Here is a 144,179-nt window from a genome sequence, read left to right on the forward strand (position 1 = left end):
TGTTTACAGTGAATAAAGCGCGCACGTCGATCGCGGTATGAATATTCATCGGGGGGTTTCTCCAGGGGTGGGTCGGGCCACCTTAAGGCGGTATCACTTAAGACAGCTCATCTAAATTGAGTAATATTTAGTGAAAGACTATGAATGGTGAATGATAATAGACAAGCTATAGATAGTTTAATTAATGAGTTTACTGGAAGAACCAAGAATTATTCATGTCAGAATATTTTTTTGCGTGTAGCAACAATGTATTTTTGATTCAAGAACTAACTTTTAACGCCCCCTCTTTAATGATTTGATCACATCTGCGTTTTCATTGCGATCTTTCAAATGCTTTGTCTAAAATTTAATTAGAAAAGTACTCTTATCGTTTGATATGTTAAAAGTTCGTCTCGTCATTTAAACACCATCCGATATTAACCGTTGAAAGTTAATCGGATATCGATTTTTTGGAACTAGAAAATTCTTTTATGCGTCTGTGGCATAATAGGTAAAATGTTTGGTATACCGACTTGTTCCTCTGGAGTGATTCGACTATATTGGGGTTCAAATTATTCTGGCATGTTACCGATTTTTCCACGTACATACATTTTTTTTCCTACCTAGGCTGATAGCCTTGAGAGGCTGTTTCAGCGGAACCTTAACTAGTAGGTGAGCTCACGGGGCTCAAACCTGACGAAGTTGCTAACACGAACCCTAGCAAGAGCCGTGCTTCGCAGAATCTACCACCGGATCGGAAACGCGACCCACTGAGAAGATCCGGCGAGAAACTCAGTGGGCTGTGTCTGAGGGTTAATTTACTCGTGAGCCCTTCATCGCAAGCGAAGGGGTTCGACGAGAACGGTGACCGGTGATGGAACACCAATAATCTACCTGACCAAATTAAAAAAAAATCGTAAACCTAATAAACTTTTGTAAATAATAAACGAGGCGTAGTTTGAACCTAAGTGAAAAGAAGACAAGAGTTAGTTAGTAATCGACGACATCAATAGGAAATTGGTTGTGGTTGGTTTGTGTTAACTATAAGTATTGTCAATAGTGTGTCTATTGTAAAATATAATTTTCTCAAAAAATATTTGTTTGTTATTATCTCATATACAATTACGACACAATATGTAAAATCTTAATTAAAATAAACAAAGCTATGGACGAATACGATTTTTTTTTCCATTCACATGCGAGTAGATACTGTGGATAAAGTTTATGTACGGAATAGGTTCAATCGTTCGACTCATCGAGTTGGAAGTTTGAAAATAAAAGTGAAATGGAGCGGAAGGAGTTGTTCATTCAGATTGGTGATTTGGCATTTTATTACCTTTAGTTATACATTGTATGTACGCGTATTCGACAAATAAAACAAGTTTTCTTAAATTCATCGTTTTCTAAATGTGGTAATGAAACGTTTTATAGTTTGACCATAATCAGCAACGGCTGATAAAAAATATATTTTAAGCAAAAGGAAAAAAATAATTGTTATTAATCTAAGAATGTTTATCGTTCACTGCAGTAGGCATAAGCAGGATGCTGATATCAGTCAATGCTAGCTTAAAACATTGTATATATATATTGTATATATAAAATATTGTATATATAAACCTACCACTGAATACCACACAGACACAGACTTCGATTTTATTACACAATGTTTCCGACTTTGTTGGCTGTAGAAGCGGCTTGTAAATACACAATTTAAAACTACGCGTTTAATTTAAAAAAAAAAACCTTTGAATTCATATTAAGGCATACAGCAACGTTCAATATATTTTTTAATTATTTATAGCTTAGATGTGTGGACGAGCTCACAGCCCACCTGGTGTTAAGTGGTTACTGGAGCCCATACACATCTACAACGTAAATGCGCCACCCACCTTGAGATATAAGTTCTAAGATCTCAGTATAGTTACAACGGTTGCCCCACCATTCAAGCCGAAACGCATCACTGCTTCACGGCAGAAATAGGCGGGGTGGTGGTACCTACCCGTGCGGGCTCACAAGAGGTCCTACAACCAGTATGAATATTGGGATAGAGGTATTGCTAACAATTGCTACTGTCCGAGCGTCTCCGAGGGAGGCCTAGCGAGATCCGAGTCAGGTTTGTACTCAATTGCGGCTACAATAAGGGGTCTGTCGTGTTGCATTGCTGAAGAGGCATTCCGACGTTGTTTTCATGTACTTGCGGATGGGTTCGAAATTCTGATCGTTGTGAAGATCTGCATTCCGCACGTACTCCAGGGTAACGATGGCGATCCTGCGAATAAAGTTTGTAGGGAGTCTTATGTTAGTGCGAGCTGCGCGTGTGATAAAACACTTAAGCGAATACTACACATACCTAAGTGATAAACATGACGGACGTACCTAAGCATGTTTTTAAGTCTCATTTTATTAAGAAGATACAGCTTAGTCCACTCGCGGATCATAACATAAATTCATTCATTCGTATCTTGCGATGCGTCGGTGTTCGAATCCCGCAGGCGGATAACTACCAATTTTTGTAATGAAATACGTACGTGAAGGAATAACATCGTGTAATAAAAATCGAACACGCAAAATTATAATTTGTGAGTCCACACGGGTAGGTACCAACACCCTGCCTATTTCTGCCGTGAAGCAGTAATGCGTTTCGGTTTGAACGGTGGGGCAGCCGTTGTAAGTATACTGAGACTTTACAATTTATATCTCAAGGTAGGTGGCGGCATTTACATTATAGATGTCTATGTGCTCCGGTGACCACTTAACACCAGCTGGCTGTCCAATCATCCATGCAATAAAAATTATATATCTATACTCAGTTGAACAACAAGCAATTATAAAATGGCGCAAACCCGTGATGCAGTTGGTCGGTGCGAATAACTTTAATAATACTGACGTTACATAGGTTTCGCTGGCACGTGCTAGTTAAATTGATCTAAATAAACGACGTTTAGAAACTATTAGTAATTGAAACCGCTCGTTGAGACAACTAACGGTTGTTAAACTTCATTTGCAGGTTATTAGCACCGAAATACTACTTAGTCTGGCCATAAATACTGTTACAAAGGAAAAAATAAAATTTCTATTGTAAATAACATTTATTACTTTTAAAGTGTGTTAGTTTAATACATAAATATAAAACAATTTAAAGTATAAAAAGCTTATTCGAAGTGGTCTCCATTGGCTGCAATACAGTCCTTTAAACGTTGAGGCCAGTTAACAATAGAAGCACGCACTCTTTCCATGGGAAAAATTTTCACTGTCAATCGTACGGATTGTTTTAGGGACTCCAAATTATCATGGCGTTTAGAGCAAGCCGTACTCTTTAAAACTGACCATAAATAATAATCCAGCGGATTAAGATCGGGACTAGACAACGGCCAGTCAGCTCTGATGAAGTCCGAAACGTTCGTTTCCAACCAAGACTGCGTAGACCGAGCTTTATGACCTGGCGCCGAGTCTTGCTGGAAGGACCATTCTTGATTAATGAACATGGTGTTGTTAAGGGGCTTCACTACCTTCACAAGAATGGTATCTTGATACACTTGTGCCGATGTTTTGATACCTTTTTCACAAAAGTATGGCTCAGTCACTCCTTCATAGCTAATACCCACGTTTTATTCTGTCACTGAAGTCGAATAGTGCCCACGTTGCACTCTGTCGACTAATTTGGAAGTTTACTTAGAGCTTTGAGCATAAATACGGTCATTTTGTTTGTTAAAATGTTGCTCAATTGTAAAAATTTTCTCATCCGTAAACAAAATTTTTCTATGACCTCCCTTTGCGCACCGCTTCAGTAGTTGCTTCGATTGTACCACCCTATTCTTTTTTAAATTATCAGTTAAGAAATGACCAGTACGTCTCTTATATGCTGCAAGTCCTAAGTCATCTTTAAAAATACGCGACATGGTTCTAGGTGCTATCTTCATCTCCCGAGATAAAATCTTTTGCTTTCGGACTGGATTTCTTCGAATTCTTTCCCTTACTGCTTTGACCACCTTTTTCGTACGAAAACTACGTGGACGGCCAGATCTTTTTCTGTCACAAACAGAGGAGGTCTTATTGCACCTATTAATAGCCCGGTACACAAACATTTTACTAATACCAAGCGTATGGAGAGTTTTAAAAATTGCATTTGGCTCCATACCTACTTTGTGTAATGCAATAACAGCGATTCGGTTCTCTTTATCACCCCACTCCATTTTAATATCGCAAAATATTGTACAATGTATTGGCGCCAAAACGAGAAAACTCAATGAGCAATCATATAAAAATGACAGATTCCAAATTCAAATGTAATATTTTGTTTATTTTTCATTGAATCAGTGTTTATGGCCAGACTAAGTATACATAATGTAGAGACAATTTTTATATTGACCAGAATTCTAGTTTCTGTCCTTTCACTCTTGTGATGATTTATATTTTCTGTTAAGCTAGCCTAAACGAGTTCACGGAAAAACAATTTAAAATAACGTTTTTAATAAATAAAAATATTTTTTTAATCACTACAATATTGCTCTACACTGCCACTGTCTGCAGGCGAACATATGGCCCATTTAATGGGTTACCGTTTCTGAGACGTTAGCAATGCTAAGAGCACAGTCAAGCCGATGCCTACCGTAATTATATGTATATATACCGTGAATAAATCTTGCCGTCATCTTGCTTAGTAACAGAAAAAATATTGCTTATTTACAGAAGTAAAATTATCATAATTATTTAAAAAAAATCTTATCATATTCTGTTATTTTAACTCATTTTGTTATGCGTGGAACATCTCTAAATGCTTGCTACCTTTCATGCTTAACGAGTGCCTAATATTAATTAGTCCTTCACATGAACCGCTCTAGTTTATATCTTTTGGGAACCAGTGAATCACTGAGTAGATGAGATCTTAAGTTCAGTGGCAGGTACTCTATAAACAAGTCCAGCGTTATCCCCATAGCGCGCCAAGCTCATTTGATCACATGGCAGAGCGCACACGATCAAAGTTGTGCGTCGCAGCTTCATAAGCGCGATCGTCTGTGATGACGAATTCAATGAATTAATACACCTGACACACTTCTCCCAATATACATGTTTATTCGGAACAGGATGAAAACAATTTTAGGGAACATAAGGGTACATTTAGGGTACTTGATATAACATATTGATCGAATATAGAAAAGACGACAATCTTTCGATAACCTATTTTACCCATTTCCGTATCGAGCTTACCTTGTTAAACAAATTAAACAAGTATTTTACTTGGGTATATACATAGGTCTCCACAAAGTGGAGATGGTCAGGTCATATAGTTAGAGGTAAAGATAAATAGTCAAAATCAATAATGAATTGGTTCACAAGTCATATGAAGAGGAAAAGAGGTAGACCTTCCAGCAGATGGGTGGATGATATTAAAGCCGTAGCAGGAGGTTTATGGACAAGAACTGCCAAAGACAGAGAGGAATGGAAAAGGTTGGAGGAGGCCTTTGTCAATAAATGACATACAGACGGGGTTATCGATGTTAAATACACTCGCGAGCAAAAGTTTGGAATCACTTACTTGAAATTGATTCCGCGCGATCTTGTGTACTAAATATTTTTTTGATAATCATAAAAATGAGATCATTTTAAAGGTTGAACTCTTAACTTTAAACTGATACCAAATTCATTCAAATCGAGCCAGTAGTTAAGGAGCTATTCCCGATTAAGTGAAGGAGGTAGGAAACAAAGGAAATATGGAAAAATAATGAATGCATAAAACAACAAAAATTAATAAATAAAAAATTTATTTAGCCTTAAAATTAAATGTCAGTAGTTTGTGTTCCCTTCCCTTGCCCTAATAACTCCTCGAAGACGATTCTTCATAGACCTGATCAGCTTTTGAATTGATTCTTGTGGGATACCTTCCCACTTCTCAATCAACGCCGATTTCAGCTCATTCAGGCATGAAGGAGCAGAAGTTCTGGAACGAACCCTATTCTTCAGTTCATCCCACACGTGCTGAATAGGATTCAAGTCAGGGCTGAGCGCAGGCCAGTCCAATGTGGCGATATAGACTTCTTCGAAGTATTCAGTTGTTCCACGGGCAGTGTGACAACGAGCGTTATCGTGCTTAAGGAGGAAGCTATCACCGGCATATCCCGCATAGGGAACGACATGTTCCAGCAGAATATTGGAAATGTACCCGTCCGAAGTTGACCGCCTCCTCGTCAGGCGCAGGTCGCAGCTTCATAAGCGCGATCGTCTGTGATGACGAATTCAATGAATTAATACACCTGACACACTTCTCCCAATATACATGTTTATTCGGAACAGGATGAAAACAATTTTAGGGAACATAAGGGTACATTTAGGGTACTTGATATAACATATTGATCGAATATAGAAAAGACGACAATCTTTCGATAACCTATTTTACCCATTTCCGTATCGAGCTTACCTTGTTAAACAAATTAAACAAGTATTTTACTTGGGTATATACATAGGTCTCCACAAAGTGGAGATGGTCAGGTCATATAGTTAGAGGTAAAGATAAATAGTCAAAATCAATAATGAATTGGTTCACAAGTCATATGAAGAGGAAAAGAGGTAGACCTTCCAGCAGATGGGTGGATGATATTAAAGCCGTAGCAGGAGGTTTATGGACAAGAACTGCCAAAGACAGAGAGGAATGGAAAAGGTTGGAGGAGGCCTTTGTCAATAAATGACATACAGACGGGGTTATCGATGTTAAATACACTCGCGAGCAAAAGTTTGGAATCACTTACTTGAAATTGATTCCGCGCGATCTTGTGTACTAAATATTTTTTTGATAATCATAAAAATGAGATCATTTTAAAGGTTGAACTCTTAACTTTAAACTGATACCAAATTCATTCAAATCGAGCCAGTAGTTAAGGAGCTATTCCCGATTAAGTGAAGGAGGTAGGAAACAAAGGAAATATGGAAAAATAATGAATGCATAAAACAACAAAAATTAATAAATAAAAAATTTATTTAGCCTTAAAATTAAATGTCAGTAGTTTGTGTTCCCTTCCCTTGCCCTAATAACTCCTCGAAGACGATTCTTCATAGACCTGATCAGCTTTTGAATTGATTCTTGTGGGATACCTTCCCACTTCTCAATCAACGCCGATTTCAGCTCATTCAGGCATGAAGGAGCAGAAGTTCTGGAACGAACCCTATTCTTCAGTTCATCCCACACGTGCTGAATAGGATTCAAGTCAGGGCTGAGCGCAGGCCAGTCCAATGTGGCGATATAGACTTCTTCGAAGTATTCAGTTGTTCCACGGGCAGTGTGACAACGAGCGTTATCGTGCTTAAGGAGGAAGCTATCACCGGCATATCCCGCATAGGGAACGACATGTTCCAGCAGAATATTGGAAATGTACCCGTCCGAAGTTGACCGCCTCCTCGTCCCCCACCAGGCACGAAAACAAGCTCGGTTTTACCGTCGAAGGAAATGCCGGCCCACATCATACAAGAGCCGACCCCATAAGCCACTGTTTCAGCGAAACAGCACTGCGCAAATCGCTCCCCAGGCCGCCTGTAGACCCAACCTCTTCGGTCGCTACCATGCAAACACATCCTGCTCTCGTCGGAGAACAGGATTTGCCTCCATTGCTCAACCTCTCAATTAAGATTGGTACGAGCAAATTGAAGGCGTGCTTGTCGATGAGCTACCGTGAGTTTCGGGCCTGTGACAGGCCTTTTTGGAGTCAGATTCGCTTGCTTGAGTCGTCGACGAACTGTCTACTTGCTAGCTGCTACCCTACGAACATCTTGGAGCTCCTGTTGGACGTCGACACCAGGTTAATGCCGATTTCGGAGAGAGGTTAACACGATAAAACGGTCATTCCTCTCCGATGTGCCCCGGCGCCGTCCAGATCTTGGTCTCGGGATAAAGCTACCAGTCTCTTGAAAGCGCTTGCAAACTTTTGAAACACAGGAATGGCTTATTTGGAGCCGACGAGCGACAATCCGCTGGCTGAGCTCTTCTTGCAATAGGGCTACGATTTGTGCTACTTCTGTAGGTGTTGTCCCAATTGTCGTACAAGGTAAAGGGTCAAAAGTAGCCGAGATATGTACCAGTCAACGTGTGAAAGTCGACTGATAAAGAAAATCCGATAACAGGTGCTTTTATAGGGGTCAGTAGGCCGCAACTCGCGACGTATCAAGCAATTGAAACACGTCTTTTTCGTTATTCCTTCACTTAATCCAAGATAACTTCTTAAATACTGGCTTGATTTTAATGAATTTGGTATCAGTTTAAAGTTAGGAATTCAACCTTTAAAATGATCTCGTTTTTATGATTATCAAAAAAATATTTAGTACACAAGATCGCGCGGAATCAATTTCAAGTAAGTGATTCCAAACTTTTGCTCGCGAGTGTAGTTAAGGATAGAGTTAAGACTTTAATATATAAAGTATATAAAAATAAAAGTGTTAACAAAAAGAAAATTAAGATATGTAAATGAAATACTGTCTGAATAAAGGCTATAATAATAATAAAATATACATAGGTATACGTGAATGAAACGTGGAAATTATTAGATCTTGGTGCACCTATACCTATATAAAGATAACTGCAGTTCCAAGCTCGGTGCACTAGCAACATTAACATAACTTTGTATTCAGTGGCGGCGAGAGAAAACTCACTGGTGACGTCGTAAATTTCGACAAACTTACAAACATGTTCGATGGAAATTTCAATTTGCAAGTTATAGCTGTCCGTGACTTATAATCATGAATGAAACTTAAATTATTTATAGCAGAATTATACGGCAAGTAATGGAACTGCACTAGAATTTTATGATGGCACCTAGTTAGTTGTGTAGTATATTTTATTCTTTATATAGTACGCGTATATTATTCAACACAATGATTATGTTTCGTACTCGAGAACAGAGGATAGGCAGTCAATTTATTTTGGGCGTTTCCGAATCTAAAGAGTAGGGAGTACTTAAAAGACTTTCATATTTCATAACTCTTTATTAAAACCTCATTTAAAAAAAAACTATGTTAGTCATATTAACATTTTTTGACAGATAAAATCAGAAAGGTCGTCAACTTCCATTGAACTACTTAATTATAATATTAACAAAGCAAAATTGAATCAAATAACAACCTTTTTGATCATAAAATTAAAGTCTTTGAAGTTGTTGATTTGTCAAAGATTTATGTAAAAATGATATTCTGTTAGTTACCATCATTGTAGGGAGTGTTAAATATATTTTTTTGAAGTACTGCGATGGCTGATGATGAAGAGGGTGTTTTTGGAGGTTTGTATGAAGACGGCCATTGGGAATGGAATGAAAATACAAATACCTTACATTTTATAAGGTACTAAAAAAATTCTTAAAATATTTAATGGGATAATAATGGGGGGGATAACAAAAAATTAATAGGGGGGATATTCTAAATCTCGGGTGTTCGAATCGTCTTCAATACTTGATTGTTACTAAGTACCTACTAAGAAAACTTTCGATACTTACTCTTAATATAAATTAATTATTGTTGTAAACGTTTCAGCAAAGCTATTATTAGATTATTTTGGATTTCAGCGATTTACCTCCACAACCAGTGGAAACTATTCAGATATCAACAAAAGCGCCCACTGGAGCCATAGAGTTTCGAGACGATGTAGATTTAATTGAACAGGTGCTGATTTTCTAAAATATAATGTTAAAAATAATTTGGAAATTATAGTTAGTCCGTGCGTTCGTGTTTTATGTGACCGGGCTGTGTTTATCCAATTTATATGAAACTGTGTACTTAGTTGATTTTTCCATTTAGGAAAATAATTCTGACCGAGTATCGTCGATCCGCAGTGGATGGTGCGCGAGTATTTTCAACGAATAGTTACAATAAGCCGTTGGATTTATAAACTTAGTGGCAAAAACACTGTTTATGTTGAAACAAACAGATGATGTAAACATTTTTTTTTCGCTACCTGATCCTTGGTAACTTAAGAGGCTATTTGAAATCGGAATCGCGATCCACTGAGAATCCTTTGAGAAACTGGTTGGGTTGTGTTTATGGGCTAGGTCGTACGTTGATTGAAGGGGGATCGGTACTTGGGGAGCATAAAAGTACTGAGAGTGGATCAGGGGATTCAGATAGGATATGTAAGCTTTATAAATTTGCAATTAAATAAATAAAAACGTTTATTTACTAGATACGGTTTCGCAGGCGTTACCAAAGGAAGTTGCAACCCGGTCAGGCAGACGTTATAACTCTTCAGGTGACACTTTCATCACTAACTGTAATCACTAATTATTAACAAATTATGTAATTATAAAGTTGATGTTATAGGATGTAAAGGATATTGCAATATTTACTGCACCTGTCGGTATATTAAGTCCAGTATTGATTAATATGCTTCATCTTCCCACGACAGAAAGGTTTTTGAGAGCACTGATTCTATGTTGCCAGTACTATTTACAGGTAATTATTTATTTTCACATAAAAATAAAATGTTTATCACGCTTTTGTTGTCAATATATATATACACATGTATATCTCTAGTATGTCCTACCTGATAGGAAAGGTTTACTTTCGCTCATGAAAATACCGCTATTCATAGTTTTTATATCATTCGGCGTATTCTTTTATATAGTTTTATAAATTAATACCTTGTATAAAAGTACAATATTTTAGTTTTATGTGTTTGTATTGGTTATAATTAAGATTGCAGATGAAATGGCAAATCGTATAATAGAATTGGAAGCAAAAGTTCGAACGCCGGATTGTGAGATAATCGAAAACGAATACCGCGATAACTTAGCCGATCTGCGATTGTTAGTCGCCAAAGAATATTGCACAATATTAATAGGTAATTAGTACTACATTAGAACCTAAATGAGCATGTAATCAAACTACACGATGACGTATGTTAGTACTATAAAGCAATTTTATCGCTTCACTGGTTGCTTATTTATACCTAATATTAGAACAGATGATTAAGGAATTATGAACACATAATGCACGTAGTTGTATTTTTATATCCACATATAACCAATCGTTATTTTTATGAAATAAATAAAATGAAAATTATCTTTAGGCGGAGGTGAGACTAGAAAGTTCCATCACATGGGCCCACAGAAAAAACGTCGATCACTATCAGATAAAGACGCTCGTTTATTCGAAACACTGTTGCGAATGTGCGTCCAAGTTGTTTGGCTGGCTTTGGGAAGGAAATCCTTTAATCAGATTGGTATTTTGATATTTGAATTTTACAATATATACATACTTGTATTTTGTACGGTTACGTGAACTATGTCCCGGCCTAATTCTTGTTAAGTGATTACCAGTGTGCTTAGTGCGAGTTCTCGATAGCGTAAAAGTTAGCTCATGTTTGTATGGAATGGGATCGTTTGCGTACGTTTGCCGGTAACTTTTACGTTATCGAGAACGTTAAGAAACTCGCACTGAGCACACAGAGCTCATAAGAGTGAATATCGCCAATTTTTACTGGTGGTGAGACGCATGGCAAGCTTGTACGGGTAGGTACCGCCGAACCGCCCCCCTAGGTCTTCTGCGAAGAATCACGCGTTCCAATTTGAAGGATGTAGCAGCCGTTATACAATAGAAATGAGACTTCAATCTCGAGTTTCAAGATCGAATTTCGGACGGGCTCACGATGGGCGTATACGTATAGTCTTTAAAGTAATTACGTAAGTTTAGAAATGTTGATTTCTATTACTTTTTGGTTATTATTAGTTAAACGTGGATTTTATTTATGATCACGTTAAGTTCGTATTTCCTAATAAAAGTTTATATCTATCTGCTGGATTTAATACCAGTATAGTCTCGGTATATATCGCTCGGTACCAGCAAACCGAGAGCGTCTTTTTTAGACCATGATGACTACTATACCGGGGTTGAAATTCTGTAATCAGGTACTGACTTTTCTGCACAAAAAGATTCATGAACACGTGTTAGGTTTATGAATCAACACCACGAAGAAGGGAATGAGTAATAATTAAAAATTTATCAATTAATTTAAAATTATCAAATAAGAAAAAAATAAGCTGACTCGCTGTGTATTTTGGTATTTTGTTTATAGAATTGGAAGTGAATCGAGTCTTCAAATCTGATATATTCAATACAGTTGAGCACACTCTGAAAACCGGCTATGTCGGTAAAATGACAAAGGAAGAGCGTTCAGTTTTATTTGGAAACTGCATTCGTTACGATAAAAAGTTGAACACAAAATCGCCATTGACCAACGAAGTGTTTTGTTCTAGAGATGTCGATTATCGTGTTATGGGTCTTGGAGTCATTAAATGCCCTCAGTTAGTAATCATCTGATTGGCCAATTTTATAAGTTACTAGCTGACCCGGCAGACTTCGTAGTGCCTCAATCGATAAATAAAAGAACTAGACTTTTGTATAAAATAAACTTTTTAACACTACAAGTCCGACTGGCGGGACTTTTGTGAGTTTTCGTGAGTTCGTTGTTCCGGGCTGTTGGCGAAGATGATACAGAAATAATGTTTACACTGATTTGGTATGAGGTTTAATATAAAAACGACACAATAACTAAAATAAAATACAAAATGAGTTGAGAATCGTACAATTAAACTAAGACTCGCAATATTTTACTGGTCGTCGTCGCGCGCGCTGAGGGCGTGTGTTTTCGCGCTCAGAGAGCTCTGTCTCAGCGGGCGGTAAGGCGGGGGCGGTATCGCACGTTCGGAAATTAAGTTCCGTTATATCCTCCCCCTCCGAGTCACTAGAACGCCTCGTTAGTGGCTCGGCAGAAACAACAAGACGGGGCCGTCCACGCAGGCGTCGAGGCTGTACTGGAGCTGAGACCTGACCGGTTTGATTATGATACGGCTTCAAATGAGAAGCATGAAATTTCCCTAAAACCTGCGAATTCAAATCAGTAACCTCATAGGTAGTAGGACTAACGATATTACTAATCTGATAGGGTCCGTCACGCTTAGGCATGAACTTCTTCGTTCTACCTTTGGCGGCATCACTTAACAAGTGCGTAGAGAGAAGGACTAGATCACCTACTTGGTAACTGGGACCAGATAACTGAATTTTGTCGGTTTGCTACTTCCTAACATCCTGATGATGTTCAGCGTAAGGCATTGGGGCTCTCCCTGGTCTGAAGACATCCTCGTTGCACTGCAGAAGAGAAGCTAGGCGGTTAACGCTCTGGAGGACACAGCATAGTTCCCTCGTCTTCTCTTAAGAAATCAGCAGCAGAACAAGGCGTGAGGTCACTGGGGTACTCGAACTCCAATGGAAAAACTCGTTCAGAACCATGGTAGCGCCATGTCGAAGTATGGAAGTCGATGGCTAAACCAGCTGCTACTAAAAAGTCTACACCCAATAATGTGTCATTATCCTGGGCGTCCGGAAATACGACAAATTCCATGGAAATAACTTTACCCGGTAATAATTTTACATCAAGTGTCGTTGACAACATTTGTCGCGTTTGAATTGAACCATCGGCAAGCTTAACACGTATAGAACTAGACACAAAAGACTGATTATGCTGTTGCAGTAAGGCGTAGAGTGAAGAACCGGCAACAGTTCGCTTGGCTGCGGTGTCGATTAAACCCCTACCTCGGATTCCTAAAATCTCTATACCTAAAATAGGTCGTCGCGCGTTGCCATTTTGCGAAGAAGTTACAGACGAAAGGGTGACAAAACTATCACAATTAAAATTTGTGGTCCCCTTAACCGGTGCATAAATTTCCAGTTTTTGTCCTGAAAAATTTTTGGTCACCCTACTTTTATTATCGAATTCCTGGTTTTGTCCTGAAAAAATCATGGTCGCCCTACTCGGTGACGGACCACGTGACAGGCACTGACGAGAACGTTTCGTTTTCCATTTATGTCTATTATTTACGACGCACTGATTAACACAAAATTCCCTAGGAGATACTGATTTCAATTCGCTAGGTACATGAGTGCGGTTAAAACACTCCCCCTGCTTAACAGGACGGGATAAGTATGTAAACAAAGGCGTATCATCGAAACGCGGCAAATTTGAAACAATTTGTTTATCAACACGTTTATGGGACGAGTTTACATTACATTTACGGGCAAAATTATTATTTACGGGGGGTGTACTTACATTATTACATGATACCAAACTTAGCTGAGCAGTGTGTAGCGATGAATTAACATAATTTGGGCGCTCGGTATGAACACTACTGGATAAAAACAAGTCAGGTACAGCCCCAGTAAAAACCATAGGTAAACTTGCCAAATTACTCACCTGGGCGGACGGCTTACCAACAGCTGATGTCTCAGCGGTCGTTGTACTTCGCGATCGCGTTCGCGGTATTTGAATAAAATCGACCGCGTTAAAATTTAAACTACATTTGGAACAATTAGAACGTATGACTCCGCTCGCGCCGCAACCGTAACATTTAATATTATTTACTTTACTAACTACGTTGTCGTTACTGTCATTCGCGGTTTGTTTTAATAACAATTTACGACACTGATCACGCGTATGACCGTAACTTTTACAATAAACACAGTATCGACGTTTCTCGGGTTTTTCGGCGGTCGGCGTGGCGTCGGCGTTATCGCCTGACGAACGTTGGCGCGGGGAAACTTCTACAGCGGCCGTAGGTACACGCTGCGTTGCAGGCCGCGGCGGCTCGAGTCGAGCGCGGGCGGCGGCGGCGGCACCCTTTGATGTCTCGGCGACGGCGTTTGAAGTATGCGCTTCTTTCGTAGAATCCTCAATACTTCGTGCTTTTTGCAGGAGAACATTGACACTGGTGATTTCCTCTCTACGAAGGCGTTTACGAATTTTATGATGCAGTAATCCGTATATCATATCGAGCTCCACTTTTTCACATAGGTCGCCTCGAGGTAGCTTCGCGAGGAGTGCTCGAGCCCTGGCGACAAACAGGTCGGTTTTCTCCATAGGCTGCTGGCCGTCTGCGAATAGGTCGACATAAATTCTGTGGGGTGGGCGGCGATCACCAAAAGCACTTCGTAGATTTGAGATGACGTCTTCCCATGTAGAAACTTGATGCTTGATACCCTGCCACCAGGTAGCGGCGGTGTGCGTCAGCAACATGGAAATACCTTTTACGGCTACGTCATCGGGAACATTGGCGGCGTCTCTGTACGATTCTATTGCGTCGATAAAACCTTCTACTGACTCGTCTGCGCGTCCGCTGAATACATATTTGCAGCGGCTGAAGTTGTTGGCGGGCCGATGGTCGAATGTAGGAGTCGCCGACTGCCTGACGCTATCTAACAGCTCCCGGAACGCGTCTAGCTGCGTTCGTTGAAGGGTGTCGATCAGCATGGTGATGTCTTCCGGGCGGAAGCAAACACTGGCGGGCGGCGCGTCACTCGACGGCGCGTGGGGCGGCGACGCGGCTCTCGCGTCGCGCTCCTCGGAATTGGGCATCTTCTTCGGCGGCATTATTTGACGACGGTTTAGTCGGTAAAGTCAGGAAAACACAAATCGTTCATGTAGGCACAATACTTTCATATATCACTTCACAGCTAAACGTTCGGGCGCCATTTTTAACACTACAAGTCCGACTGGCGGGACTTTTGTGAGTTTTCGTGAGTTCGTTGTTCCGGGCTGTTGGCGAAGATGATACAGAAATAATGTTTACACTGATTTGGTATGAGGTTTAATATAAAAACGACACAATAACTAAAATAAAATACAAAATGAGTTGAGAATCGTACAATTAAACTAAGACTCGCAATATTTTACTGGTCGTCGTCGCGCGCGCTGAGGGCGTGTGTTTTCGCGCTCAGAGAGCTCTGTCTCAGCGGGCGGTAAGGCGGGGGCGGTATCGCACGTTCGGAAATTAAGTTCCGTTATAACTTAAAACAAACAAAAGGTATCCGTCCGTCGGGGGACACATCAAAGAAAAAACAAAATTGTTATTATTATTTATATCCAAGCATTTTCATATTTATTTACCTTTTAAACCTTCTCTGGACTCCCATAAATAATTCAAGACCAAAATTTGCCAAATCGATCCAGCCGTTCTCGAGTTTTAGCGAGACTAACGAACAGCAATTCATTTTTATATATATAGATTTTTGCGAAGAAGCCTGTGACCACCGATCAATTTTGTTGTTCTAAACTGTTGTTCCATAAAGTGGGATTGGCACGAGGTATGACTCGTATCGTTTGATAAAGCTTATAGTTTAACGCTAATTGCTCTTGGAAATGTGACAGTGTTTAAGTTGTACCTAAGTGTCCATAAGATGGTAGTGTCTATGACGTATGATGTCTAAGATCCGATATCGGCAAAACACCAGACGACCTGTAAATTTGTCTGCACATATGATTTATAGCATTAAAAAATAAAAAAAAATATTACATTTGTTTTTCAGCCTAACTTCTCGTTTGCAATATTTACTTTTGACAATAGCCGGTCCTGAGGAGAATTTTACTGAATCCGGTATAGTTCTCGGTATTATTGGTTTGCCACGTTCTGCTTTCGACACGATGCTTAGACCCCTACCGACTGCTACGGAAGGAAAATCTAAAGCTTCAATGTTCGTAAAAAGAATATTAAACGAATATTAATATCGTTGATGTAGTGGTTAGTGACTATGACTACTGACTGTTCCGCCCTGATTCCATTTCCGATTGGAATCAATATCTGTGTTTAAGATGTTGCTATTCATGATCTCAGTGTGATGTTGGTATTCATGTTATTATCTCGTATGCGTTTTCTATAAATATATTTATTTTCTCAATTGTTTAATGGAGTAACGAAGACATTCAAATGTATTTGTAACAACCAAGAATTATGATTCGGAGGATTTTTAGTAGCACCGTTAAATCTTGATCGGAAAATTTCTGGTCCAAAACAATTTGATTTTGAGTTGCTTGTCATCAAATCTAGGTCTTCGACAAGCAACCGGAGCTCTAAAAGTGCAGCGTCTATGAGGAAAAGCTCTCATGTCGTCCAAAAATTATATCCTGACATAACACTACCACGAAAGGAATCCAAGGAGTAAGTTTTCTTTTGTATGTCGTCTCCTAATTAGTACACATACAAACGTCTCTCGTATACACATGAAGTATCTTGATATTAGAGACACGCATGGTACGCTGGTCCTTATTGTCACCTACTAGAGTAGCTTTTTGTAGCCGAAAGTACATATAGTTAATACTTACTAGTGTTCGGCCAACGATCGGAATTCGACCATAATCTGAACTGAAATAACACTAAATTCTACAATAGTTACAGATAAAAAAGATATTTGTTGACACTCTGGTGACTGAATACTTCACTGTTTTGCCTTTGCCTGGTTAATTATAGATGTGTGTAAAACTTTCAGTGTACGCTTTCCGCCGTCGTTTCCCGATGAGCCAGAGAAAATCCGTCAATGTAACGAAATGCAGCGACGGCGGTGGCTAAATAGGCTTAGTAAACTGATGAATCTGCGCTAGATAGAAGTTTGTTAAAATCTACCTTAAATATCTGAAGCGTTCTCCGTCTGTACATATCGGATCGAACACAGATAGATTGTAATTAAATAATGAACACGTAATACTTTAAAATGTGTATTTTTATATGTAGGTATTTTTTTGGACCATTACCGTATCGTTATGGTCCTAAAGGTTTTGTTGGTTACAATTAACTTTACATTTTTTGTTACTATTTTTATTTTGTATTTAATATGTATTTGAATAAATATTACTTTAATACGTTTTCTTACTATATTCAATAATAGTATAATAAGTGCTTGACAGTTTTCTGACATGTAAGAGGTCTGTTTTAATTGAACGAGTTAACCTTTAAGAAAATAATACTATTGAAGAAAATGATGGCATATTGCTGGAGCTAGTCAACTATAAATAATTTCGAAACCTTTGACACGATAATTGTGACACGAAAAGCGGTCCTGTTGTAGTTCCAAGTCAAAGGACGATGAAATATAAGTACGACTTAAAATAATGGTACCTAATTATAAAATTATGTGAAGTAGACGACACTTATGTCGGTTATGTTTTGTTATCATTACCATCGATTGTAGATCATTACAATATTGTTATTTTGGCGCGATTTCCAACAATATAATTTAGACTTTGTTTTAGGACTATCCAATGTTCCTGAGATTCACCGTCCTTGGAAAAGGTAGATTAAGTATTGGTAAATCAAAACAGGAATTAGTAGGAAGGTTAGAGTTAGATTCTAAGGTGCGTTGCTGGTCATTTGGACTGCGTTTGTCGAAAGACTGCATGGTGGTAGGGCGTATTGGAAGCCCACACTGTCAGATGTTACCATCCTGCTAATTTCTTCCACGAAGCAGTAAGACATTACGGTTTGAAGGGTATTTTAGTGTTGTATATCGAGATTTCGACCTGGGTCAGGGTACCGATATTTTTATCGTGCTGTCTATGAGATTATTATTGAGTAAACTTACAGAAAAAGCCGGTACCATTTTTAATGGATATGGATTGCTAAGATTAACTTAGTTTGAAGATCGATTAATACATTGAATTTCGTAAATAAAATATCATCAAAGCGATTGAGATTCAGATTATATTTGAGCTAAAAAAAACTCAGTGCTTTTTATGTTTATTTTTCCGATTCGTGTGTAACTTTATCCATCGCAACCATTTGTTTTGTTGATCTTGATCACAGGGGGCCGTTGGTAAAGTTTCGCAAGAAAATTCCGCGGAACTGTCTCTAAAAATGTATTAAAACAATAAAACTTGGTATGTTAAGATAGTCTTACATTATAAATGATCTGTCATGATACGGGTGCATGATACGGGTACCCGAGCTACTATGATCGCATTGTCATCATCTCTCTCTAAAAGTAGGATCTTAATGTTAGATAATAAATTTTCCCATTAATTCATATCGTGATTTTAAAGAGTGCTCTACGTAAGGTCGTCGAACTTTAATCCAAATCTAATTACTACAGGATGTGTTTTTTTTTTTAGCAAGAGCAACACGTTACTGATTGGATGCCAACGTAAGGAGTGATATTGCGATCTGAAGGACTGCAAAAGTAGAACTGCGTGGAGGAACGCCTAAACGGGACATACAACACAATCGAGACTTCGGTCAAGTTGCGTTGTCTATGGTTTTTTCTGTATTCTGAGTCTATGGGTTTCCGTTACGACTAGTGACGGGTGGGCTTACCTGACTCGGTAGCATTAAAAAAAAACATTCGTCGCAAAATATTTTAGTTACGATCTGAAAACATTTGATGTGGTGAAGATAGCTACGTCGACTTTTATCATTGTTTTGTTCGTTTAAAATGACAAAAAAACAAAATGTTACTTTCATTATTAGTTGATGTATTTACGATGAAGTAAATGACATCTGAAAGTAGGTCCCTGAGTTTGAAACACTCGAACGATGCATTAAGGGTACGACTGCAGCTCAATTGGTTAAATTGTTTATTATTGTGAATCGTGCTTTGATTTAAGCTTTGAGTAATGAGGCATGACTCACATTGTAATGAAAACGGACAGTAGATTTCACTTACGTATTACTTGGTTCGGGAATCACAATGTCTTTATACAACGGCTGCATAGTTGCGCTCGTAGTACTCTTCTGTTTTCCTCCCGCACTCGATCTGGACATTCTTGATGATGTCAACCTAATAATAATGTTATACCGGTAAGAGTAACGCCATCTATCGCAAAATATCGAAGGATCGCAAAATATCGCAAGTAGCATCTAGAACGCTCGAGAAGTACAACGCCATCTATTCTTAGATAGCGGAAACACAATACTCGACTTATGTGGAATATTCTCGATAATGCTAGGGATGTCGTATCGACAACAAAAGCGTTGCAGAGATGGTACGCAGTCGGTTAGTAATCCGAACTACTCGAAGCGAAACAGCGAACGGATCACCTGAAGCGAAGCGGAAGAAGCGAATTGAGAATTTTACTACTAATACACACTTTACAAGACTTTTATTACTAATACAGTGTTAATTTGTACTTTGGTGGAACTTTTTATTTATCCCGAACCCCACCGCGTAACAACAAATTTACAAAGAACAAGGTAAATTTAAAAAACGTCGTTTGTTGGTTTGTTTTTTCTACATTAATTTAAATTAGAGATTGCAGACTTTATAAATACAATAAATATGGTAAATAATTTCATCAAATAAAATTAATCCAAATGTGTTATGCTGTGGTCTTAAGCACATAATTCATACTAAATCGACCGACACTTTTATTTATAATGTTCTTAACTTTCATTGATCGATTTGTGGAATTGTATGTTGAACGAAAATACCTCCCCACAGATTGTCGAACTCTACTCGATGAAGTGCTCGCTCCGGATAGCGGGACTTTGATTTCCCGGAGCATTGTGTCAAAGTTTGATCGCGGCAGACCAACGATACCGAGGCTTATTTCGAACTTGCTCAAAAGTATTTCAGGTGCTATTAACATTTGTTCGAAATAACGTAGGCGACTTGGCAAACTGAAACATTATAATAAATAGAATTTCGTAGTTGGATCATTTATTGGGTTATCTTAGAAAAAGATGTGTGGTGTCGTGGGACACCGGATAGGAACGAAGTTCCATTATAAATATATTAATTTTAAGTTCTATTCGAGGTGTAAAGAAAATAATTATTCGAGTATACATTTTTTATTATGATTTTTTAACATGATTTTTTTATTGATAAAAATAAAAATAATCGCAAGGGTCAAGCACTCCGCAGGGCAATGGAGCAGCCTCGCCCTGGGAGAACCGCCTGCATGATCACGGTATCCCCTACGCCAGGTAAATATGTTTTAGCAAGAGAAATACGAGAACGTCTATCAACTGTGTAACATCTGGTCACCGCGATTCAGGAATTGTTGAATTTACGTGCGGCGACTGTTGATAACAAACTAAATAGAAAAAATCTTACCTTACGGACGTTTTTTCCCGATTAGGGTACTCCTCCGCATCGTCCCATAAGGAACTTCGTTCCAAAAAATATTGATGTCTACTATTATTAATCGTTTGAGTATATTTTTCGTATCATAAGATATTATAGCTTGTGTAAATTATTACAATAAAAATAATAATAGAATAATCTTTACCCATTATATTTGATAATACCGAGACCGAACATTCTGAAGTCGATGTGTCTACTACAAAAGGCTTCGTTCGCTAAAGGCGATTGAGTTTTAATTTTCTTGCCATAATGCACGCAATGTCCTAGTAATATCTTTTGTTCTTCATTACTCAGTTTTTCAGTATTCATTGAATTTAATCTATGGTCAGCGAAGTTAAAAATCGGGGTCTTGAAAATTCTGTGCACTTCCTTCTCTAAATTCAAACAGCCAGTTACATTATATTTTGTGCTAACAATTTAAAGAATAACATGAAGCGATTTTTACCTATTTGGTTAAACGCTTTGCGTCCGAGGGCTATCCACGTTATTTGTATGGCTATACGTAGAACGTTTTCGAACAGGTGTGCTTCTTTTTTGGTTAGTGAGCGCGTTTTCTTTGACAAACCCATGTGATGATACTTTTTAAACTCACCATCTCCTGCGATTATTAATTCAATGCATAATATTAATTCATTTTTAAGTAAACTATTGTAATCGTGCATTAAAAAGGCGATTGTACCCATAATTAGATTACAGTATTCTTTAGCAACAAGTAAACGTAGGTCTTCTAAATTAATTTGAAAAATTCTCTCAATTTCATCGCTTCTATGTGTACGAATTTTCGCTTCCAATTCTAACGAACGTTTGCTCATTTCGTCAGAAGTCTAGAAAATATTTAAAACACCATAAAATAATAATATTATAGTAAATTTAATAATACCACGTTACGATAACACTTAATACACTAATTAGTTTATAAAACCAAAATACTTTTATCTATAGTGTTTTAAGATATAAACTAATAAAATAATCTGTGGAAATTGAGAGGAAATGCTTAGTTACTTTCTTGTGACATTTTTTTTTTAATTTTTATTTTTATTGCACTTGTAGGCAGACGAGCATACGGCTCACCTGATGGTAAGTGGTTACCGTCGCCCATGGACTTCAGTAATGCTAGGGGCAGAGCCGAGCCGCTGCCTACCGCTAAAATACTGCTAGAGTTCGTATAGCGTTTTTAAACGTAGACGTCATTGTACAAAATATTGCGTTTCTATGTCTATTATGAAACGCTAGTGCTCTGACGATTTATACAAGATGATTCCTCTATATTTTTTCTTTTACCGGAGCAGAATTCATCTTGGCCACCTGGATCGCTTCGTTCATAAGCAGCGAAGAGTTCCAGATATCATTTTTGTAACGAACCATCCGGTTTTGTAATAGATTGAACTTCCCTCGACTACTAATGCGATTACACTTATGGGCTCAAATATTACGGTAGCTATATTTTTTTAAAGTAGTTATGTATTGACCACGTGTCCACACGAATATCCGAAATATATAGCATGGTTATATATCTCGCCTTATATACCTCCTTATGTTAAGTTACGACTTACGTTATATACCTCTACCGATTCAAAGTGCGGATTGTGATGTATACATTTGTTTAGATTTGAGTTACCTGTAGATAATATTGACAATAGAATATTAAAGCACGTAGGAATCGGTGTGTTGCTCGTAGATGAAGAACGTTGACTGTTGCTGGAGCTGATATTAGCATCTTTAAAGGTGCTGTGTAAAGCACTAAATCTTTAATATCCTGCATAAAAAAATATTCAAATTGACTTTTGAGTTTTATTAATATATCTTATGTATTAAACATATTTAAACTATTACCTGCACAGTGACCACGTCTGTCTCAACGGTTTTCCTTTGAAATAATTTACGAAATCTTAGCTAAAATTTTCAAATATAATTTAATGATATCAATAAAAAACACAAGCGAACAAAATGAAGCTGTAGGTACCTCGTCTAGAAGATCTAAATTATCTTTAAATTCTACCGGACCAAAAGTAGTCTGCAAAGTTGATTCATAAGAGGATTCGCGCCGCGGGCGATCACTGTTGAACAGAAATTCTTTTACTTACAATACACACTGACACCGAAATAGCTGTAAAACAGTCAAGAATAATAATAATATTACGGACTCCAAATTTGTTAACTTCTGGGCTGAGTAATGTGTTTAATTTTTCAGGTATTATATCCGAAAAGTGATCGTTACCCAAACGCAGTTCGAATTACGTGATTTTTATTTCGGCGATATGTAATTCGGTCGTACATTCAAAACTTTTGTAATAAATTTAAGTTGTGGACATTCGAGGTTACGTACCAACGACACATGTACATACGCTTGTTTACCTTGTGAACACGAGCTGCATAACATTTTCATCCCATTCCCAATGCCCATCTTCGAATAAACTTTCAAAGTTCTCATCGTTGTCGTAATTTGAAGAATACGCTCCAATCATTTTGTATATAAAACGTGGTTGAAATAAGGAAATATAAATAAAAAAAACATTTAAATAAACTGTATCAAAACATTACAATTAGTTCAAAACGTCATTGTTTTCAACTGATGAATAATAAGAAAATGCAAATAAGCTATGAAAATCAAGTAGTGAAACTCTTTTTGTAATTATCTATGTTTTTATTATTCCACTATATGGATCATTGGTTTAAGCGACATTCAATTTTAAATCAAAAATACTATGAGTGATTGTGAATTTCGAATCGAAGTCTGTTATGTATGGTTAAAAATTAGAAAGGGTTGTACCTACTTGGTTGCTTGAAAATGTTCTGATATTAATAAATCACTGTATATGTCTTATCTTATGCGGAAAAGAGATAAGGAATTCTTCGGACATATTGCTCGTAAAGAGTGTCACAATTTTGAACAGCTGATGGTGACAAGTAAGGTGGAGACAAACGTCCCAGAGGACGCAGTTCCACGAGATGGTCGGACCAAATACGATCTTCTCTGAACATCAACTTCCACAATGCCTTTCGTGAAGCTAAGGATCGAAGCAGATGGAGGGAAATCGTACGGACGAAACTGATGCAGCGTGGGAGTCACGACCCTGAGTAATGACGAAATGATGACGAATGAATGAAAACGACGCGAGGAGGAGGATGTCTTATCTATGAATCACTGACTACATTCGTCATATTAATGTCAAAAGAAATCACCGAAATATTCTTCGTTTTGTCTTTGAAAAATTAGAATAGCTGATCTTCCTGACTTGATCTCAAACAATTTTTTCCAAATAAAATTTTATCGTAAGCTTTGATCACACAAAATGTTAAACAAAAAAGATTTGGTAGCGTTAACTAGACATTCGAACGGACCAACGAGAATAAATTTTTGTTATAAATACAAGATAATGTTTGAAGATATTATAAAAATGAACACTAACACTAACATTACTGGTGATAGCACCTCTTGTGAGTCCGCACGGATATTATGTACCATCACCCCGCCTATTTCTGCCGCGAAGCAGTAATGCGTTTCTGTTTGAAGGGTGGGGTAGCCGTTGTAACTATACTGAGACCTCAGAACTTTTATCTCAAGGTGGGTGGCGCATTTACGTTGTAGATGTCTATGGGCTCCAGTAACCACTTAACACCAGGTGGGCTGTGAGCTCGCCCACACACCTAAGCAATAAAAAAAAAACCTGTCCTCGTGAAACTGAAAAGGCCTCCGGACCACCAGTAATCCCTCAATCATAAAAAAAATAAACACTACTTTCATTAATACTGCTTTTACTCCTATGCATTATTATATAAACATGCCATTAACTGTATGTGAGCTCAATAAGCCTTCATAATACGTTTAATGGCGTTCAACAATGTGTTTTCTAATAGTTGCGAGGGCAAGGTAGAGAATATCAGGGCAGGAGCGGCCCTACTTTGAAAGCGTCTGTTGGACCGTGAGCGGCCCACTCACCCGACTGTGAGTTGCTCATGGGTACATAATGAGTTCATACACTGCCGATGTTCTGGAAACTGGGCTGCCTCAAAATTATGTTTCTTATAGTCCACCAATTAATCTATGTATACCTATTGCTCGGGTTATTTGAAAGGTTTACGCGGGTTGCAATACGCATTTGTCTCCGTTGGCATATTGATAATATGCTATGACTAGCTGTACCCGTTCGCTTCGCTGGGAATTTAAAATTAACATTAATATTTCTCACCCCCATAAAGATTCTCATCATTAACACCCCCGCAACTGGTTTAGGGAGTCCAATATTCATATAAATATTAGCCTATCCATTAAGTACATGTATTTTCTACATGGATACCAAGTTTCAAGTCAATCGGATGCATGGTTCAGTAGTTTTATAACATCTTTAAAAACCACTGTAGATTTATATATTAGTATAGATATTCTTTGTATATATAAGCTTTTCTTGTGTATTTCACATATTTCGTATATTTCAACAGAGTTAATTTAAATATTTAGGTATGTACGTTTGTTAGGGCGTATTCTAAATCCGAATGGCTAAGCACTACCACCTCCGGTAGGAATCGGTGGTTCTGCTGCGAAGCAGTCATGGCTTCATATAATTAAGACTTTGACTCATGTTAAGAAGGATGGTGATTGCATTCAAATTATGTATAAGGGTTTCAATAACGACTTAACACCAGGTGGGCCTTGAGCTCGTTTACTCGTCTTTGCAATAAATAAATAAAATAGAATAACATTATAGCTGTGCTAATAAGGCTGTCTTATAATCAGGTCCAGGGTTATCATTGATTGAAAGTTGAAGAAAAATTAATAAAATCTTAGATAGAAGTTCGTATTGATATTATATATCATTTAATATTGTATATTATCTTTATTGTCTTTGCAGATAGAAGCATGTGATGGACCCATCTGCTGGTGAGTGGTCGTCTTCGCTCATGATCGTAATCAATGTGGGGTGTTTAGATAAGCTGCTGCCCACCTCCAAAGACTCACCTCTAATCTCATTGGAAGAAGTACATATTACATATAAATTATTATAGTACATATATATTAATACATGATGGAAAAACTTTGTACCCCTTTTTACGAAAATGGCGCGGACGGAGGAATATGAAAACTCCCACAATTATAGAGAATATAGAGAAGGAGTGTTAGTTTTTGTTTAATTATGCATAAAATTCATTAAATCAATATGCAAAAAAACATTAAACACACTACGATGTATTTGACACAACACGCATATATACGCTTTGTTTGTGGTCAAACTTTTGTTAATGTTTAAAGTCTGTGGACAAATTGAGAATAGATTTTTATTTAAATAATATTTATTTTAATTATTTTTTATTTGTCTTTAATATTATTTGTCTATAGTGTAGTCCTGGCGAAATCTGTGATTATGGAAGAATAGTCTTTATAGAAATAGGCAGGCTGGTGGTACCTACCCGCGCGGACTCACAAGAGGTCCTACCACCAGTAAAAATGTATGTAGCCGAATGTATATGTAAACAATTGATATTTGTTCATATTGGAACAAAACTGCTATTTTAGGACGTTTACAATGAACTTATTTATGATTATTTTTTATATTCGTAAGTACTCATGTCACGACTCTCGTGATTAAAGAGAATGAAGCAAGGACCAGCGAGAGGAAACAGTTCATAAAAAAAAATACAATACTAACTGGAGCTCGAAATAAATCTCTTAAAATAGCAAGACGTATACTTATTGTATTGTATTCTGCGTCACATATGTCAATCTCGTTATACTATCAGACATGTTCCACGAGAGTCGTAACCTCCATGTAACGTTAAAATTAAGTATAATATAATTCGATTTTTTTTAATTTTATTTTGTGAAACAAACTTACGACTGTGGTCAAATTTCGATCAAGTAATTATCAATTAATGTTTGTCAAAGATAATTAATTAATCAGTTTATTTAAAAAGATTGGGAATAAAAAAGTTCACGACTCCCGTGTTATCGTTTTTTGTATGTAATTACATCGGGAATGTGCATAAAAATAATAATGACGTATTTGTTTGATAATTTTCTACACAATTTTCCCTGGACATGTAGATCTAAAATGAAATTTTTAGTAGCATGTTTGTTTAATGCAGACAGCTTTAAGCTGGCCATAAACATTTACGAGATGTCCACTATTTCTGAGCTAAGGGGAGTCCAATCAAACTTGCAAGTCCGAGGATTTAGACCAACGATATAATATACGAACCCCGGATTAGGACGTGGTTGCGTAAATATATATAAATAGAACGTGCAAGTACAGCTTGCACAACTACAAACTTTTTAGGAAATGTTCACGAGTTAACTTCGCTTGCATCATATTAATTACTAGCATGTAAGTTATAGTTTTATTCATAGCATTACTGATGTCAATGAGCGTAATGAGTGATAAGTACTTACCATCAAACGGGCCCTGATCTCGGCGGCTTTCGATGATGATAAAAATACGATTTATGAAAATGAAAAAAGCTATTCCCTTATTCCTAGAAGCTTACATCCTGAATATAGAATTTAGAAATAAAAGAATTATATAGTTTAATATCAGCGAATCTTTGTTAATTTTGATTAATTTCGGTTTGTTACGAAAATAAATTGTTAATGTACAGATCAACTATGTCGTGTAATAACTAAATATTATTGACCTTGATTCGTTTTCAATTGGAGACATAATACAGTTCAACGACTTAATATTCAATACACAGATGCGATCCCAATTCACATTCGACCATTTGCAATTGCGACCCAGACAAACAAACAACACTGCCTTGCCACGTTCGATTTTGAGCGGTGAATTACTTGAATCATATTAAATACTGTATTGTTGTAAGAAAGTGTAATATGACAATCGAAGCGATCTCAGTTCAATATGAATATAAGAAACATGTGAATATAAGACAAGAAATGGTCGAGAATTTACGTGAATGGATTCGGAAGCAGCCGCATCTTCCAGCTGAGTTTATAACTGGTAAATAAACAGATTTTATTTTGTTTTATATGAAATTTAATCTCTACGTCTCTCTTTATGAGTTTCAAAGAAGTGTTTACTTTAACTTAAGTAAAGAGTTTTAGTTTTTCAATAGCTTTCAATTTACGTGAACTATTCATTTTTGTTATTCGAATGTTTAGAGAGCAATACTTTGGTGTATTTACATCAGTGGAGTAATATTGTCTCACTTTTAGAATAACTAGATCTTGATATAAACTATAGAAGTATTACGTAAGTCATCGTGGCAACGATTTCATAAAATTAATATAACGATATCGTTTCTTTAAGATCTTGATATAATACTCGCATTTCACTGCTGCGAATATGACACTGAGCGAACAAAGCACTTGATTGACCTCAATTTTACAGTCAGAACATTGTTCTCGTTTTATCAAAACAGAGAAGTAAACGAATGTATTGAAAAAGCCTTGGACACTTGGTATGTAGTTTTAGATGTTTTAGTTTTAGAAAAGATCACATTAATGCTATTATAATCTTCTTTATAGGTTAGTGACACCACTAAGCACCCCGACTAAGAAAGGATATCGACCGATATACTGCCAGATCTTGGATTCGGACCCTAATAAATTTGTCTATCAGGATGCGGTTAGGTACGTATTTAGATTTAAAATAATTAATTCTGTGACGACATTTACTTTGTTCTTTTGATCTGCATTTCAAATTTTATCCTACTTTCAATAATACTGTGACCAATAATACAATGGTTGATGATTTAGCTCTATTGCGCATAAGACGAGCCCGGTTTTCAAATCTTCGGCGTATATTAAGAAAGGTTTATGTCTAGTAATGTAAGAGTATGGTCTGTTTACGATGATCATGATAACGCATTAGGTTTTAAAGCGGTAAATGGTCAGTAAGAGATACAGTAAATTGATCGATTTTTATTTCGTTTTTGTAGATACGCTTACGGCTTCCCTGACTTTTAGTGATCACGGAGCTTGTAGACGTTTTCAAGCGAATATCGCCACCTAGTTTGATACAGCGAATCTTGTCATATCTTGTCTGGACCTAAAGTGGTTACCACCGCCCTACCGACTACAATAATATAAATGTCGACACCTCTTAAGAGACACTAGCCTGTAGCCTCGATTTCATTGATAAATTGGGTTATGCTCTTTTTTTTGGGCAGTCAGGCGAACCTCATACGAGATGTCCTTGTCTACGGGGTGCTCAGAATATGTGGGACTTGAAGGTCTGCGGATGTTGGGAGCAGACCGTGGGCCCAAGGATATAAGAGCCATTCTATCCTTCAATCTGATAACAATGTAACTAAATGACGAGAATGAGCTTGTAGGTAGTGTAGAGACGTGTGAACTCACAACAGGCCCCCAATCACTGGTAAATAATTTTCGAAAATTTACTTATATTCAAATTATTTCAGAGCTTTCACAATGATAGTGGACTTATGGCAGTACGAAGAGGGAACTGTACCCGGAATAGTGATTATATTGAACATGAAAGACGTATCACTTGGACACATTTCTCAAATAGATTTGATTGTTGCTCAACAATTCTTTTATTATCTGCAGGTACTTATTATCTTAATTATTTACTTTCTCAAGTTGCGGTAATGGTGTATTTTGTTTGTTCCATCGCAGGTCCCTAGCTTAAAATAAACTACAAAGGGAAGATGTTTTTACCTGGTATGTGTTTTGGCATTGTAGACCGTGACGAACATTATTGTTTGGGACTTTTGTTATGAGTTTTAAGCATCCCCGAGTCGTGTATTACAAGCATTCTAAAAATAAGCGGGCCTTAATTGAGAAAGATTTCTCGTGCTGGCGGTTGATGCGTCTCTATTGAGTTAATTAAAAATAACGATAACTTTTATTTAAAACGAATAAATTCTTGCCACGTTTCGGTATCTCTCGAACGAGCATCTCTATTTTTTATTACACTAGTTGGGAAAGCTAGCTCATGGTTCACCTGGTTTTACGCGGCTACCGGAACTCACAAGCATGAATGCCACTACCCACCTCGAGAGATGAGGTCGAAGATTCAATCTTATTAATGGTTGTGCCACCCTTCAATCCACAAGGTATCAACTACTACGCGGCAAGTTGAGCTCTTGTTGGTACATACCCGTGCAGACTCACAGTACAGCCTTACTATCAGTAAATTCAAATAGTGTACCGATTTTTTTGAACGACTTGTACACTAACATCAGCAAACTGAATAAAACTTATATTCAGTTGAAGAAACAAGTGAACTATGCTGCTTTAAAAACGAGCATAATGTTCATCAATCATAACGAATGTATAATAAATATTTTACTAACCGAAATTTGAAATAAATGTTCCCTTATTATTCGCAGGAAAGTATGATAGTGAAACTAAAAGAGTTTCATTTCATTAATGCACCGAGTCATATGGATAAATTAATGATGATGATAAGACCGCTTATGAAGGATACGTTTTTAAATGTTATTAAAGTACACGAAGCGGGTTCTAAGACAATTGAAGAATACTTTTCGATTGACGCACTGCCAGAAGAAAGTACTGGGATCATATTGAAAGGTATTTTGGAATTTTAAAGAATCTTAAATGGAGAAGATCTGCCGCGGAGCTGAGCCTTGATTCGATTTCGAAATCAAATAAAATATTAAATCCCTACCTACAGATTTGATGACTGGGTTATGTAATGTATGTAATATGGGTGCAAAAGCCTACTTAAAAAAAATGTATATTTTGGCTTTCTCATAAGACTTTCTAATACTAAACTTCTTTTACCCAAGTTCCTGCAATTGTATCTGATCTTTAATTTAAACTTCATGTACTTTATTATAGTTATAGTATTGAATAAAAATATTTTAATTTACAGAAAATATATTGAAAAAATTAAAAGCTAACAGACAGTTTTTTGAAGATGAATCCAAGAAAAGAGTCAACGAAGCGAAACGTCCTGGAGGACCAAAAACAATTGCCTCGTTTTTCTCTAATGTAGAAACATCTTTCAAGAAACTTGAAATAGATTAATGGACTTTAATATTACTTAAATATATATGTACAACTCCAAGATGATGCCACCTAATAAAATTACATTTGATTAATAAATATTTAGAAATTTGTTAAAATCCATTTTTTGTTAGTACTTTAAACAAAACTCAAAATATGAATTGCCTGAAAATTATTTTTAGCTTCAGTTATGTACTTAATTAGAATTCGAGATTTCTGTGTAATGATTAATTAGATAAATTTAATAGTTCCACTAAACATATTTCATCTATTTAGGGCAAATATCTTCATCGACATCGTTGATGTGAAATATTTATTATATGAAGCTTCTTAACTAACTTCATGTTTTCATTAATTATTGATATACTGACTGATATTGACTTGAGTCTAATTTAATATAGTTGAACTTACAATGTTGTATGACGTCAGCAGTTTATTTCAATGCAATAATTCCCAGAGCGAAATTATTCTTCAAGAAATTCCTTCAATCTACTTCAAAGATTTTGGTAATAAAACTGCACAGAATACTGATTCTTTGAAATATGACAAAAATAGGGAATTCAAAGAAATTTCAATTGAAAATTTTCTATCAAGACATCTATCTAAAAATTCTATTAAAAGTTTAATCTAATATTTGCTGAGTGAATTCGTATCGATTGACTGAATATTTGAGTGTACTTCTTTAGAAGTGTTTCTATATTTAAATATTAAGTTAAATAACGACATTTTTGTGATTTCCAATATTTGAAAAAGTGAAATTATTTGAACCTTTGCGTAAATTACGTGAAAAAAAACATGTTTTACATATTTTAAAATAAGATATTGTTGAGATCGATGTTAGAATGACGATTTCACTGTTGAAATGAAAGCGTGAACAAATTGTCAAAAGTAATATAACAAAAATCATTCATTTTCGAATTCCATCCGATTGTCCGGTTCCAATCAAAGAAATGACGAAATAAATTCATGTGATGTTTTTAATGACGTCTACAATTCGCGAAAATTCCACAAACGTTTCAATAGTAAAATCGGTGAATGGAATAAAGTGCATGTGCTGCCACATACCTAGTAAATAATTCTGGAGAGCTTCGCCATCCGCACTTGCAATAAAACGAACAACGCAATTTAGCTAGTGCTGTATTCTGACGATGTACTTTTGTGTATTATAAAACGTACTCGCATCCGTTAGTGGCATTCGTAAAAAAACTACGTGCTAGAAGGAATTCTAGCTACAAGTTGTAATGTAATTCTCACTGTCTGATTTATCTCGAGATATTCGGATACACTAGTATAGTTTGATCAATCAGTTTGGATAGAATTTTGTTTTTTTTTAAGTAAGTTCGATAAATACCTTACAAAAAACGGACACCGAAATCGCACATCACTCGCCCATTTTAGCGGCGTATGTTATGTACGGTTATCCGATTTGCGGGAATGGTATATAAAAAATTAAAAGTGGTTGTATGGAGGTGCAATGTGCGACCGCGGCTGCATCACTCGCCGCTTGCATAAAACATGCAAATTGGACCACTTCACTGGTGTACCTTAGTTCACTCGCTTTTGCACTTTTATGTAAAATTGAGAGCCATTAGTCATGTAAATATTGTTAAACGTGGGCTGGAAACGTAGTCCGAAACGTTATTCTAAAAAATATTTTTTATGAATGTGCATTTAAGTCAGTCGTCACTCTCGTCGCTGTAATTTGTCAAGACTTTAATAAATCTCCCCAATCGGTATTTTGTTTGACGAAATTCTGAGGGAAATGAATTAAATTATAATTGAGAAGCCAACAATGGCAAGTTAAATGATGAAGAACCGTCTGCGTTGATTGTTTAGCGCATACGACTGAATGGAGGACGTTTGACGGAGTAATGAGCTTTTAAATTGCCCACTTAATGAGCGCGCCTACTTTTCAGTTTTTATCATTTCTGAGCAGACTCATGTTTTTCTTTTGTTTGTCTCTTTGTTTTATTATAAAGATTCTTTCCGTTTTGTAGACAAGGATTTATGATCTGCTCCTCTGTTTTTGGTATGAACTAGAGAACTAAATTTAGCTCTCGATTCCTTTTTCATATTTATAAAAAAAAAAACATCGCTTAGGAATTAGATTAGGTCAAGGTGAGACCTTTTCGTCCTGGGAGTAGATAAAGTTTGTCTTGTCAAACGTAGTCGGAGATTAACCGCCAAGAGATCTCACGTCGGCTTCATCAATTATATGTTTCCCCTCCCTTTACTTTCTTTCGACAGACCCCTGGTGGCCATACAGACTATAAGAAAACTTTCTCATATGTTTCAAGATGAAATCTCATTTTCATTTTTCAAATGATTAATCCTGGTTTTATTGAGTATCATTAAAATAAATAAGTTTCTATGTTGGTATGGGTATACGTATGAATTTAAGGCTCACCTTGTATGAAGCCCATCGGTTTAAGCTTCACATAAATTAAATCAAGGTTGCATTACCTGTATCAAAACACCAGTAACAACGCTAAAGAATGATTGTTTTTATGATAACTGATTTAATAAATTCCGAATAGAGTTGTTGATTACAAACATAAGTTATATTTCGAATAATTTTCACATAAAACATATGCTTTAGATTGAAAACGAATTGAATGTATTAAAGTTCCTGCACAAGTTTATGTCAGTTTTACACGATTGCAACAACACATTTACGACATAACGTGCGTGCTATTTTGTTTTATGTTGGAATTATTATGTTTGACTGCTAGTTGGTACCACTCCGTTCAAAATACTTCTCCTTATTATTTTTTATTGTATGAATACAAGCTAAAAGTGTCACGCTATTTTCGTAGTGAATAAACCTATGATCCTAATCTTAAATGAAAACAAACAAAATCGACAATCTGAATGTCATTTCTTTTCAACATCTACATAGTAATATAATATGTATGTACTATACCGGGAGGAACAAAATTGAGCTAAAACCGTAGGCTAAAACGAAGAAAGGCGTTGGATGCTTTTTGACAGTTACAAAAACGGACAGTCGATAAATGTTATTCTTACTTACTGCAATTAATCTATAATATCTATCTTCTATGTATATAAAAGTGAATTGCTGTTCGTTAGTCTCGCTAAAACTCGAGAACGGCTGGACCGATTTGGCTAATTTTGGTCTTGAATTATTTGTGGAAGTCCAGAGAAGGCTTAAAAAGTAGGTAAATATAAAAATGCTCGGAATTAAATAAAAATAACAATTTCGTTTTTCCTTTGATGTGTCCCCCGTCGGACGGATTTCTTTTGTTTGTTTTAAGTCGATTTTATACACTAGTTTAGGTCTTTTATTTATCGATTGAGGCACTACTGCCGGGTCAGCTAGTGTAATATAGAAATCACCATACACATGGGTGCAAGCATTCAGAGTGACGCGAAAGCGGTCCGTCAGCTGCCTTTAGACTGCAAGTTAATTAAATATTAACCAACTAAAATTGTAAACAAGGAAAGTATTAAACTTAAAGAAAATATAAGTAGACTTGTATAACTTGAAACATATGTTTTTGTATTTGTAATCTGAACTGAATAAGTTCTGAAAAGTTTGTTTAAAGAAAAACATGTCACAGCGCTCAAAAAACACAGTGGTGGGGAGTTTATTCCAAAGTCAGACAGTACATGGCAAAAAAATCTTTAGAAACGCACTCCGGATGAACACAGTAGTGGTTCTAGGTAATATGGATGAACTCTGCGCTAGTAGAGGACGAAGCGATGGTAAAAAAAATACATGTATCTAACGTTAGGGCGATCATGCAAAAATGGCACAATGGCGCATACAAAATAGTTTATAATCTGGATGAATTCACAGGACCCTTTTTATCATGATGACTGAAATGACCCGGGCAACGCTGGGTATATCTTCTATAGTAAATACAACAATGTTTTACAATGTTTCCAAAATTTGGAATATCACAAATTATTTGACGAACGTGACACTCGACATTGTAAAAAAGTATAAAGAGTAATACAATCAGCCTTTTAACTCTGAAAAGGTTATTAAAATTTAGGAGAAGATTAATTCTAAAAGAAGTATTAATATTTATGTCATCCAAAATTTAAGTCAATAGTCAATTTAAATCATAAGTCAAGTCATAAGTAATAGTCAAGTATAAGTCAATTTACCACATCAAGGTCTTGTACAAAAAACGACAAAGCAAGACAAAGCAAGCTTATCTAATACCTAGGATTCTCTTATCGTCACGACGAACCCCCAAGTAAAACCAACTGCCAGACCTCAAGACATCTTTTACAGTACTTTTACGGAAATACGTAATGAAATGATAAAAATGATAAAATACGTTGAGATGACAAAAATCACATGTTGTACTGAATATATTTACTATTTAGGTGAGAGGATCCCGCTAGACACCTGTTTCTTATCTGATCGCGACGGAGCAACGCAAGCCCGCCTTCGCCCGAAACATGTCTTGTCGGATCCACTGGATTCACTCTCGGTGCTTTTAGGCCTCTCCTCGTCGAACTTGTTGATTACGACGAAGGTTGATTACGACGAAGAGCAAACTAACCTATAGACACAGCCCGCTGAGTTTCTCGCTGGATATTCTCAGTGGGTCGCGATTCCGATCCGGCGGTAGATACTGCGAAGCACTACTCTTGCTAGGGCTAGTGTTAGGAAATTCTGATAGCGAAACCGTGAGCTCACCAACCCGTTCGGGCGTAGCTGGAATAGCATCTTAGGTTACTAACGAATAGGTAGGGAAAAAATAGAAACACCTATTCCTGCTAAGAAGCAGTATGCCGCCGGTTTGAAAGCTGGGAGATCCATTATAATTGTATGGTATACTGTACAACTATGACTTAAACATTATATTTCAAAGAAATCATGGATTTGGTTTAAAATTTGAATTGGAGTTGTTATTTGAAATACACATTTATTTTTCTCCGTTTTCTCGTTACTTTGAAAGTTTTAGTACTTTAAAAGTAATTGGATTGGTGCTTACTGTATATTGTTATAACATTATGTGCTCTGATAAAGATGAAGATGTAGACGAATAATATAAAACATGATATAAGGTTGTGCTTACTTAATTTTTGATAAATCTCATTCTCAAATATTCAATGGTCCGGTGTATTAGTATGAGGAAACCGCCAGCGGTGGTAGCGAGAGGTGAAGTGGCTAGTCCCTTCTTACCTAATGGACACCGAAAACCTTCTTCACTTTTACATGAAAAATCTTTTCAGAAAATAAATGAATCCATGCCGTATGTAAATCGGACTCCTTCGAAAGTTTTTATTGAAAAACTTGAAGTACTGACGAAAATGGGGCCGCGCCGTTTAAGATATCTTCGTTCATCTTATGAATGTGAGATACCTTCTGAATCCCAAATGTTCTTATTCATAAAGTTACTTTATTTGGCTTTTGTGTGGATTTTTGTAGTAATTTGTATTATATTCGTTGCCTTTTTTTTTAATTCAACAAATAGCTTCATGAAATTTTGTAAAATTATAATAAAACTGAAAATATTTAAATGTAATTTTATTTTGCATTTTCAATTTAGTCTTCATGGGCAATTTGCAATAGTAGTAGCTGTGATGATATCATTTAATAAATGACAGCGAACGTTTAAAAAATGCATTACGCGATCTGGTGCCACAATGGTCGAACAGTTTCAACGTCTGTGGTATGTCAGGCGTTGTTTTTCATAATCCATATAAGGGTACAATAATAATATAATTTTGAAGTGACCTGACAATTTTTCATTTGAACAAACGAGGGGCCATCAAATTGTTCTCGCTCGCGTTTCAGTCGGTATGATCCCAACCGTTATCAGAATTAGCAATGGGGCTTAAAGTGGAACGTCTAAGCTTTCACTGTGCAATTTAGCTCTAGAGAAACGAGACATATGTGCATCATATTTCCGTGGATACCACCAACGTTGGACGCACCAACCCATCTGACCACAGAAACGGCTGCTCCACCTGGCGTCCCGGTATTCTCAAGGTCACCCGGCATTGTGGTAGCTGCTTAATACCAGGAGGACCTTTAGCTCATTACCCAATCTAAACAATGAATAAACATCATTTGCCGATGTAGAGGATGATCAGGGGCACATTTGCCAGAAGAATTTGGAGAAGAATCGAGGCGAAACGAGAGAATTTGAGTTTTCATATTTTCATTAAAACATTCAGACTTTGCAAGAAAAGACATTTGTTAGGTATTCGGTGCAAACGATGCTAACATATTCCTGGAATCCAGACCACGTAAGTGACAATTGCTCTTAAAGTTAACCTCTTCCTCGTTTGAAGACATAATCTGATTAAATAATAGAACCGATTCATGTACGGCCTTAGTAGTAGTATAGTAGTTTTTTTATTTATATTTAATACTGTATGAGGTAATCAGAATGTTAGTTAACTATTTAGCAAGTTCTCGAAACTAATTAGAATGTTCCTGAAATTATAGTGAAGGGCCCGTGTCATAATTAAGTTATTTAAGATTAATTAAAAGCTGACCCATAGTTTTGCTGTTGGCTGGGCAGCTTTCCGTAGAGAGACTAAGTAATTGATTAAGCTAACCTTGCTACCCCTAACTATGGTCAGCTTAAACTTAAACTTCATAGACAGTTATTTATTGAATTATCTCAAAACTTGGTCCCTTTCACTTCAGCTCTATAATTACAATGATAATGAAATGCCACATCAATTTAAGATTTTATCTTTCAATATGGTCGAATGTTGTTTTTTTTTTTATTTTTTTATTGCTTAGATGTGTGGACGAGCTCACAGCCCACCTGGTGTTAAGTGGTTACTGGAGCCCATAGACATCTACAACCTAAATGCGCCAATCACCTTGAGATATAAGTTCTAAGATCTTAGTATAGTTACAACGGCTGCCCTACCCTTCAGACCGAAACGCATTACTGTTTCACGGCAGAAATAGACAGGGCGGTGCTACCTACCCGCCCGTCCTCACAAGAGGTTCTACCACTAGTAAATTCGAACAGTCGAAATTAGATAATGGTATTACACTTGTACTGTGGTTATTAGTTATGTGAATTAGGCGGGTTAGGCGCGCGCTTGACGGAGCGATGACTTGAGTACATTCGTATCCGTTATTTATTAACCCACAACATTCAACATCGTGACTCATACATGTTAAGCTACTTGTTAATAAGCATACAAAAAATAACGACCCATTTCCTTTCGCGTGCCAATAGACATTAAAGTTTTTCGTGCGTATCCTGACAAAACATAAATTAGGTAAAACAGTGAACATCCCCTTCGTTACAATATGTCCGTAACGAAAGCGAGGGTCAAATCTCTCCCGCACGAATTCAAGCGGCTCGGCGGATCGGCAAAATTACCAAAACTTTTTGACTTACAACTTTTCCTTAAACGAGAAGAGCAAGCGAGCTTTTTATTCAGAGCTTCTGGTGTACAAGCACCGTTCCGAGCGGATTCCGTCCTTGTCTCGCGTGAAGGCACGAGTCAGAGGCCAGAGGCGGCGAATGGCTTTAGCGAAACCGTTGTCTCGCGTGTGCCTAGTTCGAACTGGGGTCGGTTTGCCTCTTCGTTCCGCCGAACCGAACTGAGTTGAACTGACTGAGTCAGTCGGTTTCAGTTCTCGACGTTGCGATGTCGGTGGCGCACGTCACGCCCGTCGCACACTCGCCACTTTATGTTACGACGATCGCGGCGTATTTCTTTTCAAACTAATAAATCAGCGCAAGTAAGCCCCCACGAACAGATTATAACTCGATATGCGATAACAAACTCGCGGGACGACTTCCCTCATTAATCACCAAATTCCGTTCGAATCATCCGAACGGAAGCATAATCTCTTCAATTTCGGTTTGGTTTGCGTAATGTAAACAAGTTGGGCATTGTTCGAAATTATCAGAAATAGTTTGTTGGATTTGGGAGTCCATTGTATTGTGGACTTATGTTGACGACTACTTTTGATTTACGAAAGCAAACTGTAGTCTCGCCATAGATGTGCCGGTAAGGACAGTGTGCAGAATGGGTGGCGGTGGACAATGGACAACGGGGATACTGTGGATAGTGGTGGCGGCTGCGTTAGCGGATTCTTGGACAGCGTACCAGGAGCAACCGTGTTGCCGGCCGGTGTCACACCACCGCGTCCGACATCACCGAGGTGAGTCACTACAAGTTTTAGATACCTAACCGGTGTTATCTTATTTGTGAGCGAGTTCATCGACCGCAATATTATCAACTTTCAGGTATTTACAAAGACTTAGTATTGTATTTGCGTTCTTTAGAATTTATATTTAACCAAAATAGGTTTAGAAATATAAATTTTGTTTTCATAAAAAATTTAAGTTTTATTTTTAATTTTTGTTTCAAGTGTTAAATTATTATCAATGAGAATTATTAAAGATGATTCTTTTTACTGCTAAAGTCCCAAAAAAGTTAGGAACTTTTTAATCTGATTTTATCTACGCTTAGAAGTAACAGATGGTAGTTCTCGAAGTTTCTAATAAAATTAAAACTTTCTGGGCTGACCATGAAGAAACGCTTTCGTATAAACTGAATGCAAAGTAAAGCCGCTTCTAGTTTGAAGTATGTTTGTCGTGTAAACAAATAATTTGCGGTTTTCTTCTTTCGAACTTTCATAATCTACTTAGTCATTGTTCGTTTACTTTCTTCAGATTAGTATAGGTAGGTTTATGGACTTTTGGTTTGTATAAGTATAATGTATTATTTTATTCACATTAAAATAAAGCTTAGCCCAGTGTTTTACTGCACAAACTGAGTTGCTCTATAAAGAGAAACAACATTTAAAGCTATTGCTTCACCAGTTTTTATGTTTTTTTATATTTCAATATTCAAAAATGTTTTAATATTTCTAACGTTTCTTCTTCTAATCTTTCAATATTCAAAACACATTATTACAACCTCTTTTAAGATTTATGTTATAAATCATATAGAGGTTACATACATATAATTAAATTTGTACGTACACGTTGTTTTTAAGAATATTGCGATAAATGAAACAAATGTGTTCAGTTTAATTAGTTATATTGATATTTTATTAATGTTCTACCCATTCGATTCCAATTTCTATTTTCTTCACAGGAGCGATTGCAAAATAAAAGGTAGTTGCAACTCGTCTAACAAACTATGCACAGTTCATTCCTGCAGTGGATTAAAATAGTTAAGATGTGAATGTTCACATTAACATCTTCATTGTTTAGTATTAATCGTTTTCAAAATAAATAAAATGGTGTCCATGCGATAAAAATTTAAAATATTGTGATTTTTTCTAAATTTTTTGTGGTTATGTCAGATGATATCATTATATGTATATATTCTGGATTTTTTAGTAAAGGATTTAAATACAGCATTTGGACTTGTAATTTAAAACAATCATAATTGCACATTCGTTTCAATGAGAGTCACGAATTATTCGAATTCGAATTTGTTTGATAATACAATTAATTAAATGAAATCAATAATGTTATGAATGTACATATGAAGCTACTTAAAATGATAGTAATGTTACATTTTTGTTACTTAGAAGTAAATAAATATATATATTTTGTTAATATATATATATGTATTCGGCTTTAATTTTTACAGACAGTTATTACACTTAAACGATGCTTAAAAATAAAATTAGTGTTTAACTTAATCATTTCAACAGAATCTTCCCATAGATTATGTATTATTATACTTTAATAGATAGACACGTAAAGAAATACAGTATCAATAGGTGAGCAGTTACTGAAGTCTAGCTTAAAACATAACCATTACTACCGCGATACCGCGCTTATTTGATACGAAATGAAATTAGGTACAATTGTAATAACGGCTACCCTACCCTTCAAACTGATTTCTGATTAATTTGTGGCAGGAATAGGATTAGTGATACAGTATGATAAGTGGACCTACTACCCGTGCGATTTCTCAGCTCTTCCTACCACTGGGATTCAGTAAAATGAGATTAAGATGTAAAAGTAGTTTTAATTATCTCTTTGATTTGTGAAAACCGAAGGAAATAAAATGAAATAAAAGTCATCCGCCATGTACTGTAACTGCCGCATACTGTAAAGTATTTGAAAAGTCAGAAATAATATAAGCAACAATAACAATAAAAAACAAATCAATAAAAAACGCGAGATTAAACCGTAAAACTAGTTTTAAATATGCTAATAAAACGAATTTTGGAATATATCCTAAAAACATTAGGTACTACTTTGAACCCTTGAAGGGGAGTAGTGGTGAGTAGTATCTTAAAATGGGCCGGGTCTTGTAGCCGTGTTTTTTGATGAATAATCGGACAGAGTACATATCTTATATCATCGTATGAAACATCAACTCGATGTTCTGTGCGATGATTTTCGTATATATTTTTCGTATATACGAAATGTAAAGAATGTAATTAAAATAATTGAAAAACAAATTCTATAGTAAAAAACATCTACAAAATTCACAAAAAAAGTACGAATTTCGTTTATCGAATAAAGTATTTCATCCAGATGATTTAAAATAACACCACTGAATCGATTTTGATGAATGTTTATACGAAAATGTTATCGTAATGATTTTTATGAGATCGATCTGAAAGTATAATCCTATCAAATAAATTTACTTTGCAAATCAGTTTGGTCGAACGATCATTAGAAAAACAATACAAATTGACAAACTCATTTTTTTTAAGTCGTTAAAGCTGCTTTATTGACAGGTATCGGTTATGACTTAAGGTGGTAATACACAACCTAATATACACTTAATATACAACTTTAAAAATAGCTGTACCTGCCGAGTTATATCGAAACCGCACTATTACTAAATTTAAATAAGTTAATGATAAAAATTGAACGACTCACCATTATTGGTTTCACAAATATGTCGTTTTTAATTTGGGATAAATTCTCGTCGTAGTGCTGAATAAATATTTTAATTTAACAAGAATTTTCCTCTCTGAGAATTTCTTTTCGGACGTTTGAGATTGAGGTGTGCGAGCACAATTCGACGTCATTAGAAGGCATCGGACATTCCTTACTGACGCATCTACTTATTTCGAACGATATTAAAACGCTTGATGTCCGTGTTTTTTTTTGTTATTTACGTATTTTGATCGTTTGATAATAATAAGGAAATGTGACGTATTTTTTTATAAGCAGCGAATGTAACCCGTCACAAAGGCTGTCTACAAAGACCGTAGGTCATAGACACAGCCCCCTGAATTTCTCATCTAATCTTCTCAGTGGGTCGCGATTTCGATCGGTAGATTCTGCGAGGCGCTGCTCTTGCTAGGGCCAGTGCTAAGAATTTTTTTCAGGTTGAGCCCATGAGCTCACCTACCCGTCCGCGAGACGCTGAAAAGCGAATAGGTAGAAAAGTATTATGAAGTCGTCATAGCCTAAAGTACAAGACGTCTGGTGCATTCGTATGTAGCGATGCACTGGTGTTCCAATCCCGCTGGCGGGTACCAATTTTTCTACTGAAATACGTACTTAACAATTGTTCACGACCGACTTCCACGGTGGAGGAATAAAATCGTGTAATAAAAATCAAACCCGCAAAATTATAATTTGCGTAATTACTGGTGGTAGGACCTCTTCTTGTGAGTCCGCACGGGTAGGTACCACCACCCTGCCTAGAACCAGTAATGCGTTTCGGTTTGAAGGGTGGGGCAGCCGTTGTAACTATACTGAGACCTTAGAACTCATATGTCAAGGTGGGGTGGCAGCATTTACATTGTAGATGTCTATGGGTTCCAATAACCACTTAACACCAGGTAGGCTGTGAGCTCGTCCACCCAAGTAAGCAATAAAAAAAAGAGTAATAAAAATACTTTAACTATCGTGTTTGAATATTTATAAATCTAAATTTACTATCAAACTTTTTATACGTTTTCTTCCTACTTAAACCAAACGATTAATCAGATACTTGTGGTGTACATTTAAACTATGAAACAACATACACCAAAACCTTTCACCTCATAATTAATATGTAAATTTATTCACAACAAAACAAAATGAAACGTTATTTTTGAAACCAAACATCGTTTTTGTGAAAGGCTTTCAATTATTTTCGACGAGATAAAAATCTATTATACACGCGTAGATAAGTCCAATTATTACTCACTCATGCGATTAACATAAATATAGGTTAGGGATTAATTTATTACGTTTAGATAGGAGTCTAACGAATGTTTGAACCAGTGTTCTTTATAAAGTAGGTGGTAGGACCTCTTGTAAGACCGCGCGGGTGGGTACCACCACCCTACCTATTTCTGTCGTGAAGCAGTAATGCGTTTCGGTTTGAAGGGTAGGGCAGCCGTTGTAACTATACCTGAGATCTTAGAACTTATATCTCATGGTGGGTGGCGCATTAACGTCGTGGATGTCTATGGGCTCCAGTAACCATCTAAGCAATAAAAAAATAAAATAAAAAGTAGCCTTATCGTATAAAGGGAAGCCTAACTTCTACTACTGGATTGTTTCTTCTTAAATAAGCAGTGTTCATAATTCAAAATTGTAACAGCTACATGTTATTATGCGCTCATTCGTAAAAAGAAGTAACATTTTTTGTCTGGCTCATTTTTTTTTATTAAAAACTTTTTTGAACAATAAATGTTACGCATGGGTGCTCGTAATTCCCATGACCCTGGCGAGAGGATCATGCGAACCGGTTCTTGCGCTCGCGCAGGTAATTGACTTGCCGTTCATGCTAGCTAAATTAAGTTATAAACTGGCTCGTGTAATCGGTCCATAAGGTATATCAGACAGTTTTATTACAATGTTCTGGCTTCATCATCTTATAGCACGAGTCTTAATGGCCATACCGATTAAACTGCATGCTTGTCTACGGAATAGGTTTTTTATTGTTAATTTATTTATAATACTACATTCATTTATATTATGTGATAAAATGCTGCAGTTTCGTTGTTAAAACACAGTTGTTTCGATGAATTTTAATATTTTATTAATGATAAAACATTTCTCGTTGGGACGGACTTTTAAATTTCTGACAATGAGTTGACTGGTAGTAGGACCTCTTGTGAGTTCTCACGGGTAAGTACCACCACCCCGCCTATTTCTGACGTGAAGCAGCAATGCGTTTCGGTTTGAGGAGTGGGGCAACCGTTGTAACTATATTAAGACCTTAGAACTTATATCTCAAGATGGGTGGCGTATTTACGTTGTAGGTGTCTATGGGTTCCAGTAGCTACTTAACACCAGGTGAGCTCGTCCACCCATCTAAGCAATAAAAAAAGTATTTATTTTGGCTTTTATTATCTATTAGGATAGAAAACCGCTTTTACTATAAAAAATATGACATAATAGAGCTACGGTTAGCGAGCTATTGGGTCGGATTTTTATAATTTAATATTAATTTCTTTGTAACAATAGCAATTGCTTATTAAAAAATGTATTTATTTTAGATAAGTAAATACTTTAAGCGCCATAACAAAAACAGGGGTATAATATATCCACCATTGATTGGATGTGGTTTTATTAACAAATGTTTCATAGCGTGTGGTCCGCCTGACATCGCCAGAGGTCGACAATCGTTCTGACAGCGGCGGCCACCGTCGATCTTATCATTATATTTTAATGTAGGCCTATTTACTACACCTATATTCGGATTAAGAAAACGTTCGGCGTGGGATAGACACCCACGGGTTGTATATAAAAACTTCAGAATTGACTTCAACTGTATCTTGTTATTATTAAAAACCTATTACAAGAGTACATTCGGATGTATAAAGGGTCTAACTAAAACGTAATTACATCTATGATGTCCACATCGAATAGTTACTGAACATTTTTCGTTGGTTGAATTGTGATTATTAACAGATTTCACGAAATGTCAATTGGATAGGTTGTTTATAGATTTTTTTGTGAGAAAATAATATAAAAGGACAATGAAAAAAAAAAACAGGTACGGTATCCTTGTGTTAACGATTCACAGATAACGCTGTGGTATGGCATCTAAGAGGATTATTCTTTAAATCACAATGGCAGCTTTTATCTATTTATCAAATGAACGTTTTTTTCAAACTACTCACTAGTTTACAATAGACAGATTAGTTTACAATACACTAGCTACAATAGAAGAACAAATCCTAGAAAGACTAGAAAGAAACAAGGAGTCAACGTAGGTTATACGTAAATATTCAGTGGGGCTATAACAATGTACATACATCTCTTTATCTCCTTACACAGTTCTGTCGTTGTAAAGCATCGTATATCCACGTAATATCGAGTTTAGTCTCACCAATATCGCTCGGAGTCGTGTTGGGATTTCCTTGTGCAGTGTTAAACGAGCTTTATTGGGCGTGTAGCATCGCAAGCAGCCGTCGGTCGGGTCGGGCCTCTGTAAATCGAACTGACATCGTCTCAGATTGACTGACGCGGCTTTAACTACTCCATCCGAGCCAAGGTAAATCGATGCACGTACCTACGCCAGATCGTATTCAACATTCTATCTTCGTTTTTGTTTGTGAACGTTTTATTGTGTGAATGTTAGTTTTTTTTTTTTTTTTTTTTATCTAAACGTTTCTATTTATGATTTAGTTTGTCTGATTGACGAGCTGAACGAGAAAATTGAACTAGGTTCAATGACAGTTTAAATTTTTATGGTATATTTTTAGTTTTTTTTTTTGGTCTGAATTTGAAAACGGTACGCAGCGGTTTGATTATGCCCCTCAAGAGACCACCTTCCACCATGTCGGGAGTATACTAATCTATCTAGAGTTGCAATTAAAAAAGGGCCTCTAGTTGTTGGATTGTAATTTGGATTTTTTTATTTATTGCTTAGGCGGGTGTGTGGACGAGCTCACATTAAGTCACTAATAAAGGTTCAATACTTTTCAAATAATTAAAAATTGTGTTAGTATATAATTTCTTATTTCAATACAAATGAGACTTCAAAGTAAAAGGAAAGAGACCCCGCGGCCGATTACCTAGGCGTTGGTGTGATCAAGTAACCGCTCTAACTGGGTTGCCAGTCGCAACCGCCATTCGAGCAGCTGAGGACCGGACGAGATGGAAACGGCTCACGAGACAGGCAACGGTCAAGTTTCAGGGACACGATCTTCAGCAACGAAGAAAGCGACGAAGAAGAGACTTCAACCTCCCGACTCGAGGTGCTGGCGCTATAAGCTCTGACGTACCTACGTAAAAACATATGTTAAAAGAGGCTTGTGGAGAGTATTAAGCGGTAGGCAGCGGCCTGGCTCTGCCCCTGACATTGCTGAGGTCGATGGGCGACGGTAACCACTCACCATCAGGTGGGCCGTGTGCTCGTCTGCCTACAAGGGCAATAAAAAAAATTGTTTGGTTCCTTTGAATGTCAGAGGCGGCGTGAGATCAGCTGTCCACTGAAACTGAAATAAAATTATCGAATTAAGTACATAACAAATCGTAAAGCTATTATTATAATTATCATATTAATACCGTACCTCGGCTTTGTAATGACATAAACATAGCTCTGAAAAGTGGATAACAACCGCATAATAATAATAACAAAAAAAGAAATTTTAAACAAAATTTGTGAATAGTAAAAGATATTGGCAATCGATTGGCAAACGAACTACAATGTGAAAAAAATAAACAAGTTACTGTTGTTAAGTGAATTGTGTCATGTTATATATTAATGAAACATCCCGTATCTGGTAGGAAAGAGATAATGATGAGAAATAATGATGAAATTTATTCTGGAAGATATTGAAAAGTCGACTTGTTATTATGAAGTCTAAAAGAAACGAAATGTTTATGGTTTAACAAATTACCAACTATTTATATTTACATTCACATCATTAGACACTAATGGTAGCGATAGAAATAGTTGTCTGAGAACGACCCGACGCGACGGTGACTATTGACTTTGGTATTCAAATATTGGGTCCGTAGTCGTGCCGATAAGAACTGTAACATGACGCCGTGCCGGTGTAACGGCCGCGCTGAGTCGCTGAGATCTTGTGCTTAATGCAACCCACGTTGTACCGTAAGCCGAGAAATGCTTTCATTACTCAGCTATTCGAAACATAGTATCAGTTACTGTCAGTAATATTCCGAATGATTGAGCTGGGATTTATTTGAGCCAATTTACATGTATTATAGGCTCCACGATTCCTGGGAACAAAATCGATTACGTCATTCGGATATTGGTCGGTTTCCGTAACATTCGGTCCCGGACGATGGCAGGTTGTAAAAGCGGTAAAATAGGGGATTTTATGTTGTAACATAAAACAAACATTAATTTTCTAATATTCAAAATGCAAAATCGATATCCTGGTTGGAATAAACGGATCACGTGTTACGCTGCTTATGCTAATAAATTTAGATTGCCGTCTCATAATTTTAGTTATTATGTAGGATATTTAAGTTGTTTATTTAAAACTAGCGACCCGCCCTCGCTTCGCTTCGGAAACATTAATCACACATGAAACCAAAAAATAAAAATAAAAAAATAAATAAAAAAAGTAGCCTATGTTCATCAGGGACAATGTCGGCTTCTAATGGAAAAAGAATTTTTCAAATCGGTCCAGTAGTTTCGGAGCCTATTCGAAACAAACAAACAAATCTTTCCTCTTTATAATATTAGTATAGATATCGGCACTTTTTTCTTTATTTGTTGCATAGACGGCTACCGGAGCCCGTAGTAATGCTGCACACATCTTGAGACATAAGTTTTAAGCATCAGTTTTCTAGTACAACGACTGCCTCGCCCTTCAAATCGGACCGCATTACTACTTGGTGGTAAAAATAGTTTGTGATACCTACCCGGGCGTGTTCACAAGATGCCTCATCACCAACGACAGATTACGCGTAAAGAAAAATAAATAATAAATCGGCAATTATTCCCAATTTTTTGTGCAATTCATACCAGCCGGGTCGTGTTTATGGCAACGCTTAGTTGAGTGGAATGATTGTGTAAAACTGTTGGACGAGCTCCAACGGGCGAGCGGTCCGCGAGAAACAAACGCCACAAATAAAGTCAAATAAGTGAACCAAGCAGAATGGGTGCCCGATGCAGTTGTTGTTCACCGCTCTGTGCCACATTTTATTGAACACGAATATTATATTAATAAAACACCGACTACAATAGTTGCGTACTGGGAACAAAATAAAGTTCTATTAAAGTTACATGGAACGCGAAACATTGTAGTTTTCATTAAAACAATCCAGCTGGATTTCTCAATGGTACTTTAAAGGGTTCTTTTAATTTGAAATATGTAAAGAGGAAGAGACTTTGTAGTTAAGATATAATTTTGTATTTGCTCACAGATCACATATGAATCACATATTTATGAAAGCCCATGTTTTCAACGATTGACTTTTTTCCATAACGCTATACAGGGTGTGGGATGAAAGTATAGCCTTCACGATTTATGAAATGTAATGTAATATTTCAACTACCATAAATATCCAATATAACCAATAATTACAATTACTTTTTGGACATAACTATTTAAATATAGATAATTTTGCAGTCAAATTAGTTATAATAATCAAAATATGTAAATTTATAAAATGTGCGCACAGAAGATGTTGGTTTGACAACGACTATAAACTCAATAGTTAAGTCACATATTTTCATGATATTACACATGACGTATTTAAAATACATGAATGTACATCGACAAGGTCAGTAACCCATCTCTAGGGAAATTGTACAAACAGATTCCATACAGCACAGTTTGATTTTCAATAATGTATTATGTTATTCTTAATTTTGGTTAAATTTATCGCAGTTATTTATTTGAAGTGATAAAAGTAGTTTTTAAAACGAAGTTTCTTATGGGACGATGCGGAGGGGTACCCTAACCGGGAAAAAACGTCCGTAACGTAAGATTTTTTCTACTTAGTTTGTTATCAACAGATGTCACTGCACGCAAATTCAACAATTCCTGAATCGCGGTGACGAGATGTTACACAGTTGATAGACGTTCTCGTATTTCTCTTGCTAAATAATACTTGCCTGGTGTAGGGAATACCGTAAACACGCAGGCGGTTCCCCCAGAGCGAGACTATTTCGTCTACTTCATTGCACTGCGGAATGATTGACCTTGCGATTATTTTTATTTTTATCAATAAGAAAATCATAATAAACAATGTATACCCGAATAATTATTTTCTTTATACCCCGAATAGAACTTAAAATTTATATTTTTATAATAAGGAACTTCGTTCCTATCCGGTGTCCCACGACACCACACCTATTTTTGTTAAAATATATTATTTTATGTTATAAAATTGTAAAAGGCGTGTGTTAGTTTATTTTTTAAATATATGTATAGTATTACGTACATACGATGCGTACGTCTTATTCTTACTTAAGACTATCGATTTCATAGTGTAATAATTGCATCAACTTTACCAATTATTGTTTGTTCAAAATCATGCTTTACTACCAAATTGGCATTTGCATTCAATGCAGATATTTTAAACATTTTAATTTTCGTTAACTGTTGGCATAAATATAATAAGATATAAATTATCACTTATATCTTCTTCATTAGATTTTGTTTCATCAATGAATTAAGCTGAAGCAAAATTCGCTACAAAGATATTTTTAAATTTGATTTTTTATTAAAATACTGGGTATTACGTGCCATTTCGCTGGCGTATAATAAAGTTAATTTACTTTCGCATTTATACTTTTACTGTGGATTTCATTCACAGAATTCTGTCATTGTTTTATTTCTGTCGTAACAGTGTTCCTTCTTGGAATTGTTTGCACTTTGTGTGTAAGAATTATGCTATATATGTTTGGTTTTGGATTTACCGATTTACCTGCTCTATATTTAGTCGGAGTTACTTTGTTACAAAAATATTTTCTAAGTTTGAATATATAACCGTCTCGAAACCATTGAAATGTAATTGTAGAAGTATATTTATATTGTATTTATAGGCCAGTATATAATATTGTGTATTTAACAAAATTCACTTTCGCAAATGCTTCATGCTTACATAAGTGTATATTTTCATTACTAATAGCTACTTAGCAAATCCATAAGTATTTATTTGAGAGCATCACGAGATTGGAAAAAAAAACAGATCAATAGTTTTTTAATTTGCAAACAATATTCGATGACATTGGCATTTTAATACATTATTCTGGTATATTTTGTCGGCAGAAAAGCAAGAGGAGCTGTATAGGCTGGCACCGCTCCAGTCATTTCAATTTGATTCCGCGGGATGTGCTGCGTAAACATCCTTAAATGATAAACGCATAATTTAACGCCTCGACGAAAACAAAAATTGTGAACACATTTATTTGCACGGTCATAGAACCGTGATTATTTAGTCGTGAAAAATTTTTTATGAGCTCATCTAAAAGTTTAGTGGGAAAAAGGTGCTTTTAGTGAATTTCATTTTAATATCACGGAGATAAACGTATTTAATCAACTCTCACTTCATACTCAGTGGTATTGCAGTACGGAAATGGATTATTAAATTAACCACCTTTAGAAGTTGCATGCTTGACTACTGAGCCGATAAAATGAGATGACGACAATTTTATTTCTTCGGCTCCTTATTGCACTAAAGAACTTTATTAGATTCGGATTCATTAAGAGCACGTGAACGATATTAAACGATTAATACCTACAGGACTAACGGTATTTATGAGAGTCTCGTGTTTTTAATATATATATTTTAAATTTATTATTGCTTAGGTGGGTGGATGAGCTCACAGCCTACCTGGTGTTAAGCGGTTACCGGAGCCCATAGATATCTACAACGAAATGCGCCACCCACCTTGAGATATAAGTTCTAAGGTCTCAGTATAGTTACAACGGCTACCCCACCCTTTAAACTGAAACAACGCATTACCGCTTCACGGCAGAAATAGGCAGAGTGGTGGTAGCTACCCGTGCGGACTCACAAGAGGTTTTTAACATCAGTAAAAACTAAAGTTCTAAAACTTATAACAAACAGCGGTGTGTATGAATTTCATAGATGCCGTGCACTATTAAAGGCTATAAATAAAACATTTTGACAGGGCGTGCTCGGTGAATTACGTGCAAAATTCAATTCTCTCTAAACAAGGATCGAGAGGTGCGGTATGTGCGAGTATGGCGGCCGATACCATCGAGCCTTCGTCGCCCCTGTACATAAATCTAGCTTTGAAACATTTTGGTAAGAAGCCAACTTCGAAGCTAGTAGCGTCCCACTCCACAGCCCGTACATTCGAATCACTACATACCAGAACATAGATTATTGGCCGTATTATTCTTTTACCGTTTTGTTTGTAGCTCAACAATCTCATGTAACAAGTTCAAAACAAGCCGAGTCATCACACGTTGTTCATTCTACATATATTCATATTAACAAATTCGATTGTAATAAAGATTTATCTTGCGCAATAAAGCTATTGTGGTTCTGTTAGGCCGTCTGTATTCATACACAAATAAATAACGATATTGTTTTGTTTCGTATCGACTAGTAATGAAATGTAACTGTGTAACGGTTCTAATATATCTAAACATATGAGCATCCGATATGGAATATTTACGGACTTAAGGTATTAAACAATTTGTTGAACAATACGCATATGCTCAATTATTATTTGTAGGTATAATTATTCTATAATACGTTAAAAAAAAAGATATGGTGTCGTGGGACACCAGGTAGGAACGAAGTTCCTTCGGCTAATGTAGAATCGACACAATTTGCAAAAAAAAGGAGACAGAGAAATGTATTATACACTACTCGCTTGTGTATACGACTGTCGCGCCTGCGCACGTCTCATTTAACGGTTTTTCGTGGTGGTGGTACCGTCATTTACTATAGAAGAGCCCTGCATTGCGTCCCGCTCGATCCTCCCGCGCTCGCTAATATCGAAGCATCAGTGTGCCGAATCTCACTGACGGGACACGCGCCGATCGTTATCGCGTCCGTTTATCTTCCACCGGATAAGATCGTTCTAAGCAGTGATATCGAGGCGCTGCTCGGCATGGGGAGCTCTGTCATTCTGACGGGCGACCTAAATTGTAAACACATCAGGTGGAACTCACACACCACAACCCCGAATGGCAGGCGGCTTGACGCGTTAGTCGATGATCTCGCCTTCGATATCGTCGCTCCGCTAACACCGACTCACTACCCGCTAAATATCGCGCATCGCCCGGATATACTCGACATAGCGTTATTAAAAAACGTAACTCTGAGCTTACACTCGATCGAAGTAGTTTCAGAGTTAGATTCAGACCACCGTCCCGTCGTTATGAAGCTCGGTCGCGCTCCCGACTCCGTTCCCGTCACGAGGACTGTGGTGGATTGGCACACGCTGGGCATCAGCCTGGCTGAATCTGATCCACCATCGCTCCCGTTTAACCCGGACTCTACCCCGTCTCCTCAGGATACCGCTGAAGCCATAGACATCTTAACGTCACACATCACCTCGACATTAGATAGGTCATCGAAACAAGTTGTAGCGGAGGACTTCCTTTACCGCTTCGGGTTGCCCGACGATATTAGGGAGCTCCTTAGAACTAAGAACGCCTCGATACGCTCCTACGACAGGTATCCTACCGCGGAAAATCGTATTCGAATGCGTGCCTTACAACGCGACGTAAAGTCTCGCATCGCCGAAGTCCGAGATGCCAGATGGTCTGATTTCTTAGAAGGACTCGCGCCCTCCCAAAGGTCTTACTACCGCTTAGCTCGTACTCTCAAATCGGATACGGTAGTAACTATGCCCCCCTCGTAGGCCCCTCAGGCCGACTCGCGGCGTTCGATGATGACGAAAAAGCAGAGCTGCTGGCCGATACATTGCAAACCCAGTGCACGCCCAGCACTCAATCCGTGGACCCTGTTCATGTAGAATTAGTAGACAGTGAGGTAGAACGCAGAGTCTCCTTGCCACCCTCGGATGCGTTACCGCCCGTCACCCCGATGGAAGTTAAAGACTTGATCAAAGACCTACGTCCTCGCAAGGCTCCCGGTTCCGACGGTATATCCAACCGCGTTATTAAACTTCTACCCGTCCAACTCATCGTGATGTTGGCATCTATTTTCAATGCCGCTATGGCGAACTGTATCTTTCCCGCGGTGTGGAAAGAAGCGGACGTTATCGGCATACATAAACCCGGTAAACCAAAAAATCATCCGACGAGCTACCGCCCGATTAGCCTCCTCATGTCTCTAGGCAAACTGTATGAGCGTCTGCTCTACAAACGCCTCAGAGACTTCGTCTCATCCAAGGGCATTCTCATCGATGAACAATTCGGATTCCGTACAAATCACTCATGCGTTCAACAGGTGCACCGCCTCACGGAGCACATTCTTGTGGGGCTTAATCGACCAAAACCGTTATACACGGGAGCTCTCTTCTTCGACGTCGCAAAAGCGTTCGACAAAGTCTGGCACAATGGTTTGATTTTCAAACTATTCAACATGGGTGTGCCGGATAGTCTCGTGCTCATCATACGGGACTTCTTGTCGAAGCGCTCTTTTCGATATCGAGTCGAGGGAACCCGCTCCTCCCCACGACCTCTCACAGCTGGAGCCCCGCAAGGCTCTGTTCTTTCACCCCTCCTATTTAGCTTATTCGTTAACGATATTCCCCGGTCGCCGCCGACCCATTTAGCTTTATTCGCCGACGACACGACTGTTTACTATTCCAGTAGAAACAAGTCCCTAATCGCGAAGAAGCTTCAGAGCGCAGCCCTAGCCCTAGGACAGTGGTTCCGAAAATGGCGCATAGACATCAACCCAGCGAAAAGTACTGCGGTGCTATTTCAGAGGGGAAGCTCCACACGGATTTCCTCCCGTATTAGGAGGAGGAATCTCACACCCCCGATTACTCTCTTTAGTCAATCCATACCCTGGGCCAGGAAGGTCAAGTACCTGGGCGTTACCCTGGATGCATCGATGACATTCCGCCCGCATATAAAATCAGTCCGTGACCGTGCCGCGTTTATTCTCGGTAGACTCTACCCCATGATCTGTAAGCGGAGTAAAATGTCCCTTCGGAACAAGGTGACACTTTACAAAACTTGCATAAGGCCCGTCATGACTTACGCGAGTGTGGTGTTCGCTCACGCGGCCCGCACACACATAGACACCCTTCAATCTCTACAATCCCGCTTTTGCAGGTTAGCCGTCGGAGCTCCGTGGTTCGTGAGGAACGTTGACCTACACGACGACCTGGGCCTCGAATCTATACAGAAATACATGAAGTTAGCGTCGGAACGGTACTTCGATAAGGCTATGCGTCATGATAATCGCCTTATCGTAGCCGCCGCTGACTACTCCCCGAATCCTGATCATGCAGGAGCCAGTCACCGTCGACGCCCTAGACACGTCCTTACGGATCCATCAGATCCAATAACCTTTACACTAGACGCCTTCAGCTCTAGGAGCAGGCTTAGGGACCTCGGTAACCGTACTCGTCGAACTCGACAAAGAGTTCGCCGTGCAACCTAACCCATGAATCAGCTCGCTGAGTTTCTCGCCGGATCTTCTCAGCGGGTCGCGATTCCGATCCGGTAGTAGATTCATTCGCGAAGCAGCTACTCTTGAGTTGTTAGGTCTCCTTCGGAGGCGCTCGGGCAGCTGTTAGCAAATCCCACCCCTCCTGGCTGAGCCTTTGCTCGCCCACCTGTCCTGGTGAAACTGGAAAGGCCTCCGGGCCACCAGTAACCCTTCAATCATAAAAAAAAAAAAAAAATTAACGGTTTTATTCCACGGACTTTTTCTTACGGGTTTACTATCACATTTTTTTCAGTTCGGTCGCGCAGCAAAATCCCTATCTCCTCCAAGCCTGCCGTAAGGAACTTCGTTCCAATAAATAATAAATATGAAAAAAAAACTAGAACATATATCTCTCAAGTATCTCTTTATAGTTTACCTTTGTATCGATCAGAGATTTGGGTCAAACGAGAGAAAATATTTAAAGGCTCCCCAAATTTATGTCCTTGTTTTTAATTAAAATAACGAGGGCTGTTTTAATAAGTATCTACATAAAGTTTGGCGCAAAGCCTACGTTACGTAACTCATTCTACGTTCAGGCAAAATGTTTGATGTTCCAATTAGTATGTATGTGCGTATACATAACGGGTTCGTAACACTGAGTTTACACAAGTACGTTATGATACAGTCTTAAACCGTTCACTAGCAAATCGAAAGGTTGGTAATTAAGGCAATGTCTCAACAAGACGTAATTTATACTTTAGAATTCCTAGCGCGGTGAAATTGCTATGCCCAAAAAAATGTTTTAGATAGAGGAGAAAATGTTAATTTAAACAGAAAATACTATGGAAAAATACTATACTTGATTATAATTATTTCGTTGCAAAAATTAAATATTTAAAATTAGCGACCTCTAAGTACTTCGAGTTTTCAGTAAATATTTATTTTACGAATTGATAATCTAACGCTTCAAGATCTGGCTTACTATTGAAGGTCATGTTGAATTTTCCACTACAGGTCAAACTGTCACCAACCAGTGGTGGCCGAGTTCCAAACTCATTTCAAACGCAATTCAGAACTAGTAACCTTTACTACACTCCATTTTTTTGGGTCATGAATATAATTGAAAAAAAAAAATTATATTTAAAACTTCTTTTACGGTTTAATCTCGCGTTTATTTCCAACGTTTCGAATACTTTAATTTTTTTTTATAGTGTTCGGTGTCAGTTGGACGATTGTCGTACAATAATAAACGAGATTAAATCGTAGCAGTAGTTTTAATTATGTCCACAGCTCGCGAAAACCGAATAAGATACTGTACTGTTAATTAATAGTTGCTCTTTTGTTGTTATAAACTATTTGATTCCGTTTAAGAACAACAAACTTCAAAAACTTCAAACGGTAATCGAGAAAACTGAAAACTTTTAATTCGATGTAACAATAGCGGAATTTGAACATTATTGTCAGATCATTCACACCGTAGACCTTTAGTACTATGTATCGGATATTAGCCCATCGTACACGTCATCTCGGATCCTCCCGATCCACTAACGGTGCTTATAGGTACCCCAACCACCGGTCATCGTTCTCGTCGAACCTGTCGCTTGCGACGAAGGTCTCGGCGAGTAAATTAACTCACAGACACAGCCCACTGAGTTTCTCGCCGGATCTTCTCAGTGGGTCGCGCTTCCGATCCGGTGGTAGATTCTGCTAAGAACGGCTCTTGCAAGGGCTCGTGTTAGCAACATCGTCAGGTTTAAGCCCCGTGAGCTCACCTACTAATTCGGTGAATCTAGAATAACCCCTCGAGGTTACTCGAATAGGTAGGAAAAAAAGAAGATAAAACCTATCGTCTTATCTATCGATATTTAAACGGTGAATTTCATCATTATCCAGACCAGGTATTCTGCTGTCGGTCTGTGTTTCCTATAGAGAGTTTAAAAAAATTATGATACTTAACACCCCGAGAATGCGAATGAATGTTTAAAGCGAGTAAAACCTGAAGCTCCCTTGCCGTAATCTATATTATTTTCTATATATATAAAAATGAATTGCTGTTCGTTAGTCTCGCTAAAACTCGAGAACGGCTGGACCGATTTGGCTAATTTTGGTCTTGAATTGTTTGTGGAAGTCTAGAAAAAGTTTAAAAAGTAGATAAACATGAAAATGCTCGGAAATAAATAAAAATTTTGTTTTTCCTTTGATGTGTTTCCCATCGGGCGGCGTCTTTTTGTTTGTTTTAAGTTTATTTTATACAAAAGTTTAGGTCTTTTATTTATCGATTAAGGCACTACGAAGTCTGCTGGGTCAGCTAGTTTCAAATAAAAATCACCCATAATGGATCAAATTCAAATGCTCCTGCAGATTATCTAGGGAGCTACAGACAAGAGATTCCGATTAAATAAGAAAGTATTTAATTCTCAAACTTCAATAGAGGTTGAGGTATAATGTGGCATCTGAAGTAGGTACTCTAAGATGAAACCAAAACTAAAAAAAACTTTTTAAATTGGAAGATAGCGCAGTATTCAAATTTAAGTATATAAATAGCCACTTGTTGCCTGTTTGATCATAAAAACTGTAAAGTAATCAGAACATCTGAAATTGAAATGAAATAAATCAACAAAGGTGAAAACAAACTGTAATACTTGTTTTAATAATGTTTACAACACCCGAAAATCTGGAAAAATACTATTTACGTACTTGGCTTGGCCTAAAGGTCTAGGCCATAAACCAGGCCATAAACTCCAAAAAAAAAACAGTGGTAGGTAAAAACAAAAAAAAAGTAAAAATATCTTTGGGCACAGTAAAAAAATGTAGTTTAATTAGAATTTATTACCAATCGCCCAGCTCTTTAGTAAAACTTAACCTAACTCATTATTGATTTAATTGGATTTTACAGCTACGAACTAGCTTATGGTATTTTAATTGTTAATGCGTGTGAGACTTACCGTACTCAGGATATGTTGAGTAAATATGGTTCATTTTAATTTGGCAGGGTTGGCTCGTTAATCATATCGTTGGCCGCGTTTCCGTCGCGGACCAAGCTCCGGAACACGACCTTATTTTTGATTGTTTTTGATAAAGCAAACAAAGACAAATGAATAAGCTAAATCGTTAATCATAACTTAGTTTAAACTGTATTTCCTCCAGTGTGTGCTGCCAAACGATTGCGAGGAAGTTGCTCTCAGTCTGTCATCAAATTTTTTTTTGTTTCTTTTTTGTCCTGTGTCTTCTTCTATAAATAGACAGAGACAAAAAGGTTCTGTACCTTTTATCCTTAACCGTTATCCGAATTTCTTTTTTTTCTTGTTTAGTAGCTATTAACGAGTTTTAGTTGATATAAAATTTCATACATTTCTTTCTTCTGCGAGAATAACAAAGAAAAAATTGTAAATAAGAAATTAGGTATATTATTATTATTATTAATCTGTGCAATTCCAGTAAGACATAATTGTTTACTTTGTATTTATTTAATCAGTAAATTAATGACAGTAATTCTTGAATTACTTATATAGTATGTATTTTATGATAGTACAATGTATTACATATACGATATGCACGTAAGCTTATATCAACGAACCTGAATTGCGCCCTACAGCGTTGGTTACAAAATGAAAGTGTCACGAACCGTAACGTGTTTTGATATTGAAAAATGAATAAGCTTGACGTTCGATTGCAATCATTCATTTTATGTGACTATAGAACGCTAGTGTTAAAATGTTGATGAATGTTTTCATTGGTTACTTTTAAATTCGAATTCATAAAAATGGTTTTTTTTTTTGTTACGATATACAAAATTGAACATAGAAATAAACAGATACTGGCTAAATCATTTCAAATAAGCCTAATCCAGATACGATTCGTGTAACCCGTAATAACGTATCTGATGATACGATCTAATGATTAATAGTAGCATTATTCGGCAAACGGAGGCAAGACCGAGATCGGTGTGATTATCGTGAGGTTCACGCTTCGTTGATCATAGCGCAAAATTAATTTAGGTATAAGGTTAGGGGGAGTGAACGTCGATCGGGTTGTACTGTATATTTCTAGCTTACAACTGATCCGGTGACTGGTGTTCGCAGGCCGGTCTAGTGTCTGTCAGCCTGTCGAGCTCGGTTTCGTCGGAATTGATTTGTAAAATTGATTTCGATTCGACAGTGACGAACAAAGGGTCTGTCGAGTGCTCCGGGCGAGCGTTCCTCCTCTTTGACGCGTACGATTGTGCGAACAACTTGTTTTATTTATTTGTTAATCAAATTTGTCGGTCAAAACGAAGCTCGTAGGTACAGTACAGTTTACTTAGTCTTATACCTTTAAACGAGCAATTCTTGTATATTAATATATAAATAATCTGAATCTAGGAAACGGCTCCAATGATTTTCATAAAATTTAGTATACAGGGGATTTCAGGGGCGATAAATCGATCTAGCTACGATTTATTTTCAGAAAATGTTGTTTTATTCGTATTTTCAATAATCAACTCTTCGCGACATCTATGGCGAATAATAATACTATTTTTCTTAATTTAGGGCAACTAACCGCTTTAAAGACACAACAAGATGGCGTTATCAAAAAAACACCGGTCGGTCATCATCTAGTTATTATTTAAGGGTTGAATTGAATTACGGTTATTTATGATTTATATCGTTTCGTAATTTACTATTGTATGTATTTGGAATATATATGACCTTTGTTTTGCAAACGAACTTTAAAAAGTAAATAAATGACTGATCCAGTGTCGGAGTGGCAGGCGCCTGTGAGTTCGTTTCCAAAACTTTGATTTTTTTTTTTTTTTTTTTTTTTTTTTTTTATGATTGAAAGTTTACTGGTGGCCCGAAGGCCTTTCCAGTTTCACCAGGACAGGTGGGCGAGCAAAGGCTCAGCCAAGAGGGGTGGGATTTGCTAACAACTGCCCGAGCGCCTCCGAAGGAGACCTAACAACTCAAGAGCAATTGTTTCGCGAATGAATCTACTACCGGATCGGAATCGCGACCCGCTGAGAAGATCCGGTGAGAAACTCAGCGGGCTGATGCATGGGTTAGGTTGCACGTCGACCTCTTTGTCGAGTTCGACGAGTACGGTTACCGGGGTCCCTAAACCTGCCCCTAGTATTAGAGCTGAAGGCATCTAATGCAAAGGTTATTGGATCTGATGGATCCGTAAGGACGTGTCTAGGGCGTCGACGGTGACTGGCTCCTGCATGATCAGGATTCGGGGAGTAGTCAGCGGCGGCAACGATAAGGCGATTATCATGACGCATAGCCTTATCGAAGTATCGTTCCGACGCTGACTTCATGTATTTCCGAATTGATTCGAGGCCCAGGTCGTCGTGTAGGTCAACGTTCCTCACGAACCACGGAGCCCCGACAGCTAACCTGCAAAAGCGGGATTGTAGGGATTGGAGGGTGTCTATGTGTGTGCGGGCCGCGTGAGCGAACACCACACTCGCGTAAGTCATGACGGGCCTTATGCAAGTTTTGTAAAGTGTCACCTTGTTCCGAAGGGACATTTTACTCCGCTTACAGATCATGGGGTAGAGTCTACCGAGAATAAACGCGGCACGGTCACGGACTGATTTTATATGCGGGCGGAATGTCATCGATGCATCCAGGGTAACGCCCAGGTACTTGACCTTCCTGGCCCAGGGTATGGAAAACTTTGATTCAGCATTCGTCTGACGAGGAAGTTTATCTGCTCCATGTCTGAGTGCTTAATATACGTATATATTTAGACGTATAAGTATGTATCAGTAACAAATATCAGTCTTTGGTTGCCAGACTACAATAATTCCTAGTTTGGATCCAGGTGACCGTGTATGATTGTAAAAAAAAAAAAAAAAGTAAATAGTAACGTTTATTGTGTAGCCTTCTTCAAATGTTGGTATTCAATGTTTTTTAAGTTTTTTGAATCTCTAATGCGAACGTGAATTACTTTAAAGTATGGCGGTTACACTGATAAATTCTAGTTAAATAAATAAATAGATATAAGAAATAAATATTTACTAACAATCACGCCACGTTAACTGGTCCCGTGGTAAGTTCGTAAAGAACTTGTGTTACAGGTACCAGATAACGGAAATAAATGTAAGATTTTTATTATACACATACATATATTTAATATTTAATATACAACCATAGCCCTGGAAAAGACATTTATATTTATCTTACAAACAGCTTCCCTTAGCGGGATTCGAACCCGCGACCCCCTTGTGTAGTGACCATGTCACTTACCACTACACCAGACGGCCGTTAAACTTAACTTAAAGCTAACTATAAAAAGTGCCCATTTATGTCGAAGTTCCGGTATAAACTAATTTTTGTTTATAAAAGCATCCAACATGTTCCAAGTACTTAACGAGGCCTATTTAAAACCAATGTACTGAATTTCATACATTTGTTGATGATCTTTGAAGTGTGGGACTGCAGTACTACTATATATAACCTTACACAATGATAAATGTTTTAAGCATGGATGGTTTATGATACTCATTGCCCACCTCATCTAAATGAGGCTACCAAAGTCTGTAAACAACATAATAATATGAACCATCCAACGTGAGATATCGAAGTCAAAGTTTCGACATAATTTTAATAATGGGTGTATTACCCATTTTATCTTGGAGCCTATGGTTACAGATGCAGAAATCGGCATGACGGTACAATTGTTACAAGGAGATTGGGGCTGCAAACCAGACTAGTATCTTTTTATACTCTGACTGCACTAAAAAGGCTTTCAACGTTGAAGTGGATCTATTAATTGATTTACTAAAATAGCAAAGCAAAGTTCACTTAAAAACTCAAGTATTACTTACAATATGAGATAAAATAAAGCTTATTGAATTAAAAGTCAACAATTTTAATTGAAATAAAAATTAAATCATGTTATTTGTTAATAAGACTAATAGGACAATAGAAGATTCATTCTATTTTTAGATATTTTTCGATGTAGATCTGAATAAACGGAATCTAGTAGAAGTGTGACGCAATTTTAGAACAATGAGGTGGTAAATTGCTTTTCATGTAGGTACAAGCTCGTCCGCATTTAGTAAAATATACAGTGGCAAGATTACCGTTTTCCGTTTGTTTTCCATAGTTGTAATGATATTTTTTTATTTTTCAAAACGTATTATTGTTATTGTAGCAAACTGTAGTATATATCCTTTACCATTATGGTAAACTATCCAGCATTATAAAGTATTAGTTTCTGAGTGTGGGCGTGAATATTGTACGTCTCATGATAGCTTACGGCTATAATTATCTTTTCTAATTGCTGTGCTTAAAGCGGCTATTACTGATGCACTCATTATATTTCGTGATGAAATACTGTCACTGTTTTATTTCCTTTAGAATTTTCTGATTTCATTTATAATGTTTTAATTATCTATGTTTGTTATGGAACAATTTAGGTACGTGCGCAGTTTATTTTGAAAACCAATCCAATAATAAGGATAGCGCTTAACTTAAAATTTTTAAAGTTGCCAAATTAAGAAAACTAGTGGCTCCGCAGTAGTCGATGTTCGACTATAATTAATTGAAATTATAAGTTTAAACATTATTATGATTCTATTGTCAAACACTATTATAATTCGATAATATAATCACAATATTCGCCAAAACTGCACTAAAGATTAATAATATTAAAGACAAACAATATTAATCTATTTTCAATTCGACCACAGACTTTAAACAATAACAAAAGTTTCCCAATTGACAGTAAACAAAAAGTATATTTTTATGTATGTGTTGTGTCAAATACATAGTAGTGTGTGTAATGTTTTCTTTATAGATTTAAAGTATTTTTTATGCATTATTTAAAAAAAATATTAGCATTGTGCACTCCTTCTCTATATTCTCTACAAGTGTGAGAAATTTCATACTCCTCCGTCCGCGCAATTTTCGTAAAAACGGGTACAAAGTTTTTGCTTCACGTATTAATATATAGGTGAAGTTGACTTTTATTTATTACATTTGAATCTTCTTAAGTTGTACTACACGAAAGGTGAGTTGTTTATTCAATGTGACCGCGTGGACGGTCGTATTCGTGAGGAGCTGGGTATCGTAAATCTGCCTCGACCGGAATGGGTTACTGCATCGGCTCCATAAATTGGCCATCCATACTTTACGATTCCCTGTGAAAGGAACCCGGCGGGGTCGCCTTCCAGCGTGATAGAAATAGAACATTTACGACGGCGAAATATTTCCAGTTATATGTCACCGCACGGCGAGATAAAGTGCATTTGTTGGTGTTTCAGTTCTCCGTCTCTCGAGTAATATTCGTTTGATTCAGACTCTATCTATGATCGCTTGGATAGAACTCATATTTTGTACGTTCTTATTCTTGAGCGTCTACATGAAACAACCAATAAATTGTTATCCAGGTCACATCGTCGCCAGATTTAGACGAGTCACAACGTGTTGGTAACCAACCTATATTTAGTTAAATGTGATCACTGCTGTAACTCAGAGTTCGCTAAGACAGCATTTGTTTTGTATTTAAGTTGTTAATTGAAACATACCCGAGATTTGTGTTTATTTCATAGCTTTAAATGAGCCTGCGGGGCAACTATTCATTCGAAAGGCCGTCTCTTCATTAAGAATACATTATTTCATTAACGCTTTTGCTCTAAAATTCGTTAAAGATTCTCAAAGGTTTTCGATGAGTTAAAAACGTTGTTATATGCTTATGCTATGAAGATGATGTAACGCAATGCATATTTTTTCTTTGCGGTTCATATAGAAATTTCCAGTGTTTGTTTTAAATATGTTTTCTTCTTCTAAAGTAATTATATTTACAAAATTGCAAGGTAAACTTTGTTCAGCGGCATCAAAGTAACGTTTCAATATCAGTCAAACTTTCAGCTAAAATCCTCGGAATCGATTTACATAGATATTGTCCAAAATTAATTCGTTCGATAAAGGCGAACGTTCATGCGAAAACAGTAAACGGAAGGCGTGAGGTCTTTCGTGAATCTCAAACAGAGACCCCAAATTATTTTCGTGACTTGGAATCAATCAAGGTGAGGTGATTCTGAACGTTTTATTCTAATGCAAGATTTCGTTTTATTGCTTTTGACAAATACAGCCCCGCACCCTCGCTTTCGGGACGGATCCGTCTTTGAAGTACGCGTTTCTGTGAAATAAAATTTCCATTCGAGTACAACTATGAAAGAAAACTAATTTAAAATTTATAAAATGCTAACTCACTAAGTACTTACGAACGTAACGTAATAATAAAATTGTAAACGAAAATATAATTTACCACTCTGCGTCTACCGCGAGCGTATTTCATGTTTTTGCAACAGGATTCAGCGATACGGGAACGTTGGCGTTTTGCTTATTTATTTGTAAGGATTAAACATGTACCCGAACAGCGAGCGGGTGCGGTAGTGGTTCTACTTAAAGTTCGCTAAACGGCCAGCTTCACTGAAAGCCTCCTAAACTCGAGCAACATTTTGCGCTTCCCATTCTATGTTGAAATAACATTGGTGAGCTTTACGACACAACTTCTCGACAGTTTAGTTTGTTCGAAATGAGTGATTTCTTTTTTAAAAGCCTTCCCCAAAAAGACTATGTTTATCGGAATAATGATTAAATAAAAATTATTGAAAGCAAAACTTGTGGGGTGTTTTTTATATTATTGACTCATTTTTATTACCTGGCTATGCCTGAATTGCTCCGTATAGAAACAGTGTCGGAAACGAGGAAGGTGATGAGTTAATAAAAATGGTTTTTATTAATCAATGATAGGACATCAATTATTTGAAGGAATTTCAATGAGCATAGTCTATAGATGAGGTTGGAAGAATAATACAAAACGTCACAATTACAAAGATCAAAAGGCCATCAAAGGCCAGGCCAAGCCATGATAATATTGTAGACGATCTGATGGCCCGCCTGGTATTTAGTGCTTAACGGAGCCAATAAACATCACTCGACGTCGCCCAAAACATGTCATTACGGATCCTCCAGATCCATTAACGGTGCTTTTAGGTACCACAAGCACTGGTCACCGTTCTCGTCGAACCCGTTGCTTGCGACGAAGGGCTCGACGAGCGAATTAACCCATAGACACAGCCCACAGAGTTTCTCGCCAGACCTTCTCAGTGGGTCGCGTTTCCGATCCGGGGGTAGATTCTGCGAAGCACTGCTCTTGCTAGGGTCAGTGTTAGCATCACTCCGGTTTGAGCCCCGCGAGCTCACCTACTAGTTAAGGTTACACTGAAATAGCCCCTCAAGGCTATCAGCTTAGGTAGGATAAAAAAAAAAACACTGCGTGAATTCCGTCACCTACCTTGGGACGTCAGGTCGGAGACTTAATTATTCTGTTCCACCCTTCAAAGCAGAACGAATGGCTGCTTCAGGTTTGGTATGGTAGATATAGACAAAGCTATATGTGCGGGCTCACAATGTGGTAGTTTCTAGTTACGCGATTTTTTAAGTTTTCTTTATATTGTGAGTTTAATGTTTTACTTGAGCATGAATGTCGTCATCAAATCATGATATTCATGGAACTCAGTTTTTTTTAAGTACAAAAGTTGATAGTAACTAGAAGAACTCACATTGGTTATAAATTCCTTTTCTTATGTTTTTAAAATAAGCCAGTAAAAACCAGAGCGACTAAAAATGTGGTAGCCGATTCTTGAGAAACCAAGATTGTCTGTAAAGGGAAAGAATAAGACGTCCGGTGCATTCGTGTTGAGCGATACACCGGTGTTCGAATCCCAGGCGGGTACCAATTTTTCTAATGAAATACGTAATCAACAACCGTTCACGATTGACTTCCACGGTGAGGGAATAACATCGTGTAATAAAAATTAAGCTCGGATAATTATAATTTGCGTAATTACTGGTGGTAGGACCTCAGGTGAGTCCGCACGCGTAGGTACCACCACCCTGCCTATTTCTGCCGTGAAGCAGTAATGCGTTTCAGTTTGAAGGGTGGGGCAACCGTTGTAACTATACTTGAGACCTTAGAAAAAAAAAGATTCAAATCATAGTATTAGGGTATTTGAAAAAAAAATTTCTAATTTGATCAATAACATTTTAACTGAAGTAGACGCAAATAATCCAAACTTTTAAACGGAGGATATTGTTTGCGAGACTGCCAGAAGTTTGCGAGAAATGGAATAGACAAGTTTGCTGTCCAAGTGCGAGCTGGCTTAGATAGTGGCTGTGATCAGAAGAGCTCGGTTCTTTATTGACTACAAAACTTCCTGGTCACAAAAACGTTAGAAAAGCTAGTGTAAACATTGTTATAACAAAGTATATACATAGTTGGAACTATTTTTTACTACGTTAAAGATTATTTTGTGTATTCATTGAACTAAATTAGGATAAAGTAGGCGGTATGGTTTACAAAGGAATAAATTATATTATTCACGGCGACTATGAAAATTATTCATATACAAAAAAAAATTAAGTTATAAAATACAAATGAAGACGAACATTTTTCACGATTGAACCAAAGCACTCAGTAACGAAACAAAAATTACCATACAAATTGTTGTGGGTGTCTCTCTCATTCGATGCTCTATTGATTAATGATTTATTTTTATTGCACCAGATACGTCGAGGGTTCAAATAGTTAGAGAGCCAACCTCGTAAAATTAAAATTCAAAGGACGGTACTGGAATATGTATAAAATTTAATTTAAATCCCATTAAAACGTCAAATGTCGATAAACGTGATGTATACTGATGATAAAAACACTCGCAGTACAAATCTATTTTCTTTAATTAATGCAGCGTAGGAAACGTGGCGTTACCGAATGATTAAAACAATAAATCATTCAGAGGTTGCTTCGGATGCATTTTAAGAGACAAACGTTTGACAATAATACCAATACGGGTAAATGAGACAATGCCTTAGCACTCTTGCGAAGTATTGAAGTATGTTTTTGTTATGGGCTGGCGCTCAGGACAAATGAACTCTCTCACTGAAATTCTGATTAAAGCTCAATTTATTTAGTACGACTATTAAGGTAGACTTATTTATTTATTAAACTTCATGTATTCAATACATTGGTGGACTTAATGTCAAAGGTGCTGCAGAGGAAATAATGGTAGGTGCATTGAAACATAAATTAAAGGCCCAAACACATAGAAATACATAAATTTTCCAACAAAGACATTAAATACATTAAACAGATACATATACACAAAAATATGTACACACGATATATAAGTGTAAATAAATAATATGAATATCTTATAAAATATTCGAAGGATATATTTACATATACATAATAAATTCATGATGATTCCGCGAAACTCACCAACATCATTCGCCGAACCTCTAGCTTGAACATGCATCAGTTCGTAATGGTTCTGATCTCGAAAGGGCGCATTCCACAGCAAAACAGGCTGCACGACAAAATAATTAAGAACATAACTAGAACTATGTGTGAGAAAACGAATTAATAGGCTATGGAGGGTACGTAGGGCTCACTCTTGGCTGGAGTGAAGATATTGAAAATAAGGGCTAGGTAGGAAGGAGGATCGGGGGACATAAGTAAGGAATGAAGAGTCAGTGCACATAAATTACGGCGTAGGCGAATCGGTATAAGTTTTAGCTGAATACGATAGGAAGATATATGATCATACTAGCCATACTCGCCCGCTTCGCTGGGCATTTAAAATGAACATTATTATTTATTCTCATTAATATTAGGGAGTCCAACACTCATATAAATATTAGCCTATCCATTAAGTACATGTATTTTCTACATGGATACCAAGTTTCAAGTCAATCGGATGCATGGTTCAGTAGTTATAACGGAACCACTGTAGATTTATATATTAGTATAGATTTACGAAAATTAAAAATAAATCGAATGCAGTTAGTAAGGAGACTATCAAGTTTAGAAGGTTTGCATTTAGGTAAATAACATAGTACATCGCCGTAATCGATTATAGGGAAGATCCAGACTTGTACCGACATAGTACTAGTCGCTGATGATAAAAAGTTCTTGAGGCAATACAAAACATGAAGAATACCAGAGATATAGTTAGAGGAAGAGAAGATCCGTCAAGAAACTCAGTGGTTTGTGTCCGTGGGTTAGGTTACACGTCGAGTTCGACGAGAATGACGACAGGTACTTTGGAGTGCTTAAAAGCATCTAGAGTGGATCGGGAGGATCCGACATGACATGCTTTGGGCGACGGCGGCTGTGCGTTGCCTAGTCGCCTAGGTCGAAAATGTAATTCGAGGCGGTCACGGTAAGAGGGTTGTCGTGCCACTTTCTAGAATAAGTGTTCATGTCACCTATCTGTCGTGCTTTTATAGACGTTATGATTATGTCTACAAATTTTCAGAATATTTCCGATAGAACCAGAACATCCGAACACTGCGTTTTTGCTACCTGACCACAGATGGCACTTCTCGTACTAGATCACAATGTGAAAGCAAGCTGAAAAAAAATTGTTATTTTTAGTTATTGTACAATCTTGTTAATTAATAATTTCAGAGAAACAAAACAAAGTTAAATTTTTGCGCACACTATTACCTTCAAATACCAATCCACAATTTAATCCCCAACCTAGAATAATCTCGTCTTTTTATGTACGAGACGAGACCATGACGACATAAAAAGCCGTTACTCTGGGCTATGAATGAAATGTTTTTGAAATAAATGAGATACTACACGAGTATTGTCGTTAACATAATAATTAATGTCAGATGCTAACAAAGAAATCGACATTGAAAATATATTGTCGATATACAAATTCACCCAGATAAATAAATCTTTTTCATTCTTTCCGCAAGAAAAGTTTGTCATCGGGCTGTCGCGTCGTCGGCGAGATAACGTATCGGATTACAATGAATAATAAACCGATTGTTCTTGCTTGTAGTGATTCAAGGAAACGTTAATGCATACCGACATTTCTTGTTTCGTAATAAAGATATTTTTAGTCGAATTTGAATTCAAGGAAGGGGCATTTTGTACATGATCATTTACTTGCATGTTACACTATTCTTGTGTTTTGAAACATAATTTTTAAATATGATCGTCATCAGTTGCTGCTTACAGTGTTTACTAGGCGGTTTTCAAATTGCTAGACCCGTACATAAAGCGGTTGAGACATAGTAACAATTGTGACAATGATCCTAGTTATGCGCCGAGCGTCCATGCGGGTAACTGCGGCGTCGCCCCGTTTTCATTAAAGATACATTACTCCTTTTATTCTTGTTTAGATTGCAAATTCTCTCACAGTCCTTTGTCTCATTTAGCATTTATTTACGGCGTATTCAATTTAAATACCGCTCCTTTCGCGTTTTATCGTTGTAGAAATTGCCAGAGTTGGACCTCGGCTCGTTTTATTTATTTGTCAGGTTTGTTCTTGTTCTCTTGTTGGGAGCCTCTTCGGTTTTGAAAGCCTTCCTTATTATTAGTGGGTGCTTAAGACGCTGTTTGTTGTTATTTATTTACAACGAGGCCCGGAGATGTGATTACAGTTGCCTAGTCTTAGTGCTTCGCTTTCAATGAAATAATCTGTATCACGAAAACGTCTCTAATAATTTACGTCTAAAATGAGACTTTTATTTCTAATTTCATAAGGATCTTACTTAAAAAGTATCCAAACATCATAACAATATCAGGTAAAATAAAATAAAAAACCATCCTACTTTTTTTATAAGAATTTGAAAGTCTATTTCGCCGAATACAAGTAGTTACGTCTTGCAAAATATATTGTAAATAAGCGTGAGTAGCAAAAAAAAAACGCAGCGCTTTTATCTATTGTTTGTAAGGAAGTATGATTAACAAAGGAGTTTTCCAATGGTGAGTGTCGAGAAAGCGGAAAGAATCAAAACAAATTTACATGACAATTTGTGCCGGAGCCCGTTTCGTGATCTTGTGATCATTAGGGATTTACAATACCGTTACGTCAGCCATAAGTTTTCGGGGACGTAATTAAAACTTAAAACTTGTATTATGGGCAGAGCGCGACGTGAATGGTAACTGTGCCAAGTGTCGGATTTTGTACGTGCTTCGAGTTCGCAATGCACTCCTTATGCGAATCGCACTACAGTTTTGTCTCGGTTTTCCTCACTTTTTACTAATCCCAGATATATATTTTTCTGCCGACAAGGCCAGTTTTTTGCCAGTAACAGGACTGACATCATTTGGGTAGGTGAAATATTCGCAACGAAAACGCTTGGTTGCGAAGTCGTAATATTTTGTTATGTTCCTGAAGATTAAACGTGGGTAAATAAATGTATTAAAAATATTGAAAATGAAGACTATCAAACTGATGCAAGCCAAAATATATCTATCCAATTTCTAAGACGTCTTCCAAAAATTTGTTGTTACCATGCGATTTGCGATCTTCTCTTGTCGAATTGACCTAGTTATGATAAGTTGCTGTAACTAAAATAATTTCAGAAACTAGATCTGATTTTAGGTACGTTTTTTACTTATTTATTGCATATGCAATTTATTACATGATGTTAATCCTTCACCGTGGAAGTAAATCGTGAGCATTTATCGAGTATGTATTTCATTATAAAAATTGGTACCCGCCTGCGGGATTCGAACACCGTTGCATCGCTCGACACGAATGCACTGGAGCTATCCTTTAGGCCTTTTTACTTTCAAAAGTACAATTCCTTACGTAGTACCTACCTACCACGCTCTAGATTCAAACGAAATGTGACACACTTGGCGATTACTTTATTCCGAAACTGAAAACAAACATCAGTACTTAGTATCGGATCCTTAAAAGCACATCTACATGAGCGTTAAATGAGATTCAATGTCAAGAGTCTGGTGAGGGCTCATTATGTGGAAAGCAAGCCCGAGTGCAGTGCTAATTAAAACCTTGGCGCACGAGGGCGGAGGGATGCTAACGGAACTTGAATGGCTCGCATATGGTACCGCTATACGACGTGTGCATAAAGTACCACGGCGTTTGTTATTTAAAAGGTATTTCATCTGCGAGAAGCAAAGTATAAGCTTTGAATTGAGGAAATAGCATCGTGTAATGAAAATCAAACCCGCAAAATTATAATTTGTGTAATTATTGGTGGTAGGACCTCTTGTGAGTCCGCGCGGGTAGGTACCACCACCCTGCCTATTTCTGCCGTGAAGCAGTAATGCGTTTCGGTTTGAAGGGTGGGGCAGCCGTTTTAACTATACTGAGACCTTAGAAGGCAGGTGGCGGCATTTACGTTGTAGATGTCTATGGGCTCCTGTAACCACTTAACACCAGGTGGGCTGTGAGCTCGTCTACCTATCAATGCAATAAATAAAAAATAAATAAAAGAATTAAACCGTTATAGTATTAAAAAGAGCTTTAGGGAAAAAACACAAAGGTTTGGAGCACGGTATGATTTTTTTTAAAATAAATATTAAAATATTTTTCATTCAGATGCGCCATCACCGTTACCTTCAAATAGTCATAGCTTTACAACCAATACGGAATGATATATCACCACTGAGAAGAATGGACTAGAAGTTCAGGGATTCCTTTTTTCCAATATAAGTATATACAGTGTACACAAAAATTTAACAACATTTATAAAATTAAATTCGTTTAATTTCATACTCTTTGCAATTTATTGTTTAGTAAATATATTTTTATCTTAAGTTGAACATGATGATATATCTGGTTTTCTTTAGTAAATTCTTACATTGCTTTCTTAAGACAAACGACAAAAATTAAACTGTAATGTATTATCATAAATTTCGGTTCTACAAGCATCTCTCTATTTAGTGGGATGGCCTTAATAAAATTATAACAACACATTTTTAGGACACCCTTGTATAAAATCAGAATCGGTCCAGAGTAATAAAATGTTCGAGTGCCAGCGAGGTTATAGTAGATTTTTTTTAATTTTTAAATTTTGGTTCACGAAAGAGACATCACACTCTGAAACATAAACAGAAGAAAAGAGATAGAATTATATTCTTTAGCTACAAGATTTTTTTTGTTTTGAATGTACAAATTTGATATGTATGATTGATGAGTGTTAGTAACGAAAAATCGTGATTAAAACGGCCATAACTCGTAACGGAACGATGCTGCCCAATTATCACATGGATCTTCATTTTGTTTTATGAAGATAATTTTTACATAACTCAATCTAAGTTTTCTGTGTAATTTTAAGTGTAAACGGAAATTCATATTTTTTTGTTTAAGTACTGTGAACATTTTTTCGTAAAGTATATAATTTAAGTTTTGCCAACAAATATCATATAAATCTTTACAGATTTCATTTTAGATTTGATCTTTACAGATAAAATGTTTTCAGACTTACGTCTGAAAAAATTTTCTTGAAGGCAAACAAATTTCACGACAGAGATGATGAAGAAATAATATTGTGTTTTAAATTTTATAAATTGGCGTAGTTACTTGTTGTGGCTATGCGCCCACGGACGGGTAACACCTGTCTGTTCTTGTCGCAAAGCTGTGATGTGTTCCCATTTGAGGTTTGGAACAGCCATTATACTATACAATCGAGACTTCATTTTTACGTCTCTAGGCGGATGTTTATGGGCCCAGTGAGATATGCAATAAATAAATTAACGCATTTACAGTGAGATAGGATATTGCTTCGTTTGCGATGGTTAAAATAAATAATACTGTATCCGAATTTAGCTTTTGCCTAATCTTTTAATTTATATTATTATTCCATTGACAAACTACACTTAAAACGATACACTTATGTTATAGGTATTTGGGACGATACTCGCATAGCTTTCTTTATTCGTTTCCCGGTTTTTTCTTCATCATCGCTGCAAATTTGATAATATTATAATTCAACATATAGAAAAAGATTTGAAGCCGAACTTTTGTATTTATATTAGATAGTTTTATAAAACAAACAAAATAATATATTAGTCCATACTTATCACAATCGATCATTGAAAATCTCATCAACATTTAGTTTAACCATAGTCGAAATTAATAATTGCACACACAGAAAAGAGTTGTGTTTGTTTTGTATAGTTTTATAGAGAGGCCAGATATTTCGTAGTAAATGAACGTCGATTTCAAGAAAAGCAACAGTTACGTGAGATGTTCCCGCGCGATGTCCGCGCGTTGCCTCCAGAAAATGAAAGTCATGAACTCATTGCGGGAACATTTCAACTCGCAACAAAATAAATATATTTGCTGATTCGCGGCAAAATTTGCAAGTCTGCCAAGAATATTCGTACCAAATCGTTTTCCTATAATTGGAGTACATGTGAATTTGTATTCAGTGGCGCATCCACGGCGGATGGAATTTCGCCATTTCGCGAGAACCCCGTCCTCCATCATGCGTGCTTATTGACGTAATTTGTGTAGCTTTGCGAGTAGCTAGCTGACTTACTTCCTTTTTATCGCATTTTATTGATATCTTAAAAATAATTGTACAATGTTTCCTTACTACCAAATCCACAGTGAACAAACATATTTTTTTTGTACAAGTTTTTAAGCTTTATAATAAGCGTAGCTTCCCGAATAGCGTACTCATTAAATTGCTTCGTACATATAAAAGCGTGAACCAGAAGGCCTCTAGTGAATCTGTTCATTCGTACATTGGCATAAATTATTAAGGGAGCTCTCAAGAGAATTCGTCAGTTCGCCGTCTTTTAAAGACAGGCCGGCTTGTAAAATAAATTGATCCGCGGGGGCTTGTTCGTTGTTGCTTCGATAGTATTTTATAAACAACAAGAGAAAAATAGTCTAATTTTATCTCGCTTCTGACAATGTTAACGAAATGAATTTAAAAATAAAAAGACATGCATAATAAGATATTTAGAGTACCTAGTCTCTGCGTGTATGAATTAAGTAGTTGTTATTGTATAGAATTTCAGGCTCCGTAGCATGCATTGTTCGCTCAGAATTGTTTATTTGAAAAGACAAGCAAGACGGGTACCCAGTCTGAGGTTGTTGGAGGCTATCACAGTCACGCTTGGCTGCCCACGTGTGCTACTGTCATGCCGGTGTCGCGTCACATTGCCACATGAAGCTCTTGCAGGCGATTTTAATATTTTCTTTGATCTGGTTGTTATTGTAGAACTATAGGTGGAAACATAAAAGCAGGGGTTATATGCCGTAACTTAACTATGGATTTCATTGAGATGTTTATACAGGTTTATAAATATAAATAAATACAAGGATTTCTATATAAATAAATATGATAACAACCAAAATCATATGAATCAAGTCGTTAAAACACACTAACCTCACGAGTAAGTTTATGAATGCTATTACGGGGTGTTATTTCGTACAAGACTTACAACTAACTATTTTGTAGACAAAATACCGTAACTACAACGTAGCAGAATATGGGTTGACAGCATACCCGGAGCTCATTTCACGGAAGGCGCACTCATGTTTAGCATCCAAAATACAACTAAAATCTTGTCATAGCACAAGGAATTTCGTTTTACGACAGTTTGTTTTTAACGTCTTGTTTCTATTGCTTTGGACTGACAGACGAGCACATGGTTCTGATGGTGTTAAGAAATGTTACGGAAACTCATATACACCACAAAGTAAATACCGCTACTGTAATACGATCTAAACTACTAAGCTACTTACTCTGAGATGTGAGGTCGAAGTTTCCATATTATTATTATGTAGTTACTATAAGTAAGCAGTTGTTTTGGTTTCAGCAATATTAATCTACTTATTCTGTTTGTCAGTTTTGACTACTTTTGAGTGTAACGTATAGGAGGCTATCTCAGTATTATACTAGCGTACTTTTTTTAGTCCCACCGCGTGTGTCTAGTGTAGGTTTAGTTACTTATGCAGACATCACTAACATTAGCTTTGACATATCGTCTTCTCGCATTAAAACTGTATAATCTCTAAACTTACTAATTTTATAAGAGAGTGTTTTAAAGGTTTAACATGTGATATTTTTAATATTAATCATCTTTGCAACTTTTATTTTTTATTTTTTACCAGTTACATTATCTGTCTTTTAAAGTAAGATAAAATTATGTATTAATTTAGTTAATAGTAGTCAGACTATAGGGAAAAAAAAAAAAAACTAAGCTACGCTTTTTGACAGTATTTATGAGAAAAATACTGGTGATACCAAATGATTCTGCACATTAACTCAATTTCGAATATTTTTGGAAATTGTACACTTTTAATGCGAAAAGACAATATGTAGTGATTTTTTTTTGTACAGGAGAAAATCACTGGTAGTTGAACCTCACCCTACAAATAAATTTATTTATTCGTAGACCTCACCAAAAACTGCCGAGAGAAATATGTCTTCGAGTAAATTAATCTCAATCTATATATCACTATCTCTACATATTTTGATTCCTTTTTCAATATTTTATAGTCAAAAGCTGTTGAATTTTCGATTTATTTCGACAATATTCAAGATGTTCAAATGTGTGTTCGATGTAAATCTCATGTAGGATATTCTAAACCGTCTTATCTCCCCTTCTTATTTAGATAGACAGGCTTGTCTTCCTTAGTATGCAGCTTTTAGGAGCTCATAGATAAGATTTTATGTCGAATATAATGTTGTAGCGCTGAACGAAGAGGGGTTTCTATGAATGGAACTGATACTGTGACTCTGTTTGCGCGTTCTGTGGTGCAAGTATATTGCTATATAGTCATGAAATATTATGTTTTTGCATTGTAAAAGTTTTGTTAGCGTTCATTTAAACAAAATTGTACGTTGCCAAGTCGGTAACAGTAGTAGCATCGTGACACAGCGGGGATCGAATCTACCGTCACCTCAGAGGTGGCTGCGGGATCGCCCTGTTCTCACTGACCTATATCCGCTTTGGCACCGCTCACAATCGCCGCTTCAACTTAATTGTTCCGACACTTCGGGCCTTCTAACGACTGTGCTGCAATCGCTCGATTTAAAGGGTCGTTTTGAATACAACGCTTGCGACCCCTTTCAGAGTGCTTTGCGTTGATATCAATCCGACAGTGGGTCAGAGACATCAGCGGTGTCGGATACGACGTTCTATATGCAAATCAATTCTCTTTGCTTTGTTGAAATTCATCCGATTGTTCGTGTTTCGGTTTCGTTTCTTTTTGAAACGTGATAAGTGTATTGCTGCGCTAATAGCGACCGTAAATTAATGGTATTTCAGTAAAATACGACACACGCCGAATTTGTCGTGCTACGGACACGTACAATAATGAAAAGAGGGGATTACAATTTGCCTTTGTGATGGCGTCGTCGAATTACATTAATCTGGTGTAGTCGGTGTGGGAGCGACGCTGCCGCAACCAACTTGATTAAAAATTCTATTAGTTGAAAGGCACAGACATCTCCTTAATAGATAAAGTGACAAAGCCTCACTTTAGAGAAATTGCTACTTCGCATAATGTACGGCACAGAAATAATATATTCTAAGTTGTATTTTTTTTTTTCATTCGTCATGATGAGCTGACGGGATCTCGGCCAACAAATAGGTTTCGACTCTGGAACGGAAAAATGTTTCGCGGCAGAAACAAAAACATTACTTCTTAAATTGAAACTAGGGTATTAGGAACTAAGCAATTATTGTACCTACTACGAACAAATAATAGATAAGTAGTATTAAGCTGGGGTTGCAAGCCCTTATCTATTATACTATTAACCAGAAGATTATTCGTGAAGATTCTCGGAACTTTATAGTAGTAGTTAGAAATGAATTACTACTTTGTGATCAAGTAACAACTTTTCATTTATTTCCTTTTGAATTTTAATTCTGAAAAAGTATTAACTCGGCCATAATAATACTATAAATAGGTTCGCGACACCCGAGGTCGAACGACTTATGCATTTGTAAATATACATATAATATATATTTGTGTGTGTGTGTGTGTGTGTGCGTGTGTATGTATATAAAGATCAGCATATCGCCCGCGACTGCCAACCCACTGAGTTTCGTTTCCGATCCGGTGGTAGATTCTGCGAAGCACTGCTCTTTCTAGGGCTAGTGTTAGCAACGCCCCCAGGTTTGAGCCCCGAGAGCTTGCCTACTCGTTAGGTTACGCTGGCATAGCCTCACAAGGCCACCACCTTAGGTAGGGAAAAAAAAAACCGCGACTGCGAGTGGTTACCGTCACTGATTATTATCGGCACCATCATGGACACAGCCATGTCACTACCTAAAATACCTAATGTATCTATCTACACTACCTAATATCTATCACTACTACACTACCTAAAATTTAGGTATCAGTTTTTAAGCGAATTCTTATGATTCTGAAGCTTTCTTTAAAATCGGTCTTCTTAAAATATGTGTTTATAAATGTATTAACTATTAAAAGTGTTTTTGGTAAATATGTACAATGTAAATCACATTTCGGCCAGTTTCACATTTTATTATTTTCTTTATTTTTGCGAGCCGCAGCAGACGTAGTTAATTAGAAATACATACTTCTATGGCTTAGTGTTTTCTGTTAACAGGTTCTAACATTTCGAATACTACAGTTTTTGCTCATGAACGACTTTCGTCAGATAAACGAACGAATTACTCGTAAAAAAGTTTTAATGAGCTTAGAAAGATTATAAATACAAGAAGCCCAAATTATCTGCAAGGGTTTTGACAACTTATTTCTTCATACAGTAATGGATGTTTCATGATTCTCGTAAATCGATTAATTACCGAATTTTTAATGAACGTGTGTCTGTAAGATAATTTAATAGCATTTAAATTTAAAAACATAGAGTACGCATGCTATTGTATGTATTAGATACCGTCTCGGACTAGCAGTGGTAAGCGTTCGGACAGTCCGGACAGATTTACGAAGACCGGTCGCGATATCTATAATCCCGCATCTCGAAAGAGCGACGCTCTAAAAAGACGAAAAACACCCACGAACCATTGAATTCACAATCTGCAATCGAGACTGGCATCAACATTCTAAAGTCGCATTAAAATATATTGTTAACTTGGAATGAATAGACTTGTGAACACTTTCGAGTTTCAGTGATAAGGGTCGTGCGTCGAGCGGCTGGCTAGTAAAACGTTTACCACGGGATTGTTCTTTTAAGTACACATACAACTCTCTCTCACTGTAAGTCGTCGACACTCGCGACCCATGTGTGTTCTTTGTAAATAGAGTTTATTCGGTGGCTTCGAGGTATCTGTTTTACTTTCGGATGTTGCTCCATAAGCTGCTAAAGTAGTTGCTCGGTGAACCTTTTTTAATATTTACATTTAATTTAATATACAAAAGAGAACTGAAACGAGAAATGCCGTTACGAATGAATTATTATATTTATACTAGACGTAACCTAAAGTTGTCTTATAAGAAGATAAGATAAGATAAGCCTTTATTAACAATCTAATTTAAGTTACATTTTTAATACACTTATTATCTAGTTTTATTATTCGACACCGGTTTCTTGATCGTCTTGCTGTACAGCATAGGCCTCCCCAAGGGCTCTCTATAATATTATATCCTGCGTTTTTTTCATCCAAGTCGTTCCTGCCAAAGTTGTCGTAGGTGTATTTAAATTATATAACAATTAAAAGAGATTAATAGCATACGAATAAATTTTACCTTAGCTGTATTTTTATTAAATTACTAGTGGACCCGGCGAACTTTGTTTCGCCACACGGTTTGTTTCAAAAACATCAACCGGTCAACTTCCAAATTCTACAATAATTAACCATAGAAGATATTACGTTCAGCTGTCAGTTGTGTTTTGCTATTCCATATCAGTTTCGTTTTGTTATACCACGTTTTATGTCACGTCCCATGGGAACGTGATACTATCCTATGTCCTTCTCCTGAGTCTAAGCTACCTCCTCACCAATTTTCAGCCAAATCAGTTCAGCCGTTCCTGAGTTATAAATAGTGTAACTAACACGACTTTCTTTTATAATGTACTAGCTGACCCGGCAGACTTCGTAGTGCCTCAATCGATAAATAAAAGACCTAAACTTTTGTTTAAGATAAACTTAAAACAAACAAAAGGAATCCGTCCGACGGGGGACACATCAAAGGAAAAACAAAATTGTTATTTTTATTTAATTCCGAGAATTTTCATATTTTTATACCTTTTAAACCTTCTCTGGACTTCCACAAATAATTCAAGACCAAAATTAACCAAATCGGTCAAGCCGTTTTCATGTTATGTCGTGACAACGGAAAACGGGTTTCATTTTTATATATATAGATATATAGATGGCAATGACATTCAAATAGAGATTGGCGTTTCTACACGATGAAATCCTTTAGAACACCGTACTGTATACACAAATAAGACTAAGTCCGCACAATAGTTACGTCTTTTTGGAATTTCATTCCAGTTGGACTAGCAAGTTCGTTTGCTTTAGTAGTTCACGCCACATGTCCAAACGTTAAGTAGCTTTGTTCTAAGTGGTGTTTGATATGTGTTGCAACAAAGGCTATAAAAGAGTATGCTAGCTATGGTAATACACTGTGATCTATAAATAAGCCGGTCGTGTTAACGATAATGCTCGTTTTATTAGATCAGTTGGTTTTGTAACAGAATTTAAAGTTGTTGGTAATAATAATATGGGTTTTGAAATATGAAAAAAACTGTTTGATTTATTAAATTGTATACATTTCTCTCTTAGGTATTTCTGGCTTAGGTAAACATGTTAAGTTCATGTAGGGCCGGTTGTTGTGGCGTGCCTTAGGAGAGTCCTATGTGCAAGTCCATGGACTGAAAAAAATGCAGTTCAATATTTTTTTTTGATTAATTAAATCACACCCTTCACTAAAAAACGAGTAGCCTGTGCCCTTGGCATTACTGCTGTCCATGAGCGATAATAACGATTTACCATCAGGTGGGCCATATTCTTGTTTTCCTACTAATTTATAGTAACTAGACGTAGCTTCTCGAGATCCTCCAAAAAGTCCACTGAAAAACTCTCCGTAAATAACCACAATTTTACTGAGATTATTTTTCATCACATATCATCTCATCCCATCTCATCTCATTTCATATCAGGCCATGCCATGTCTCATATTAATCAACTTCATTTCATTTATTTTTTTTATTTTTTTATTGCTTAGATGAGTGGACGAGCTCACAGCCCACCTGGTGTTAAGTGGTTACTGGAGCCCATAGACATCTACAACGTAAATGCGCCACCCACCTTGAGATATAAGTTCTAAGGTCTCAATTATAATTACAACGGCTGCCCCACCCTTTAAACCGAAACGCATTACTGCTTCACGGCAGAAATAGGCAGGGTGGTGGTACCCACCCGTGCGGACTTACAAGAGGTCCTACCACCAGTAATTACGCAAATTATAATTTTGCGGGTTTCATTTTTATTACACGATGTTATTCCTTCACCGTGGAAATCAATCGTGAACATTTGTTGAGTACGTATTTCATTAGAAAAATTATGACCTCTCTTTGCGTACCGCTTCAGTAGTTGTTTCGATTTTACCACCCTATTCTCTTTTAAATGATCAGTTAAGAAATGACCAGTACGTCTCTTATAGGCTGCAAGTCCTAAGTCATCTTTTAAAATACGCGACATGGTTCTAGGTGCTATTTTTATCTCCCGAGATAAAATCTTTTGCTTTCGCACAGGACACGAAGAATCGAATTCTTTCCCTTACTGCTTTGACCACCTTTTTCGTACGAACACTACGTGGACTGCCAGATCTTTTTCTGTCACAAACAGAGGAGGTCTCATTGCACCTATTAATAGCCCGGTACACAAACATTTTACTAATATCAAGCGTATAGAGAGTTTTAGAAATTGCATTTGTCTCCATACCTACTTTGTGTAAGGCAATCACAGCGATTCGGTTCTCTTTATCACCCCACTCCATTTTAATATCGCAAAATATTGTGCAATGTATTGGCGCCAAAATGAGAAAACTCAATGAGCAATCATATAAAAATGACAGATTCCAAATTCAAATGTAATATTTTGTTTATTTTTAATAGTTTTTTTTTTAAGGGATTTTATGACCTGGTAACTGAGACCTTTAAGTTATATCTTATTTTAATCTATATTCTTAATTTTATGAAAAATGATATTATGGAGTGAAATGAAATGAAAATGATTAATTTGAGACATTAATCAACTGGGATGAAATTAAATGAGATGATATGAGATGAAATCTAATCTCAGTAAAATGTTGATCATTTACTAAGATTTTTCAGTGGACTTTTTGGAGGATCCCGAGAAGTTACGTCCAGCGGCTTTGTTTCATTTTCTCACATTTGTGCACTTTCACAGATATTAAACGGTTAATAAACCACCACTATTACACATTTAAACCCGAAGAAACACTAAATAGACAAAATAAAACAAATCACACAACTTCACCCCTCGCGTTCCCGCCAAAAAGTCCTTATTTTTAATTGTAACAGTATTTATGGCCAGACTAAGTATATTAATTTGTTTCGGAATTTTTTTTTTTTTTTTTTCTAATTGAAGTCGGTTTTTGTTAAAGCATGTCTATTTACAATTATAATAAAACAGTATAAGAATACATTCGAAATATTTATTATGTTTGATAGAATTAACAACGAACACAAAGCGACACACAAGCGACTTCGCCTTCCTGGTGTCGTACCTATATCAAAAACGTTCAGTATCTAAATATTAAATTTCATAGAGGACATGTTTAACAGAGGTCGAAAGAGGAGGTTTAAAAGTGGGTCGTGTAGCCGATTGTTTGAAGGGAATTAAGTATCGATACTTCCATTCGAACATTCGGCTGCGAGATATTCGGTAGTTTACTTGTTGCGGTATTTAACCGACCGATGTTATCTGCATAATGCGGTCGTCAGTGCCAACGCGCCGTACTTCACCTCGTTATTATGGATTTACATTTTAACCTCGCTTATCCGCATTTGTGTTTAATTAATTTACTGCAATTTTGCTTCACTAATGAACGAATTGAAGTGTAAGTTTCAACCAGTATAAAGACACTCAATTTAGAGGTTGCACTTTCAAGAAAGTTAACCTGGTTTTTTGCCGACTAAATGAAGAGATGACTCTTTTAAGATGTCACGACGATGAATTCAAACTACAGTGTAACCATTAATTTAAAAAAAATTTTAGTTTATAAATCCAACTTTTTATCAAGTTTACCTACTAAGTCAGTCGGGGGAAACATGCAAAAATTTCTTCGTAGCAAAATATGTATAATTTGGCACAACTCAGCACTAATGCTGGGAAAATAGTTTCAATTTAAGTCGTTAAATTTTAGAGATACCCCATAGTGCTTGTCTATCGTATAAAATCGCGAAACACAGTTCGTTAGATACCCAAACAATGGCTTCATTAGCGCTGTAATCGTAGTATTCTACAATTCACTTGTTTCGGACAGTTGCTATGAGTCATAAAAGCATACTCAACTGACCTAGACTGAAAATGTGATGTTATCCTCACTATATATTTATATTTCTTTACCGTAGGCAGCGGCTTGACTCTGCCCCTGGCATTGCTGAAGTCCATGGGCGACGGTAACCTTTTATTACTTTGCCTTTTTATATTTCGTTCGCTAAGATAGGCATATGAGGTTTGCTTGTCGGATACCGTGTACCCAATTACAAAATTTGCTGGAATTCATACATAAATGTATTCACATCGTAAAGAATTTTGCCAATTTGAATCCCATTTTAATTAGAATAAATCTGCGGCATTTAAATTTTAGCTTTATTAAAATTTTAATGCTATGCTCGGTATTTCTCTAAGGGACAAAATCCGGAACGAAAAAATTCGATGGAGAACCAAAGTCGACGACATAACTCTCAAAACTAGCAGGCTAAAGTGGCAATGGGCCGGTCACATCTGTCGAGCCAGCGACGCCAGGTAGAGGAGGAAAGTCCTCGAATGGAGGCCACGGATGGGTACCAGGAGCGTGGGGCGTCCTCCAACCAGGTGGACCGACGACTTAGTGCGCACGACGGGAAGTCGTTGAATGCGGGAGGCGGAGGATCGCATTCTGTCGAAGGCATTGGGGAAGGCCTTTGTCCAGCAGTGGGCAGATAAAGGCTGATGATGATGATGACGATTTAAATTTTAAATAGTTTTTTTTTTCAAGATTATAGTAAGCACATATTTAGAATTTTGGTATCATAACAGCCTCTTCGATTAAACACTCGTAAACTAATCTATGGATGAGACGCAAATATGTGTCTTATTGTGTGGTGTTTGCGTTGTGTTTTTCTTGTCTTATTTTTGATAAAATTGTGTAAGTACACTCGACCTGTGCCAAGTGGGAATTCAGTAGCGCGAAAAGTGGACCGCTCGTGAAGTGAATCGTTAACATCTGAAGGAGGTTACACCATTTGTACTGGTTTAAAAAAAAACCAAATAAGTAGTTATTTAAATCAAGGAACGGCGTAACGTAAAGCCGTTTGTGACTTTTAATAACATCCTGAATAATTTTCCGTGGAACTCAGTTTATCCTACGATGCGTGATGGTAATTGTTTTAAGATGAGTGGGGCATTATAAGTTATGGCTCCGGTAAATGCTTAATTCCAGGCCCTAGGTCCTACTGGTCTGGTGGTAGGACTTCTTGTGAGTCCGCACAGGTAGGTACCACCACCCCGCCTATTTCTGCCGCGAAGCAGTAATGCGTTTTGGTTTGAAGGGCGGGGCAGCCGTTGTAACTATGCTGAGACCTTAGAACTTATATCTCTAGGTGGTTGGGTTTACGTTGTAGATGTCTATGGGCTCCAGTAACCACTTAACATCAGGTGGGCTGTGAGCTCGTCCACACCTCTAAGCAATAAAAAAAAGATGTGTGGTGTCGTGGGACACCGGATAGGAACGAGGTTCCTTATTATATAAATATTAATTTTAAGTTCTATGTGTTATTATGATTTTTTTATTGATAAAAAAAAATACTTTACAAAGTTATCAACTTTATTTTATTTACAATGATTTATAAAAAATATATAATATTAATATACAAAGAAACAGCTATTTATATGAATAATAATAATAATCGTCATCACGTAGACTATACATTAGACACTGTAAAATCTTACGTTACGGACGTTTTCCTCGGTTAGGGTATCCCTCCGCATCGTACCATAAGGAACTTCGTTCCAAAAAAAAGGTCGATTGTCTAGCTACGCTAGTATTCTACGTGTGTGGGATAAACTTTCAGAAACATTCGTAACATGTAAGTAATCGCAATAGTAGTAAAATGTGCGGCACGAGATGTTGCGTGCACGCCGTCACCGGCCTGCCAATAATCACTGCCTATTGTAGTCGCATTTGCAATTAGGTTGCTGCCTTCTGAAATCGCAACCTATTTTTGGAGAAACATAATAACAGGCTATAGAGGTTATGGTTTATGCTTACTGAAAGCGGTCTAAGCTACGTCAGTAATGTAAATTAAAGATTTCCTTGCTGCAGTAATTCATCGTCATTTACTATACTTAATTTACCAAGCTTAATGTGTTCGTATAGATTGTAGTTAATATAATATTCAAATGTCGACTTATAACACCTTAGTTGTCTATAGCCACGAAAATTGTAAACTCTTCGTAACCTGGTAAAAAAACCGAAAGATTAAATCGTAAAAATAGTTTTAGGTAATTGTGCGCGAAAACCGAAGAAGATATAATGTATTTTTGTTGAACTATTTTTTTTAAATATATTAAGTATAGTTTTCTTTGTTACAGATCACATAAGAGAGTTTTCATGTGGTACACTCTTTTATCGTACTCTTTACATGAACGAAGAGAGAAATACGCTTTATGTTGGTGCTATGTAAGTAAAAACGAATCATTATATTTTAATTTTGTAGTATAGTTAACTTATTTTTTTTCTGTGTAATTTATGTTTTAAATGGCATTTGAATAGATTTTAGCAAATATTTTGTACTATCACAACAATGAACAAGCATTGTATATTAAAGCTCATTTTTTCTGATAATATAACACATCACCCTGGCGATGCATTTATTTATTCTGTGACTGAATTTTATCGATTAAACCGAGATTTTGTCAATGAATTAACGATCTACTTCAAAATTTACTTCTACTTGGAGACTTGAAAATTCATCAATTGCTATCGCTCTATGTTCGTTCGATAATAATTACCATAGAATTCAAATGAGAGCACTTTTAAGACCGGCTAACTACCTAAGATAACTACTAATTATGTTTTCGAAAGCTATGAGATGCCCATCCTTTTTTAAACAAATTATAATTTTGGCCGGTTAAAAAAATTGGTATGTCCTGCGGGATTTGAACACTGGCGCAGGCGTCTTATCCGCCAGGCCAAGTTAATTTATCTTCTTCTCAATCATGTCACTATTGACGGAGTGGTCGTGATTGTCATTTAGAGTCGTAGACTTGATGCGTCTAACGATGTTCCATCATCTCCCTGATTGAGGTCATCCTACAGCACTCATTTAGGGGACCTCTGTAGGACTAGTAGGACCACTGTAGTTTTAATTTAGTCGGTCCACCGCATTGGCGACCTTCCGCGCGATCTTGTTCTGTCCATCCTTTCCTGTCCTACGAGGCGTTCTATGGACCGGCCATCTCGTTGCGAAACGTGTCCGAAGAAATCCACCATCCAAAACTGTACTATAGAAAACAAACGCTGCTTGATGCAGAGTTATTGATGTACCGAGATGTTTGAACGAAGCTCGGTCCACGAAACTTCAAGCATCCTTCTCCAGTGTCACATCTTTAGAGCGTCTATTTTCTTCTTTTCCACTTCTCGAACAGTCCACGTTTCGGCAGCGTATAAAAATATAAAGAATATTAGTGTTCTAACGATCTCACGTTGATTTAGAACTTTTAATGCGATCGTTTTAAAGGAAAAATAGAGCAAAAATCTGTTTTTCAAGATTTTTAGATTATAAGTTCTTCTCCTTGCATCGTGTTCTTCAGTCCTAGGGGTCGTGACATCTACGGAGCACTTTAGTTCGGACTGTTATCAAATTCTTTCCTGTCCGCTGCGCAGTTGATAGTGATGTTGAGGCTAGAGTCCAATATCGTCTTAATTTGATCGGACCCGCGTATGGCAGCATATCCTCGTGGCCTCTCTCCTTCCACTTTGCCGATGATGAATAGTTTACCGAGACTTTTTGAGACTTTTGAGAGAGACTTTTCCTCGTAATATGACAGAAATCTTGAAAATCCTATGTAGGCTAGTGGTGGAAAGTTTGGTGGAGATACGAAAATTAAATGTAGAATTCGAGATGAATTCTCAGCATCTTCCTCCAGCACCATGTCTCAAACGGTATTATAATAGTCGACAACGATTTGATATTAAAACATATTTTTCTTAAATTTAAACAAAAAAAGAGAATTTGTGTACGTGAAGACATTTGACGAGCCTAACGAAATACAAATTCCATTACGTTACTAAATAGCGTTCAACCAAGAAATTTCGCGGAACGTTTTCTGAAACGTGTTCGGTTCCAAAGAGAGGTTTTATATTTTCGAGCTCCTAATGATAGCATTGCGGCTCAAGCTTATTAAATACATTTTCATTGCTTAAATATTTCTGTAACATTTTTTCTCCGTAATACACAATATATTCATAAAGTGTACAAACCTAACAATCGAGTGTTATTAGACGTACTGTGCCTGTACAAGTCGGCGACATAGTAATGATTTACCCGAGGGAAATGGAACCGAGACACGGAACCCAATTATCCAGCCATTTCAGTCAACTGTTATTTGTTCTTACTTATCTGTGTTGGAAACTAAGTATGGAGCGTCCCGTGCGGGTTTTGTTGTAGCGGGCTATTTTAGAACAATATTATATATCATTGCTTAATGGTAGACAGCAGTTTGGCTCTGCTCCTGGCATTGGTGAAGTCCATGGGCGACCGTAACCACTCACCATGAGGTGCGCCGTATGCTCGTCTGTCTATAAGGGCAATAAAAAATATATATGTAAATAAAAAACTTTTTTATTTTCGAGCTGTCACATACATACATTATTTCAACTTGAATAGTTAAAAATAAATTCAAATTTCAAGAAAACCCAACAACCTATTACTCGTAAAACGGCAACATTAAATGAATGTGGTAAACCTAACGTACTCATCCCTTTCATCATACATTTCATACATACATACGCATACATTTACAAAAGACAACGTGCGCAAATGTTTTTCGTGCCCACAAAACTTGGCCTCGTTTTGTACAAGCTTGCATTATTTTTTATTTAAATAGTTGTTCTTAAGCAAAACTATTACGGGACGCAGATGCTGGAAAAAAAACATTTTGAAGGATTATGTTTGTTTATTTGGAGTTTGTTTAATTTATACCAGAGCATGCATTGTGCAAAATCTTTTTAGTATGTACTAGTTTTATACAATTTAATACAATTCAAAAACAGATGTACTTTTTTTATTTATTGCTTAGATGGGTGGACGAGCTCACAGCCCACCTGGTGTCAAGTGGTTACTGGAGCCCATAGACATCCACAACGTAAATGCGCCACCCACCTTGAGATATAAGTTCTAAGGTCTCAAGTATAGTTACAACGGCTGCCCCACCCTTCAAACCGAAACACATTATTGCTTCACGGCAGAAATAGGCAGGGTGGTGGTACCCACCCGCGCGGACTCACAAGAGGTCCTACCACCAGTAATTACGCAAATTATAATTTTGCCGGTTTCATTTTTATTACACGATGTTCTAAATGTACTTACACGATGTACTTAGTCTTGCCTTGGTGGTACTAATAGTAAAATATGATATGATCGATTTTTTCCAATTACATGATACGTGTTACTACTGTAGTGTCCAGTAAGTGAAAAAATAATGTAGCATTTCATAAATATAAGCTCATTCAACGTTATTTCCATTGGGTTTAATATTATAATCCTTTAATGGATTTGGTAACTTTTTAACTGATACACACTTTTTCTCTAAGGGGTAATTAACTTCTGTCAATTACCATGGCGTTTGAAGCATATTATAAAAATACTGTAAAAGAGTTTAAGACGTAGCGTGGGTAGGCCTCCCATAAGATGGACCTACGACCTATTGAGGTTCGCGGGGATCTGCTGGATGCAGACAGCGCAGGACCGATCTTTGTAGTCATATGTGGGCTGATAGAATAGAAAAAATAGTTTAAAATTCTCTAAAATAAATTATAAAGCGTAATCAATTAAGTCATTGTCGGGTTTAGACGACGTCCAGTTCAACTGTGATGAAGTCAGAAAATTTCTTTCCGGTGCTGAGTTTTGATTAAAAGATAAAAAGTACACGCTTACCGTACATAGTTCGATTGGTTCACCAAAATATATTACTCACATTGGATAGCTAACAACACTCCGTTAAATTACTACCATACGCGGATAATACCCACGTTGTACCCTACTGATAAATTAAGAAGCTTTCATAAAGCTTTGAGCTTATACACGGTCATTTTGTTTTGTAAAATTTTGCTCAATAGTATTAAGGGCGGATTCGACCAAACTTAAATTTAAACTCGAGTAACTATACGAGGAATAACCTATTCCATGATTTTAATCTCGAGTAAATTCATAGTCGTTTTTCCACGTATACTTGCGCTAGGAATAACAATACGCGAATAGCAGAGTGAATGGTGAACAAAAATAAAATCCGGCAAATAAATGTTGTTGTTCAACGGCATAGTGTAAGAGCATACAAATCGTCAACTCGATTTTGCCGTATTTTAGTGTGAAAAAGTAGCTGTTGTGTAAGATATCCAGCTGTCAAACGTATTATTTTTATTTCTTGTTTGTTTGAGGGAATTGTCAAGTTTTGTCGTGTGGTTTTATCTTTTTTCGTTTAAACGTTGCATTCAGACTATTAATAATCATTTAGTGCATTGCGTTGACTTGAAATTAAAACAGAATAAATATTTATGAAATGACAGAAATCAGATGTTGGACTGAGAGACGCCATTACTTTATTCTAGGAATAGCTCCGTTATTCCGTGCGAAACGGCGGTATAGTAACAATTCCCGAATAGGCCCACTATTCTTAGAATTGTAGTTGGTAAAACGTAAAATTGATTTACTCTCGATTAACTGACGAGTTATTCTAAGAATAAGATTTACTCTTGTTTGGTCGAATCGACCCTAAGTAATTTACAGAAAATTCAGGAAAAAATCTGTGACCTCCTCTTGTGTACGGCATATGATTTTAAAATTCTATTAATTTTATTTATTCATGAAGTCAACTTCTAAAATACGGCTGTGGGTGCTATATCAATTTCCATAGGCTACTTTCATACGCTAACAGATTTTCTTTGGAGTTTTTACTACGAATACAATTTAGACCGCCATATCTTATTCATAAACAATTTACCTCTCAATAACCCAGTATGCTAACATTCGATTGATACATCGAATGGAGAGTTTACAAAATTGCATTTTCCTCCTGTATCTGCTTCTGTGCTTGGTGTGCTATTAACACAATTTGGTTCTGTTTATCACTCACTGTGTTTTAATATCACCTGAACACGAAGATGAGAAAACACAATAAATAATTTTGTGTGCGAATGACAGATTCCAAATTGAAACATATTAGTTACCGTAAAATGGGGCGATTAGGGATTGAAAGGCGAATCGGGAAAAAACCGGGAAAATCTTTCGACACTCAATATTAGTTTTATGTTCGTTGCAAAATCTTCCATTTTTTGTAGTTTAATAGTAGAACGTTGAAAGTTTACAAAACAACTCTGAATATGCATGATAATAGCTACTAACTTATAAAAAATCGCGTTTCAAATTAACTTTCTGTGGTGCTCATTATTTTAGTGCTAGAAACTTTGCTCTCTTTTATTTATTTGATAATAATAGAAGACGACTGTGATTTATAAACGTTATTTAGTGTTTGAACCATCATGTATATTAAAGGTAAGTCTCCGTTGTTATTGGTTTTGATGTATTTGATAAAATAAAAATACATGTAAAAATCTGTTGTTTTTGGGGATATTGGGGACGTCTTAGGTACAAATAACAACGAAAAAGGGGTCAATTGGGATGAAAATACGTGAAATGGAAACGACCTAAGTATAAATAGGTACAGGTTTCTAGGGTTGTCTATGTAGTTATAACAATATTTTTTAAATTTGTTGGTAAAAATCTGGTTTATTCATGATGTTTTTGTCTAGAACTTTTATTCAAAATTATCAATGTGTTATTTTATTGTTTGGTAAATATTTATATTATCAGTTACGTATTGTTTTCTATTTTTAGATATGCCTCGCGTGTACGTATCAAAGAGTTTGGGCAATTGCCTAATTGGGAATAAGTCTTTAGTTGAAATAGCTAAGCAATTTAATATAAGTAAGTCGATTTTGCACAGACATGTAATAAGAACAATGAAATCTCAAGGTGGACAAAAATGTCTAAGTAATACATAATAAAATATTTAATATTTGTTCAGAGTGTCAGTTTTTCAATGTCTTTTATTGATGATCACTTTGTTGGTGCAACTAAATAAATAAATAAATTAAAACCAAGTAGCAAATTTCTCAACCCTAGCAAATTTCTCATTTCGTCCCAATTAACCGCAATTTCCGGGTAAATAGGGATTACACCTATTTTTGCTTTTTTTGCTTAAACTGGAATGCTAGTTGCATAGTTTTAAATTGGAAAACAAAGATGCCCCCAAGACTCAATCATTTTGATCCTGATATAGCATTATATACATCAACAACTACCTTAAAATTGGTCATAAAGTTGGAATTTGTCCCTAATCGCCCCATTTTACCGGTACTACTTTTTTACCCGTGTACTTTTAAAATATTATAGAAAAGAAAATTGCCATGTTTTATTATTTAAAAAAGGAGGATCGACAATAGTTTTATGAAAAAAAAAAAAAACTTGAACTTGTTCTATATAAATTCTATTTCTATATTAAGCTATTAATACTCTTTACATGTTAAATGTTACAGTCAATCACAGTCGTGTTTGTACTAATAGAAAATATACCTATTTGTCAGTGTCCAAAAAAGTGCTACACAAACCAAACTTCCTTTATTTTAATATCAAGTCAATCAAAAGTAAACCTCAAACGAGGCTTGTGGAGAGTATTAAGCGGTAGGCAGCGGCTTGGCTCTGCCCCTGGCATTGCTGAAGTCCATGGGCGACGGTAACCACTCATCATCAGGTGGGCCGTATGCTCGTCTGCCTACAAGGGCAATAAAAAAAAATGCTGGAAGAAATCGCATTCACGTATTAGTCGTGCCTTTGTAAGTGCCGTTGATAAATAAATGTTTTTGTTTCAGGGATCGTGTATTCAAATTAAATATGTCTGATATTAGTCAATCACATTGTGAGGTAAGTTTATTATTAAAACAAACAACTTTTTAAGCATAACATAAAGTTTTAGTCAACATTTTCGGCTTTCAAACTAGAACCCCTTGTTCGAGCTTTAAAGTATTATCCACAAAGTAAAACGAACAACTTGCTTACGGCTGCTGAACTCCAAAAAAGCCACTTTTACGGCACTGCACTAGATTTAAATGCATTTTACTTTCACATAAGCCTTTCCACGTTTTCGTACTTAAGTGTCATGATCTTTTGAAAAAGAACTCTCATGACGAGATGTATCTCGTCATATCGCTGTAGCGTGGAAGGCTTCACCACTTCATCCTGATGTTTTCTTTTAGATTTCTCACTTGCGACTTCTTGATTTACTTTAAAAAAACTCAGAAGTATCATTTATTTTAGTTTCTGTATCCGTATTTATTTGGAAATTACCATTCTTTGTGCACACTAGTATTTTAATAGGTTCTCACCACACCTTTCATAATGCTTTGTATTATTTTACTCTTGAAAGATTGACTGCTTTCATTCAAACTGGAACGGAAGTTATCGCTCAAATCGTATCAACGATTGCTTATAAATAAATTTAAAAAGCTACTTAAGGTAGTTCGTTTAAAAAAATCCTGAGTCGGATTTTTTATTTATGTTTATTAAATCTATAATAACTTTTGTTTGTCAACAGAGAGATGCATTGTTATTAGAAGCTAGTAATGTAGCGAGATGTGTTAGTAAAGGAAAATCAGAGCCTTTTGAGTGTAGAAACCATATTCGTGTGCTGCAGCCGCTGGGCGACGGAGAGAGGCTGTACGTTTGCGGTACTAATGCACATAGCCCCAAAGATTGGGTCGTGTATGTAAGTGTTGCATTTATTAATTGTACTGTACCAATTAAAATTATTACAATTACATTTAAAAATTAAATTTATTTGATATCTGTCACAAAAGTACGCTAAAAGAACGCTATGAATATTTCCGTTTCATGAAATTTCTTTATTAGTCACAAATTTCTCATTAACCTTGTCTACTGGGCATAGGGAAGAGGATCTCAAAATTTTAATCAGCTTTTACGACTTTTGCCTAGTTCAGAGATTAACTCGCTAAAAGTGAAGCGGTGCCGGTGTCATTAAATATCCAGTTTTTTTTATCTGAATTTATGAGCTTCAATTCCAGTACAGAGCATCACCTGTTTAAAACTTTTGAAGATGGCCACTTTATATTAATGATCTTACCCCGTATTCATGACCGATCCTTTACATTCTCACACAAAGCAACCAACTTCGACATTTTATGACTGTCATTATAGCCTTTCGAGTTTATCGTCATTGAATTCACTTACGCTTATAGGTGGTCGTTCGATAACACACGTTACTTCCACTAGCCTTTATATCTTTAGTCCTCCCTCATCAATATTACCGTTAGACTCAAGTTTATTGACATTTCAAAATTGAAATTCCTTTTGCTCGACAACCTCCTCAGCTTATCGGAGAAGATTAATAGATACTAAAACTATAACATGAATCCTATTTTAGTTTAGTTAATGTGGCTTTATGCGAAACTTAAATACGGAAACGTGTTTTATGTTTTAGTTAAATTTAACGCATCTACCTCGGCACGAGTATATACCGGGCGTGGGCCTTGGTGTGGCCAAATGTCCATACGACCCTGCGGACAATAGTACTGCAGTATGGGTCACCGAGGGCAATCCTGGGGAGCTTCCAGCTTTGTACGCTGGTACCAATGCAGAGTTCACGAAGGCTGACCCAGTTATATTTCGTAATGATCTCTTTGATTTTCGGACTGGTCAGAAGAAATTTAATTTTAAGAGAACATTAAAATATGATTCCAAGTGGTTGGATAGTGAGTATTCTTTATAATTTATTGGTGTTGAAAATAAAATCATATTTGACCTGGTATTTAACGGTTAGCTGAAACGTGAGATGCTAGTTAGATTTGTATTGAAATAACAGGTATGTTCGATAAAGCGCGCCTGTCTTTTGGTAGTACTAAAGCTAAACTTTTGAAGTCGTCGCGGCCTAAAGGAGAAGACGTCCGGTGCATTCGTATGTAGCGATGCATCGGTGTTCGAATCCCGTCGGCAGGTATCAATTTATCCAATGAATTACGTCCTTTGCAAATGTTCACGATTGACTTCCACGGTGAAGGAATAACATCATGCAATAAAAACAAAACCTGCAAAATTATAATTCGCGTAATTACTGGTGGTAGAATGTCTTGTGAGTCCGCACGGGTAGGTACCATCACCCTGCCTATTTATGCTGAGAAGCAGTAATGCGTTTCGGCTTGAAGGGCGGGGCAGTCGTTGTATTGTTAAAAGTGAGACCTTTAGAACTTATGTCTCAAAGTGGGTGGCGGCATTTACGTTGTAAATATATTTCTGTTGGTTCCGGTAACCACGTTACATCAGCTGGGCCGTGAGCTTGTCCACCTATCTAAGCAATAAAAAAAGCAACATTGTTAGGCAGAACTATGGTACCAGTCATAAAATGAGGTAGCACTGTTACTACAAACTTGCAAACTTACTACATACTAGTTGGTATATAGGTATATTCAAGATATGAACTCTAACTATCTTCTAACCGCCAGCTAAATACTACTATCACGATAAATCTCCAGGTCTCAGGTCTAAAAAATCAAGACATATTTGATCATTGTAGAGATTTCATTAACCTATTTTATTGTATGCTATAGAGATCGAAACTAAATACCACTTTTAATTTAAAGTGTTTGAACCCAATGTTTGAACAGGGTCGTAAAACTATATATGTGCAATATACCTATGTGTAGTACGTTAGAAGCAAATATGTATATGTATTTACTCAAATATAGTCAGTCGTAAACATAACTTAAATAATTGCCGGAAAAGTCATATAGATTTAAGATAATTCTTTACGAGGCGATAAACATAATACTGTCTGTAGTTACCCTAAAACAGTTTCTATGCAAAACTAGAACCTTATCGGGTAAATAAATATTGAGACGTTCATTATATTAATAGAGGTATGTAGGGACGTACCGTCTTTTGTCCCTTATTCTGTAGTTTCTTTTATGAACCTACGATAAAACCTATGGATTTGCGATTACATTTTATGTTTGGGGTATAAAGCAACCCACAGCTTAACTATTGATCCAGAGCAGATTTTCTTTTATTGCTAATAGAATTTTTTACTATAATTTACTGTTTAATTATTAGTAGGGCTTTGAAGCTTTGTTTATTTTTTTCAGAAACAAATTTCGTTGGTTCATTTGATGTGGGTGAATATGTTTACTTTTTCTTCCGCGAGACAGCGGTGGAGTTTATGAACTGTGGTAAAGCAGTATATTCAAGAGTAGCCAGAGTTTGTAAACAGGATAACGGAGGGAAACATATCCTCAGTCAAAATTGGGTCACTTATCTTAAAGCAAGACTTAATTGCAGCATACCTGGAGAATTTCCTTTTTATTTTGATGAAATACGTAAGTGAAAAATTCTGATTTTTATAAGATAACGTCTAACTTTAAGCTTGGTTAAGTTATATATATTTAAAATAACAGTCTTCATTCTTTAAGTATAGTCAATCAAAATGCGGGTAAATCCCACGTTTGCATATGATATTATATTCAATGATAACTTCATTTTAAAAATAATCTACAGGCGCGGTTCGGAGCTGATAGTTAAATTTTTAGTTATATTGATTTAAACTAAAAACTTTAAATTCTTTGTCTAATTTCGAGACCGGTATGAAGCTACAAAATCTCGATATAGTCAAATAATTTAAGTCGATTATGCACAAATGAAGTTTAAAATCTATAACGAATAAACTATTTTATTTAGTTTCTTGATCTCTAAGGATTTATATATCAAGTTAAAAAGTATTTTTGATTTTTGAGTTTGTTATACATATACATTTCGTTTAATATTTACTAAGCCTCTATTTGCAAATTGAGCTAAGTACGGTTTAATACCAAACCTTCTCAAAATAAATTTCTGTTCGGATTTCACATTTTGAGTCTTTCGTAGAATAATTATAAATATTATTTAATTACTCTGTTACATAATCAATTATAAACAATATAAAACGAATTTTGGTTTATACAGTGCTTTGTATATTTCAGACATATTTAAATGTGATTTTATATTTGTTACTAGCTGACCCGGCAGACTTCGTAGTGCCTCAATCGATAAATAAAAGACCTAAGCTTTTGTATAAAATAAACTTAAAACAAACAAAAGAAATTTTGATATTTATCTACATTTTAAACCTTCTCTGTACTTCTACAAATAATTCAAGACCAAAATTAGCCAAATCGGTCCAGCCGTTCTCGAGTTTTAGCGAGACTAACGAACAGCAATTCATTTTTATATATGTAGATAACCCTAATTGTTTTCAGTTTTGTGTTAAGGCTATATTTATATTGGATTAAAGTAACGAAGTAAATTCTCTTTTAATTTTAAACAGAAAGTGTACATCAAATACCGGGGGATACGAGCCGGTTTTACGCGGCGTTCACGACGGGCGCCAGTGATGGCCTCATAGGATCCGCGATATGCACTTACACTATGGACGATATACAGGAGGCTTTCGCGGGAAGATTCAAAGAACAGGCTAGTGCATAAATTTCGAGTTTAACGTCCGGCCCGTTTCTGAAATATGTCGAGCTAGCTTTGTTCGCGCTGTTCGGAGAATCGATCGATATAAAAGTGAAGGGCACAAAGACGTATAAATCTGACATCATAATTTTCCTTATCCATTGGTTGTAATGTGTAATTTGAAACGTTTTCACTGTCACTTATAAGAAAAAGTCAAAAAGATTACATGAAAATAAATTATTGGTATTTTTTCTTTTTCGCATAGACGGGTTAAGGCGACAAGCTCACTGCCGTACTGGTGTAAAATGATTGCAGAGGTCAATAGACATCATTACATGAACGCCACCTGCCATGAGACATCAGGTCTAAATCTCAATTTTATAGTATAACAGCTGCCCAAGTCTTCAAACCGGAAAGCTTGACTACTTCGCGACATAAATAGACAATACTGTGGTACCCACCCTGCGGTCCCACAAAACCCAGTATTGCTACATAAATATCGGTCGACTACATATACATACATATTAAATAAAAAAAATGTTTTATTGCCATTGTAGGCAGACGAGCATACGGCCCACCTGATGGTAAGTGGTCACCGTCGCTCATGGACGTCAGCAATGCCATGGGCAGAGCCAAGCCGCTGCCTACCATTGAAAATTCAGATTGAGTTGTTATATCCTATGCACTACATAACTGAATCAATTGGCACAGGCTTCGTCAAGTTCAGCATGGCTTCCAGTGCTGCGAGCTCGAGTGCCAGTGCCACGTCCCGGCACTTGCGTCAATAAAACCGAAGCTTTACCAGACAATGTCCTCAACTTTATAAGGTATGAATTTTTAACTTATCTCTTAGGGTTTATTACGACTTACCAACATATTGTGGAGGTATTATTAGGAAATAGAGACGCGATTGGTAGGAGAGAGGAAAATTGAAGACTGTTAATAATAGTCCTTTAATATAAATGAAATCAACAGCATGGCCCATCGTCTCTAAAGATTATTATTGTTAAATATGCGGGTATACGCATTTTATGTAGCAATTTCAAGAATACTCAGCATTTTCAAATATCGCAGTAATTAAACCTATGTTTTTTTTCCTACCTATTCGTTGATAGTCTAAGGGGCTATTATTCTAGCTACTCGCGAACGGGCAAATCCGTGTTGTAAAACTTCGGCTAATATCTGACTTTAGTGTTCGGATATCATGTGGCATTTTAGAACAAAATTTTCATGTCGGAAGCGTTCAAACCAATAACGAATCGTGCGTTTGTTGTGTGTTCACTCCGTATATGTCATTAATGTTGTGAGCAGTTTGTGCGCCATTACTACCGCGACGGAACTCGTTTTCCATAATTACACGTATTTTTATCGTATTCATATTGATGAAAAAGATAAAAATATAGTGAAAATAAAACGATAATCCATAAACACTGGACTAAATTTGAATTTAGACATTATTGTCAGCCATATGTATATAGCCTTTCAAATGGCCAGTACTGTAAAACGGCAACTTCATAGGTAAAAATCTTATCTATACTAATACTTAGTCTGGCCATAAATACTGTTACAAAGGGAAAAAAAATTCTATGGCAAATAACATTTATTACTTTTACAGTGTGTTAGTTTAGGTCTTATTGCACCTATTAATAGCCCGGTACACACACATTTTACTAATACCAAACGTATGGAGAGTTTTAAAAATTGCATTTGGCTCCATACCTAATTTGTGTAATACAATCACAGCGATTCAGTTCTCTTTATCACCCTACTCCATTTTAATATCGCAAAATATTGTACAATGTATTGGCGCCAAAATGAGAAAACTCAATGAGCAATCATATAAAAATGACAGATTCCAAATTCAAATGTACTATTTTGTTTATTTTTAATTGTAACAGTATTTATGGCCAGACTAAGTATATAAATCTACAGTGGTTTTTACGGATGTTCCTTTATAACTACTGAACCATGCATCCGATTGACTTGAAACTTGGTATCCATGTAGAAAATACAAGTACTTAATGGATAGGTAATCTATCATCACAGCACACATCTATATGATTGTTGGACTCCCTAATAATAATTACAATAAATAATCATGTTAATTTTAAATGCCCAGCGAAGCGGGCGAGTACGGCTAGTATAATATATATCTTTTAATTTGATTTTTCCTTCGTATAATTATTAAAACTTCAAATAATACTTGAATTCGATGATAATAGCGTTCCGATTTAAAACATTTTTTCTACATATTGTTCGTGACTAATCTGCGGCCTAACGATAAAGTCGTACGGTGTTTATACATATATCAATCGACAAATCGACTAACTATGGCGGGATACTAATCTTGCAGATGAGTAACAGTTTTTCTAGTTAATCTGTACATGATACATGAAGTACTACCACGGTAAAGCTGTAAAATTTTGTAATAGAAATGAAACGATAAATTTATAAAATTTTCATACCTATTGGTACTAGGAAATTTTAGGAACCCGCATGGATATCGCATGTATATCGCAAGTCTACCTATTTACCTAGTTACCAGTTAATACTAGTTAATACTCCAGTCGTGGCTGAGCCATTACTCGCCGACCTGTCCTGGTGAAACTGTAAAGTCACCTGTAATCCTTCCTTTTAAAAAAATAAATAAACAATACTAGGTGAAATAAAAAAAAAAACATAAAATCACATATTGAGACGTTCTTATATCTTTTTTAGTTGTATAGGGAAGAAGAAAAACTACTAATACAAATTTAAATTATTTGTTACCCGTTTTCGAGTATTTAACAATGAAAATTGGATCTCCACGTACAAAACTTGAGAATGTCTTATTTATTTTTTCACTTCTAAATCCCATTTTGCACACATGGCCCCTGAATTTAATATAAAGTGTACGAACCGAAAATTAATTAAAACGTATGAATTGAAGCAATCGAAAATCTAGTTATACCTTCCCCGGGGTCTAATTTCAACAAGGCTAGAGGCTTCGCATTAGTTTCGCGACGCGCGTGTTCTCTAATTGGGTCACATGCCTTAATTGATGGTGCGGTGCGTGAACCGTACACATTGAATCTTAGCTCCACTCTATATTCCATTTCGGGAAACAACGTCTACGTGTGGAGAGCATTGAAAGTAGGAATTATAGCACATATTACTTACTATCTGTGATATAATTCCAGTTAGGTTAATGTAAGCACTTAAAACTGGCGTCGGAGTTCCCCTGTTCATAAAAGACGACACATACAAATTTTATGTTTTGTTTATTTTGTTATTCAGGTCTCACCCGTTGATGGATTCAGCTGTGCGACACGACGGTGATGCACCTGCTTTCTACAAGCGTGATCTGGTGCTCACCACTCTTGTAGTAGACAAACAGTTTGTTGACATGCTGGGAGATGACATCACGTACACAGTATTTTATGCCGGAACTAGTAAGTTTGCTTACCACTTTGATAGTTTCGATAATAACAAGTTTTAGGAACGCATGACAATTGTGGAAACTTAAGAACTAACGTCGGTTTAGTGATTAAGAGTTTAACCCGTTTACTGCTATGCAGGTCACCTGTGCCCTACGCGGCGCACTGAAGTATAATAACCGGCAAACTTCTTGAGCATTTGTTGACGTAGTGGGGGTAAGTTTGCGCATGGTACACTCACGTGCAAAAACATTACTTACTCTGCGTCATAATGCTATTAAATTATTAAAATCAACATATGTATTTATTTATATATTTATTAGAACATCTACAAAACATATAGGTTAATAATTGTAATAATTTAATCTTGGGGTAAAATAGATATTCCTTCTATTAAGTCAAAACTAGAGCTGTTGCCAGGTCTTGGTTCAGTTAAAGCGAAGCTGGTATTTGTAATTTTTTTTTCGTTATCATAATCTTGACCATCATCATCATCACTGTTTTCATCACCCGAGTCGCTATCATCGTGATGAGTCGACATAGGGCTCATCGGCGTAGTTTACAACTCGGTCGATTCGGTCTTCTTTTTTGTCTATAATTAATTATTTTTTGAAGATATTCGATTCGTAGTAATCGAATGTTACTTTTTTCATTTACCAGCTTCCGATTATTTTCTGTTCTTTTTTTCCATCTGAAGCCTAGCTCTTTCATAATTCGTCGTAAGCTTCATTCCGAGCCATTAAAATTTATATCTTCTTTAAATTCTTCGAAGCCTTTCTACGGTACGGAGTTTCGCTGCTTGTTATGTAGTTATTATGATTACATATTTTTATTACAGATTGAACGAAACTATCCATTCCGGTAACTTTCTTCTTCCCTGATCTTTTCTTACCCGGAGTCCGAAACACGGCGAGCAAGCCAGAGCCTTTAGCTTCGTTAATAATGCACCTAACAGTACTCACTGATGTTTTTGTTGCTTCCGAAGTCTGTTTTAATTTTTCCATATCATTCTTCCCCTGTTTTATAATGAAGCAATATACGTCGTACACAAATTTTCTACCCTTTCTTTTAAGTACTACACCAGTTTGTCACGGCATAGTGTATGTTTTATAAAAAATCAACAAACACTCAACAAATAGCAATGGCAACAAAGTCCACAAGCAATTATAACAAATAACTTAACGATTAATAACGATAGACTTTCCACTGTACGCAAGCGTACTTTTGGGAGCAAGCGGAATGAGGGCGCGGTGCGGGACGCAAGGTTCGACTGATCTACCAATAACGCGCTCGATACGATTTCCCCTGCCGTCGCGCCTCACCCTCACCACCAAAGTGACCTAAAATTCGGTTCTGCGCAGTCAAGGTCATTTGCTCAAGAAGTTTGCCGATTACTATACTTATGTCGATTTCTATTACTAAGGCGCCTAGATTGCCTGACTTTGCCTTCTTTTGTTTTTAATGTATGCTTTAGTCTTTTAGGTCACTTAGAAATAGATTCATTCTCAGTTTCTTCGGATTCGTCTTTCTTAGACTCTACTACGAGTACATATTCCAGCGCCAAATAGAGATCGACAGGGCGACAATCGCGTAGGGCACCGGTGACCTACACGGCAGTTAAAGGGTTAAGATAAAACATAAATACGGATATAAAAGTGTGATCCTTTTCAATGAAGATGCAGGCGAAGTATATAAGATAGTGCAGTGGGCGGGAGGGGGCGCTCGTGTGGCTGATGTATGGCTGGCCGCCGCAGCAGAGCCTATTCGCGCCCTCGCACTCGCACGCACTCAACACGCGCTGTACCTAGCCACTGATCATAGATTAAGAGAACTACCACTAAGAGCTTGTGCTCATCGGTAAGTAATCTATGTATAGAAAATCCAATGTGTATATATTCTGTGGATAAATTTCGATGAAATTTTCAGAAAACATTCAATTTATATTAGCTTAGATAGTGATGCAAGTTTGGTAGTGATTGGACCAAAGTCAAAGCAAATATGTATTGGCCAAAAAAACAATCCCGGTTTGTTTGGTAAACTGATATTTTTTTCAACTAAGTGAACAAATTCACTATGTGCCTTATATACAATTTGTTGCATACAAATACGACGGCTACAGAAAGTTTTTGTTCAAGTCTACATAGATAAAAGTATATCTGGCTTATACTTAGGTAGACGTCTACAAAACTTATCCGGTGATAAATTTGGCCTTCACTCAAGGGTATTGGCAATGCTAGAATAGTAAGCCGCTATCTACCACCAAGTAATGGCTTCAATTCTCGGTTGGAGCACGTTGAGGAATAACGCGGAGAAGAGTCGTTAAATTTCGAAGACCAGAAATCAATACAACTATATATTAAAACAGTAGAGTCCGTAGGTTTGTACAAACATGGACGAATAGCAAAAAAATATAAGTATAACTAAAGAAGAGTAATGTAAAATAAACCAGCTAATCTTTTTTTCGTCTATCTGTCTTTTCATTTGTTTATTCGGATACCGATTGGTTTTTGATGTAGTTTTCATAGGTGGACAGAGATTAATTTGGACCACAATGTAGACTCATATAATTAGTCTGCTTTTTTTCAAATGTCCAACAAAGTTTTATGCTCTTCCGCTATAGAAGGTACACGAAAAATAATATGATTCATACGAAAATAGCTCTGTTTGTTACGTTTTCACGCACAAACATATTTTGATGTAATTTTGTAGGTCAATAGTTTGAATATTAAATTTTAATACGACGTTTACTTTTGAATTGAATTACAACTATAAAACTTATAATAAAAAACGAGTAGTTTTTTTTTCAAAATCGATTTAAGTCATCTAACGAGTATACAATCGTTGTGTATTTGATTTGAATGTATTAATAACTACCTATTGATCGTTACCTTCACGCTGTGTAGAAAAGTACAAATACATTATCACTACATAGTATTTATAAAGCAAAGTCGCTTTCTCTGTCCCTATATCTGTCTGTCCCTATGTATGCTTAAATCTTTAAAACTACGCAACGGATTTTGATGCGGTTTTTTTTAATAGATAGAGTGATTGAAGAGGAAGGTTTATATGTATAACAACATCCATTGAATATTGGAGAAACCAATAATAAATTACAGTTTCCGAAGCGAAGCGAGGGCGGGTCGCTAGTTGATAAAAAAACAAACCATTACATTTATATGATTCGTGACTGTAACAATGTTTGAATGTATTCCCTTAATACGTATTTGAGATACGGTTTAAAAGAGACACGCTTCGTTTGTTTACCTGAACACAATACGTACATACGTTCACGTAAATAAAAGTTCATGACAGTTTTGTCGTAAAGAAGAAAAAAAAATACAATGTACAAAACGAGTTTTCGTAAATAAAGCAAGATTACCTATTTATCCTTGTTACTGCCATAATAAAACTTCTCGGGATGTCTTTCAAAAGGAATTACCTAAGCATAAAAGTCTTCCTACAAGTCGGAATAAATTTTTCAACAGACAAGGCGACTGCGTGCTCGCCTCTTGTACCTTTTCTTATTGCTAATACATAATACACCTAAATCATTATATCAGTTATTACTCTCTACAAAAATACTTTGAGGTCTAAGTTGATGAGTAATTTAGCAATATACTTATTAAATTAAAAATAAAAGTAGAAGATAGAAACTGGAATCATAGATAAGACAGATCGTCTATATGTTTCCAATTTAAGAAATAAAATATTTTGTTCTACGATCGCGGCCGAAAATTATGAATTAATTATTAATAGCTACAATATACAATCTGTTTTAATTAAGTAAAACTGTGTTTGATACAATATTTTGTTCTTAGTAAATACTATATTAAGGGGTGAAAGGTTATTTGGTTTAAGCGACATTTTTGCAATTTTACAGGAGATTCATGGACAGTTTGTAAAAAATATTACAATAAAAAGCTTCTTTACCTATTTGAATGAGGTAAACTTAATTGAAGTTCAATTAAACACATCGAATTGTTGATACTAATACCAAATAAAACGGACCTTTAATTATAAAGATAAATCTCACGTATTTACCAAAATTTCGCTTAAACGAAATACCCTTGACCCTTTGATATGGGTTTTATAGAAAAAAAAAAAACACTCCGTGTATATATTGTGCAATATTTTTTCTAGTTACGATAGCTGCGTGCGTTGTGTACTAGATCCGTACTGTGGTTGGGACAAAGAAGTAGGGGCGTGTCGTCCGTACACTCCCGGCCTACTTCACGACGCCACAAACTCAACTCCTTCGATATGCGAGGCTAGTGCCCCTCTGAAAACTGTGAAGGCGAGCTACGGCCAAAGCGTCCATTTAGCGGCCTTCGGGAAGACGCCGGATGCACTGAAAGACCAATACGTCGTATGGTTTCATCATTCCAGAGAGAAGGGACGGTACAAAATTAATTTCAAGTAAGTTTTCTTTTGTTTTTGTTATTGATTAGACGGGTGAATGATTTCATGGTCAATCGGGTGTTATATGGTTACCGGAGCCCATAAAAGTTGCTGTAGATGCCATTGAGTCATGAGTTCTAAGTCTCAGTACAATAGCTGCCCACATTTCAAACGTATTACTATTGGCGGTAAAAATAGACTAGGAGGTTGTACCTACCCGCACGGGCTCACAAAGCGCTCTAACTTTTTTTTTTTTTTTTTTTTTATTGCCTTTGTAGGCAGACGAGCATACGGCCACCTGATGGTGAGTGGTTACCGTCGCCCATGGACTTCAGCAATGCCAAGGGCAGAGCCAAGCCGCTGCCTACCCTAACTCAAGTGATTACGCAAATTATTCTTTTTGCGATTTCTTTTTTATTACACGGTGTTATAACTTCCTCGCTGAAGTCATAGTCATGAGTCAAGCACGTATTTCGTTAGAAAAAATCGTCACTGCTCGCGGGACTCGAACACCGGCATAGTCCCATCGCTCGATACGAATGCACCGGGCGTCTTACCGATCCTTTAAGGTGCGACGAACTCAATCTAAATTTAAAAATTGCTTTGTCTGAAAACAAATCATACATAATATTATTATGATCAAAGAAAAAACATGTTCAGAATAAAGAGTTTTGAACTATTATCCTTACTTATTTGGCGAAATATACCATATCATTATATTATTATTATATTTATTATTAATCAACATCGATATGGCATCATATGTGTGCCATACAAAAGCTTTGTATAACTGCTCAATAATTTGCGGGAAAAGGACAGAACTACGCGCCGATTCATAATATTTCTTCAATATACATGAGCATTTCTCAAAATAAATGCACCGCCAATAAAATAATGTACTAAAATAAAAATGTTAAACTAAAGCATTTTTTTTGTTTTCATTTGTAGATAGGTGTCTAAAGATTTTGAATATGATGTTTGTTCTGAGGTTTAATATGTAATAAAGTAGAGAAATGTGTAGAAATATACCAAGGGCGGAGAAATATTCTTATTTTGTTACCGTCTATCAATTACGTTAATTAAAACACCAAATCAATTTCGTCAACTTTTATGCATTTCAACAGGGTGACATAACCATCATTTTACGTGTCTATAAAAAACTGTTAACATTTACAGCAAAATGTTACTTATATAAGTTGTAATATATCCTTTACGTTACCATTTGCCCACAACTTTGTTTTAAAATTACAGTAAAGAAGTTTTGATGTTGTTTTATTTTTAAATACGTTCACAAATGAAATAACAATACACTTCTTTTACTTTTTTTAAAAAAATTGCAGGTTTTAAGATAATAAATAAAAAAATTGAAAAGAAATACGTGTCCGCTTTTATGGGACAGTAACAAAAATGGAATACTGGTAACAAACTAGGATTTTATAAGGCTAGTTTTCGAAGTAGTTCAAATTATAATAAACTTTGACCCGTGTAAACATTTTTCGTTTAAAAAATACCCTATTCAAATATTTAGGAACATTTACGAGTAGGTAACAAAAATATCGTTTCAGTTCTTTTTTAATCATAATGAAAAGGAGGCCTAACGGTTTCTAATTCAGTAAAAACCTTTAATAGCAATAATCACATTCATCGGCTGGATAGTGATCGTATAAATCATAATCACATCTTTGGCACCAGAAAAATGGACAACGTAATAATATTTTTATTTCTACAGCTTTCATACTTGAAATTTAGCCCACCACATCAGAAGGAATATCATGCAGTAGTTCTCTCTTTACTATGATCGCACTTTTAGATTAAAACAAGCAGATATTTAAAAGCCGCATTTGTTTTTAAATAAACTAATCAAACTGATAGAAAAATACTAACAAAAAACTCCCAATCTATTTCATAGTACAAATCTGTAATAGTACAACAAAAAAACAAAGAAATTGACGCCGTTGTAATTGCAATAATTATTATAAAATTTATTTAAACAGAAAGTTAAATAATAATAATAATATATTATATATACTCAGCCTAATGATTTCCTATTTTGTTACTCTCTTTTCCATTTATACGTTACCACACAAAAGTAACAAAAAAAGAAGTAACAAATCAAGAACAACATGTCATTTTATTTGTAAACACATGCAACTCACACGATTACTCTTATTTCGATTTGATTAACGAAATCAAGAATGGGAGCTTTAATAGTAGGTTAAGTGAAATAACAATAAAATCTGCACTTATCTATGTTTTATGAGTAACAAAGGTGGAATTTTTTTCTGACCGCTAGTTTCAATATTGACTTTTACCGTTCGTACCGGCACCAGAAAGAACTAGTCGAAATTAAAACAAGACGGATGCCAAGCCGGCTAATGCTACCATTATTCTAAAATATAATTGCATTAATCGATTCTCATATTTCTTCAGAATTATGGTAACAAAAACTGGAATTTCTAGGTGGAACTTTTTACGGGACAAGTTAAAATCATTAATTAGAAATTTAATTATAAAGTAATGCTAAAAAGGATGTTTTAGGATGAATTGTGACTTTTGGCTATAAATAAATAATATTTTTTATTTATACAATGCCCATGTCCATTCAACTAAAGATCGATGGTTTGGTAAGATATTGAGATTAGGACACTGCACTTTTCATACAACTGGTTGAAGCTGATTTATGATATATATTTTTAATGAAAAAATCTCATTGTATTTATATCTGTTTTTTTTCCTTTCTAATAAGTAGAGTAGTTATACTGCTTACACAATTTATAAAAAGTAGTAATGAACTAATATATTAGCCGGAACAAAATATTAAAAAAATGGGACAGAGGCTAAAGTCTATTGTGCAATAATTTTGAGAAATGCTCACATATTAATTTTAATTACAATCTTCAAGCTCGTTGGCTATTGTAAAGCATATTACTTATTATTTTTTGTTACAACGATGAATTTAATAGCTTCCGATTGTCATCAAGGGCTAACTTTGGTACGCTATTTTGAATTATTAGGTATATTTTTGTTAAAACTCATCACAGAAGTTTATTTCACAATTATTCAGCTGGGATCGAGTGCTACAAACATCGGAGCGAGGTCTCGTTCTACTCTCTGTGTCCGACTCGGACCGAGGCCGATACGAATGCTACTTTGGACCTTCTCTTGTGGCTTCATACAATCTAGATATTGATATACACAGGTTAGTAACAGTCAAGGTAGGTTTATTTTTTTATTGCTTAGATGTGTGGACGAGCTCACAGCCCACCTGGTGTTAAGTAGTTACTGGAGCCAATAGATATCTATAACGTAAATGCGCCATCCACCTTGAGATATAAGTTCTAAGGTCTCAAGTATAGCTACAACGGCTGCCCCACCCTTCAAACCAACACATTACTGCTTCACGGCAAAAATAGGCAGGGTGGTGAGGGGATAGGGATATCCGTGCGGACTCACGACAGGTCCTACCACTAGTGATTACGCATATTAAAATTTTGCGGGTTTGATTTTTATAACACGATGTTATTCCTTCACCGTGGAAGTCAATCGTGAATATTTGTTGAGTACGTATTTCATTAAAAAAATTGGTACCAGCCTGGGATTCGAACACCGGTGCATCGCTCAACACGAATGCACCGGACTTTTTATTCTTTAGGCCACGACGACTATGTTCTCTAGGTTCTAGGCTTAGAAATTTCTTGATTTTTTGGACTTGTCTGCGGACTTCTAGGTGTTTAGCTGTTAAATGAGCTCATAGATAAAGTTAAGCTATCTTATATTCATCTTAGATTAGTTTGCCACAAATCACATTGTACATGTAATGCTGATTAATGCAAAGTTTCGTGTTTTGTCTGTATTAAATGGAAGATATTTTATAGTAGTTAATGACAGTGTCATAAATAATATAGACGTTTAAAAGTTGCAGGAAATACTTAAAAATTCTAATTTTTTTAAACCAATAGTTACAAATTTTCAAAACGTAGAAAAATTTTCTTAGTAATTTTGTTATTGTTTTTAACCTTTTTTATATATGAATATTTTCTGTTTTATAAGGTGTACACAACCGAGTAAAACTCAAGAATATAAACAAGTGTATTCCGATTGGTGTCATGAGTTCGAGAAATACAAGAACGCTATGAAAGTATGGGAGTCACGGCAAATGGTAAGTTATTGGTAGTAACAATAAAGCTTTTATTGGCATAACTTTAATTTATATAAAACATCGATCGAAGTAGATAGTTGATTGTCATATCTCTTATAATTTCTGAAGGAATCACGAATTTGCTTCATAGTGTCTACAGTATGGCTTTCTCGAAGCCGAAACGATAATAAACTACCTCAGCATAAAAAGGAACAGAAGAAACAATAATACTTTGCTAGGCTTAATAAATATTCATCATTTACGGAACTTAGTAAATCATCTAATTCTAACCGAAAGCAGTTTGCGGAGCCCACGTTGTACAAAACCGTGCGTCAACTGATTTTGATTGTAATACATTGCGTGTTGTGCGTAAACGTTGTCAAATATATTTTTTTCATTCACGGTTTTAGAGTTATCGTATCTACGAACACCAGAATTGTAGCTTGCCATGTTGTTGTTGTTGTAGTCCTAGGGTACCGCGCTGGTAAAGAGGGCCCTCACAAGTTGTCTCCACTTAACCCTGTCTAGCGCTTGCTCCTTGACATTACTCCAGGTCACATCGGCAGTCTGCCTTAGGGAATGGTTTCTCGAAAATCAATCAATAATGTAATCCTGGTTCTGTATCAAACTTTTCGCAGTATCAGTATCTAAATCTGTTTCAGTAAAAAATCTGTTGTACCAATTGTATAATGCTCTCTCTCACCGATTAACTTAAAATGAAATAAGTGCTCTTTCATATCAATAAATTTCGATGAGCATAAAATTTACGTAGTAATTTGTCTGTGGAAACAGAAATTAGGTAGGCAGTAAAATTAGGTAAAATTAAGTGCTCCTTATAATGCATGTTCACAACTTTTTCTCACGTCACTAATCTTTAGTTCACTAAAAGATTTGATTTATTAAAATTAAAAAATAATTTTATAATGAGCTTTGAAAATTCTTAAAACACGATATGTGATACCTTTAAAATTAATGTTGCATCGAAACATTGCTAGCTAAGATCTTCCGATTTAATTTTACGACACCACGTACTCACTATAAAATAAAATCCATATCATCGGCACGCAATAAACAACATGTTGTTACTATTGATTACAATAATTTCTTATCGTATACCACATGTTTTATTTCCAAACCACAATTTCTTTTATTACAGTCAATTTACTGCTTTCAACGTAACAACTTCTAATAATGATTAGTTAACCGAATAAAGTGCGCGCGTAATTGCTTTAATTACGATTTCGTGATGTAATTGAAAGTAAAAAGTTTACGATTCTGAGGGGATTTTTATAATTCATAATAGTACTGTTTCTATATAGTTCACACGAGTACCTACTATTCTAGATGAAGTGCATTCATTACATACATGCAAATAATCGTAAAACCCGGATCGCTGCGGAGAAAACAGATTTAAAGCTTTCTCATTTTATGAAATGGAATTTTATCAGTTCTACAAAATTTTAAATAGAATTAATTTGTACATAAAAATATGAATATACTTCTACAAATTTATATTATAAAAAAGGTTACCTATTTCAGTATCCTGTTTAATACACAGTTTAAAAAAAAACAATAATATTAGTTTTAAATTTGGAGCCTGTAACAATCTACTTGTGATATTAGTTTTCTTGTGATATTGAAACGAAGTGGGATTATGTAGAGAACAGAATTGTATTAATAAAGCAGAAGGGCTTTCCTATTCCTAGCAAGTGTAGTATTTGAAACAATGTACCGAACCATTAATAGGTCTTATGTTTGAGACAGAAATATCAGTCATAAAGTAAAATCATTTATCACGGGGCATCCAGAATCATGTCGCGCAATTTAAATGTTTACTTATACCGTGATCATTACCCAACCGATTTTCTTAGGTGATAGACTTAAAGATTAAATTTGTTTGTTTGTTGATGAGATTTTTTACCAAAGAGCAATATTTTGAAAAGCAAAATGACCGAGTTTATCTCGAAAGCTCTTTAATTAATTAATCAATCAATTAGTAGGGTCATTATCCACCTTTAATGATGGTTTGATGGGTTGTTCTTTGAGTTGATTTGTATCAAGGAGTTGACCGGGCCATATGTTTGTGAAAAAGCATAAACACATCATACCAGGTGCAAAAAAAGAGTTCTTTGCAGCAAAACTCATTATCGGTTTATAAAGTTTCATCAATATAAGAGTAGTTGAAAGTTTCTGACTTCATCAGTGTGGAACTTGGCGTGACTAGTCCCAATATTAATCAGTGTGATTATGCTTTATGTTGTCATCAATCAATAAGACATGATTTTAACGCCATGACAACTTAAAATCCTCAAAACGTTCAATCAGGTTCGTAATATCTAATTTGTTCATGAAGAAACTGTAATACAATTGGTAATTGGCAACAAGTATAATACATAAGGCTAATGAAGATAAATTTTAATGAGTTTCATAATTTTATATATTATTATATTGACATCTAAAGTAACGCACATCACAGTATTAAAAAAACTGTTTCGTATGGTAGAACAAAAAAGTTTTCCTTGTAAAAATATTTATGAGAAAGACTGTGTTTATTTTATATTTTATCAATAACATTTTCTCAATAGTATATGAATAGATAACCTGAAAGGATCATTTTATTTCGTAAGATAAGTGTAGCTCGATCCAATCCATCGCAAAGCAATATGGGTTGGAACGGGAAATCAAAATCGACCCTGGCTCAACAACAAACTAGATATTGAACCTGACTTCGGATCTGACCCTATTTCATGTAATGAATTCGATAAGTTCAGAAATGTTTTCGAAAAAATCCCCTGGAAATTTTAGGAGCTTAATACGAAATGCAAGATATTAAAATCTTCCCATTTAGAATTTTCAGTAATAGCAGTAGTCTTAGGTTTTGGTTGTGTTAAAGTAATTTTTACTGAGAAACTAGGTGTTTAAAATTTCAGTTACGAGATGAGCCATAGTGTTCTTTAAATTGTTACAGCAATGCGCGAAGGGCATGAATGCATCGAGTCAACAGAACAGTATGAACAACGAGCTCGTTGCGTCGCTGCGGTGATACAGCACAGTTAGTGATTAATGAACGATTACTCACGCCCGATCCACTGATCACACAAACTATCCGATACACAGATTCCCATAGTAATTTTGAGATCCCAATCTTTTCTGATATCTATCGTTAAGTATAATATTTTTTACGGCTTTCACGAGTCGTAGTCGTAATTAAAACTGTTTCTACAGATTGATTAATCTCGCATTTTTTCTTGTCATTGTACTAATATATATCAAAAGTTCCGAATACTTTACAGTTAATGTCTGTTACGGTTAATTTTAGAACAGTTTTTAAAATTAGAACAACTAAATATGTGTCTCATGTGCTTTTTCTTTCGCACGTGTTTTGGTTTTTAACTACAAACGAAACGCCTGAATCGTATCAGCCGGCCTGCATTTATTTTCAACGCTTATATTAACAACAGCCGACCGGTTGTTTCGAACCGTTCATTCGACATCATAACGTTCCTTCTGTCTCACAATATCCATTAAACAAACATTTCCACCGCTGATTCTGATGTTAGTAGGTCAGAGATCGAATATTCATGGTTCGAGAAGTGAAATCGAAAGGGGAGATAATGCAGCGAGGGGATGATCTGTTAAAATAGATTTGTTGTTCGTTCGCGGTGTTCTCCTCGTGTTGATGGATCACTGAATGTACGACTTTTACCCGCAACTTTTCTTTGTTGATAAAACATTGCACAGATAAATGGATCTTGTTGTTCAAATTCCCTTAATACTCGTAGAACGGTTTGCATTAAGCAATTTGTGTAATGAATTTTTATCTGAAAGTAATTTTCCATTTTTTAAATTGCCATCATTTTATAGAATAACGGTTGCAAAAGTATAAATGCTTTTGATCATAGTTAAACAGCTTGCATAAACTATTAAGCACATTTTCGCATATGACCAACAAACATAAATTCATCAGAAAAATATCGGATAGTTTGTAAAAACGTAGACGTTAAATTCTTTAAGCCATTAAGTACTGCTTGATGAAAGCGACTGAGTGTAAAGTGTAATTTACAGTTAACTTGTTTCGCATATGTCTTTGTTGCATTAAGTTTAATTAAAGTTTCATTAAAACTTCGATGGAACTTTCGTTTAGTTTTTAGATTGACCTTTCGACTTTTCGCAGTTCAGTAATTTTGAGTTTATTTCTATAATACATCATGTTTAATTTTGTTTATGTGGTAATTATAGTTTCAAGAAAACGTTAAAGGCAAATGTGATTATTGTAAATATTTGGATGATCTTAATAAAAATTATGAGGGTTTTGTACCATCAATACAAAATACTGTGATATCAGTTCTTGTTAAAATTTAAAACATACAGAAATAAGATTTAATTGGACAATTCATTTATCATTTCAGATGGTCGAATTGGATAATTAACTCTGTAATACATTGTATCGAAAGTTGAAATGATTGAAGCAAATATTTTTCCATTTCATGTTTACAAAAAAAATATTGAATTATGTATAAATTATAACTACGGAAACTTGAAACGAAATACGCTAAGATAAACCATGCTAATGGGATTTAATGAAAGTTAAAGCAAAAAAGGTTAAAAATTAAAGCAATATTAACGCCAATTTAGACGTAAGTTTAATGAATGTAAGGAAAAGCTTATTTGTACGTAAAGTGTTGAAGCTTAGAATTATTATTGTGACCTCGGTTAATGGCTCCACACTCACGCAGCGAGTGTTCGATAATGAATGTGTACAATTCGCGGTTCTTTATACACCTATGGTCGTCTCCTGCTCTAGTTATTCCTGAATCTTAAAAGATGTGACGAAGTGAGTGTGGATTCAGTTTTAAATTTCATTATGTTTAATCGATGTTTATAATTTGATCACTGTTCTGTTTTGAATACTAGCGGTTTCTGTTTCAAAATTTGATGTTACAGTTTCGTTGCCATAAAATGTAATTTTAGGCCGGACTTCGGACTTTGAAACCGAATTTAATAGTTGTTTATGTTAATTTCGGTTGTGTTTGTAAAAATCTCGCTAGAATAGTGCCTTGTGAAGCATGCTTACATTGTAATAAAAATCTTATTAAAATTTATTATTGATTAGATAGTATTTTTGTGTACCACTTAAATGAAATTTGATGGATGTAGGTGATAATTTCATTCGTGAACAAAAGCAATAATGATTCACTTATAAGGCTCCAGTATTATATAAAATTAAATACTTATATGCAACGGTAAGATAGTTATGTACTTAAGAGAAAATATTAGTGCTAGTGGTAAATAAATTATAATTATTTAATTATAACATGCTCTTCTAAAAACCGTTTTGCACCCAAATTATTTAGTGCGGTAGTTTTAAGATATTACTTTTTATGTTTATTGTTATGAGTATTATTTTGCATCTACCTAATTTTAAAGCTGCCAATGTAATTCATGGAAATGTAAATAATGATACAATTATATATTTAATAGATAAATTCGCTAATAAATTTCGTTTATGTAAAATATATATTGTAAAGCTTAAACATAAGCAATTGTTTTATAAAAAGAAAATGGAAATAAACTATTTTAGATCTAGTTGTATTTTTATTTGGATATCCCATCTCCTGTTCTTTCTGGATGAATAATAAAAAAAATTATTATATATTCACTAAATTTGCAATAAAAATGAGAAAAAATCATCACCATTATCATTATTATAATAGAGACACTAGTACTAAATGTATTTAGAACAACCCACATAACGTTATGTTTTTGGTAATTATTTAATTAAAAAAAATGCGAATCTTAATTTAAAATTCAATGCAAACTTTTTACTAGCTATGAAACGTTAATTTGATTATCGTAAACGGCGCCTGTCTTATATTGGTGAATATCATAGAATTTAATTGCCGGGGGAGACCGGAATAATTGGCGACTCGCTTGTAATGGCTACGGTTTACTGCCAAATTAATTGATTTCCTCTGCGGGCCAGTTGAATCTCGGCTCAACTCATTTTAGTGTAAATTACTAATATATTTTTTAAAATTTAATTAACAGTTTTTATAACATTCTTTTTATTACAAGATCGACTGTAGTGCTTAAAATAAATATGTGAATTGTCTTCATTTATAGCCCTGTACTAATTGTTGCCTTAGTCTAATTTTTTTCCGCAAATCAGTTGTGGAAGGGCAATATAGTTCACAAATACAAAAAACGTTAGTGACGTAGCAGCAAAAGAAGTTAGCAACCTTTATTTATTTATATCCATAGTAGACAGACTATCTATAAGTGGTTACCGTTGATAATGGATAATCGCAACGCCAGTGGCACAACCAAGCCTCTGCCTACCGCTGACTTTTGTATCTCGTTCGAAGAAGGATATGTTATAGCGCTCCAGGAAAATCATTGTTCATTCCAAATCCGGAGGGTGCGTCGTACAATGATGACTTAAAATAATCTGTACATAGCGATCGCAAATGCTAGATATAAACTTTGTTCTGGTGGTGTTCGGTAGGATTGTATAAGGAGGGTGAGAGAGATAGAGAGAGAGAGAGAGAGAGAGAGAGAGAGAGAGAGAGAATGCACTTTATTGCACACCAAAACTAATTTACATTCAAAAACAGTCAAAAAGCAGATAGATTTGTACAATAATCGAATATTACTTATTGCTAAAAGCGATCTCTTCCAGACAACCGTTTAATTTAGAGAGGAGCTCGTAACTAAGGAGCTCGTGGGATCATATCATATCATTAGCCAGAGCACTTCCCAAAGAAAATAAGGGATAAGACACAGAGAGTATACAGAGTACGAAACCTAAGAGCCTAAACCATAGAAAACCTAAATGAAATGCACAGTTTGCCACTCGTACCAAAAAAAGTTTTAAAACGATAGAGTGATGAACTTAGAAATAAATTCACGATTCGAACCGTTGACAATCATTTCATCGAGTGTAGTTTTTGACTCATTAATTCTGAAATAGCCAGAGGTTATTAAAAATGAATTCTAAAAAGTTTTCGTTTATTAGCCTAGATATGCTGACCTAAATAATACAACGAGTCAATCGAAGACTATTAGTGGTAACCGAGTCTGTAGTTCAATATCATAAAATTGATCATTTAAAAATACAGAGAACAAACAAGTAAAACTGCAGATTATCTGGATTTTTAGGATTGATGAAAAATCATTATATGAGTCGACTATTATCAAAGCCGGCAATGTGACTTTTGGACAATTATTGGTAAATCAGAAAAACGAATTATTGACTTTGTATTCCATTGGCAGTCACAAAACTCTTCTGAACGACATCTTAGATAAATAACAGGCCTTTATTTAATGCAGGTTTTGAACCGTATTCTTTGAAGGAGACGATTATATTCAAATCAATCTGTATTGACATATCAATAACATTTTTTTGTCCAAATGCACAGATTGCCACCTTTGATATCTATTATGGGTTTGAAATTTGGGTTTGATTTTCACAAATATTCTTCTTCTCATTCGCATAACTGCATAGCAACCCTAATAGCGATTCTGTTTAAACAATATTTTCTGTGAATTCAATTAAACACGCACGCGGTGCATGCACACTGGAATGTTTTACTAACATCTTAATCATAAGTTTCGAGCAGTTATAGAATCGACAACATGTGTTCGAATGCAATGCGTCGTCGGTTCTTGTTTCGTTTCGTATTCAACAGACCGCATAAATAACTGATTTCATGCGACAGCGGCACCTCCTTTTTGTTTAGTTTTGTGTTCAGAATGCCCGTTTAATTTATAGCAGAGTATAATGTAAAAAAAAGGATGCGTGTACTTTGTATTATGTACGCGCGTAAGAAGTTATACTTTATTTTTATTAAATTTATTTCTTTTTTGGAACGAAGTTCCTTATCGCGCGTTGTGAAAGGGGAAAAAGACGGAAAAAATTCTTACGAAAAGTTGTCACGACACTTTTTAGATCCGTCATTCTGACCAATCAACGTGTAGGCGCTTATCGCGTGACATTGCTCGTATCCGATTGGTCCGCGTAATGAGTACAGTTTCTCGAGATAGCGTTTCAACAATAGTAATTTAGTTCATAGTATTGTTTTTTTCTTCTTCATAATGCCGTAATTTATTATTATAACTTAAAAAAAAATTACAATTCGTTCACTAATTAATCGAAAGGAACTTCGTTCCATCCGGGTGTCCCTTGACACCTCAGAAGTTTTTTTTTAATTTAAATTTCAATCAATTTGAAAAAAATCGATTAAACAACATCCTCAAAAACGCATATTGGACATCCCTTTTCTTGACATCGTATAAATTCGGTAATTCTCGGTACGGTTCGGAAAGTTTACCTGCGGCTATATTCAGACTCGCCAAGTTACGTCGGTCGTATTGTAATGAGCGATTTAGGGGGCAACTTCATTTCTGTTAATTTTGTGTCACGGTGCGTACGCATCGTAAAATTTCACTCTTATCAATTTTTCATAACGCGCCTAAAGAAGTATAACTTCAAAAAGGGATTCCTTTTTCGCTAATTCTTCAACTCTTTTGGATTGAAATTGTCGTGGAGCTGTTACAGAGCCGCATTAATAGTCAAAGCCCGAGGGTCGTGTCATGATAATAAAATGCAAATCGACGCAGATTTAATCCGCACTTATACCGCTAAGCTCAATAACTGTTAATAATCCCGCCCGGTGGCAAATTAGGACCCTTGTTTTAACACTATTGCTTTAGAAATTTTCTATAATGCTTTGCTGTTGTACATATTGTTGTAATAGTTGCGGTAAAGTGCTTGTATGAAAAATGTAACTGAAAATTGCGTAAACTATTATATAAAAATGAATTGCTGTTCGTTAGTCTCGCTAAAACTCGAGAACGGCTGGACCGATTTAGTTAATTTTGGTCTTGAATTATTTGTTAAAGTCCAGAGAAGGTTTAAAAGGTATAAACATATGAAAATGCTCGGCATAAAATAAAAATAACAATTTTGTTTTTCCTTTGATGTGTGCTCCGTCGGACGGATTCCTTTTATTACTCGATTAAGGCACTACGAAGTCTGCCGGGTCAGCTAGTAATATATATATGATATTATATTAAGTACTGATTAAAAGACAAACTGAATGCTACATACTGAGGATAAAGATAAAGTTATCGGATTATTTGTATATAACGTAAAATACAAAATGTCCTGCTATACTAATTCAAAAATAGAGTGAGCGTTGTTTTGTAAACAAAAAATACGCAAAGAATTTAGGTCCTACTAATTAAACTTTTTTAATGTGAACGGCGACGATGGAGGTGTCGACGTCTCGAGTCCTCTCGTTCTCATCGAGATACCTCCTACTCAATTTAAAGATCTTTAGCTGAGGCTCTGATAAGCCCCTGATTTAGAACTGGCAGAATTTGTTCGCGTAATTTACTTTCCAAGTTGCGAAGACAATAAAAGTTAGCGCTGCCCTTATTTTTGAGTTGTTTCTTTCTTGTAACAGATACTTTTTTTATTTGACTAGGATTGTTAAAAGATGGCGAACTCGACTAATGTTTAAGATATTCCTGTGTCGTCAATTATAATTAAAATATATTGAAATTCGCCAAGTCACACAAGACACACAGGAGTGATTACATTGTTAATACAGAAAATTCATTCATTTTAATTATATTGAAACTAGTAAGTAATCCTTAACGTTTGCAGTTAAATGGCCAATTTCAGCGCTACCTTGATTTATAGATCTAATTAAATACCTCAACCCAAACTATGAACTGTCTTAGTACAAGGAAGTATCTGAATAGATACGCCGATTACCTTCATTTAGTTACAAATTTAACAATCGCCATATATTAATTTAAATAGAATTTAGATAGAATTAGATCTGAAGATGAATAGCATTCGTTTTTGTGTAAAGATATTTTTGGTCATATTGCAAAAGTAATAAAATGTTAATATTTATGCTAACGTGAATGTGTGGAATATTTTTAAAAAGGTATAAAAATTGGTGGTATAGCTTTATCCCTGGCATTGCTGATACCATGAGCGACGGGGAGCATGCTCCATCTGATCGGCTATATCCCCGTCTACCAATGATGGCAATAAAAAACCGAGACACATTATCTACCATTTACATTTATAAACCTAGTCTTTTGTTCGGTAACTCCGAAAAGTTGAGTAGATTTCAATCAAAGGTTAAAGTCGTTTTGGTATGTCTATGTCGTATTAAGGTTCCGTATCACGCCGCGTTTACGCCTTTCACCGACGAACTCATCTATCAACCCTTTTTTAACGAAAGGAAGAATGCGAAAACTTATTTCTAAAATTTACATTAAGTAAAAATTATATGAAAGACTTATCTGTAAATATTTTTTTCGTTATTCTTTGATACTGGTAAACAAGCAAGCGAAGATTGAAAACAAGAGTAAATTTCCAATTTACAACCTACAAACTAGGGTTTTTATTTGTTTTTAATAAGCACTTAAGATATACAGAATCCATTCCCGAGACAGTACTTTTTCGTGTGAAATGAAATTATTTATATCTTAAGGTGATTTAATATAAAATGCTACTCAGAAGGTGTTTTTCCTTAAATTTGACAATCCATTTGAAACATCGACCTCATGACTCATTGGCCAACTAGTTAGCTAGTTCGGCGTCTGGGTCAAATAATTAACAAGTTTTCAAAAATATTTAATGATAAAGTCTTTCATTAAAAATCTGAACTGCTAAATATTTAAAGTATGTACTTTTAATTTGTCGGCCGCGGCCTCAAACAAACTCCGTATACTATGCAAATTTAAAGATTAAATTTTTTATTATTAAAGATACCGTCTCTAAAAACAAGTTATATATAAATTACTATGAAAGTTAAAAGTTCCCCTACATAAATATTAGTTAGGTAAGCAGTGATTTTATGATTTATAGAATTGTTCACAACTGATCAGTTGGAACGATCGGTTGATCGCATCCAATCTCGACCCATCTATGTGAAATAGCAGGTCGACTGTCGGGTCGGACCCCTGCAGTGCTGACGTGTCACCACTCACCACACATCGCATATTGCCAATATCGGTCTCCGCAAAATTACCTGCGAATCCTAAACATACGAATTGACTTATAAAAATCATTTGACTTGATGAAATATGATGGTTGTTTGCGGAAATAAGAAAATGAATACAATATCTTTATTGATCACAAGATATCTTTTTAGGGCATCCGATTTTATTTTCCTAGTACCAAATTTGTTTTATCTTGTAAGATATCTCGCCAAATTTCTAATATTTGTATCTCAAGTATGCTCGTATAAAGGGATTGACTGTTCAAAGTATTAATATTGATACCTACTTAATATTTTATTTCGCAGTGGTTAATAGTTTTTTTTTTTTTGTAGCCAGCTACTTTTGTATTAATAAACAAAATTTAACTTTAAATATTTGAAACTAGTTATGTTTTATTTTGTAGAAACAATTATTGTAAGTGCTTTCCGCAAACAATTATAATAATATGTACACGTTACAAATACAGAAATGTGTACCGTACTTCAGGGGTGATGCGGTCACGTGATGTTCCGTGAGGTAGGTAGCGATAATTACGTCTAATTTTGTATTTAAGCTAACATAAATTCGAAATTTAAAAAAAAATTGTACAAATGCAGTCAAATAATTATTCACGAATCAAAATAAGAATCCGTAACTTAAAATCTAAGAAAGTTGGATCCAACTTCATGTTTCCGAGTATTTACGTGCGAAAACTTGGACTAAAAGTTTAACAGTATTGATTAGCAGTAAAATATACGGTTGCTCGTAAAATATCCAGTATTTTGACTGGCTGAGGCTGCTGATGCGAATGTTCGTATGTACTTGGTATCGCTTCGCTTCCCGCAATAAATCAGCTTGCCGGTGTGGGAAAATACTTTAAGAGGAAAATGCTGCCTACGACTGGACGACACCGACACTTTTGCAATCTTGTTTAATACTATCTTTTGTTGCTTTTGAAACTAGCCACAGATAATAGGTATTATAAAATAATTTTTGGCAATCGACAAATCCGTATTTTTAATCGTATAAATTTAAATTCAACTTCCTTAAAATTTACAAGAGTTCCCATTTCAAGGGTACCTGGGGGAAATGAATTATTATACTGTCCTAAGAAAAAGAAAAAAATCACTTCCCCGAGTAATGAAAACTCAAGCTGATGCGCTCAAGAGGCACCACTCCGGTCCGGCGGATATTACGGCAATATATTTCAATTACACATAAGAAAAAGAACAAGTCGTTTGAAGTAGCTGAAAGGCCAGATTACAGTCGCGGAGGAAATAATAACGAAGACCCCGCTAACGAGCCAAGGAAGGTAACTTTTAGAGAGGGAAACGTGTGGGGAGAAAAGATGGTTTTCAAGTGTGATTAAATTTTACGAGAATTTCAGAATAAAATAATAAATAGAATATCTGACTTTTGGAATAACTGAATTATATAATGTAATTGACTAAGCTACATACAGAACCCAATTTATTTTTTATTCAATGTGACATGACATTCCGAAGAGTGGATAGGAGGATGATGAGTTAGCTGAACATAGGGTGAAGATTTGTGTGCTTCAATGGAATTTAATTACTGTGTGGGCCAGCATAACGGCGCCAAAAATATTTATGTTTATTGTTCGGGCTAATGTTCAGATGAGACCGCAGCCGTACCGACACGACAAGGGATAGACCGAAATGACCGAGTATTCCGCTAATAACAATCCTACGTTTGCCCAAATTCAAAATTATAGACGACTAATCTAAACTTGGAATATTTAAGGAAATGTTAACACGCCACAATAACTATAGAAAGGAATTTAGGGTAGAGATTGCCCTATTGCTTAGAAATTACTAAGTAAAATTGTCACGTTACTTTAGAAGTTTGTAATACTGTTATGATATTTTGAAAGTACTTTATAAGCAGTACGAGTATGGTAATGCTTATTTTAAATTTAAAAAGGAGTACAAAGAAGCGTAGCCTATTGATTGGGATATGTCAAAATCAAACAAATAGCATATAAGAGTAACATTTATTCACATACACAATTACGGTCATTCGAAGTCGAGCGTGATGTTTCCAGTCCATTTCTCGTAATAGCTACAGCTTTTATAACCGAAGCGTAATGAAACTCGTTTAAATATCACAAAAGTGGTTGGATTACGGCAGCCAAGCACTTTATACTGCTTAATTACTGCCCTCGACAGAAATAATTGGGAACTTGGGGGATTACAACTGGACTTTGCTTGGGTATTAAAGATTTTGTGGAAACGAACAGCTCCAGTGATTGGATGACGTCTTACCGATAGGCAAGTGCTTATTAATTATTTCGTTGGGCTGATTACGGGCAACTTAATTAAACGCTAAGAGTTGTCAATCCGCTTATTAAAGTTTATTATTGTATAGACGAACTCCTATAGTTATTTTGTTTGTTTAATGTACAGCTGAAACTGATGAAACACCGCGAACGAAGCTGTCCACCATCGAACGTTATTCGTAGAGCTGAATGGGAACAAATGAGTTGGTGAATTAGTACGCGATGTATATCGCATCGCAATATCGGGTCCAACAGAGCTTCGCTTGCGTTATGAATCAATAACTCAGTTAAGCTTTGTTTTCATTAAGGATTACGCGGAATTATCGCGATTGATGCTGAATGAGATTATATTTCAGAGAATACATTTCGAAAAGCATGACAGTAATTGCCCCTAAATGTTTACAGCATCAAACTATGTACTTATTAACGACGGTTGTGAAAAAATAAAACTGTTTTTATGAAGAAAAAAAAACAGTAACGGTTATTTATAAAAAAAGTATTTATTTAAACATTAACAATGCTTTTAATAATTATATAATAACTTATAATAATTTTATTATTACTAAGTTATTATTATTTTAGTAACTTCAGTTTCATTGAAATCCCAACATTCGAGCTAATGTATTTTATGGCACTTCTAATAAATGTATAACTGGCAGATACAATAGTCCATAAATTATTACATGAAACGAATTCATTTGAAAGACATGTCAGGGTGTAATTGATACAAACGATGAATAATGACGTTACAAGACATAAGTCGTTACAAAGTTCTGATGTTACGTACCGCTGGATCCATCTTTTGTTGTAAAAACTTTTCCTACTGACTTTTAGTAATGGGAAAACCCATTAGTTATGCGTGGTCTACACACAAATAACATTATGTACGTCTGTGTCTTTAACTTTGTATAATTAAGTGAACATTAGAGTTATCATGCTCCTTCGTGTAATTAGCTTCTAATGCTTTGCACCTGTATTCACTTTAAATAAGCCAACTTATTTAAAATTTTAACAATTTGATTTCACTTGAGGCTCATTGAAATTCGCTGAGGTCGATGCTCGTAATTATAAATTGTTATAATAGTAAGAGCAAATCGAAAATACATAAAAAAACGGTTCTTTTAAATTAAAATTGCATTAGTTATTTACTTACAATAAATAACGATAGAAGTAAAAAAACAAAAAAAATATCGGCGCGCTTTAAAATACATGACAAAATATTAAAAGAAGCTTATTTAAAATATCCATGCCAGATCACATTAAATTGTTTTCTATGTTCAAAAACTTTACCAAAATACTATTTCCTTTTAGTACAAGTAGAACAACCTACCCGGACAATCTTTGCTAACACAATCACCAAAGGGAAAGAAAATATTTCGAGTTGACCTAATTAGAAGGATGTGGTGTGGCCAGCCAGATAATCGAATGAGTCCCGTGGACTTTGTAAGCACAAAATAATATACACAGACCTTGATAGTCACTCAATCGACTAATCTCATCAGCCATCACAAATTGAATTTTATGAATTTAAATATTACATATTTAATTTACTTGTGAATTACAGGTAGGTACATGGTATTTCAGACAAAAATATCATCTACCAGGCTCTCTGCGGGACTCTATAAGCGAATCACTACATTTTTGTAAGGAGAGATATTTAAATTTGTTGTTGATGGCTCAGATTTCATGATCATTATAAACGCCGATGTTACACAAGAATCAGTACTTCTCCTGTACGCTTTTCAGCGTGTAATGATGATAGTATTTTTTTGTTTTTTTTTTATGATTGAGTCATTACTAGTGGCCCGAAGGCTTTTCCAGTTTCACCAAAACAGTCGATGTTCCTCACGAACCACGGAGACCCGACGGCTAACCTGCAAAAGCGGGATTGTGGGGATTGGAGGGTGTCTATGCGTGTGCGGGCCGCGTGAGCGAACACCACACTCACGTAAGTCATGACGGGTGATGATAATAAGATGCTTGCTTTGTGTTCCTGCTGCGATATATTTTCTCGGAGCATAGTTCAGGAGAGGCGCTCGAAACTTATCTCTGAAAAGGAAAATTCTCTGGGACGAATCTACGAATGGGACGAATTGACTGTAATTTCAATTTAAGCATTCAAGGCCACAGTCTTTGGCGTTCTAGGCACAGATGAATCCATTTTTAATGACTCTGTAGTTCTAAGGAATGTTCCATAGTAGCACCCATAATTTGAGCAGACATTGCTCTGGGAATGTAATCTTTAGCAAGATGAAGCGTTGATTTTTTGAATTATTTAACCATTGATTCTGTTGTCTGTTGTTATAGAAGAATGCGTGGCATACAGCAGGAACTTCTATGCATTTAGATGTGTTTGCTCATAATTATTATTGGCATCATAAAGAGCATGGCGGCACATATCACCCGGTACTAAAATAAAATTATCTTACTATAATTCCTGAGCGCAGTTGGATGAATCAACCTCCTGAATGAATCTTGCATTCTTGATGTCTGAGGTGAGCCGATCTCCAATGACAAAAAAAAACGCTTTCATAATACGCCTCACAGTATTTTTATTATAGCATTTGTGATAAGCGCATTTGATTGGCAACTTCGAAACATCAATCTCACCTTAAAAATGAGTCGTCTATTATCAAAGGTGGCAATCTGTGCATTTGGACAAAAAAATGTTATTGATATGTCAATACAGATTGATTTGAATATAATCGTCTCCTTCAAAGAATACGGTTCAAAACCTGCGTTAAATAAAGGCTAAGACTTAACCTGTTATTTATCTAAGATGTCGTTCAGAAGAGTTTTGTGACTGCCAATGGAATACAAAGTCAATAATTCGTTTTTCTGATTTACCAATAATTGTCCAAAAGTCACATTGCCGGCTTTGATAATAGTCGACTCAAATATGAGTTGAGAAATACCTATCCACGAACGTGGTCAGTAAAAACTGATTAGATGCCAGCCACCGCATGAGAACCAGAAATATTAACGGCACGACTACGAGATTGCTAATTCCACTAATGCACCGTACAAATATCGTAAGTTGCTTCCCGCCGCTAACTGCTCTTGCAATCGAATGATTTACTGTTTGCGGTGTAGCTAATTAAAAATTGTTGCCTTGTAACCGGAACTGTTGATTAGAATTGTGTAAAGATGTGTTGATCGTGGTATTGAGCAAGATCGGACCGGATCGGCAGGATAAACAATATATTTAGATTGCTTTTTAACAAAAAAATAATAGTTTTTCTGATCGGCCCTGTTATGAGCACATGCGGCTAGGTACCGCCACCTCGTTATTGGTATCCGCGGTGCCTATTTCTGCCGTGAAGCAGTAATGCGTTTCGGTTTGAGGGGTGGGGCAGCCGTTGTAACTACAACGAGACTTTAGAACTTGTATCTCAAGGTAGGTGGCGCATTTGGGTTGTAGATGTCTATGGGCTCCGGTAACCACTTAACACCAGGTGGGCTGTGAAATCGTCCACCAATCTAAGCCTAAAAAAAAAAAAAATTAATGGTACAGGACGTCTTGTCAGTCCGCATAGAGTAGGTACCACCACCCTGCCTATTTTGGTTTGAGGGGTAGGAAGCCGTTGTACCTACTATAAGACTGAGACTTAGAAATCATGCATATTTGCTCGTGAATGCTAGTGAAGATTCGGCTTAACAAACCCTTATGTAATTTTATTTCAAGTAACAAATAAATTGTTTGGTGTCTTGTAAAATAATACAATACCCAACTTTAAATACATTTCATTCGAAATCTCCATTATATCGAGTACATAGTGTTTTAAAATAGATTTTAAGTAAAACTTACATTAAACTACTATTTCACATTTTCAAGAAACATGCAACTTATCAAAATTAATAGTTCCATCTATATGTGAATCCGTGTTTAGTTTATACCGTAACATATAAACTACAGTTATGTAGAATGAGAGATTTCATTGTGTTTAATCCGCTATTGTTTTAGTTGCGTTCATTTGGATTTACGTATCAGCCGACCGGAAACAAAAGCTGTCCATTCAAATGTTATTTGAATGTTAAAAGTTGAAAAACATCACTCATATATGGATCGCACCCTCGCCGCTCACGCACAAGTGCAGTCTATTCATTTGCCGGATGGATTAATTTCCGCCGTGAGATCGTTCCAAAGGGAAATGCGATTGGAACAAAGTGTACGCGACTGCCATGGGGGTCCACCAGAGTATGTGATATTCCGTTTTATATTAATTTATTTTCGAAAGGGTTCATAAAACGTTGGTTTTAAAATGAAAGCGCAATTAACTTGGTTTTTTAATATAAAATAATGTATTATTCAGAATGTTATTATTCGCCTCTACGATGGGTATGTTTCGGGTATTGTTTTGCAAGAGCAGCATCATAACAAGTTCTTCGCCTTATTTTCCGGGTTGGGCCTGTTGCCTACCGAGATTTAACTTCATTGCATTACCGGCACGCTGCCAAAACTGTACTAGATGATTATTACGTGACTTCTTATTCTAAAACGTTCTAAAACGTAAAAAAAAAAAAAAAAAACCCTCCACGGTGTTTCCCGAGCGCTATGACATGTCCTTCTTCAAACGAGGCTTGTGGAGAGTATTAAACGGTAGGCAGCGGCTTGGCTCTGCCCCTGGCATTGCTGAAGTCCATGGGCGACGGTAACCACTCACCATCAGGTGGGCCGTATGCTCGTCTGCCTACAAGGGCAATAAAAAAAAAAAAAAAAAAAACTAAATGAAAATTTGGTAAATCTTTTAAAACATATAATAGTAGAATTATTTTATTTTTTCCGTTCTGTTTATTTCTAAATAATATATTATAACATCAGGTTTCGCAAGTGAGCGTGTTGGTTCGATTTGTTAAATTTATGTGCGCAAGTTTATGGAGCATTTTACGGTGCCCTCTCGGTCAAACACGCGACTCTAAGTTTTATGGTACTCACGCAGGGTTTACAACACGGCTCAAATAAAACTTATTGCGTAGAGAAAACTTTAAGCGTCTGGGCAATTTGAATAAGTCAGGCCCAGACTGTGTTCCTTTCTTATTTTCTCTAAGAAAAGTCGTAAGGTGATGAAGTTGTAAACAAACCATGACTTGGCAATATGTTGACTACAAATTTCTGTATGGACTCTATTCATTCAGTATTAGCAATTTCTATTTATATAGGGTAGAAGTATTTTGAAACTTGTAGTATTAATAGGAAGACGATAACTAATACTAAAGGAGGAAAACAACTTGATGTGTATGAAATGAATTTCACAGTTTATTAAATAATATATTTGCAACTAAACCTGATGCAATTTACGAATAGTGATCGTGACTTTTTTGAAGTTAACCACGAATTAGACTCTCTCTTATTTATATTTCAATACTTTATTTTTATAACCGGTTACAAAAATATTAGATCGTATAGAAGACAAAATAAAGCCCACATTCACACATAGAAAACAAAGTCAGACAAGGCGTTTTCTCCTTAAAGAAGATCAACTATCCATGAAACATTTCACGTGAATGCTTTATTTAAAGGATGAATAGCATTATCCGTGCTTAATCCCGAGAGTTGCGTTCGACACGGTGTCTTCGCAAAATCCGGCATACGCCACTGATAGATTGCATTTAGTGCAGACGGAGTTGTCCCCACGAGTGCCTTTAGCTCCATGCCGTTGAACAAGTGCCAATGGGAACTAATCTACAAGAATATTTACAAAAGGATCGACAAAAATGAACGCATTAGCATACGATTCACATTTCAGAGGTAAAAGTATAAAATACGTTTCGCCTTTTCGAGTGGATGTTTTTTTTCAAAACGGCGCGTTCTCATTTTGCATGTTCCTGTTAATTTCCAAACAATCGCAATTAAACTTCGATACCGCTCGTTATATTTATGTTACGGTCCTTGCTTTCGTTGTTTAAATGACTACAACTTCGTCCACTGGATTGTAATTCTGTAAATTGTTGCGTGAAATTGTGTTAACGTAATAACGAACTAATGTTTTTTTTGTATTTCTCCTGTTATTGCACAGTTTTATAGTTTTTAGTAGGAATTTTTTAAAGGAATTGTATTTTAGAAAATTCATTTAACTAAATAATTTAGAATTTATTAGAGTTCACAGCTATTTACAATTACATACAACATGTCACGGCTTGAGGTTCGATATTAGCCAAGTAACAATGTATTTTACCATTACGGGTCAGATGGACAACACGATTCATCTGATGTTAATCGGTATGAACCTAAGTTTCAGTTTCATTCACTAACTGCTATACTGTTCTTCCTACTCGTAAGAGTAATTACTTTGCCACAGAAATAAGCAAAACAGAAGCAGTATTCTTTGCGGATTCACCACATACAGTACTATTACTCGTAAAAGCTAATTAGGGGCGGTATAAGAGCAAGATAGTTAATAACTATTATCATGCATGATCCTCTGACCGGTTATGCGATTTTACTGTGAATTGAAATCGCAAAAAAACAGTTATAAATTAAAATTATTAAACACCTTCTGCCGTATCGAAATTTTAAAAATAAATACATTGTATCTTTTCAGAAGTAACTCACATGCTGTAAGCTGCTCATTTTTTTTGTGTCTCGTCTGAGAAACTGATTCTTATAATCATTTGTTTTAGTCCAAAAATTATTGACTGTTGTCGATGGCGACTGCGGCGAAAGCTTGTATTTATTTTCGTAATATGATACAAGCTTCATCATTAGAATATCTTGTAAAACATCTTTCTGACCTTTAAAGACTATGTTCTGAAAATAACGTTTCTAAATTATCACAAATATTAAAGTACCTATAAGTTTACGTACAGTATTCGTTTTAAATTAATTTCCCAGGTTCGCCGCGGCGCCGTGACGAACATAATTCGGGATGATAATAATCTACTCCTTCAATATTAACGAAAAATCTGTGTTTTTAGGATGTTCAAATTTACAAGGTCTTAAACGACTATCTTAATCATCTTATTTCAAATCGTACCTCATCTTAACATGAAGTCAAAGTTGCAATTTCAATTTTTTTTTTTTTTTTTTTTTTTTTTTTTATGATTGAAAGTTTACTGGTGGCCCGAAGGCCTTTCCAGTTTCACCAGGACAGGTGGGCGAGCAAAGGCTCAGCCAAGAGGGGTGGGATTTGCTAACAACTGCCCGAGCGCCTCCGAAGGAGACCTAACAACTCAAGAGCAATTGTTTCGCGAATGAATCTACTACCGGATCGGAATCGCGACCCGCTGAGAAGATCCGGCGAGAAACTCAGCGGGCTGATGCATGGGTTAGGTTGCACGTCGACCTCTTTGTCGAGTTCGACGAGTACGGTTACCGGGGTCCCTAAGCCTGCCCCTAGTATTAGAGCTGAAGGCATCTAATGCAAAGGTTATTGGATCTGATGGATCCGTAAGGACGTGTCTAGGGCGTCGACGGTGACTGGCTCCTGCATGATCAGGATTCGGGGAGTAGTCAGCGGCGGCAACGATAAGGCGATTATCATGACGCATAGCCTTATCGAAGTATCGTTCCGACGCTGACTTCATGTATTTCCGAATTGATTCGAGGCCCAGGTCGTCGTGTAGGTCAACGTTCCTCACGAACCACGGAGCCCCGACAGCTAACCTGCAAAAGCGGGATTGTAGGGATTGGAGGGTGTCTATGTGTGTGCGGGCCGCGTGAGCGAACACCACACTCGCGTAAGTCATGACGGGCCTTATGCAAGTTTTGTAAAGTGTCATCTTGTTCCGAAGGGACATTTTACTCCGCTTACAGATCATGGGGTAGAGTCTACCAAGAATAAACGCGGCACGGTCACGGACTGATTTTATATGCGGGCGGAATGTCATCGATGCATCCAGGGTAACGCCCAGGTACTTGACCTTCCTGGCCCAGGGTATGGGTTGTCTAAAGAGAGTAATCGGGGGTGTGAGATTCCTCCTCCTAATCCGGGAGGAAATCCGTGTGGAGCTTCCCCTCTGAAATAGCACCGCAGTACTTTTCGCTGGGTTGATGTCTATGCGCCATTTTCGGAACCACTGTCCTAGGGCTAGGGCTGCGCTCTGAAGCTTCTTCGCGATTAGGGACTTATTTCTACTAGAATAGTAAACAGTCGTGTCGTCGGCGAATAAAGCTAAATGGGTCGGCGGCGACCGGGGAATATCGTTGACGAATAAGCTAAATAGGAGGGGTGAGAGGACAGAGCCTTGCGGGACTCCAGCTGTGAGAGGTCGTGGGGAGGAGCGGGTTCCCTCGACTCGATATCGAAAAGAGCGGTTCGACAAGAAGTCCCGTATGATGAGCACGAGACTATCCGGCACGCCCATGTTGAATAGTTTGAAAATCAAACCATTGTGCCAGACTTTGTCGAACGCTTTTGCGACGTCGAAGAAGAGAGCTCCCGTGTATAACGGTTTTGGTCGATTAAGCCCCACAAGAATGTGCTCCGTGAGGCGGTGCACCTGTTGAACGCATGAGTGATTTGTACGGAATCCGAATTGTTCATCGATAAGAATGCCCTTGGATGAGACGAAGTCTCTGAGGCGTTTGTAGAGCAGACGCTCATACAGTTTGCCTAGAGACATGAGGAGGCTAATCGGGCGGTAGCTCGTCGGATGATTTTTTGGTTTACCGGGTTTATGTATGCCGATAACGTCCGCTTCTTTCCACACCGCGGGAAAGATACAGTTCGCCATAGCGGCATTGAAAATAGATGCCAACATCACGATGAGTTGGACGGGTAGAAGTTTAATAACGCGGTTGGATATACCGTCGGAACCGGGAGCCTTGCGAGGACGTAGGTCTTTGATCAAGTCTTTAACTTCCATCGGGGTGACGGGTGGTAACGCATCAGAGGGTGGCAAGGAGGCTCTGCGTTCTACCTCACTGTCTACTAATTCTACATGAACAGGGTCCACGGATTGAGTGCTGGGCGTGCACTGGGTTTGCAATGTATCGGCCAGCAGCTCTGCTTTTTCGTCATCATCGAACGCCGCGAGTCGGCCTGAGGGGCCTACGAGGGGGGGCATAGTTACTACCGTATCCGATTTGAGAATACGAGCTAAGCGGTAGTAAGACCTTTGGGAGGGCGCGAGTCCTTCTAAGAAATCAGACCATCTGGCATCTCGGACTTCGGCGATGCGAGACTTTACGTCGCGTTGTAGGGCACGCATTCGAATACGATTTTCCGCGGTAGGATACCTGTCGTAGGCGCGTATCGAGGCGTTCTTAGCTCTAAGGAGTTCCCTAATATCGTCGGACAATTTGAAGCGGTGAAGGAAGTCCTCCGCTACAACTTGTTTCGATGACCTATCTAATGTCGAGGTGATGTGTGACGTTAAGATGTCTATGGCTTCAGCGGTATCCTGAGGAGACGGGATAGAGTCCGGGTTAAACGGGAGCGATGGTGGATCAGATTCAGCCAGGCTGATGCCCAGCGTGTGCCAATCCACCACAGTCCTCGTGACGGGAACGGAATCGGGAGCGCGACCGAGCTTCATAACGACGGGACGGTGGTCTGAATCTAACTCTGAAACTACTTCGATCGAGTGTAAGCGCAGAGTTACGTTTTTTAATAACGCTATGTCGAGTATATCCGGGCGATGCGCGATATTTAGCGGATAGTGAGTCGGGGTTAGCGGAGCGACGATATCGAAGGCGAGATCATCGACTAACGCGTCAAGCCGCCTGCCATTCGGGGTTGTGGTGTGTGAGTTCCACCTGATGTGTTTACAATTTAGGTCGCCCGCCAGAATGACAGAGCTCCCCATACCAAGCAGCGCCTCGATATCACTGCTTAGAACGATCTTATCCGGTGGAAGATAAACGGACGCGATAACGATCGGCGCGTGTCCCGTCAGTGAGATTCGGCACACTGATGCTTCGATATTAGCGAGCGCGGGAGGATCGAGCGGGACGCAATGCAGGGCTCTTCTATAGTAAATGACGGTACCACCACCACGGGCAGAGAGCCTGTCGTTCCTGACCATGTTATAGTTCGCGATTTTAGGGTCACGGCGCGCGGGCTTAAGTAGGGTCTCCTGCACTAAAAAGATATCAATTTGGTGGTCACGCAAAAAGTCAGAAACCTGATCACGTTGATTTGCGAGACCGTAAGCGTTAAAAAATCCTATCGTTACGGATAGGGGCTTTATTCTACTTATATACGCCATTGATTACCGGCGGAGTGAGGGGAGGACGTACGTATTTAATGACGCGTATACGTCGGCGTATTCCTGCACAACGGCGATAAAGTGTTGTGCAGTGGAGGCAGCGCGAATGGCGTCGCCCAAAGCGTTAACGCGCTCAAAGTTGATCGACTGAAAGAAGTCGATCGCTAAAGCGAGATTGTCGGACGCGGTCGGAGGGCAAGTCGCGGGAGAGGGACGAGTCGCGGGGGCGGGACGAATCGCGGAGGAGGGAGTTGTGGCCGTGTTCGTGTACGGCAGCGGTTTTGCCCAGGCCGAGACACTGGGCACCGCCGCCGGAACGAACGCTGGCTTAGCCTGCGACGCAGAGGGTGCCGAGGCTTTGATGTCTGGGCCGGAAGCTCGGAGGCGGTTTTGGCGGGCGACGCGGCGATTTATTTTAGGGGCTCGGGGGCAACCACGGTAATTCGCGGGGTGACCCTGTGTTCGACACAGGACGCAGCTAGGCGGTTCCGTCGCGGTTTTTTGGTCGCGAGGGCAGAGGGCCGTGGCGTGATCGCCCAAACACTTAACACATCGGGGGCGCGCGTGACAGTTACGGGAAGAGTGTCCGTACAATTGACAGTTATGGCACTGGCTAGGAGTGCCTTTTTTATGGGGGGCTTCGACAGCGATACCAGAGAGCCTACAGACGGTCTGTGTGTTAAAGATTTTCTTACCCTCGGGGGTAGGCTGGAGAGCGACTAGAACCATATTATATGGCTCCCTACCGCGACCGGTGTGCATACGGTGCACAGAATTCACTGGTAGGCCTTGTTCTAACAGGTCGGCTTTTACGAGCTCTACATCTAACTCTTTAGGGATTCCGCGTATTACAACGCGGAGTTCGCGCTCCTCCTGGAGCGTATACGTATGGAAACTTATACGCTCCTTACGGAGGTAAGAAGAGAGGGCCCTATGGTCGTCGGGTGTTTGAACCTTAATTTGAATGCCGTTCGCGAGGTTACGGGCATTCGTGAAATTTATATTTTTGGCCTTAAGGGCCAGGCAAACTCGATCCCAAGCTGCCTTCTCCTGAAGGATAACCGGGGGAGGGGTCTGGGTTTTATTTTGTGCCACCGGACGCGGCGACGGAGTGGCACGGGCTGGGGGCGCAACGGGAGTCTGAGGGCGGGGGCGCGACGCGTTCACGGCTTTGCTAATTTTAGCGGCCGCGGGAGCTCGAGACTCCGCGGCACGCTTCTTACCCTTCTGTACCAGGGTGAATCCATCCGTCGATGAGGCGGGGGCGAGGTCGACCTCCATGTCCGAGTCAGAGTCGGAGCACGAGGAGGCGGGTGCAGGCGACCTACAAGCAAGTGTAGGTGTTTTAGAGGGCGCGACGGAGGCCGCGGATGATCGCTCAGCTGAAACGATGGTCACGGCGGACGACGCAGCAGCTTTTCTCGCCAGTATAGGCGACACGGGAGCGGCAGGCACGACAGAGGCTGCGGTGCTCAATGCAGAAGCTCTGCACGCAGGTACAGGCGACGCAGGAGCAGCGAGCGCGGCGGAGTCCTCGAGAGGGCTCGCAGTGTGATTGGCCTTGAAGGCCAAAAACTCCGAGGCGAGCTGTGGGTGGCGAAGTCGGAGGAATTCCGCGAATACAGCGTCCATGATCGCTGAGTACCCAGGTGGGGCGGCCCCGGGTCTTGAAAACACTCGCCTTGCGGCGAGGCCCCAACTTCTCGGACCTGAGCGTTTCTATTGAACACAGGTGGCAATGCGGCGCGATTACTACAGAACAAAGAAAAAGCACAACAAAACAGAAATTACGAAAAGAAACAAAACAAATAAATACTTGCAGGAAACCACTTTGTCGGCAGATGTACCACGAACACAGAAACAACAAAAGGAAACAAAACAAATAAAAACTTCCAGAAAGAGCACTTAGTCGGCAGATGTACCACAAACACAGGCCGCGCGAACAATGGCCGGGCTAACAAAAGCCGGGCGAACAAAGACCGGGCGATCGAATGGACGATGAGCACGTCCGCACGTGACGGGTGCCTCTATCGGAATGAGCAATTTCAATTGCATTTGAATCATGACTACGGAAAAACGGCAACCAGTTGTTACTTTGCTATAGGTAATACCATCATTAGCGGATATGTCTTATTGATGGCACTATGACAGAAAGCTTTCCTGGAGCTCTCAAAACACCTGTACCAGGTTTCATCACATTCGGAGGGTTTCAGAATACATACACATATTCATTAATTTAATTAATCTTTCGGCTGCTGTTGTGAAGGACTATTGTTGCTTTAGTAATCATTTTTATATAAATATAAAAACATGTAGTGATAAATACATGTCGTGTTTTTAAGATTTAAGATTATACTATGTAGTGATAAATACAAAACAAAGTCGCTTTCTCTGTCCCTGTCTGTATCTGTCTGTCCCTATGTATGCTTAAATCTTTAAAACTACGCAACGGATTTTGATGCGGTTTTTTTTAATAGATAGAGTGATTGAAGAGGAAGGTATATATGTATAATAACATGCATTAAATAGTGGATAAATCAATAATAAATTACAGTTTCCGAAGCGAAGCGAGGGCGGGTCGCTAGTATATAATATTTTATAGTAACAAAAAGAGGTTTCTATAATGGATGGCTGGATATAAAGTTCTTGTAATGGAAGCTTAAGTAGGTCGTGAAGATAAAAAACTTTTTGCAGCTAAAATCCTAATAGAAATAGATCAGCGTGCTCACTTCATTTCGTGATAAGTAAATGTTCTTCTGCGTTGTACCATGTGAATGTTGATAGTTTTCTTGATTCACTTTCTCTTTGTTGTAACTAAAAACATTCGTTTCAAGTCTTCGTAGGAAGTCCTCGAAATTTCCTGCCGAATTCGTAGGACCGAAGTCATCCGGCACCTTTGTTCGGAGATCACGAACACATAAAATATATGTTTTGAAATAAAGACTAAAATTTCTTGTCTCTTCGTTGTCAAAATAAAAGCGTTAAGGATTGGTTTCAAGTAACTCTAGGGAAGTTTACTCCGGTGTTGAGAGATGCGATACTAAATGTACAGATTAGGATTTGATGATGCGATCTCTATCAGATCTTGTATTCACATTTATGTAACTAGTGTCTTTAGATCTGATTCATTTCCGCTCTTTAAGAACACTTTTATGATCCAGATGTACTCTTGGTCCATCTGATGTCGAACGGTTACAGGAGTCCATAAACATCATGACGTGAATACCTCCATTGGTTGAAATTGATAGCAGGAGACAGCGGCCTGAACATGCCCCTGGAAATGCTGACATCCATGAGCAAATGTAACCATTCACCACCCGGTGCGAAAGCATTTGCCTACAGTGGCAACAAAAAAAGATGGAAGCTTAGGTTGAATTGTAACAACTGTTCTTTCTAACCAGAATGCTTGACTGCTTCATGGCTATTTTTTTTTCTTTATTGTTTAAATGGGTGGACGAGCTCACGGCCCTCCTGGTGTTAACTCGTTACCGGAGGTTATAGACATCTACAACGTAAATGCCGCCACCCACCTTGAAACATGAGCTTTAAGGCCTCAGCTTTTACAGGCTGCCCCAACCTTCAAACCGAAACGCATTATTGCTTCACGGCAGAAATAGGCAGGGTGGTGGTCCATACCCATGTGAACTCACAGATTTCCTATGACTGTCTTACCACCTACCTACCTACATCAATTTTTAAAGTTATCCATATGGCATCATTTTAACCTCATTATTTCAACTTTATTATTTGTCCCAAAAAATAAAGTTATGTTTTCACGGTATGAAATCCCACCACTATCATATTCATAATCCGCCAGCCATAGCTTTTAGATGCGGGAACCGATTCATTTTTTAGTAGTGCAGTCGCTTTTTTTTTTTTTTTTATTAAATGTAATTTCTTACCTCGTTACCGTACGTACAAAAACATTTTGTAATTATGTAAACACACAAAAAGTAAAACTGTAAATATGTATTCATGGAAACATTAAATCGTGCTACAGCACTCAATTATTGTTACTCACTACAATACCGCGCAGGCGATAAGGTGTACTTACTATTTCATTATTTCTTTCGTTTTTGTCGATTTCTCTAGCAGAATATTCGGTCTGATTTGTTTTTTTTTTCCTTTTAAGCATTGTGCCCTTTTATTCTGCGTACGTTACGTACGTATTCGTTTTATCACTAATTCAGTTTTTTATTCGACGTGACTAAACAAAGAACGTGAATTGAGAATCGTATGTTTTCGTAATCTTTTTGCTTTGATTCTTAGCGAGACTGGAGTGCAGTTACATGACTCGATTTATTAGTTCAATTATCTGGGACCTGTACGGCACGGCGCTGCCAGGCTTGCTTCAGCTCAGACGGTAACAGCTAAATTTCGCTGAGATTGCAACAGATTTAACATTCAACTTTTTTAGATATCGTACCGATTGGTGATTTAAAACTTTAAAATTAAATCTCTAAGAACGCAGTCGGTCGGTATGATTATTAAAATTTGACGCGATCACGAATAAAATACTGTATTTTATGGATACTAAGTCCTTAGGTATATTACTTTAAAAGTAATTTTGTTACATGTAAGATTAGTTTGCAGATTTATCCTGCAAAATTTATATATTTTCCAACATAATATATATTCAAACATTTCAAATATCTTGAAGGCTTCTCTTTACCTACGCGTGAACTGTGCACATATTTTTAGTGAGACATTTTTTTAGCAGTTTATCCCCACGTATGTATATAAGTGTTGATATATTTGTAAGAGAGCAAAATATCCACAGTATCTTTCCCACATGGTTTCGGTCCTCAGAATGTTCCATACGTTAAATAAATCCATAAGAACATTTAAGGTAATTTAAAATTTTTGCAATGATTTCCAATAGGCTTAGAATAAATAACGCCAAATGCTAAATTGTTATATAAACATCAACAATTCCAAGAGCGAAAAGTGGAGTAGCTAACAGGGTGGAATGGCCACCACAAACAGCGTTTACCGATACAACTTGGCCAACTTTCAAATTTGTGGGTTGGCGCTGTCAATGCTACTCCCCACTCAGCACAAATCTACTTATTAATTAGATAACTATTGTGTTACTTCTCGTACAGTTAGTTTAAGTAACATTGGTAAAAATTTACGTAAAATCTTATATCTTTAATCTTATATCTTTAAACGAGCAATGGTGTATAAATAAATATATATATATAATTTGAATCTCGGAAACGGCTCTAATGATTTTCATAAAATTTAGTATGCATGGGATTTGGGGGCAATAAATCGATTTAGCTACGATTTCTTTTCAGAAAATGTTTTATTCGTGTTTTCAATAATCAACTTTATCGATAATTTTATTATTTTCTTTAAATAACCAGTTCATATTTTTTTATTATTCTGTCGGTACGATCGAAAAATATTATTCGTATTTCATCATTTTATCAATATGTAATTCGTATTTAAATATAATTTCTAAAAAACGCAAAAATAAAAATTAAAAAAAATGTCGAGCAAAGCTCGGTCATTAACTAGTATACAATTTAAGACAAAGCGTCCGCGTTAGGTATAACGGGCTTTTGGAAAATGATATTTTATGTACAATTGAAATTCAGTGTTCAGTGCTATAATTTTTTAACTAACAAAATTAATAGTATAAATAATACATTTTGAATTAAATTTATGATAATAAAATTGTAGTCTAGTGGCTTCAAGGACAAGATGGTTGGTGTACTAAAATCGAATGAGTGTTCAAACGCAGGCATATATTAATTTTAATTATCAAATACGTAGGTACTGAACACATTTTTATAAATGGTTTTTTTCGAAATAGATCTCAAGTCTCGAGGTCAGTGGCGGCAAACACGTTGTTGTATCTATGAGCTATGGTAACCACATAACCCCAGGTTGGTCGTAAGTTCGTTCTTTATTACCCATACCATACATTAGTATATCCATACATATTTATAAGTATAACTACGATGATTAACACTGCACGAACGGAATGATCAGTCAGAATGTAGAATACATGATAAATAGAAGCGGTTTGGGTACCCGAATGACGGCCGGCACATAAGCACTAAGTGGTGAGGCGCGATGATAATACGTCAAACCGCCGACTGCGGCCTACCCACTCTGTCCGTCTGAAATTTAATAGCTCTTTTTTTTTTTTTTTTTTTTCCTACCTATGCTGATAGCCTTGAGAGGCTATTTCAGCTTCACCCTAACGTTTGTAGGTGAGCTCGCGGGGCTCAACCGGAGAGTTGCTAACACTGACCCTAGCAAGAGCAGTGCTTCGCAGAATCTACCACCGGATCGGAAACGCGACCCACTGAGAAGATCCGGCGAGAAACTCAGTGGGCTGTGTCTATGGGTTAGTTCGCTCGTCGAGCCCTTCGTCGCAAGCGACGGGTTCGACGAGGACGGTGACCGGTGCTTGTGGTGCCTAAGAGCACCGTTAATGGATCAGGAGGATCCGTAATGACGTGCTTTGGGCGACGTCGACGGTTTACCATTCGGTCTACTGGGTCGGGTATGTAATTTCCAGCGGCTACGATGAGAGGGTTCTCATGTCGTGCCGCCTTCTCAAAATGGCGCAGCGATGCCGACTGTAGATACTTACTGACAGAGTCAAGCTCCAGGTCATCGTGGAGATCCACGTTCCTCAGGAACCATGGTGCTCCGACGGCTATCCTGCAGAATCGGGATTGAATAACCTGAAGGGGCTTCAAGTTGGTGCGGGCTGCGTGAGCGAACACTACGCTTGCATACGTCATAACGGGGCGTATGCAAGTTTTGTAGAGAGTTACCTTATTACGGAGGGACAGTTTGCTTCGCTTGCAAAGCATAGGGTAGAGACGTCCTAATATGAAGGCGGCACGGTCGCGTACCGTTTTAATATGGGGACGGAATGTCATCCCTCTGTCGAGGGTGACGCCTAGGTATTTGACCTGCGAGGCCCACGGTATGGGCTGGCCAAAGAGAGTGACGGGGCTAACGGCGGAGGTGTTTGCGCGCCTATTAGGGAGTGGGATGCTCGAAGTGGTATTCGGAGGGCGACCCCTTTTGAAGAGCACCGCTGTGCTTTTCGTGGGGTTGATGTCGATGCGCCACTTCCGGAACCACTGTCCCATGGTGGCTATTGCGATCTGGAGTCGCCGATGAAGCAGCGACATCTTCCTACACGAGTAGTAGATAGCCGTGTCATCGGCGAAGAGCGCTAGATGGGTCTCCGGAGACCGGGGTATATCATTGATATACAAACTAAATAATAACGGGGAGAGCGCGGAGCCTTGCGGGACTCCGGCAGTCAGTTGACGGGGACGAGAACGAGTTCCCTCTACTCGATATCGAAACGAACGGTTCGACAAGAAGTCTCGTATGATGAGCACGAGTCTGTCTGGCACTCCCATGTTGTACAGTTTGTAAATTAAACCGTTGTGCCAGACTTTGTCGAACGCCTTCGCGATGTCGAAGAAGAGGGCGCCGGTCGGGATTTGTTTACGCTTATTTAGTCCTATCAGGATGTGCTCCGTGAGGCGGTGCACTTGTTGTACGCACGAGTGTTTAGAGCGGAATCCGAACTGTTCGTCTATGAGAATTTTGTTCGCGGTAACAAAATCCCAGAGGCGTTTCCTAAGGAGCCGTTCGTAAATTTTTCCTATCGTCGGGAGGAGACTAATTGGACGGTAACTAGATGTTTCGTTTGTCGGTTTGCCCGGCTTATGTATACCGATAACGTCCGCTTCTTTCCACACCGCGGGAAAGATGCAGTGCGTCATAGCGGCATTTAAAATTGTAGCCAACATTGCTATCAGTTGGACTGGCAAGAGTTTTAGCGCGCGGTTGCGGATGCCGTCGGAGCCGGGTGCCTTCCTAGGTTGGAGGTTGTGGATCGCGTCTCTAACTTCGTCAGTGGTAATGGGGGGTAACGCGTCCGAGGGCGGCAGGGAAGCTCTGCGCTCGACCTCCCTGTCGACTAACTCGGTATGTTCGGGGTCCGCGTGTTGAGTGCTGGTGGTGCACTGCTCTTGCAGTGCATCGGCCAGCAGCTCAGCCTTGTCATCGTCATCGAATGCCGGTGGTTGGCCTGAAGGGCGTACGAGGGGAGGCATAGTAGCGGTAGTTTCGGATTTGAGAGTCCTAGCTAGTCGCCAGTATGCTTGGTGGGAGGGCGCGAGTTGTTCTAAATAACTATGCCAATTATCGTTACGCGCGTCACTTAGGCGGGAGTGGACTTCGCGTTGTAGACGACGCATCCGAATCCGGTTTGAATGCGTGGGAAGACGATCGTAGGCCCGGATTGCCGCGTTCCTAACTCTTAAGAGATTCCTAAGTTCGGAGGACAGTCTGATGCGGTGGAAGCTGTCCTCCACATCGACTTCTTTTGAAGATCTAATGATCGCGGAAGAGATGTGATCGGTAATGATGTTTATGGATTCGACGGTGTCCTCGGGGGATAGATTCGAATCCGGGCCGTAAGGGAGGATTGGCGGAGCGGCTTCGGCTAGGCACGTGCCCAGCTTATTCCAATCCACCATGGTCCTCGTAACAGTGGCTGGGTTGTGAGGGCGACCGAGCTGCATAAGGACAGGTCGGTGGTCTGAGTCGAGCTCTGACAGTGCTTCGATGGAACGTAAGCGCAGAGTTACGTTCCTAAGCAATGCCAGGTCTATAGTGCTCGGACGGAGCGCGATGTTATACGGATAACATGTTGGAGTTGGGGGACCGACTACTTCAAAAGTGAGGTCGTCTATAAACGCGTCGAGACGCCTACCGTTAACGTTCGTACGATGGCAGTTCCACCTAGTGTGGTGGCAATTTAAATCGCCTGCCAGGATGACGGAGTCTCCCATGCCAAACAGTGACTCGATGTCACTGCTCAGGAGGGGCTTGTCCGGGGGGAGATAAACGGATGCGATGACGATCGGCTGGTGTCCCGTCAGCGAGATACGGCACACTGACGCCTCGATATGTAAGAGCGAGGGAGTATCGAGAGGAACAACGTGCAGAGCCCGCCTATAGTAAATGGCAGTCCCGCCTTTGGAGGCGGTGAGTCTGTCATTCCTAACCATGACGTAATTCGCGACTTTCGGGTCACGACGCGAGGGCTTCAGACAGGTCTCCTGCACTAACAAAATATCTACAAGATTATCGCGGAGGAATTCGAAAATTTGATCGTGTTGCCGCGCGAGTCCGTTAGCATTGTAGAATGCTAACGTAAGGGAATACGGTTTTTCTCTACCTTTTTGCGCCATTGATTACCGGTAAAAAAAAATTTATAACGTGCGAGACACGGACTCGTAGACGTCCATGTGATCGAAAGCGGCCGCGAGCCGCTGTTCGGGGGTTACCGACCTACGGATAGCATCTGCGAACGATCGCAGACGGTCAAAGTTTACCGCGGTGACGAAGTCGCGCACGAGCGCGAAGTCGTTGACGACTGAGGGTTGCGGGGGGCGGTACGCGGGTGCGGGGCGAGGTGCGAGCAGGGGCTGAGGCGCGTGACGTGTCGCAGGCGGGAGCTGGGGTACGTTTTGTGTTCCCTCCTTCGTATACGGCAGCGGTTTTTTCCACGCCGAGACGGTGGGAACCGCAGCCGGTACGAAGGCTGGTTTCGGCACTGAAGGCGCCGAAGTCTTTGGGTCGACGGTTCGGGGGGCTGGGTGGTTCAGGCGTTTACGCGGAGCCCTAGGACATCCGCGGTAGTTTGCCGGGTGCCCTTGCTTAAGGCATAGGACACAGCTTGGGGGTTCCGTCGCGGTTTCCCTAACACGCGAACATTCTGTGGTTGCGTGATCGCCGAGGCATTTCACGCAGCGGGGGCGCGCGTGGCAATTACGCGCTGAGTGGCCATAGAGCTGGCACCTGTGGCACTGCCCGGGAGTACCACGTTTATGGGGGGCTTCGATGGTGACCCCGGAGAGGCCGCATATCGTTTTGAGACATATTAATAGCTCTCTGCTATCTACACTGCCATCTACACTTATCCAATATATTCAGGAATCCATTTAGAAACCAGAACAATGTACTAAGAAATAAATGTGATATAATATCTTAGAGTTCGTTGAAGAGTGTGATTATGTCAGTTTAGTTGCTTTTTTAAGGGATTTTATGACCTGGTAAGTAAGACCTTTATTAGGTCATGTCTTATTTTAAGTTATATTCTTATTTTTATGAAAAAATAATATGGAGTGAAATGAAATGAAATGAAATGAAGATGATTAATTTGAGAGATTAATCAACTGGGATGAAATTAAATGAAATGAGATGAGATGATATGGCATGAAATATAATCTCAGTAAAATGGTGGTGATTTACTGAGATTATTTCAGTGGACTTTTTGGAGGATCCTGAGAAGTTACGTCCAGCAGCTATGTTCCATTTTTCCACATTTTTGCACTTTCACAGATACTAACAGTCAATAAGCCACCGTTGTTACTACACATTTAAACCCGAAGAAACACTAAATAGACAAAATAAAACAAATCACACAACTTCACTCTTCGCGTTCCCGCCAAAAAGTCCATTTTAGTTGCTGTGACGTTATACTTCTCAGGTCACAACAGGTCTTGGTGTTAAGTGGTCCCCAGAACTCATAGACATCTCAACGTGAATGTCGCTACCTACCTTGAAACCTTTTCAATTTTATTATTTAACAGCGGTCCTACTCTTCGTTGAAATAGGCAGTAAGGTGTTAACTACCCGTACGGACTTAAAATTTGCCTCTTAGTCAGTTAGTAGTTAGGCATTACTCTTTTTTTATTTATTGCTTAGATGGGTGGACGAGCTCACAGCCCACCTGGTGTTAAGTGGTTACTGGGACCCATAGACATCTATGAAGTAAATGCGCCACCCACCTTGAGATATAAGTTCTAAGGTCTCAGTATAGTTACAACGGCTGCCCCACCCTTCAAACCGAAACACATTACTGCTTCACGGCAGAAATAGGCAGGGCGGTGGTACCTACCCCCGCGGACTTACAAGAAGACCTACCATCAGTAAATTTGTTGAGTTCGTTGAAGAGTGTGATTATGTCAGTTTAGTTCTATTTCTCAGGTCACATTTGGTGTTAAGTGGTCACCAGAACTCATAGACATCTCAGTTAGCAGTTAGGGATTACCTTTTACGGCACCCGCCGCAAGAGGGCTTGTGCTATTCTAGACCGACACCATGCAGTCAAAATCTTAAAATTTGATTGTTCGTGTTGTATGGATTACAAAAAAAAACCGTTTTTAATTACTTAAAAGCATAAACTGAAAACGTCAATAAGTGCTGAGTAAATGAAAGCTACGAAAAAAATACACCGAACCACAACAGTAAAATTATTTCAATGATAAAAATACGCGTTGATTAAATACTCGCACAAACATTTGACTGGCAAAAACACAACGACTCAATTAAGCGTTAAAACGGTGGCGTTAGATAAATTTGGAACGGGCCGTTTAATCGTACATTTAGATTGAAAGGCTTAAAGGTATAATTTGACCGACAGGTCTATTTGTCGGGAGTGCATTGGTCATCGGTACTTCGATACGTGACATACATCGCATGCAGGGGAGCGAGGCGATGCCGAGGTGCCAATATTCACGTAATGCACGTAAACCATCCTCCCCAGGTGAACGAGCGCTTACACCTCACTCTGCAACGTGCTCGGGACTGTATTCTGGACACGGAAAGCGGATACTATTACGAAACAGAAAAACTTGGTTTACAGTTTTCATAAGAATCCGATGGCTGCCACAAAAAAAATTCACATCGTATTTTTATTGATATTCGCATTTCGTTTGAGAATTTTACATTATACGCTGATTAATAGTTTGAGTATTTAAATGGCTTGTATGTATTAGTAGTACATATTACAAGTAGTAATAGTGTTGAGTAGTAGTATTTATTGCCTATAGCACTAAGCCGGTGTGTTTCTCACCAGACCAACTCAAGGGGTCGCGATTTCGAGTCTTCTAGATCACCCACTTGTCTTTGTTAATCGAAAAGGTGCGGGGGACTGATCGCTATCATTCAAAAAATATGTAATGGTGAGATTTTTATAATAAAATCTCATCCGAATAGCCTGGGAGAAAAAGCTTGCTTTCAAAGTTCTTTAAGGCGGCTTTTGAACGTTAAGTATTTTCTTCGAAACAAAGAAAGGAATTTTTACTACATATAATATTTTTCCTCGAGGAAAATAAAAACGATATATCGCTGTTAGGTACCGTGTCACACATGTCATCCATTGTTGGGACATTGTCTCAGATATTAGCGTTACAATCAATCACTGGTGTGGCCCTGACATGTACGTAATTAGGAGCAAACCTACCGAGAGAAATGCAGTCGTATTCTATACAAAAAAAAAGTATCTCAAACGATGCTTATTCCATAAATTACAATTTAGGAATGCATATATCCGAGGTTAGAAGATAGATAATATTCACATGAAAAATGATAATTGCATACTGCTTCAATTTAGTGAATCGCTCATTTACTTTTGTAGATTTTCATAAATCTGATGACATTCACGAAAAATATATCAAAATATTCCGATAAAGATACGTGATTAACATTATCACTGAAAAGTAATTAAAATTGGAATATACGTTTTGCATCTTTTACTTTTTTGTTTAAATGAATAAAGATTCAAAGGCCATATATAATATGCTTTTTTCCTCTACCTATTCGCTGGTAGCCTAAGAGGCTATTTCAGCTACGCCCGGACGGGTATGTGAGCACACGGACTCAACCTGAGAGAATTTGCTAACACTAGCCCTAGCAAGAGCAGTGCTTAGCAGAATCTATCACCGGATGGGAATCGCGACCCACTGAGAAGATCCGTCGAGAAACTTTTTACTGGTGATAGGACCTCTTGAGAGTCCACGCGGGTAGGTGCCACCTCCCTGCTTATTTCAGCAGTAATGCGTTTCGGTTTGAAGGGTGGAGCAGCCGTTGTAACTCTACCTGAGACCTTAGAACTTATGTCTCAAGGTGGGGGGCGCATTTACGCTGTAGATGTCTATGGGCTCCAGTAATCCCTTAACACCAGGTGGGCTGTGAGCTCGTCCACCCATCTAAGCCATAAAAAAAACTCAATGGGCTGTGTCCATGGGCTAGTTCGTTCATCGAACTCGAAAACGGTTATCGGTACTTGAATAGCCTAAAAGCAGTGAGAGCAGATCCCGAGGATCCGACAAGACATGTTTTGGGCAACAGTGACTTTGCTTTTCCCCGTCGCCTGGGTCGGTTATGAAGTTAACGGTAGTCATGATAAAAAGATTATTTTGTCGCGCCGCTTCATAAAAGTATGGTTTGACAAATTCTTAAGATACTTACGTATCGCTTCTAGATTTCGATCATCGTGAAAATCAACATTCCTCACATACTACGATGTTCTGACGGCTATCCTGCAGAAACAGGATTTTCGATGACCTGGAGAGAGTTAATACCTGTAGGGCCGCGTGAGCGAAACTACACTTACATAGATCATCACAGAACATATGCAAGTTTTGTAGAGTATCACCTTGTTATGAAGGGATAATTTACTTCGTTTACAGATCATAGGGTAGAGTCGACCGAGTAGGAATATGGCTCGGTCGTGTAAATAATTTGCTTACATACTAATGACGAGTTTTTATTTCATTTTTAAATGATTTTTCTTTAGGGAACTTTAATCGCCAATCCATTTATTTAAAAATTGCTCCTATCTCTAAGCTATCCATCTTTTCCGTTTTTATTAAATCGAAAATTCGATAATTCCATAATATTTCTTGAGGATTATTTCGATTGAAATTTAGAATGTAATTAATGAATGTAATTTATACAACAGCATATGTCTGCGGGGGATTGCCATCAATAACGTTTAGTTTTAGAATCAGACTTCTATAGTACATTAGGTTGAGAAC

At 37.1% G+C, this 144,179-nt stretch overlaps 4 protein-coding genes and 2 long non-coding RNA genes across 9 annotated transcripts; 3 read left to right on the forward strand and 3 right to left on the reverse strand.

Moving 5' to 3' along the window:
• Nucleotides 1–8,993: 8,993 nt before the first annotated feature.
• LOC101742162 (protein phosphatase 1 regulatory subunit 36) lies at nt 8,994–17,635 on the forward strand. Of its 2 annotated transcripts, XM_021349077.3 has the most exons (10): nt 8,995–9,297; nt 9,519–9,615; nt 10,133–10,198; nt 10,270–10,401; nt 10,645–10,789; nt 11,018–11,170; nt 12,023–12,251; nt 16,306–16,470; nt 16,824–16,934; nt 17,263–17,635. In XM_021349077.3, exons 1-10 carry the CDS (start codon nt 9,206–9,208, stop codon nt 17,372–17,374), a joined length of 1,302 nt encoding a protein of 433 aa, XP_021204752.1. In that variant the 5' UTR covers nt 8,995–9,205; the 3' UTR covers nt 17,375–17,635. The 2 variants fall into 2 exon arrangements, with proteins under 2 accessions (XP_021204753.1, XP_021204752.1); XM_021349078.3 differs by lacking the exon at nt 16,306–16,470 and having other exon boundaries at nt 8,994–9,297.
• Nucleotides 17,636–18,452: 817 nt separating this feature from the next.
• Nucleotides 18,453–23,458, reverse strand: LOC101741872 (uncharacterized). Its single transcript, XM_021349075.3, has 10 exons — nt 23,203–23,458; nt 22,811–22,904; nt 22,681–22,740; nt 22,466–22,603; nt 21,527–21,671; nt 21,293–21,445; nt 20,993–21,221; nt 20,193–20,381; nt 19,429–19,542; nt 18,453–18,617 (listed from the first exon to the last, which is right to left on the reverse strand). Exons 1-10 carry the CDS (start codon nt 23,310–23,312, stop codon nt 18,491–18,493), a joined length of 1,359 nt encoding a protein of 452 aa, XP_021204750.1. The 5' UTR covers nt 23,313–23,458; the 3' UTR covers nt 18,453–18,490.
• Nucleotides 23,459–27,544: 4,086 nt separating this feature from the next.
• LOC101741724 (alpha-tocopherol transfer protein-like) lies at nt 27,545–30,916 on the forward strand. Its single transcript, XM_004927807.5, has 6 exons — nt 27,545–27,797; nt 28,107–28,257; nt 28,325–28,429; nt 29,221–29,368; nt 30,154–30,355; nt 30,660–30,916. The coding sequence occupies exons 1-6, from the start codon at nt 27,671–27,673 to the stop codon at nt 30,812–30,814; spliced, it is 888 nt and encodes a 295-aa protein (XP_004927864.1). The 5' UTR covers nt 27,545–27,670; the 3' UTR covers nt 30,815–30,916.
• A 7,373-nt stretch (nt 30,917–38,289) lies between these two features.
• On the forward strand, nt 38,290–112,433 carry LOC101741577 (semaphorin-2A). 3 transcript variants are annotated; one of them, XM_004927806.5, is made up of 15 exons: nt 38,290–38,921; nt 83,713–83,800; nt 90,269–90,320; nt 90,991–91,161; nt 91,894–92,164; nt 93,551–93,781; nt 94,765–94,910; nt 95,607–95,722; nt 98,172–98,326; nt 99,988–100,168; nt 102,452–102,727; nt 105,774–105,908; nt 106,760–106,868; nt 109,816–109,899; nt 111,257–112,433. In XM_004927806.5, the coding sequence occupies exons 1-14, from the start codon at nt 38,786–38,788 to the stop codon at nt 109,888–109,890; spliced, it is 2,142 nt and encodes a 713-aa protein (XP_004927863.1). In that variant the 5' UTR covers nt 38,290–38,785; the 3' UTR covers nt 109,891–109,899; nt 111,257–112,433. The 3 variants fall into 3 exon arrangements, with proteins under 3 accessions (XP_004927863.1, XP_062527768.1, XP_062527767.1); XM_062671784.1 differs by lacking the exons at nt 38,290–38,921; nt 83,713–83,800 and adding an exon at nt 89,967–90,043 and having other exon boundaries at nt 109,816–112,433; XM_062671783.1 differs by lacking the exons at nt 38,290–38,921; nt 83,713–83,800 and adding an exon at nt 90,048–90,150 and having other exon boundaries at nt 109,816–112,433.
• Nucleotides 39,789–42,099, reverse strand: LOC134200031 (uncharacterized). Its single transcript, XR_009974779.1, has 2 exons — nt 41,617–42,099; nt 39,789–39,922 (listed from the first exon to the last, which is right to left on the reverse strand). It is a non-coding gene; the product is annotated as an uncharacterized LOC134200031 (long non-coding RNA).
• Nucleotides 85,949–88,557, reverse strand: LOC105841922 (uncharacterized). Its single transcript, XR_005245376.2, has 2 exons — nt 88,342–88,557; nt 85,949–86,264 (listed from the first exon to the last, which is right to left on the reverse strand). It is a non-coding gene; the product is annotated as an uncharacterized LOC105841922 (long non-coding RNA).
• Nucleotides 112,434–144,179: the final 31,746 nt, after the last annotated feature.

Source organism: Bombyx mori, chromosome 13, assembly GCF_030269925.1.
Source record: "Bombyx mori chromosome 13, ASM3026992v2".
Taxonomy (NCBI): domain Eukaryota; kingdom Metazoa; phylum Arthropoda; class Insecta; order Lepidoptera; family Bombycidae; genus Bombyx; species Bombyx mori.

Coding starts and splice junctions, on each gene's coding strand:
- LOC101741577 (XM_004927806.5), top strand. CDS start 38,786: ATGGGTGGCGGTGGACAATGGACAACGGGGATACTGTGGATAGTGGTG. Junction 105,909..106,759: donor CTAGATATTGATATACACAG/GTTAGTAACAGT, acceptor CTGTTTTATAAG/GTGTACACAACCGAGTAAAA. Junction 106,869..109,815: donor TATGGGAGTCACGGCAAATG/GTAAGTTATTGG, acceptor AAATTGTTACAG/CAATGCGCGAAGGGCATGAA.
- LOC101741872 (XM_021349075.3), bottom strand. CDS start 23,312: ATGATTGGAGCGTATTCTTCAAATTACGACAACGATGAGAACTTTGAA. Junction 22,741..22,810: donor ATTTAGATCTTCTAGACGAG/GTACCTACAGCT, acceptor TGAAAATTTTAG/CTAAGATTTCGTAAATTATT. Junction 19,543..20,192: donor GTTCGACAATCTGTGGGGAG/GTATTTTCGTTC, acceptor CATTATTATTAG/GTTGACATCATCAAGAATGT.
- LOC101741724 (XM_004927807.5), top strand. CDS start 27,671: ATGACAATCGAAGCGATCTCAGTTCAATATGAATATAAGAAACATGTG. Junction 29,369..30,153: donor AATTCTTTTATTATCTGCAG/GTACTTATTATC, acceptor TATTATTCGCAG/GAAAGTATGATAGTGAAACT. Junction 30,356..30,659: donor TACTGGGATCATATTGAAAG/GTATTTTGGAAT, acceptor TTTAATTTACAG/AAAATATATTGAAAAAATTA.
- LOC101742162 (XM_021349077.3), top strand. CDS start 9,206: ATGGCTGATGATGAAGAGGGTGTTTTTGGAGGTTTGTATGAAGACGGC. Junction 9,298..9,518: donor AATACCTTACATTTTATAAG/GTACTAAAAAAA, acceptor TTTGGATTTCAG/CGATTTACCTCCACAACCAG. Junction 16,935..17,262: donor CCACGAAAGGAATCCAAGGA/GTAAGTTTTCTT, acceptor TAAAACTTTCAG/TGTACGCTTTCCGCCGTCGT.